Source organism: Cheilinus undulatus, linkage group 8 (genome assembly GCF_018320785.1).
Source record: "Cheilinus undulatus linkage group 8, ASM1832078v1, whole genome shotgun sequence".
NCBI classification, from domain to species: Eukaryota; Metazoa; Chordata; class Actinopteri; order Labriformes; family Labridae; genus Cheilinus; species Cheilinus undulatus.
Genome location: NC_054872.1, coordinates 23,616,690 through 23,760,868, shown reverse-complemented (window position 1 = coordinate 23,760,868; position 144,179 = coordinate 23,616,690). Strand labels below are relative to the sequence as shown.

The 144,179-nt window shown below is 39.7% G+C and overlaps 4 protein-coding genes across 8 annotated transcripts; 2 read left to right on the top strand and 2 right to left on the bottom strand.

The window, feature by feature from the left end:
• Positions 1-17,240: 17,240 nt before the first annotated feature.
• On the bottom strand, positions 17,241-31,757 carry paqr7b (progestin and adipoQ receptor family member VII, b). The gene is made up of 2 exons (XM_041792409.1): positions 31,634-31,757; positions 17,241-22,089 (listed from the first exon to the last, which is right to left on the bottom strand). Exon 2 carries the CDS (start codon positions 22,081-22,083, stop codon positions 21,025-21,027), a length of 1,059 nt encoding a protein of 352 aa, XP_041648343.1. The 5' UTR covers positions 22,084-22,089; positions 31,634-31,757; the 3' UTR covers positions 17,241-21,024.
• A 1,920-nt stretch (positions 31,758-33,677) lies between these two features.
• On the bottom strand, positions 33,678-37,014 carry LOC121513794 (stathmin-like). Its single transcript, XM_041793763.1, has 5 exons — positions 36,920-37,014; positions 35,471-35,515; positions 34,561-34,730; positions 34,266-34,457; positions 33,678-34,172 (listed from the first exon to the last, which is right to left on the bottom strand). Exons 2-5 carry the CDS (start codon positions 35,484-35,486, stop codon positions 34,113-34,115), a joined length of 438 nt encoding a protein of 145 aa, XP_041649697.1. The 5' UTR covers positions 35,487-35,515; positions 36,920-37,014; the 3' UTR covers positions 33,678-34,112.
• A 5,765-nt stretch (positions 37,015-42,779) lies between these two features.
• serinc2l (serine incorporator 2, like) lies at positions 42,780-53,261 on the top strand. The gene is made up of 10 exons (XM_041794074.1): positions 42,780-42,917; positions 43,656-43,817; positions 44,659-44,846; positions 44,943-45,022; positions 45,125-45,262; positions 45,438-45,607; positions 47,383-47,473; positions 48,788-48,941; positions 49,031-49,240; positions 51,564-53,261. Exons 1-10 carry the CDS (start codon positions 42,879-42,881, stop codon positions 51,700-51,702), a joined length of 1,371 nt encoding a protein of 456 aa, XP_041650008.1. The 5' UTR covers positions 42,780-42,878; the 3' UTR covers positions 51,703-53,261.
• Positions 53,262-62,185: 8,924 nt separating this feature from the next.
• Positions 62,186-138,616, top strand: LOC121512990 (transcription factor HIVEP3). 5 transcript variants are annotated; one of them, XM_041792435.1, is made up of 10 exons: positions 62,186-62,469; positions 103,128-103,239; positions 115,947-118,300; positions 118,581-118,864; positions 119,013-121,043; positions 121,280-121,422; positions 130,162-130,337; positions 130,454-130,555; positions 134,942-135,570; positions 135,669-138,616. In XM_041792435.1, exons 3-10 carry the CDS (start codon positions 116,293-116,295, stop codon positions 136,314-136,316), a joined length of 6,021 nt encoding a protein of 2,006 aa, XP_041648369.1. In that variant the 5' UTR covers positions 62,186-62,469; positions 103,128-103,239; positions 115,947-116,292; the 3' UTR covers positions 136,317-138,616. The 5 variants fall into 5 exon arrangements, with proteins under 5 accessions (XP_041648369.1, XP_041648372.1, XP_041648368.1 ...); XM_041792436.1 differs by lacking the exon at positions 62,186-62,469 and adding an exon at positions 92,690-92,779; XM_041792438.1 differs by lacking the exon at positions 103,128-103,239 and having other exon boundaries at positions 134,945-135,570.
• The last annotated feature ends 5,563 nt before the right edge of the window (positions 138,617-144,179 follow it).

Here is a 144,179-nt window from a genome sequence, read left to right as displayed (position 1 = left end):
ATTGGCCAAAAAAAAAAAACGGAATCTACAATTTAACACGGATTTGATTGAAATGCTGTGTTTTATAGTAAGAGGAACGTATATCGGGGAAAATGTTCCGGGGAATCATTAAAGTGTGGCACAACTTGTGCCTCACTTCACAAATACTCACCCCACCCCCTCCTAAACAACACAAAGCATGTCAAAGCAGGTGCACGAAACACCGGCAAACAGGTAGCTCAACACAGGGCAGTACAGTGCGACATACTGTTGCACCTTCAACAAAACTCATCCGTGCTTCAAGTTATTTTACCTCGCCACACCCGAGAGCCACGGAGAAAGAGAGAGAGGTGTGTCTGTGCGTGAGGCACACAGCTGAAGTCACAACTTGAGGACCTGCTCACCCCTCGGATGTTTCAAACTCAAGTCGGACGGACTCAAAGACCTGTAGTCTAAATGATGTTACATTTGAGAATCAACTAGCTTAATAATTCCTCCTGTAGATACTGTAGTTCCCTTTGGTTGCTTAAGGAGCCAATATGTGCCTGCATTAACATAGCGGTCTCATATGAGGCAGCGAGGATGGAGGGGGATGAGGAGAGAACCGTTACAGTCAGGTGTAGAACACAATTTAACTTTAATGTGACCTTCTTATTAAGTCACTATCACTCTGTGTTTGAGAGAACAGAAGGATTTCTTCATTTACATTACAAAGACCAGTAGGGATCTGACTATTCACGTGGATGTGTCTTAAAATGTTGAAAATATCTGTTACATTGATTATAGTTATTTTATATCAGGGTTATCCAAACTGTGGCTGCTGGGCCAACTGTGGCCCTTTTTCAATAAATGTAAGGTTATTTCCATTTAATTAGTGAACATTTTATTCATTTACATAAACAGGACACTCTTTTTTATGGTAAAATTAGTGAAAAGGTTAAAAATGGAATTCCAAAATATTAACACGGAATTTGGGAATAGGGCAGAATAGGGCCCTAAAGGAGAGATTCACAGACGGAGAAACGGGTGACCTGGAGACAAAGAAAATTTTCATATTTTATCAGCGAAACAAGTCCCTGAAATCGCAACAAGATCCACATTGACTCAAGTTAGACATTATGATGTTCTGGACCTTTGGTTTAATACATTTTCTCTCACTGGACCTCTTTGAATTTTAGTTGATTACCCCTGCACTATAATTTGAAAATAAAGGTGAAATTATGAGGAAAAAAAGCTGTGATTTTGAGAATAAATTCAAACCTTACTAGGCTATAACAAACAACAGGTCTTGACTGTGTCTATAAAATGCCTTGTATTGATGAACTTGTGAAACTTCACTTCTGAATTGGGTTTAACAACAAAAAGATTCTTTCTCTTTTAGCCCATAAACACAGTTTGAGCAGACTTTACTCTTGACCTTTCGACATAAACCTACAAACTACGCTGGATCACTGATGATCCCATGCAGCAGCACATTTGTTGTATTCAGTATCTCTCTGTACCACAAAAGGGATCTCTATTGAGTAAATTGAGATAGGAAGCTTACCTTCTTGCCAATCTGTGGACAGCTCCTCGCATTTTAATCCTTTCCAGAACATTTCGAATTCAGGTGTGAGGCACATGGATATTAGACTACAAATCTACATCGCTAAATCCATGATGATATGACTATTGTATGTTTTTTAAGATAAAAAACTTCACAGCGTTGCTATAAGTCCCCCATTTTGACACAGAATGTAAAAGACAACAACTTGTTGTTAGTATGTTAGCCAATCACAATGCTCCAATATCTTCTTCAGTTGTTTTCTTTGCAGTATTGACCAATCAGGGCAAGCCAAAGGTCAACAAAAGTAAAAACTAATAATCTGCCAGATTGGAAAGGTAAGCAAAAAGAGTCCACTATTGCCCAAATAATGAATAAAGGACATTTGCATTCTAACATGGGATTAATGTGCATTTTACCATAATTGCACAAAATCTGAATTGGTTTTATGGAGATAAATGATAGTTTCTGTTCTGTGTTTCTTAGCAGGTTGTTATTTTTTGAAGGAAAGGCTTATTCACTGTTGATCTGGGTGTGATTTGTATTGAGTTCTTTTGAAATAAAATTTTCTTTTCTTTTACTAGGTGGTTTATATAACTTTTGATACATTCGCCTGAAAAACATCCTCTGAAGTATAGACACTAGTGGTGGTGTTGATGAGGGATGCAGGATCAGATGAGGAGTAAGCTTCTGAGAAGCTGGACCAGATGCTGATAAATTGAATGGAGGCGGCTGGGGAGGAGGAGGGTTGCAGCACCCACAATTAAACAACAGGCTGACTGTGAAAGACAGGATGTCAGATTTATAATATGGCATGTGCATGATGATTCTTCCTGCTTGCGCTTCCACTGAGCTCCTTAACTAAAACTAAAATGGAACAAAATTTTAGTTAACTGAAACTAAAATAGAACAGAGACTTTACACAAAAATAAAAGAAAAACATAAACAAACTCTTACTTTATAACGTGAAGTTGATGTACAACACATATGGTCATTCCCCTCAACAATCATTTTAAACATAGCAGAGGGCCCTATTTGACCAAAACCCCCCAAAATAGCCACAAACTGAGTATAGCCTCTGTCATGTTGTCTGCGTATCTCTCCATTGTGCTGACTGTGACCCCACACATCTTACAAACTGTATTTGTCATATGGTGCTGGAGCAGTAGGGGTACAGGCATGCTTCAGCACAGTACAGGGCAGCTTGCCCTTGTGTGAGTGCGCTCTTAAATTGTTTTTGGGATCCTGTCAATTTTATCAGTCTATTTGTCACTAAGTTCTTATGAAAGTGTAGGTCCAAGAATTAAGTTTCAGACCTATTTTTCCATTGCTGTTTGAATATTGTCTACGAGAGCACATATTCTCACCCAAAAAATCTGTCTCCCACTGGATGTTCAACTGTTGCTGAGTAAGCTGGTTTAGAGTGTGGAAAAGGGGATCAGAGAGGGTTGCCAGTTTCAAGCAGCTCCTCAGCCTCCTGCCCTTTGAAGAGGAAAAAGTCTATTCAGCAACACTGAGCCAATACACCACAAACAGCCATTTTTCTTTATCATCTGTGTACCTCCCTCAAATTCAATTTAACAACTCCTCTACTAATCCTCAGTGTGGGTGTAATCCCTGAAAAAAATCACAACAATAATTGAACCTATGCTATTGGCTAATCCAAGAATTACATTAAAGGTTACAGGTGAAGGTAGATAACTCAGAGTACAGTAGCAGCACTATTCTGTCCTCCTTAAGATATCTTCACTTTTCTTTAAACAGCTCCTTCATGAATTTATCTTGAATATCAGCTTCTAATGTTGTAAAGATATTAAAGTGCTAGGAAACTTTACACTGCTTCTGGGTTTTTAAGCTTATGAAAACACTGCAGAAATCTAAAACTAGCACTGCAGGTGCATGCAGTAATTGAATAGTGTGCATAATGGGACAGAGATAAGCAGAGGAAGTGTATAGAAAGATCTCAACAAAAGGATCCTGAGCCATCTGGAGTCTTTGGAGAAAACTCACACAGTGCTGGAGGAGGGGGCGGGACTCTGCACCAGGTGATGAATTTTCATTTTTTGAACATAAAGACTCTTCTGTACGGCTCAATGTGAATAGAGGAAATGTATATAAAGCATAAGAGGATAAGGGGTTTGGCTTTTTGAAAAGCAGCCACCATCAATGCGATAATACATATTTAAATCAGCCATATGATGTTAATCTTATGCCCCATTTCCATATCACCACTGTATATACCATGTAATCTTTATGATATGCTGTCGGCAGGGATCTCATTTACATTTAGCTTGGTTTAGCACAAAGACTGTAAACAAAGGCAGACAGTTGGACACAGTCTCTACAAGGAAAGTCATCTGCTATCAACATTTCTGTCTGCCTAGAGTTCACATGATACCAGCTTTAAAACTTGATTAGATACAACTCTTATACAGATCCCAAAACATTGTATTAATACCATAAGACTTAAACTAAGTCCTGTTCACTCAATGTTTTTTTGTTTGTTTTGTGAATAACCAAAAATGCAGGTGAACTCCTGAACAATAAAATAAAAGCATAAGAATCTTTCTGCTCTGGGAGCATACATTACATTAACTGAAACTCTTTACTATCCAGTTTTTGCACCAGAGGACTGACTATGAAGACGGACTGAGTTTCAGCTCTATTGCATGTCATTTGCCATGCAGTGTACAGTGACCTAGTTCAATGACCTTGTCCTGTTTGTTTTTGGGAGTGTGACCTCATACTCTTAAACAGTAAAGATAGGACCATAAACTGATTTTCCAACTTCAGGGATTTTTTTTCTGACTGGACTGCAGGACGTAGCAGACATCATCTGAAATCACCAAGGCAACAAACCTGCACGTCCTCCTTTTCAAAGGTGTCAGCCTTTTCTCCCTTAAGTCGAACATACACTGTTCAACTTCAAGCCAACCACAGGTAAAGAGCACAGGTCGAGATAAATACAGTCACAGGTCAGTCACGTTGTAAAAGCCCAGCTAGGGACGGGCATTGCAAATTAGCTCTGGCTATAAATGCTGTAGTGTGTGGCAATGGTATACTTGCTTCTCCCTATACAAATCAACATTAAATAAATAAATGAAATCAACCAGAGCACAATTATAGAGAGGTGATATGAACTTGGACAGCTGTAGCCTATTATTATTGCATTTGATAAAGCTCACAAAGCTTGCATCAAGGCAGTAGTCTATGTATAACATCTCATAACATGATAGGATTTCATGTAAACGATAGTGATGAATTAAGAGTTGTAAAGTAAATGCTCAATATATATATATATATATATAAAGTAACTGTTGCTGTTAAAGGGATTATGGTTGAAGTGACAGAATGAATGAACTGCTAGCCTTCTTGCTTTCTTGTGTTATTTTCTTTGATGTTGTTGAATTATTTTGCTGAAGTTGCAGAGAATATCTTTGCTTTTGAGCGTTGACTGGTTTTAAGACTTAATTCATTGTCTCTTGGTATATTTCCATAGAAGTAATGTATGCAGCTTCATGTGTTGAAATTGTTCCAGTATCATGTTTTGTAATGCTGACTGAAATAAAATAAACCAAAACTCAAGTTCTGCTGTCTACATTTATTTCCCCCACTGGTGTTGAGATTAGCAGGAGCTGTGCAGATGATGTACCATTGAGTTCATCAGTAACACTGACTGGCGGTTGAGAGGCCCACAGACAAACTTGGCTTCAGGTCTCATGTAGGCTTGCGATGGCCCTAGGTCAGACCGTCTTCACTGTGCGACTGAAGTCAGGACTGACTGTAGCAAATGACTAATCAAACACAGAAGCTGAAGTATTTAAGTATCACCAGCAAACCCATCTAGTGGCTAAAAAATAGATATCAGCTGGAGGTCTGTAGGTGAGCCTATTTCCTCCTTATTCCCTATATAACAAGGAAGACATATCAAATAGGCGTTCAAGCTGTTTTCAGGGAGGTTTAAGGTGCTGTTCAACATTACAAATAAAAAAAAATACTTAAAAGTTGGAAAATCGGTTTGACGCTTTGTACTCACTGTGTGAGTGTGGGCAGTTGTATGACCGAAATATTAAACATGTTAGAAATCCTTCCAACTAGTCAGGAGCAGCTGGTCAGCTGTCGTATCCCCCTGTACACTGCAGCACAAACAATGCACGATCAGACTGAAAGTCGCCTTGACCTCTGGGTAAGTCATGGAACTTAAAATCTGTGTCTGAATCTGCTGATAATCCTCATATATCCAAGAAATCTTAAGCCCATCAGGACCCCAGAGAAAAAATCTATCCTCTCAAAACGCCTTATTCATGAAGACTTGACAGTTTCTCTGCATTTCATTCACTGTACTCCTTTTTCGTTAAGTTTAACACCATGCCACCTAACCTTGCAAAGCAGATGGCTGCTTTAGCTGAATTAGCTGTGCAGCATTTAGCCAGCATTGTTGTTAGACTGTGAGCTTATCAAAAAGCTGTAAAGGTTTTTACGTTGGTTAAGGCCTTTGCACGCTGAGTCCATCCAACAGGTTTGCTTTTCTGTGAATTATAGCATCAGTCAAAGTCATGTAGATGCTTGATTGATAATTCAGATCAGTGCCTGCTGCTTCATCCTATCTTGCTCACTCACCCCCGCCCGACTCCTCTCTCTCTCTCTCTCTCGCACCAAAACCTCACTTAAAATACCATAGTTTGTCTGTGGGTTATGTGGATATCAACCATGGAAATATAACAGATAGAGACGCTGTCTCAACCAAACTTAGGATCAACCTAACAGCCCGCCCACTAAGCGGGAATTCCTGTCAGCTGGCTGGCTAGCATTCTGGTTGACAGAAACATAGCTTCTGCCTGTCAAGCTATCTGTCAATCAAAGGAAATAAACAATCAGTGAGGTTTATCCTAAATATAATCTAGACCATTATGGTACAAAAAAAATGCACCCCCTCTACATTGAGAGCACATAAAGGCATTAGCTAATGAGACATGTTTGGTTTTTTTGAACCAGGCTGTAAACCAGTTTGTTTTTAGCTTTTTAACAGGTGTCCAGACTTCTGGTGTTCCTGCAGCCAGCCTCAAGTGGACACTCATTGTATTGCAATTTTTTGCACTTCTGCATTGGTTTCACTTTTCAGGACCAGAGGTTCCTGCTTGGCTATGGCGCATGAGTTGGTGCTGTCTGATGGATCCAGTGGGATTTTAAAGGATTGACAGAGCCACAAACTCGCAATTCTATGAATTCTATGAATTTTTGTAGAGAAGGCAAAAAAAAAAAAAAAAAAAAAAGCCACAGACTCAGTGTGCAAGGTTTGGATAGGTAAGGTTTTTTTTTTTTTTTTCCTTTGGATTACTGATCCAGAAAACAACGCATCCAAAAAGTGGATGGTACTAAGACCTTTAGTGGTAATATTGGGCTGCAGGCTGCAGAGTTACAGATTGCATCACAGTCTAAACATTCAAACAAAGGCGAATGCGTGGTCGATATGTTGTTTTACAACCTATGAGGGGGGAACGAGAGGTGAAAGGGTTTTCATATGTGTTAACATAAAAGTACTCCTAGCATTAATTTTACCAGTAGGTAATACAGTAATTATGTAATGCAGAAATCCTACAAGTTAAAGTAGTTTCAAAAGTAACGCTAACACTGCTGACAAGTGGTTAGAGATTTGTCCGAGAGTTTGTTTCTGCACCCCAGGAGCTTCTATCTCTTGGATTGGAGTGGAATTAAATTACATGTGCATCTTACAACAGCGAATGGATTGATTTTTTTTTTTTCTTTTAATTGCAAACAAATGTTTTTGAATTTTATTGTGAACAGCTTACAGTGAACTCAAGATCTGTCTTTCTTAAGATAGTTCTCCCACTATTGACCAGCAGCCACTGAATTATAATCATTTTAAAGCAAAATTTAAAATGATCACAATAAAACCACATTTTTTACTAACAAAAAGATGTGTTTTTAGTCCAAGTGCCTGACTACTCTTTGGCTCCAGCAGAGACAGCAGAAGGTTACACATGGTTATTGAGAAAAAGCCAATAATGCCGACCTCCCAGTTAAAAAGTGTTGGTTTGATCTTGCTCTATATTTATTGTGCATATTTTACAAACAATATAAGTAGGATAAATGAATTGGTGAGATTTAAGGTAAGATTTTTTTCAAAATCTAGACTGGCTGTCTTCCTATATCCCAACATTGTGCCTAGCATCTCACACAGACATATTTCCAAGTATCTCCGTCAGGTCATTATTTCCGTTGTGATCAGATATGGATCTGTTTTGCATATCATACTGCAGGAGAGCAGTAACACTGGCAGAGTCAGGGATGACAGTTACTTTTCTGTCTGAAAATACTCTCATAAAATGCTGGAAAGAATGTGGTTAAAATGTAGAATAAAGAAATCCAGATGTTTCTGATGGAGAAAGGAAAAGTTGTGCTACAGAGTCTCTGCATTTTTGCTGTCATGTCTCAACTTGGAGCGAGCAAAAGGTTATTCAAACAAAACACCCACAAAACAAGTCTATCTGCCCCCCTGAGCTACACTGGCGCAGGCCTGCTGTGAGAAAAACACAATGTCCAGGCTTCTTAAAGTTTTCTACTTGCTGTTTATGGGAGTGTGCAGTGTTTGGAGTGTGTAACCCTGCTATATGCAGAGAGGTGAAGGGGCAGGAGGAGGGAATTCATTATCCTTGAGCTTCTACTCTCTTTGGCAGAAGAGAGACCTTCAGATAGGGCGTGCATGCTTCCTCCTCACCTAGCAGCCTCCAGTATCTCCTCAAACAGCCCATGATGAATAGGCCCTATCAGGGGGCGAGCTGATTGGTGAAACAGGGAGCATCGTGGTAACAGGAAAGATGAAGAGGGTGTAGGAAATGTCTCTCTTAAAACATCCTGAATGTATAAGGTATGGAGTAAACTCTGACAGCTCTGCATAACAAGCTCTACAGTTCAGAGAAACACCAGAGAAGGGGATGCAAAGTTTGAGATGACATAAAAACAAGAAATGATTCTCTTATGCTATTTTATAAGCAGCATTATTCTGGTTTACGATCTAGGTTGTCAATATTTTATTTATAGTCCTCTCAGATTCTAAATACCTTTATATACCTGTAGGAAATGTTGTGTTGGACCCTGATGTTACACCCATAAACACACATAACAAGTCTAAATACAACAGCAGCAAGTGCATGTTTCCATATTTACACAACACGCACGAGATGAGGAACAGGGTTGGCAGTACAGGATGTGACTTTTTTTTTTTTTTTTTTAAGAAAGTCTCTTCAAAACAAACAGTGTGTCTAACAAAATGTAGGCTGATCTTCAAAGGCATGCTGTGGATTCTTAGTAATACACCTGCTTCACCAGCATGCCACTGATTTAAAAACTGTCTGATTTCATGACTCCTCTTTATTATTTTTGTTTTAAATAATGGTATGATTTAATCTCACGTACAAGTAAACTCTGCTAACATTTACATGGAAACAATCCACCGACAACAAAACACATTTTTCAGCTTCAGAAAAGTCCAGCATTCAGATGACAACATTTTGATAACAGCCAGTTCTTCAGTGTGAAGATTTTCTTGAAACTCTGTTCACAGTGTTTCTGTGTAGAAAAGGTTTTGGTAATACTAATAAATTCACATAATTAGGGAGAAAAGCTGTAAAAAGTGCCTTTCCAGGTGTGCACTGCAAGCTACTCATAAAGGATTCTGGGATTGCTTTTAGTGCAAACCAGGAAGGACACTTTTAACTGCTTTTCTCCCTCATTATGCGAAATTCATCAATGAAACAAAAACAAAATATATGTTTATAGTTTAATAAATATATTTTATTGAACAGAGTCATCAACAAAAAACTAAGTCACAATAGACACATTGAGCGATAGGCATGACTGACCAGGAAATGCTCAGTGGGGCCATGAAGTTGGGTCATACATAGGAGGGAGCATTGAAGTTATAGGCAAGGGCTTGGGAGATTGAATTTGCAGTCAGAGGATAATCATGGTCTTTCACAGGAAAGCAGCACAAAACACGGAGGGGATGCAGCAAATGAAGGGCAGCTTCCATTTGCAGTTCCTACTGCATTTTGCAGCATAACACCATGGTCTTGGTGAATACTTAGTTCTGATTGGCTGGAGGATGTCTGTTAAATGTGATATTTGAACACCTATGAAACTTCTCAGCCAGTACCAGTCAAAATATATTTACACTGTTTCAAATTAATATGCCACAATGAGGGATTTTATAATTTCATTTAGTTTGTTTGGTGAATTTGAGCTAGTGGAATAGTTTATTTTAGTATGCTATGTTGTATCTATGGCCTGTCCTAGTTACTGGAGTACTGTTTACATTCTCTAAGTTATATTCCAGTTATAAGTCAAGCCCTCAGGCATTGCAAGGGAAATGGAGTTGTTGCTTTCTGAATCTCACAGGTTTTGAAACAACAGTTGGAAATATTTGAGGTAGGGCTCATCAGTGTGATTCCATAAGTAAAAATCCCAGTCATTTTCTCTATAGCAGATTAGATTATGAGCCATATAATTTGAGAACCACCTGAATAAGACTGAAACAATGGCACATGCTTCAGTAGAAGATAGGAGTTTGCAAGATATCAACCTTGTTTTAAGGTTAAGGTTAAGATCGTACAATACCCACAATCCTCGAGTGTCACTGTGACATCTCTGATTGATGGAGTCTCCAGGTACCATAGAAATGTCTTCTGAGGGAGCAATGAAAGCTGTCGACTAAAAAAAAGTGAGAAGTACTCAAAGGACGACATACAACATAATTATTTCAAATAAAGTCACTACAATAAAGATGAGTGCAGAAAAAAGGTACATACATATATGGTTTGAAAGTTTGAAAAGTTAACTTTAACAATGAATAAATCACAATGAACTGTGGGGTATGTAGTTCTTTTCTTCTTGTAAAGAAATATGTATACAGTCTTGTACCTTTGCCTTTTTCTCCATTTTCGTACACTGTTTTTTGCGCCAAATTAATTATGTTTGTAGTCATGAGTACTCAGGTAGCTTTAGCTGTAACCTGAGTTACAGAAAATATCATTCATAACTTTCAGCTTGTAATAACTTAAGCAAGATGCTGATTTAACAAAAATGAAGCAGTATTTTCTACAGTGAATATTTCTTTCTTTCAAATAAAAAAAAAACAAAAACTCTTGACGCTAAATCCCTTTAGTAATCCCTTGGAAGAATCTCAATTTTTTTATAATTATTTATTACTGTACCGGAAGTCCCACCCACATTGATAACTGCAGTAGACCCCAGGAATAAGGTGGATATGAGACCTCAACTAAAATATAACAAAGGAGAAGTTATATTTTTATTGTTGGTAGACATTTCAGTACAAAACAAAAACAGACTGTGCCTTGAAAATCTTTTTTTTTTTTGTATCTGCATGTTTTTCAGCCTTGATGTGTGAAGCATGTTTAACAACAGAACCCATAAAGTAGATTCGTGATTAATAGAGTTCAGGGGTGGAAAGTAATTAATTACATCTACTCAGATGACTGTAATTGAGTTGCTTTTTTGCATACTTGTACTTATCGAAGTATATTCTGAAATCAGTTCTTTTAATGTAATGAAGCTGGTGAGTTAGTTCAGGTCAGTTATCTAGAGGAGCCCATTGGTTCACACCTGACATGTATCTTATTCTAATTCAGTGGTCTATTTAAGCTGCAAGATTTCCAATCTCTTCCTCTGCTCTGCAATTGCATGCTCTGCCCTGGATCAGCACTGCGCTCGCCTCAACCCACCTCCACCCCAGCATCCACCTGTTGGCTCCCACTAGAGGGTTTAAGATGTTATCTCATCACTCCTCAATTCTGCATGTAAGAAATCTGCGAGGAGTGATGAAGTCGAAGCCTGAGGCCAAACTATGCAATGCTGCCATAATAAATGCTTGAGCAAACTACAAACGTGAGAAGACTGACTGAACATAAGTATGTTTTAACCAGAATAACTGTGCTTTAACTTTAGTGCTATTGTACTTTTCCACCTCTGTTGACCACTCTGTAGTACATGGCCAGGGGATGATTCCACATCACATCCCACAACCGCTAAAAACTGGAGTGTTTAAATCTCAGGATTAAACATTTAGAGTTGATTTAACTCCTTAAGTGTCATTTTAACTCCATACTGAGTGAATTGATCTTCAGTGTTGGGAGTTATTTGACTGTTTTCATCTACCAGTGTTAGTTCTTTTAGTCATGTTTGTAAAGGACTGTTGTCGTTTATATTGTGAGACAAATGTGCACCATGAGTGAAGTTATCCACTGGGTTAGAATTACAGCCTGTGACTCTAGGTGGTTCTAAAGGAAACTTTAATGTTACATTCAACTTCCATTTAGTTAAATTAACTATATTAACTCATTTGTAGCTACTCAGCAATTTATAGTAAACTTAATTATTTTCTGCTTTTATTTGAGTTGATTTATAGACCAGTACTTTTCCTTCTACTCAAGTAAATTTTTAACTAAAGTAACTGTACTTTTACTTGAGTGCAATAGTAGTTTTAGTAGTTTTTCCCACCTCTGATAGAGTTCTTCTTCTTGTCTCAGCCATAAAAAAAAAAAAAAACCTTTCTTGGTTTTAGCTTCATTTAAAGTTGACTGATATGAGTGGTTTCAGTCTTTTCAAATAAACTCTTTAAAAAAGCGTATTAAGCAAATCTAACTTTTAAAACCTGTATTAACTTCAATGATTTTTCAAAATGCATAAAAACTTAAAGGTCAAAAGAGTTAAAGAAAAATAGGGATGGAAGTAAAGTAAGTTTTTGCTTTTGTTCAGCGTATGAACAGAGTATTTTGAGCAGGCTATCATTTTAAAGTCTTTCAGTACACTTTGTACTTGAAACAGACCATGGTTTTGTTATTATGAGACTTAAATCTATTGTATGGAGTAGAAAATAAGGCTGAAGTGAGAGGAATGTGACAGTCCTTCTACTCTAATATGCTCTGGCGCTACCATTATTGCTTGTGAGCACATTACAGGGACTGGAGGACAGGTATTAGCCTACATTTTCCATTTTGATACATTTGTAATTTGCAGTCAGATAATACTTTGTTCAGTTCCTCGTGTTATTACATCGCTCATAAAACTGAGATTTTCCCAAAGCTTTTCTCCACATAATAACAGAAAGAGGGACCATATGAAAATGTCACAATAACAAAGGATGTGGGAACAAAATACCTGGCAGCATAGAAGAGGTTCATCAAAAAAAACGAAAGAAAAACACAGAGATGGAGAAAGAAGTTGGCTGTCTGTCACCTGGCAGAACGAGAAGGCGATTTAATAACTCTGAACAAAGCTGTTCCCTCTGGCAAGTCAAACCTCTAATTACAAAACAGGATAGGAGACCAAGGCCACCCAATATTTCCTCGCCAGCCTTGATACAAATCATACAAAGCAAATGAAGCGTTTAAAAAAGGGAATGGAGAGGAGCAGGAGCATTTGTAGCACGGCTCACAGAGAGAGGAAAACCACAACAGTCGAGGAGAGGAGGCGAGTGAAGCCGGGCAGAGACAGAGAGAGGGACGCGGAGCCGCTCCAGGAACAGGCAGGAGTAAAATTGATGGAGCCTGGGGAGACGATTGATAGTTAGAGGACAGGAAGCAGGCTGTAAGGCAATTATCACTATCTCAGCCATGTGATTTAAGAGTGTCTGAGTGTGTAATACTGTGAATTAATCACATCCAAGGTAGATACATCAGGAGCCCATTTCTGTCTTAAATTTCAATTATTCTTCCCCATCTCTGGGAATGTACTTTAGAGATGATCTAATTAGGCAGCATATGAAATTCCACTCAGTCAGGATATAAATGTTGTGTGTGTGTTTGTGTGTGAAGAGAGACAGCTTGATGAGACAGCTACATTAAATGAAAGCACGGAGTAAAAGCCAGCTTCATCATCATAAGCAACGCTCCTGACAAAATCAACAAAAGGCAACATGCTAGATAAACCCACACAAACTTACACATATTTATACTAAAATAGCAAAAAACAAGTGGAAAATATAGAAATTGACATATGTACAAAAACAGGAAGATTATACCTGCAGCCAAACATGTTCACATACAGAATATGCGCATTGCTAAACCACATGTGCCACCCACAAGCTAAATGTCTCCAACTCTGACTCCCAGAGGAGCATGTTCATGAATAAGACAAGATTTAATCATGTTGTATTATTCTTACTCTGTTGAGCTAATGTTTACATCAATAATTAACTTTTGTTTATTTACACTGAAGGTTTAATTCAACAGAGAAAGGCATACAGTGTATTGTTTAGTATTCAAGGCTGCATATGGTGCATAATGAACTGTGTTATATGTTACAACAGGGGGGCTTTGCTATCAAATGTGTCTTGATTGACCTGAGAGTTCATCATTTAAGTGCCATAACGGATCGGTGGTAATTTAAGAGAAAAAAATGCAGATCGTTTGTGCCCCCTAATGGAAAGATTAATTCTTGTAAACATCGGTGCCATGGGATGAAATAAATCTTTCCATTTATTGAGCTCCAGAAGAACTCTGAATGATTCAGCTTTTATTTTCCGGGTAAGACGCCATTAAGAGCTCTGTGCTTAAGAGGGAAAATAATTTTGCGCTTATCAATATTTGACTCATGTTTACTGTCTGGGGTAGAGAAAAGTCATCTGTCATCCTTTGTAACCCAGACAGAAGGGCCTACTTATGCTGCACTCATCATCCTACAGAAGTAAACAAACAGAGCCATAACGACTTTTCTTTATTAGATTCAGATCAACTTCAGGCACATACATTCCTCCTGATTTAAATATTTTGATTTGTTATCATCTGATTCAGTTACTCTTTAGTGATCATAACTGTAAGGTTGCTCCTGCATGGGCTTGTTCGACATTAAAACCTATTCACTTCAATTGTGCATGTGTCTTTAGTCAAGAATCAGCATTAGAAGATCCTGATTTCATCAGAGATGCCTCTGTTATATCTTTATCTCATGAACTGTTTCTTCATTTTTTGCATTGTTGTGATAAAAAGCTCTTTTATGACTAATATTTCCTTCAAAAAACATTCCACAATAACTATATAAACCTCAAATATTTTATAGAAAGTCCCCAAACCTCAAAAAACCTCTGCAAAATACCAAAAGTGAGTAATCCATCTCAACCTGCTGAAGCGTTCACGTTGCTGTCTTACTACACGACACTGCTGCCCTCTGGTGGTGATTGACTAACACTGTAAATAAGTAGGAGACCTGAGAATCTGAGAATTTGAAGCAAACCTATCCAAAGCAGTTCGGAACTTGTCAGTGATCCTCACATCATGACTGATAAATTATTTGGTACATGTAAATGAAGAACACTTATATTGTCTGCAAAATGGAAAGACTTCAGGCTGTGGTGCTTATAAAAGTGCGTATTCTCTTGATTTGACCCCCACTCCTTTTTGCGGTTCACCCAGCAGAGAAAAACCACCATGTGTTATGAAAAAGGCATGTTGTTATTTTTCACATATTGTCACTGAACTTCTGCTGCTCCGTGAAGCAAATATCAATAGAAATTGACAGACAAAGGAGAGCAAAATTTACCTTAACCACCGGCCCATCTACAATGCGATGCAGCGATAATGCATGAGTGCATGACTGAGTGAGCTCCCCCAGATTCCTCATGTGAAGGCCTCATACCTATAGGATCTGCTGTTGTGTTGTGTGTTGCCTCTGTACTGGTGTCTGTCGTATCTTTTCCTGCAGGTTGGTGGGTGGTATTTTCCACACTTGGGTGGTCTGGGCCAGGTCCTCAGGTGTATAAGGCCTGGCAGTTAATCTTCACACTCTCTTTGCTGACATCTGCTCTGATCCCCATTGCAGCGATTCCTCATCACACCATGTATTCATTTGGTAATGCTTCATGTTAGTTCAATTTCTACTTCATTTAGTTGTTAATCATTTCATTCATATTTTGTAATTAAACCTTTTTCACTTTTTAGCTTAAACTACGTCTCCCTTGTTTTTGCCATCTCTTTTGAGCTAAGCCATGACAAACGGGGGGTTTGTCCAGGATCATTGTGTTGTTCAGATAGCATATTAAAAAGCAATGCTCTATTGGCACTCAGAGTATACATCATGTGAAATACCACGACAAAGACAATAATAAAAGCATTGGTATGTCACTGTTTAACTCAAAACCACAAGCAATTTTACTGAAAGAGAAACAGTTTGATAGATTGTACCAGTTCAGTTAAACCACAAATGTTCAAGTTTTTAATCTGAATTTCTGTTTCCCCAATCCATTTAGAGAAAACTAATTTTTTGTACTACCGTGTCTAGATGCTGAAATATCAGGGGGGTTTAAAGTGTGGACTTAGACTGTCTTGAATCCTTACTTAGATTCAACCAAACAAAATCTACAGATAAGAGAAATAAAAAAGCACTGACATTCATTTGAGATAAAGGTTGAAATGTAGCGATAATGCCATCTACTTCAGACTGTGAATGCAATAAAGTTCCTCTACATCTGCTCACTGGAGTTCTTTTCTTTATAAGCACACTGTAAAAACTAACAACAATTTTACACAGAAATGGAGTTTTCAGTTTTTTATAACCCATTATATAACACTTATTATAAACAAGTTACATGTACTCCTTGGCCATAAAAGCTAAATAACTCAATTTACTTAATTTATCTTGTTTTACACAAATTAAATATTTAGAACGTGTAACCCTTTTCACTGCACTGTAAGACCGTGTTACAGTGTTAAAAGTGTTAAAGAAAAGGAGTTGTGTTCACTAAAAAGTCCAAAACAGCTACTTCAACTCTATTTTTCTGAGTTGGAGAATTTATTTTTAGTTTTAAGTTAACCGCATTCAAGCAATATAAGTATTTTTTGTCATTATGCTCAAATTATTTGACTTTCATCCCTTAATCTGCATCGTTTTCACACAGTGCATTTGGGCAATAAACCCTTTTGTACTATGAGGGAAGTTACCAAACCCCTATGGAGAGCAACATAATTGAGTGGACGGCATGCTGAACTCAACAAGACATCAGTAATTTTCTCTTTGATGCCGTTTGATTGAATTAAATGTGCAATATGTCAATTTTTCACTCTGATATAAGTTGAAACATGACTAATCTAAATCCATATTTTAGTAGAATACTTGCATTAATTTAGATAATTTCAAAAAATTTAAAGGCCAGGGAAATCCTTAATTTTATAGTTGTAATGGTCTGTGTCTTGTCATGGTGGCTGCTTTGAGTTATGACGTGTATTTTGTGGCAGTGGAACCACTACAGGAAGCTGCTGACTGGTGATGGACCGTTGCATTTCAGCTATTTTTGTTTTATTTGGGATTTTTGTACTTTCTGAAACTTTCTGAAAGGCCACCTTTAACAGCTTTTCTCCCTCATCATGGGAAATTCATCCAAGAAACAAAAACAGTAGTTTACTGTTTAGTAAATGCACCTTTCTTGAGTGTAGTTGTTGAATAATAAGCAGCAGAGGTGGCCGGACGTGGACAGTACTTCTCTACTTGTCATCATTTGTTGTTTTGATAGAAAGTCCCCAGTAGTAGAATATACATACTGTGCATTGAACACACTCAAGTTTCATGTTGACTTATAGTGTAGATTATTATGGTCTTTCTTTGTCTAAATGTCATCACCATCTGTTGAAATAAATAGACAACTTTAAAGTTACTGTAACACTTTATTTTCTTAAATACCACAGAATATTAGTAAAGTCAGTCACACATATTTTTCAGGAGGCAGAAAACATTCTGGTCCCTCTCACCCTGCTTTCGCTGAAGGGGGTAAAGGGAAGCATTGGGTGGCATCAGAGGCTACGTTTACACACTATTTCACTTTTACAGTACACAGTGCAAACCACAGTCCAGTTAGGCTGAAGCTGCAACCTAGGTGGCTCTTGACAGAGTATCCATGTTGCAACAAACAATCAATAAAACAATAAATAAATACTGGTCACCTGCCAGCTGAACAAAGGTAGATTATCTCTTATAAGGGAAAAACATTATAATCCCGGCATTTTAGTTTGGTCCGTTAATGGTGGAAAATGTACTTGTCATGGAAGGTTTTAGGCTTCATTTACCATTTGGATATCATTAGCCTATTATACGGCCTTCCTGTGAAACAATAGAGTATATTTATAAGTCATTCTTGCCTCAGTCTTGTCACTAAACAATAACTAATTGTGCACAACTAGAGGCTTCTTTTGCACATTTTCCCCTGTTATTCAGAACTTTTCAACACAAACCAGGATAACCACAAACAGCAGATCCCTCCATGCATGTAAACATAGGCAGCTACAGTATGTACAGTGTTGATTCAGGCAGTGCATGATGAGACCAGGTCAGTAGTGTCAATGTTTACAGTTAGAAGGTTCATATATCAGGGGCATCATGGTAAAATCTCACATTTCAGGTCATATAAAGACAATATTTAAATCTCTTCCTTCTCTGGATTCACCTCTCAAAAGTACCATCACTGAAGCAACAACAGATTCATTGGCACATTTTACAACATCATGAACACAGTGCTGTCATGAACACAGATTTTGTGAGATAAAAACTAAAGCAACATTATCAATAGAGTATTTTAAAGCAAAAGTCATCAAAGAAAGAGAACAAAACCCAAAGGGGCTCTTTTTAGTGTAACAGTGCAGCGGTGTGAAATGATGAATTTATAGCCATTAAAGTCTGAAAGGCGGAGGGGCACTGAACACAACACACGCTCTGAAAGGATGCAGCCAGAGTAGGAATGTGCTGAATTCCACCAGAAAAACGATGCATTCAGAGTCAGAGTGCTGTTTGGTGGAGAGAAAATAGGATGCAAATGACTTTTAAGGGGAATAAAGCTTATTTACAAGGTAAGAAAGGAGTGCAAGGCTAAGCTTTCATAAACATTCACACACTGAAATTCCACAGTATATACCAAAAGACATGCGTAGAGGCACATACATATTCATTGTACAAAAACAAAACATACCAAAAGCAGAACAAACAGTCAGACACAGCTCCTGTGACTTAAATCTGATCGGGCTACAATGAAAAAAACGACTCGCGCAAAAGCACTGACATCATGGGAGACGTGAGAAAGGCAAAAGCTGAAGTCCCAGCCCTTTGAATAAAAAAAGATTAACATCAAGAGACATCAGTAATCTTTGCTCCATCTCTGAACCAATACTGAGTGCCAGCCTCATTTTCAGATGCATTCAACAGAATTAGAAATCTGTTTTTTGTAGAAAAGATTCAATATTTGGTTTTCAAATTGGGTACTCAACTTGCCATGAATATTTTTAAATCTTTGTGTGTCACAGGGTTCATATAAATCACAATCAAATCCCTGCTTTGATTCCTAAAGAAAGGGAGAGGAATCAAAAAGCAAGAGATGTCTTAGAAATGTCTGTTAAGACCAAAAAGAGTAGATTTGATTAGAATCTGCATTCAAGCCAAGGGACTGAAAATACTTAAGTTAACTGCTTGCATGGTTCAAGACTAGGGACGTAATGATACACTGTGCTCAGGACATGATCTGAATCACCATACTGGATTCATTATACAATTTTTATCACTACTTTTTAAGGTTTGCAAATTTTTACAAAGCCACAGCATGGAAGAAAATTTATGGATAAATATGATTATTTTCATTCTAATTTTTAACAATAAAAATGAAAAATTACCTTTGTCTTATCTTTCCTTATAAATATAAATGTAATACTTTACAAAATATTTTGTTGTTTTACAATTACAACTAGGGCTGCCAAACTATTTGGTTTTCTGACTTTGATTTATCTGAGAATTTCTATAATGAATCATGATCAATATTTTTGCCACATTTTGAAATTCTGATAGTGGGTGCATAACACATTTTTATCACTGCTTTTTAAGGTTTTCCAAATTTTAACAAAGACACGGCATTCACAACAATTTGTGATGAATAGGATTACTTTAATTCAAAATGTCATTAATTAATAGTGATCTGCCTTTTTCGTCACATTTTGAAATATGTCAATGGTTTGCATTCAATACATTTTTTTCCATTAGGATTTTTGTACTGTCTTATGGGGCATTCCAGTTGAATTTGGAATTCCAACTCAAAACTCCTGGCAACATCACTTTCTTGAGTTAAAAACTCAAAGTAACTGGAATGTGGTCAACTTGGATGTGATGTCACTCCCAGATCTGACATCTGACTTTCATGGTAAATATTACACAGCATTAAACTGACCCTCAAATTCCACATACTCCGCCTGCACCCTCTCCTGGGTGGGCAGTGGTTTGGGTGGGGTTCAGGGAGACAATGCTGTGGTTTAAGCAATATGTGCTAAAAGGAATAGTTAAGCATGCAATTAATGAGAATTAAGAAAAATTAATGCACTGTTTATGGCCCTTACTCACCTGCCAATTAATGAATGAATGCTCACAGTCTTAGTTACAGTAAAACAGTGCTTATTTGGAGCACCTTGATGACTGAGTTGCTTAAGCCGGCAATGAACAAGAGAATTGTAAAGCAAAAAGAAATCTGTGTGCAATTTGTCAAATTTTCCATATTTGTCTTAGTTAGGGCTGCAAATGATTAAAAATTTTCATTGCAATTAATGAAAGATTTTCTTTAGTTAATTTCTGTGTAATTAATTGCAACCTTGGTATCACATTTTAAAATTCCACTGTTTTGCATTCAGAACTGTTTTTGTGTTGCTTTTGATTTTCCTACTGTCTTAAAATAAGAGTGATCAACTTCCTGTCTGGATACAGACCTGCTTTTATAGGTAAATCGAAGATCTTAACATGAACTTTACCATGGAAAAAGTAACTTGTTATCGAAGGGAAATAAATGAGCAATAAAAAAGCTAAATATTTGACTGTATAAGGTTCAGATGACTTCTGACCTGTCCACTGAGCTGTGACTGCAGGGAGACACTGACATGGCTAAACCATAGTGTGTAGCAAAAAGGACAATAAAGTATGAGATTGATCATGATTTTAAAAAATGAATGTACTAATTGTCAACCTTGCTTAATCTTGACAGCCATAGTAATAATATTTAATGTTACTGTGAGGTATTGTTACATCCCTATTCAAGAAGTTTTACAGATTCATTCACAGAGTTAAATTACTCAGAATAAATTTGGTAAAAGGATTTTTTTGGAAACAAGCCCCTTAATTTGTCTGTTTCCTTTGACAGGAGGTATTTTTCTATGCAGAGGTAAAGAGACTGTTCTTTAGGTACAGCCTTAAAACAACCTTGCAGACTAATTAAGGAGCAGAACAAAGATATACAAACTTGATTCAGTGTTTAAGACCAACCTCGGTGCTACAGACAAAATATAACACTCTGTTTCCCTCATTGTAAGTCACAAAATTAGCTCACTGGTAGTTTGGCAGATCAAATGGAGGAGAAATGATCATAAGTCACTGTCACAAACTGATAACTGACATGAAAATAAATAATGGTCACTACAGAGTAAAATAACGTTAATTTTTTTCCCTTATTTTTCTTCTCACTGCTCCTTCTCATGGAGAGAGGCACGGACACGCTGGCGGACGTAGAAAGCGGTCAGAGCGCTGCAGCAGGCAGTGAAGATGAAGAGTGCAACCGCGTCGTGTGCAAGGTCACCGTGCAGACGCTCGTACAATGGCCGGCGCTCTGTGAAGTCTGTTCGCAGCGCCTCAATCTGCGTCAGGGTGCACACAACAACAAACACGTGAAAGAGCTGGTGGCCCTGCCCGATAAAGTCACACTTTCCGGGGAACAAGCTCTCCGGATGTGGGAAGCAGAAGAAGTAGGCGCTGATGAGGAAAAAGAGCACGTGGTAGAAATGGTACACCACCACCGGGTCAGAGCAGCCCTCCTGGTAGCAGCTGTAGATGCGGTGAACCACTGGGCTTATGTCTAAGCAGTAAGCCAGGGCAGAGGGCACCACCTGGAACAGCTTGTTGGCAAACTTGGGCATCTCAGGACTGGCGTATTTTCCGTAGCAGCAGCCAAAGCAGGTGAGCCATGCCAAGAACGCTGCAGCAGGTAAGAAGAGCCCCTGCACCTTAGTATGCCACCCCCTCTCGATGGCGTAGTAGTAATGAGCCAGAGCACTGCCGTACTGGTAGACAGACACACCCACGTAGTCAAGGAAGTAGAAGGTGTAGTAGGAGAGCTCAGACTTTGCAGAAAGGAGGTGAGCGAGAGCACTGAAGGAGAGGTAGGTGAAGGCTGCCAGGAGCACGATGAAGAGCGGCTGAGAATGAGGGTCTCGCAGGAAATCCACCGTCTCTGAGATCTCTTGCCACTTGACCAGGATGATGAGGGCAGCCAGGAGGTGGGTCCACACGTTGAGGGTCTCGTTGTGCCTTTGGAAGAGGGTGAGGAAGTAGTAGCGCCAGCTCTGGTCGGTCTGCCTGTAGCCGGTGAGGATGTGACGCTCACGGAACACCCAGGGAACATCGACCTTCTTCACAGTGCAAGGGAGCGTGGGAAAGGCCGACTCCAGCAGCTGAGGGATCTGGCGCAGCTGCTGGGCGTTGATGAACAGGCGACCGATCTGCTCCATCACCACCGTCGCCATGGCAATCTGGAGGCCAGAGAATAGGCCGGAAAGAGTGGAAGCAACAGTTAGTCAATATCGATTTGCTTTTAGCTGCTGTCGTCAACAGGTCTGTTTGTGTGCATCCATGTGTGATATAACCTATGGATGGATTAGAGTAATGAGTGAGCGTGCTTCTACAACACGACCAGCACAGAGCTATGAGGTGGTGTACAAATCATCTGAACAGAATAATGTGGATTATTTATCCTTATGATAACACAAAACATCAAAGCTTCATGTGAGGAGATTTTATAGTTTATTAAGACTTTATATTGCAGCATCTACACAACCTCAAAAAGGGAGCAAATCATATTTATTGCCTCTTTAACCACAGCACATATCAGTAAAGGCAGGGGTTCTCCAACTTTTGGGGGCTAGGGTCCCCTTACAAGGCAGAAAATTTTCCAGGACCCCCACATAACCCTCACGCTGATTAAACATATGTTAACTGCCATTTGTACTCCTAGATGCTGTATTTTCAACTCAACATAATAAAAGCTCTTGTCCAACTGAGTGTGGCTTCTTACTTTTTTTTTTTATCCTTTGAGAAGCCAAATGTGAAGCCCTCCGTGCTTTTTCTGAGGTTGGTCAGGTTCACCATTCATGTTTTCAGGCGGATGTATACCTCACTCCTTTGTCAGAAAAAAAATCTTTTATTTTGTCCTTAAACTCTGCATGCTTTGTCATCAGAAGATGCTCTAGCTTGGTGGGCTTCATGGCTTTATTCGACACATTTGAGTCTTCCGTCGCTGTTCTCAATAAAACCAAACTCCAGATAGCTTTATCTTATTTTCTCAGTTTAGCTGGTTTGGGCCTAGGATCACTTGATGAAGTGTACACTAGGGGTGGGACAAAAAATCGATACATTGAAATATCGCGATACTTCCTGGCGTGATACTTTTATCGATATTTAAAACGCAGTATCGATATTTAATTAATTAATTAATCATTTTGTTGGTGCGGTAGTTTGTGGGGTAATTTCACCCCCTGACCGCTAGTTGGCGGCAGACATCGCCAGCTGGCAGTTGACTCTTGCCTCTTCTTTCTTGAGACAACGAAATCATGCGAGACTTCTGGTCTGCGTGAGCCGGTTGCTTGTAGCTGAGCGACTTCTGCTGCATTCATAGTGGATGTGTGGGATTGTTTTGGCTTCCAAAAGATTAAAAACAGCACAAACTTAGACAGGAGTTAGACGGTCGTTTGCAAGATATGCCACGCCAGAGTAAAATACTCAGACAGCACGACGAATCCACAAGTTAGGCATCATCGTGTTAGCGCTACAGCTAACGCCAATGTCAACAAACAAGCCTGTTGAAGCTACCGCTGGTCTCTACTTGTGCAACCATAATTACAGTCATTTTATTTCTAAGAACCTATCCTGTGTAGTATCATTAAGAATGACAGTTTCAGTAATACAGTAAAGAAACACTGGCCTGTCACATATGCCCCCCGTAAAATAGTCCATCAGTCCTTAAAGCTGGACGTGACGATCAGCCCGTCTCCCATAATCTCCCTCCACAAACACTTGGTTGTTATGTGATGATATAAAAAAAACTGATATAACACGATATATATAGGATTGGAGTACATTCACTCATATTAATTTATTCCCCTATTCTTTAAAAAAAATCATGGCAGCATTTTAATTTAGTGCAACAAATGGGGAAAATCCTCATCTTCAGATTGAACAAAGATAGTTAAAATGCGAGATGATGCAGGACTACATATTTTTTAAATAGCTTAATTCTACATTGTTAAATTCCACATTAACTTAAAATTATGTAACTAGTTATATATATATATATACTAAATATATCTATAGACTTTATGCACTTCATATTCAGTATTTAGCTCAGTCTGTGTCCAATTCTGTGAAATTGACACTAAATTGTTGTGAATAAACTGAGAAATCCTGCACTTAACCATTTTACAACTATTTTGTATTCTCTAGTTAGACATAGTTTGTGATGTATTGTTATACAATTTTCTTGCAATATATCGATTATCGCAGTATCGCTGTATCGTGGACCATGTATCGCGTATTGTACCATATTGTGAGGTACCCTGTGATTCCCACCCCTAGAGTACACACTTAACTATTCATCTTTTGTTGCTAGCTGTACCTGCACACCAAATGCGTCTTGAGCATAGTGACTGATGAGTGACTAATGTCACAATCATATCTGAGATTTTATTGGCCCAAAGCTGACCTATGTGGGAGTCATTGGTCTAGTATGGTTGTTTTATTGCGCTGTGGTCCCTACATTTATTTATTTGATTTTCAATGACATGGCATTACTTAATAATTTATTTTGAATTATTTCGTGGACCCCCAAGCTGTGGCTTGCAGACCCCCAGGAGTCCCCAGACCTTAGTCTGACAACCACTGAGATAAGGTTATAGACAGCACACTTCTATTCCACAGAAAAACTGTTACAGCAGTGAGCAGTGTTTAAATTATAGTCTACCATAACGTATCCCAGATACTTTCATGTTAAAAGAAGATATGATCAGTGATGCCAGTAAGGGTAAATAAATGATGATCCTTATCTGTGTGCACACAAATTTCATGCCACCCCTGCATAAAGAGATAAACTTGCTGATTTGGACTTGTGACACTGCATACATGTGAGGTACAGTAAGAGTGGAGGCTGAGGAGGTGTGAAAATCAACACAGCAGTAGAAACAACTGCCGAAAGTTTTAAATACAAATTGATGAACCAAATCCACATCTTTGTTTTTGTCAAAGCTGCTGGGACAAATTGTCTGTTTTAGAAGTCGATGTTTAAACCTGTAAAAATAATGAAAACAAGATCACTGTTGCATTCCAAACACTAACTGTGTTGAATGGTAACTTTTAGTCGAGTGCATCAGTGGCTGTTTGTAGGCCTATTAGTTAATTTTTTCATTAAAGTTACATCAGATGAGGATTAGAACCCAACCAATATTGGATATTTGGGGCCGATGCTGATACCAATATTGGGGGCTAAAAAAGCTGATATCCAATATATCGGCTGATAACAGATATATTGGCCAATATATGAAATAACATTGATATACACAGGATATATACTGTAAATAAACATAAATTCTTATATTTATATTATCTTTGTTTATTTTACAAATATGCAACTTATATGACATTAAAACACTGTATAATTGTCTTAGATAATGGTGGACATGTGAATTAACAGTGCTGTTTATTCTCTACTCCTGCGTCTCTACTCCTCTAAGCAGTAGAGATGCAACTGGTCAACTACAACTCCCACAATGCTCTGCATGTCAACAAATATTGCTGCCCACTGAAGAAAGTCAAAGTACATGATCGAAAATGGATTAAAAATGGATGAAATATGCTTATTATCGGATGTAACGCTGTGGATTTAATCTTCAAAGACCCCGAAAAGTCACCAAAGTTCCGGGCTTGCTACAACGGCGTCCTTTAAAACTACAGAGAAAACGATGGAAGCAAACAAACTCAACTTTCAGAGGAAAAAAAGATTACATTTCTATGACGTATGGTTCAAAAGTTATCAACGTTTTTATAAACTGTGTCACATGTTGTTGTATAGGACAACACTGTCCTCAGAGACTCCGGAAAGTCAGTCAAGTTCCGGCCTCACTAGAAAATGTTCTGTAAGAGCTACAAATGCTTGGAAGATATGATTAGAAAGGCAAAGCTTTTATAGGAAAAAAAAAAAAAGTTAGTCCCCACGACTTAAGGTTCAAATGTCACCAAGGGATTTATAAAGGGAAGTGCCTGCGGCACGGATCAGGCCGCGTGAGCTCTAAGGGTTAATATATCGGCTACATATTGGCCGATGTTAATTAACCTGTGATACGCTACAATTGGCCCAATTAATTGGCCACAGATCAATTGGTCGGGCTCTGATGAGGATATTTTAATATAATAACTGAGAATAATAATAAGAATAAAGAGACATTCACAAGGATCCCTTCTTGTTTCATAAGCTGCTACAACGAGGAAACCCACAACAAAGTCAGATGACGGTAACCAATTAAATGTAGTTTTATAAAGTAATTTTAGGAACAAAGATCAAGGCTCTACCTAATCCCATTTCCGCTACCCAACTTATATGAGCATGCCTCACTCATTCATATGCCTCTGACTCTGCTTTCACATCCCTCCCACCCAAAACCCCTTTATTACCTCCACCAATGAGGTTATGTGATCGGGTGGGTTTGTTCATTTGTTTGTTAGTTTGTTAGCAACATAACTCAAAAAGTTGTGGAGGGATTTTGATGAAATTTTCATGAAATGTCAGAAATGGCATATGGAAGAACTGCTGGTGATATGGATCACCATCTGAATCCAGGAATTTTTTAAAGGATTCTGTACTATTGGGAGATAGGACTAATGGCGGAGGTCTGCACTCTCTGAGTGCTTTTCTAGTTTCTAACTTCTCTATTTCTTAGTACAGGAACCACTGGGGGCTCCTTACTGAGAGTTACAAGGAGATGTCCCCCCACCCAGAGTCTCTACCAGTATGGTTTCCAGACTTTGTACCAACAGCAGCCAACACCAGTAAGTCACCGTCCCCTCTGTCCAGGTCTCAAGTTCTCAAACTCCCTTTGGCTACGCCATCACCAGCTCAAGCCAGTCAATCATCGGTCTTAGATCAACCTTCACCAACGCAAGTCCCAAACCTCCAGCTTTCCTTGGATCGGACCGGCTCAAACAGCTCACATTATCTCTGCATCCATCTGCTCGGTTCCTCATAAATTCATCCTTTCATCTCCTCATCCCTCAACCCTTAAGCTCATCCCTTCATCCTCCATTTCTCTACAATTTCATCATTTCAACATTAAATTATTCAAACTAATATCTGACTAGTGTGGTCTTTGTTCATGAATGCTAATTAAATGGATACACCAAGATGATCAAGTTTCTGCAAGGAGGAAACAATTGGAGAACCGAGTGCTGATCTGACCACCAGTCATCACCCTGTGCTGATCTGGTGTTAGTATTGATTATTGATGGGGCTTTTTAATAAGTTTTGAGCTCAGAATTATCCCCATTTCACTGCCTGTGTCTGTAACCACTCACTCATTCTCTACTACCTATGCACTATATTGTGAGCTGCACATAGTGGGCAATATAGCAGACTCAACTGCACAAAACAAAAACAATTTCAGACATTTTCACAGTGCAGGGGCTTTACTTGTTTGTGTCAATTTAAATGTTTAATCTAAAATTGGCGGGTGAATAAAATCTGTCTAAATATTGTTAATGTTTGAGAGAAATATTAAAGAAACCAATAGGATAGAGTAGAAGAAAAACAACTAAAGCAATAACTGCACATCAGAGCACAGAACTGCTCTCAAAATATCTGTTGTCCCAAATTTTTTTCCCCTTTTTTGTAAATAAAAGTGCCTCTTAAAACTTCAATAGTGGCACTCTTGTAAACTTAAAGACCTTTCTGCAGACACTTTTTTTTTTTTTTACTTTTCAATACTAGTTAATACAAATATAAATGTGGCCTTTTATCCGATTATGTAATTGCACAGCCTGACATTGCAATCGAGATTAGATTAATTGTACAGCACTAATGTTGAGGCAGACAGGTAATGGGCACTGATGCTGAAGTGGATGTCTGCTGTGGCCTGAATCGAGGTTAATGAGAATGGAGTTACAGGCCATAAAACTGAAACAATAAGCCGCAGACTAAAAGGTTCTGCAGAGATGATTCCCAGCACTGAGTGATAATCCTGATTGTTGGAAACTGATGGCAACCTCATTCCCATTGCAGATTGGTCATATGATGCATTGCTGGTAACAACTTTATTGATCCCGGCAATTTTAAAATCATACATGGATTTTATTCACATGAATGGATATGCCTGTAAGTGTTTGTGGCAGTGGCTGTGTTCCTTTGTTGTTGTTTGCTCGTCTGACCATCTGACTGGTGTCCCAAAGCTTCTAATCTGCTGCAACATGATGAATCATCTTGAAGGACAGTTTTACACCACATGGGCTCAAGGGCCGTAAAAATATGACCTCAGCTGTCTCTTTACAGTCATAAATCCTGACAATGAGGCTTTCTTTCTTAGTCCTCAGTAACGGTGATTGCAAACAAGAAACTGCTCCCAGAACGTGTCATAGGATCGATATTATACTGCATTCTTAGAGGCGTATGTAGGATTTGAAAGTTTTAAAACAAAAGACATAAAATGATAGAAAATGTTTTTACACCGTGGTTATGCTATTAAATATTTAAAAAAAAGAATAGAAATTCTGGAAGATATGGGGTCTATTCTTGGCTAATCCCACACAATGAACGAAGATTTTAAAAAAGATAAATGATGAAAATATGGTGAATTATATCTTATTAAAAGCTCATGTGAGGACTTTTTATTAGTTTATAAAAATAGGCAGAAATTAATACAGGTAACTTAAAATGGAAATGCCATTGTGAGAGAAACAAACTTGTGTGTTGGTGTGTCCACGTCACACTGCAAAACTCCACTCAACACTGCTTGACAGTGCAGTTTTTATTCCAGTTCCTTTAATTTCCTGCTTGTTTGTGAACAGAAAACCATGGCATTAAAACCAAGTACGCTGGTATATTCGGATGCTGGAGAATACATTTTACTAGTCGTATTGCCGTCTGCAGCCATTTATCTCACACTGTGCACAATATGCCTGTGGACATTACTCAGACTGGCAGTCACACTATGCTCACCAGTGGGTCAATCACAAGGACTTGAGGTCTGCGTCATTTTCCCACGTAATTACATTTTTGATGATGTGCACATACGTGTTACGCCCCTCTGTTGGGTTCAGGGCTGTATGAACACTGGGGTGGCTATGGCATAGCTTTGACATAAACCAGGCGTTAGTAAGAACTATCAATCAAACAACTATCAACTATCAAACAACTATGTTCAGGAAAAGGATGTTTATCTTGCTCTGCATTCCTTTTTCCTTGAAGAGTTTATTGTATTTCAAGGTTTATGTGTTAAATGTCAACGTGTAAATTGTTAACAAATTTTAATACAACTGAAGCGAAAAAAAGGACTTGTCCATACAACACTTCATAGCAGATCATCACTGAGCTGATTGCTGCATAGAGTTTCTATGAGTTAAAAAGAAGATAATACTTTGAATGTTGCATTAATTTCTCTCAGTTCCATATGCACTACTTAAGTGGTTCTTTATTGGTCAAGCATTGGGACCCACTACTTTCTTTAATAACAAATCTCTACCCCAAATTTAAAAAAATGGACATTTATGTAATGAATAATCTCAGATGGAGCAAAATATATAACTGAAAAAGCAGAAATTATATATTTTACACCCCATTTCCCCATGATTATATACATTTCCATCTCCAGAGATCTTGAGAAATTGCCTCGTTATTAAAGAAGATGAGTTAAATTAGAGCTCTGAAAAAATATTGATGCGGCAATATATCGCGATACTTTGACATCTGATACAATATCGATACTTCAACTCTTAATATCAATTTTTGGTAAAAAATAAAAATTAATATTTTAGCTGAGTTGTTAGTAAAATATGACTTGCTCACTCGTTTGTGTGAGCACAAACAGCCAGTTAAAGAAAGGAAATGCCGTTTACAAGCTCTGTCTTGCTGCCGTGAAATAAAGCGGGAACATCACCAACGTATTGTGTTATTTACATATACATCATCTCTATATTTTTCTTAGTGAACTGTGTAGAATATCGCAATATCGTGATATCCTGATATATCGTGATACTATCGTATCGTGACCCAAGTATTGTGATGCGTATCGTATCGTGCGGTTCTTGCCAATACTCACTTCTAAGTAAAATATTGAGAAAACATTTAAACAGACAAAAAAAAAAGTATGCATGATCACTAAGGACTGTAATACTTCATTGACCTTCTGCCACCATTTTTTCCACAACCCACTAAAAAAGCTCCATGACTACTTTTGGGTCCAGACCAACCAGGTGAGAACCACTAAACTAGTAAGACTTGTCCTTTCATGAAAAAACAGGGAACAAAAATAGGAAAAATGAGAATGTTAGTCTAAATAACACCTAACAACAAATACAGATTATGACTTGTATTTGTGACAGACCTTTGCACAAAGGTCTTAAAACATACAGTATGTAAAATTTGGCCACCAGGGGGTTCTCAACCAAAACAACAATAATACAATATGCCAAGTGGAGGCCAGTGCTGCTCAGCTCTGCCCATCTCCGCTGATTATCTTTAGTTTTAAATTGAGGGCACTGTTCACTAAAAACAGCACCCCATAAAGTGTATTTACTAAAAGAAAACCATTGTTTTTTCATTCATAGGCATCTCACAATGAGGGAGAAATGCATTTTAAAGTGCACTTCCACATTCGCGCTAGAAGAGATCCCAGAATGCATGTGTTTTGGGAGTCAACAATCTGCTCTGACATTGCCTCCAGCATGAATATGGAAGTGCACTTTTAAGTGCATTTCTCCCTAATTATGATAAATGTATGAATGAAAACAAGCCATTCTTAAACCCCCCTTATGAGGTGCCTTTTTTATTGAACAGAGTCCTCAATTTAGAACAAGAAGTACTGAGGAGGAGACCTCAGAAGTGGACTGCACTGAGTAGTGTTGGTCTCAACTTGCTTGAAATGCCTTTTTTTTGGGGGGGGGGGTCCATGTTACATAGGTAAGTTTGCTATAACAAGACCGGTATCATTATCAGACATTTCTCTGTCTTTGAGGAATTTAGGAAAATTTGTAAATGTCTGAGTTAAATTAAAACACATATAGCCCAGCAGTGCAAAAATTCAGCTAATTGTATCTTAAAATGAGGGCTGTTCAAGTAAACCAATGCTTTACTCTACTGAATTCGTCTTGAAGGCTAGCATGAGCACCCTCTAAGAACAGGGTTAATTTCAGTTAGCCTATTATCCTGCTTCTTGGTTGTTGTTTTTTTTGCCTTTAATACACAGTGAGAAGATATGGATACAGCAGCTCCACGGAGAGCAGGCTGTGTCTGTGTGGGATGAACACAGGCCGAGGTTCAGGAGGAAAAGGCGTGGAGTGATGAATGGGAAGGGATTACGTAACATAACCCCATCCGCCGTCCACACCCTCAGTTTCCAGCAAAGGGTAGCAATCCTTTAAAATATTTATAGGTGAAGAAAAACGCTCGGCTAAGACAAAGGAAGCATCTTTCACTGTGAAGTCTATGTATTAAACATTGGCCTTTCTGGGCCTGGTGCAGTAATTTCCCAGCAGCAAATCGTGCACCTGATCGACATGTCTGTGGAAATATGAGATATAGGGGTCGGAAATCAATTTGCATCCCTTCTTCCTCTGAGCCCTGGGGCTTGTCTCAAATCCATGAGCATCACGAGCCTCCTTTGTGCGCTGTGTGATATGTTACATTAAAATACCGCTGCACGTTTAGGAGGCTTCCCTTCAAGCAGCATCTGAACGTATTTCACGCTATGTCACTGTGAAATTTCATCGAATAAACTAGCATTATTTTCCTTGACTAAATGACAAACACAAATACAACTGACATACCTGCAACAAGAGGAATCACCAGAGTCTTTATGTAGCCTTCAAAGGTTGATTTAGAGCAGTACAGAATATAGATAACATTGTTTGAAGGGTGAGCAGATAGAAGGCGGCCGTAACGGGAGAAGCGCCTAGCAGCTCTCAGTGCAGCTGCCGGGAGGATACAGGAGCTCTGACGGGCGGCTGTTTCAACCAATCAGAAAGCGCGATCTTGATAATCGCCTCGGACGTAAACAAGGATTTAACCAATGACAGCAGACGCTTGGCCAATCAGCCCACCCTTTCTTAACGGAAATTCTTCTACTGCTGAATGAATGTATGGCGCTTCACTGAGGTATTTCTGTCATACTCAGACGTTATTTTGTCGTCTTTAAGCTAAATATTATGTTACAAATTTGTGCTTACACTATTAAAATGTTTAAAGTCATGGAATTTTATTACACATTCCAAGTAATAAAATCAATAACCTTGTTTTATCACTCATAGGTTATGCGGTATCATAGATGCTGTGCTAACAGCCATAGATCATTGTCCTAGAAGTTTTTAATATCTTTGCAAATACAATGTGGTCAAAATGTTGATATTTCTCAAATATTTTATAATATGCCCACAAGACAATGCCTTCTATTCATTTCAATGCTTTGTTGGCATGTAAAACATCATCAGTTTCATTTCCAAAGCAATGTACACATTTACAATAATAATAATTATAGAAAAAAGTATTAGAACTGTTTTTGAGGTTCTTTTTTGTCACAACAGCTCACATTTCTTTCACTTCTATATTGCTTATCTATTGATTATTTAGATTTGAATGCCATTGCTCTTTTTTCAGTTGTAGGCTATAGATTACCTCTGAGATAAAAAATAAAATAAATTACCACTTGTGCATGATGAATTCGGTGTAACAGGTTCCTACACTTGCATGTGACTGTGCCACACTCTGGTTAACATGACAAAGTTGGAATATAAATTGTTTACACATGCAGTGATTTGGCTTCCAAATTCCATGGATTATCTCACTGAATCTCATTTGGTTCTCAAAGCAAGTATTTCCCTGTTCGACTGGTGCTTTCACATTACTTTTAAAGTCTGTGCCTTTCTCTTGTTCAGCATCCAGTTACAAAGACCCCTTTGTCTGACTGAAAGATCTTTATTGTCCCACCATCTCAGAGTGAATATACCCAAGAGAGATGGATATAGGATGTGTCCATAATAAACGTGGAATATGTTCTCGAGTTATATTACGCAAACAAGAATGGTAACTGGCAGTTCTTTGCAAAACAAGAAATCATCAAGAGTTAGATTTAAAAATTCAAGAACACAATGAATGGAAAGTTCAAGTCTAGCAAAAAACTTGTGTTTAATTTTACTTTTGGTGTGTTGGGTATTAATATGATTGTATATTTGCATGAAAAACTAACAGAAACAACAGAACAAAAAGCACTGGCATAGAATGGTTCTCAGAGTAAAGGCAACCTTTGTCTCCTGTGTTGTCTATAGAGAAATACTTCATGGCTGGACAAGAATCCAGCAGTTTCCTTCCAACACGTGACAAAGATGGGATTGTGAAGCAGCATCTGTGTGTATGACAATGTAGTCACTCCAAACACAACCAGCTGTGTACATTTCTGTGCTACACTGTCATTGCTGTGGATACAAGAGCATTAAATTGCCTGCAAAACGTTAGTGAAAGGGATTATGACCCATGCCATGTTTTATTATTATACGTGAAAAGCAATACTTCAGTTTGTTTTTATCCAAAAATGATTTTTTTTTAAAAGTGAGACAGTTACAATGGTTATTGAAACGATGGTTATGTATTTGTATTGCCTCCAACCCTTGACCCCTAAATTGACCACAAGCTTGGCACGGGTCCTCCTTAAACTTATGTTACTAAGTTTTCATAGGGCTGATGAAGTGACCTAGACATCTCAACCACCACCAGTTTTTTTTATTTTTTTTATTACAAAGCTTCATCCTTACTTCCACCAGGTGTAAGCAGTGCATAGGTACCAAATTATTATTTTTTCCATCACGAAGTAAAAAAATATTCACACCTTTAATGTGAAAAAATATATTCAATTCTCCACACAAAAACATTATTTTCATTTTAGATACAGACTTTAATGTCAGAACCTTGGTATTGTACAGTATATTCAAACTTACAGTAAAACAACAGAACATTATTGAACAAAGCACTGTAACAGCATGAAGCACAAGGACCAATTAATATCAATGAAATACATCCTCATGGAAAATGTAGATTAGACCTCAGAAAATACAGTGTATCTAGCTGCCAATAAGAAACCTACAAGTGAAGAAAAGTCAGACAAATTCAGGACCAAGTCTAACACTGAATAACAAACTTTCATTCTACTGCATAATAGAAAACTACCAGAACATACAAAACCTAGTTATGTCAGGTAAAAAATACAAAGCTTATCTTTGGAGATGTAACTGCTGTTTTTGTCAGATTATAAACATATTAGTTCTCCCTTTCTTGTATCGCCTTCTTGTTCTTCTTCACCTCTTCAAGCTTCTTGTCCTGTTATTGTTTCAAACAGAAGAATGTCATCATTTTAGTGTTTTTATTTCAAAAAAAGAATTAAGATGGCTTGAAACACCATTATAGACTTACTTTCTCTTTGAATTTCTCATTGAGTGCTGCCATCCATGCAGTGCGGTTCTCTTCATATGTCTCCATCTTATGATTGAGTTTCTCTTGCGCCATCTTTTTAAAGTTGCAGCTCTCCTCTAAGGCCTTCTGCAGGACGTCCTTCACATGCTCCTGTTTCTCAGCCAACTGTTTCAGCACCTCAGCACCTTGACTCTGAATAAGTGAGAGAAGAAAGCTTTGTAATACCAATAATTCAAAAAACCTTGAGTTGTAGACCTCATTTAGTTGTTTACACAATACTTTTCTTTGCATTTACCTTCCGTCTCTCTGCTGCAGCGTCCAGTTTCTTCTTGATCTCATCCAGCGAAGTTTCCTTTTTCTTCATAGGAGACAATGGAAACTCCTTTGTGTCCATGTTACAGGGGCTCAAGATCACCTCAAATGCATGGCCTGAGGCGCGCTTGTTTAGCTCTTTCACTTGGATGTCTGTAAAACAGAACACTTACTAGTTTGGCTGACAGAATAGCAATGGCAGAACATGCAAAACTACAAAAACACTCAAATGCATACTCAGAAATACAATCAAATCAAATCCATACACAACCTCACAAAAGACAAGGCAAGGTAAAGTGTATGAGTACAAGTATAAGAAATATGGAATAAAAAACAAGCACTGCTTAAAGCAACTGCAGATGTGTTATGTGTTAAGGTCAGGACAATCAGAAGACAATAATTTAAATCAATAACAATATCAGATTTTTTAATGAATAATTATCTAAAACTTTTGCTAATTAACTTATTGATCAACCTCCTTAGCAAATATATCAGTGTTTTACAGACATCCTCAGGTAATGCGTCCAGTGACTGACTATGGATAATTGAATGATCTCAAGCCAGCCTCTTTCTATCTTTTCGGGGGTCAACGATTTATTGGGGCACAAAACACAACAATGGTTTCAGTTGAATGGCAGCATTTTTTGTGTTTCCAATGAAGAGTAACTGAAAGAAGATGTAAGAGGCATTGCATAATGTAGTGGAGCAGTGTCATTTTATGTACAAGTTTTTAACTTACTGCACAAACCACATCAAAAAGAGTTAACTTCTTGGTGTTGGCCTATTGGCTTCCATTTAAATCGAGACATTTATTGGCTGAGAGTTTTACTTTTTAATACACTATTTTACATTAAGACTTATCCCATTTAACTCTTTACATAAAGAACACTTACCCCCACAGCTGTCCATTTCAGCAGAAATTACGTCCTTTGAAACCACTAGAACAAAATGAAAATCAGAAAAAATCATTGCAATGTAAAACATTACCAATTGTGGTGAGTAGGGTATGCTTTAATTTTATTTTATTCAATTGTAAATAACTCAAAATAATGCAGCAATGCAGTTGCATGTTCATGTCCAATCATTGAGCTATGGTTGACAGTCACAGCCCATGTTTTCATAGATCATCGCTTAAGCATGCGAACATGGCTTTTAGAACAACAATTTTCTTGTTTTTGCTCCTTGGCTTTAAGAATCAAACCCCACATTAAGACAATATGCATATAAAACCATATACAGTATCTCGATCACATGTAACATGTGGATACAGACCATTTTTAAGGGTTACATATGTAGGGTTGTATGTTCTGTACAGCTGCAAAATGATCAGTTACATAATCAGGTAGACCTGTCCTAACATGTCTGGCATGGCAGGCAAAACTAGACCTAAACCTCATTGATGGTAAGAAGTCATGGTGCACTACGATAGCACTGGGGACATTTCCCATTTTGTATTATTGATATGAGTGGGGTGCTGTATGAACTACAGATGAGCCCTGAATATACATACACCCACACACACCCACACATATATATATATATATATATATGTGTGTGGGTGTGTGTGTGTTTTGATGCAACAAACTTTGAAACAGCTGCTAAATAGGAAATAGAAATATGTTTGAATAGCATGCATAATGTAAAATTTTGTAAAGTTCATTGTAAGATTTAGTAAATTACATTGCATAAGGACATTTACACAAATATGAATCAATAAATTTGCCTGGATTATAATATTCTGAAGGGGCAAAAGCTGTTCCATACAGAACTGGTCTTTGTTGTTGAGTAGAGTCAATACCTGCTTTCAACAACAGGATGTTTTAGGCGGGGGTGGGAGGGTAAAAATCGAGTCTTGAAAACAAGCACTGTTAAAATAGGAATTAATCAATATTTAAGGAAATATTAAAAAGTCTAAAAATAATTTCGCTTAAGAGCATGAGCAACAGACCCTCTGAGTCGACCTTGATAACTACCTGTCTGTATTTTCTATTGTGTTTTTCCATACTTAGGCTTACATAACGTCGGCTGAAGTCAAAACATGCTAGAGAAATTGAACTTTTGACTCAGGTATAAGGCACAGTGTTGACAAAATCAATGCATTTCACATTGCTTTTGAAAGACCAATTATCAACTCTTTCACAGTCGCTCTAATGGTGCTACAAACAATATTCGCAGGACAGCGGCCATAACAATAAAGTCCGTTAACTCTTTGACTTTTAGTGAAACTGAACGGACCTTATAACGCCTCAATGATTTTCTTAATAGACCTTTAGCTCTTGCAAGACTTTGTTTGCATAGTCTGAAAGCATAATGACACATTAGCATAAGTCTATTGTTCTCACCGTCAAGTGCTTCGGCGTGAAGTGCAGACACACGAGCTGAATCCTTCTCTTTCTTCTGCCCTCTGTCAGACCAACAACATCTGCACCTTCGCGCGAAAATGCACTGACTCTAAACGTCACCAAAGATCTTTGTAGTCATTGGTCCGAATCCACCAATCACAGCGTGTGTTCACTGTAAGCGCCAGGAGCCCCCCACAGGAAACTACAGTCAGAAACAAAGGTGGCACAACCTCATGGATGTGAGAAGGGATGGAGGCTGTACGGGTAAAGTTAGCGTTATGTAACACATTCATATACATCAACTAAGCATATATTTATAAATGTGCAACCCAGGGAAACTTCCATGGGGAAAATATAAGAGAGAAAGTAAGTTTTAATATAACAAAGTATTGACAGACCTACATGAATCATTCAGTTTTCGACGACCAGTAAAAAATAGATGCAACCAATTGTCAGAACTTAAAGTCTTCACAACTGTAGCTGGCTGAATGGCCAAATATTTTGTAATAATTTCACTTAGACAAGACCATATTCACTTTTTTAACATCAATTTAAACACAAAGTGGAGGCTATTATTCATGTTAAGCTGTTGTGTGTTGTTGTGATGTGTTGAGCACAAGTGACTGTATGTGTATGAGTGAAAAAGGTTCAACATTGACCCCCTTATGTGCTTGTTAGCTTGGCTGCCCATAAGAGAGATAAAGAGGAGAGCTTTCTTGGGTCCAGCCAAATATGGGGCCCATGAAGGTGAAAATCAATTATAAATTTAAACTGTGATAACCATGTTATTTTTTATCTGAATAATAACCGCTCTTATAAGAGCATCAAATATATATTTATTCATTAATGCTGAAATATACATCATTTTCAAAATATAAACACATTTACTTAACAGAGTTAAAATGGGAAAAAAGTGAAAAAAATGTGTTGAAAAGGGTAAATAATGGGTTAAAAGATGAAAAATAGGTGAAAAGTGGGAAATATGGTTTAAAAGAGGCAAAATGTTTTAAAGATGCAAAAAAGTGGTGAAATAGGAACCCATAATGGCTAAAATGAGTAAACAGTGCCAAAAGTGTATTCAAAGTGGCAAAGATAGGTAAAAAGTGGGAAATGGATCAACAGAGGGAAAGTGGTGTGGTTTAAATGGGTCCAAAGTAGCATAAAGAGGCAGAAAAAAGCAGTTGAAAATGCTTGGAAAGTGTTTCAAAGGGCTTAAATTGGCAGAACAGTTGGTGAAATTGGATGAAAAGTGGCAAAAAGGATTAAAATAGGCCAAAAAAGGATTTAAAGTTGCAATAATGGGTGAAATAGAATTTACAAGTTGGTTAAAACAGGTAAAGAGTGCCAAAATAAGTGTTCAAATGTTTTTTAATCTCTCTTGATGACATCAGTGATATCCTTTACAATACAATGTTTTACATGTTCCTATGACTTATTTCTTCGTGAGTGTGCATTTTTCCTTTTACTGCCCCACAGAAGCAGAGTGCTTATGTTAAGATACAGCAAAACTTTTGAACCTTTTCATACATTTTGCTGTAGTTGCTGCACTTGCTGAATCACGAATACTGCAAGAATGTCCTTGGAGAGAGTGATGACAGAAAAGTGATGGATGAGAGTGAAGTTTTAATCCAAGCAGCTGCATCCCACAAACAATAAAGTAAAAATGCAGACATCAGCTGCCAGAACCTGCCAGCCAAGTGAGCTCACCAGTGCCAGAACAGAGAGGTGAGCATAAAGAAAGGATCAACAAGGCTGTTTTATAGGGTCTTACTGTCAGTTTGTAAATTACTTCAGCAAGTATACCTTACAGTCCACAGAAAGTAAACAAGAAGTACATTTTCAGGGGGAAGTATGATAACCTTTGGTTTTGTTCAGCTGTGGCAATATTACTGTTAATGCAAAGCAGGTCTGAGGAACTGGTGTAGATATGTGGCAAACAAAAGGTCTTTTCTCCTGTTTTTACTAAAAGTTATGTCCTTTCTGCAGTTCTAGTGCAATTATACTGATCATGAGGTTATTTTTTTAAAGGTAAGGAAGGGTATTTTAAACATAATATCAGTCGAGCCTGATAGGGACTATATTAGGATTCTTAACTCATGAGGATGAGTTACCATTATTTTGTAATCCAGCATTCTAAATGTTGAAAGCCATTTTTGTTATTTCTTGATATCTTTCAGTACTCTCCCTCTGACTGTTATCAGGACTTCAACAGCACTTAGCCTTTCCTCATCATGACAAGGTCCCCATCCAAGGTGAGGTGACTACAGATACTCTTAATTATTGATCTACTGGCGAATATTCTTGCCTTTTCACACCATGTGCTCCTGTGACCATGCGTAAAAAAGGGAGGTCCTGCCTTAAATGTTACTTGATAGTGACTCCCAGATTTATTGTACTAAAATTTGATGGTTTTTAAAACACTGTTTTATTGACATTTAAGTCCACATGTACTGGGCATGTGGTTTAAAACAATTTTTTGTTGCCCAAGGGCAAGGGCAGATTTTGTATTATTAATTTCCAAAAGCTTAAACACACTGAAGAAGAAATAAAAACCTTAATATAAATATTTCTGAATTTTCATAGATATGCATCTCTTTTCACACATTTTGCTTTTTTATTTCATTAAATTATTTTTTTAAATATTTGTTCTCATGGCAAGGTTTTACAGAAAATTCTTGCCTATGTTATATAGCTATAGAGAGAAACAGAGATTTCTGACTGCTTTAGGAGGCATAAACAAAATGTTTTAATCTTCAAATTGTTATAAAGGGGAATAAATATCTTGACCCATTTTTCCCCAAATTTTCTTTAAAACAGTGTATATAAGAGCTGGTTATTCAAAATGATGAATTAAATGATATAACACCCAGTGCATGCATGCTTTACATGGATAGTCAGTGGGACCCTGAACCATCCTACGTCCTACGTCTGTGTTAAACCCAGTATGTTTGACAAATCTGTCTCTGCCCCTGCTACAGGTGTTGTTCAGTGTGAATCCTGTATGACAGAGGATCTAAAAGTGTAGATTTCATCCTTTTATGTCATCTTGTGGTCCGTGTAAATGCTCTATAAGTTTCAGGTGTATCCAACAAATACCAGCCTAATACTCAAAACCTGACTGCATGGGTGTTTACAGTGGCGGAGGTGGTTGGGGGTTTCGGGGGGCCTCCAAGATATTGTGCCCGGGGGCCTCATGCATTCTTAATCTGGGCCAAGTTTACATCCCATCACATGTTGTAAATGCAAAATTGGAATTACCAAAACTTTGTTATGGTAGTTTTTTAGTGTAAATGTATATTAGTTCCAAACATTGGTTATTAGTCTTATTATCTTATAACTGGTGTATTGGCCCTGAAAAAGCAAACTGGTCAACCCCTACCTCCAAATATCTGATCTTGTTCACAGTAAAAACTTTCTTTCCTCCTGGTATGGTTATTGTGCTGGCTGTAGAGGTAAATACTAAAAACTTCTCAGTAAGGCTAGTATATGAGGCCCATTAAAATCATAAATGACTATGAATTAAATGTATAACTATATCTTAGATGGAATAGTACATGATGGAAAATGGTGAAATGCTGCAACCTAGTGTTGAAATAGAGGTATCAACATGCAAACAATGAATGCACATAAAAAAAGCAATCCACACAAATGATGTGACAATTCAAACATATTCTCTGGCTAATTTTATCAGTTTGTTGGTTCCTTGATATACTATGTTGGTATTTTCTAAATACATTGATTTATCTTTAATGTAAGTATTTAATACCAGTTGTGACTGAAGAGGATCGCAAAGCCTTCTAGTATTCTTGAAAAGTCTTTAAAGGTCTTACATTGTACTTTTTAAATTCAAGACCATAAAATGTCTAATTTTTACCTGTAAAAGGTCTTAAATTTTAGAAGGCACTTCCACTAAGATGTATATTTAACCAGTCTTTGTTTGTAGCTACATTTATGCAGTTCCTTTTTTTGCATATTTACTTTTAGCGTCTGTTGTGATTAATACCACTGTACATTATATTGATAAAAGAGAGGTATTGTATGTGCCTGAAATAATCAAATCATATCAATTGACATTTCATTAACAGTGCATTAAATTAAAGAATTCATCTCTGTCCAGTGTACTGTGAAATCTCTCGCAAGCCTCTCATTTTTGACTATTTGCTTCACAAAAAGTGGTATTAGTTTTTCTCAGCTCGGGTCTTAGAAAGTCTTAAGCTTGATATTTAAAAATGTAGGAAACTTGGTTTTAAGACCCACTTATCTCAGGATTAAACAAAAATTTAATTTGATTGTTTTTTTGGTTTATCAAGAAATGTGCATACACATTTTTATACCTTGTCCATATTATTTCTCATTACTCCTGTTTGTGTTTTTACCGGTGCCATAACACCAGAGACTGTGCAGAGGTTGTCCATACCCGACAGGTTCTCTCATGTAATTTCCCTGCTTTTACACAACAGAAGCTCAGCTTTGAAAATGCTGAGTGGGAGGACAGTTGGTAGGTTTCTGAATCTCGATATTCACTGCCTCATTATCTAGAGTTGTTACGATACTGGATTGTAAACTTTGATATGGTTCTGGCAGTAACTATGGCCAAACCTGTTCAATACCAAGTCCTGGGCACCAATTAGATTCTTGTTTTCTAATCGCAGTCCAAGTCACATTGGTCACACTGGTACATTGGTATTTTTGGAAAATGGAATTTCACTTTGAAGCTTAGAAATACTGAAAATCTGTTATCTGGTATTTTTGTAAAGCCTGGGTAATTTTTAAATTATTGTCTATTAACATTTAGGAGATTATATTGAAGTTTTGAAGCATCTAAAAAATGACAGCCTTCTTTTCAACACGATTCTCTACAAAACGTTAGCAGGCAGCAGAAGTAGCTCAGTGTGTAAGGACTTTCCATGAAAACTTGAGAAGGGTCACTGGTTCAAGTCCCTGTGTGGACTTGCATGGAAGTTAGAGTGGTTGCTGGAAAGTGCCTGTTTACTTCCTGAACACAGCTGAGGTGCCTTCGAGGCCAGCACTGAACCCCCAACTACTTTGGCTCTCTTTCGAGTGTAGTCTCTCACTCTGTCATCTCTCCATTAGTGCATGCCTAGAGGATTCTGTACATTTGTATTCCTGGCCTATGCATGTTTGATAATAGAGTATTGGCCTTTTGGGATTAATAAAGCATGTCTTCAACTTCCTTTTTCTGCATGCCCTTAAGCATAGTTGACTAAAACTAAATAGCTAAGACTAAAATGTAAGAATAGTTTAGTTAACTGGAGGAAAATACAAAATTAAGCTTTACAGAAAATGAAAACTTACTAAAACTTAATTTCTTGCTTACAAAACTGACTAAAAAGAAGTCTTTGACACAAGCATGCTCTTCATGCCTGAAGAGGATGAAATGGCCTGATTTGAAAGAAGACTACAATGGCTATGTTTAGGTCTTGAGTTTTATTTATTTATTTATTTATTTATTTATTTATTTATTTTATCAAATTTCATTAAACAAATTAAAAGTGAAGACTAGCCTGTTTGAACGTATTTTATTGCATGATGTTAACTTTGTCTGATTATTGTGTTACCCCCCTGACAAGTAGGCTATCACAAACTATTGCTTACACTAATAGAAACTAAACTAAAACGAAGCATTCTTGCAAAATATAAAGTAATATAACAAAGCAGCAGTACAAATGAATTTAAACTTAACCGAAATTTTTAACAAAACGTAAAACCTCGATCAAAAATAATGAACATTGAAAGTTCAAAACTATTAACATCTCAAGACGGTAGCGCAATATTAGATCTTTTATTTTGAAGAGCTCAACCTTACACTTTTTCTGACGACTTTTATTTTGAGCAGCGTCTTCCGGTTGTCAGCAGTGCTAGTAGGACAGTGTTGGTAGTGTTTGGGAAGAGATAGACGACGATATTTTTTCCGTGATTTTAACATTTTAATGCCAAAATGGGGGCTTGTCTGGCATTGTGCTCTCTAGCCAGCTGCGTAAGTATCTACTTTACTCACCAATGCTGTTTAAGATGCTAACTGTTGGCTTTTCTCACGGTCATCGACCTAACGTTTCTTGTTAACATTTAACCAGTTAGCTAAGGAATTCAGTCTGTTCAAAATGTGACGCTATTAAAAACCTATTTATCCGTACGGAATACACTGGAAGCATTACCACATAAGTTAAATATATCTCCCTGTAGCGAGCTGGTGAATCATCATGCAAATAAGTACAGAGGGAGTGGTAGGACAGTTAGCTTGACAGGCTAACTGTAGTTAACTATTAATTACTCAATTATAACAATATCAAATTTATATGCTATGGTTGGTTCTCAAGAGACAAGCCACAGGCCTTGTTGATACAACGTCGCGTCGACCGTTTAAACAGGTTTAATTAGTAATGCCAGTGTCCATAACATGTTGTAATATAGATAAGGTGTAGTCGCTTTGCCTTTCATTATGAGGGCTGACCGTACATGATAAGAGCTAGGAAGCTGCATGCCCTAGTTTCTGTTGACATACTGGTTCAAGTACCTGTGCTATTTACTTTTCATTTCAGATATGACGTAGATTATGAGAGATGCAAGTTGATCCAGGAAATGTTATAATAAACATCTTTTCAGCTCAGTGTTGCTCAATTATGACAGGCAGTCTGAAATGCCTACATTAATTTCCCTGTTAGTTCTGCCTAATGCTTAAACTGTATTCTTTGCCACCTGTCCCCATCACTCATAGGCCTCCTGTCTGTGTGGCTCAGCACCATGTCTGCTGTGTGGCTGCTGTCCCTCATCCAACAACTCCACCATCACACGGCTGGTTTTCTCCTTCTTCCTGCTGTTGGGGACAATGGTGTCTGTTATCATGATACTTCCTGGAATGGAGGCAGAACTCCGTAAAGTAAGATTTGCTTTAAATGCTATCACATTGTAATGTCCACATGCATCTTGATGATTGCTTTAGATGTCTTGAACTGCTGCAGGTGTTAAGTGCGCATAAGATATTTCTCAAGTAGCTTGAAGGAAGTAGTTGTTATGATGAGCTATCTAGAACAGAAAAGTAGGTCTCTGAGATAAGGTAGTCACATATTAAAAGTGACATAGAGGCTAAATGTCATTTATAGCTTTTATTGTTTATAGCTTTTATGATTGTAGGTCAATTTTTAAGAAACATTGATTCATATTTTGTAGTATGCTATTATGTCGGTATGTATAACTGGCTATTTTTCTGTGTGTAAATTTGTAATATGTGCTGCTGCCTGTGTTGGCCAGGACACGTGGGCAAAAGAGATTTTTAATCTCAACAAGGTTTTCCTGGTTGAATTAAGCTTAGATTAAAAGAAATAAAAGCATTGTGTTGATAACCGAAATGTTCTGTTCTGTCCTATACTGAACAAAGGCAAGTATTACATTAAAGTAGCATATTAAAACAACTTCAGCTAACCAAAATGTGTTACAGAGAAAAAAGACAGATTTAAATGATTAAGCTTACAGACAAACAGCATTTAACGTAGTGATCATTTTATTTTAAATCATGTATCAAAATGTTTTTTAAACTCATTTTAAAGATAAGGGAAAAGGATCTGTTGAATGAATGCAGTGACCTTGAGGTGTGCATGTGAAGAGCCAGTTGATTTCACTAATCTGAGCCTTCAACTGAAAATCCCCTGAGGAACCCCACAGGTGAGTAACCCAAAATCTTAATTATAAACAGGTTTCCTCTGATCTGTTCTCTTTTGTAGATTCCAGGATTTTGCCAGGGAGGAACGTCTTTTATTGGTATTGAAAACCAAGTTAAATGTGATGTCATTGTGGGTTACAAATCTGTGTACCGGATGTGCTTCGCCATGACCTGCTTCTTCTTTCTGTTCGCTGCCATGATGATTGGTGTCCGATCTAGCAAAGATCCACGTGCAAGTATTCAAAATGGGTAAGCACTCATTTGGTCTTATTTGAGGTAACTGTGCTCAGGCATTGGGTTAGACTTGATGCACTGATGGTGGGTGTTCAATTCTTTATGCTACAGATTCTGGTTTTTCAAGTTCCTGATCCTGGTTGGCATTACAGTGGGGGCTTTTTTCATCCCTAATGGAACCTTTCACTCTGGTACCAAGTTATTCTGATAAATTGATATATTCTAAAGTAAACTGAGCAGACATTAACCCAGGAATATTACTTTTATCTGTATGTTTCTTTTCCACTTAACAGTATGGTTTTACTTTGGAGTGGTGGGCTCCTTCATCTTCATTATAATCCAACTTATTCTCCTCATCGATTTTGCTCACTCCTGGAACAAGATTTGGGTAGAAAATGCTGAAAATAGTGACAACAAATGCTGGTTTGCAGGTAAACTTGTCCTTTGAATTTAGTTTTTTTCTTGCCTTATTAACAGCATACTTGACCAAAGATAGGTATGAAATTAACTTAATGTTTTGGTTCAGTTAAGCAGATGTGTTCAGCTATTCACATTAGTATCAGATCAGTAAATTTCCATATTTATGGTTGTTTATGTTATTTCCAGGCCTTCTGTCTTTCACCATTCTCCACTACGCTCTGGCCTTCACTGCTGTGGTGCTTTTCTATGTTTACTACACAAAGCCTGATGACTGCACAGAGCATAAAGTCTTCATCAGCCTCAATCTGATCTTCTGCATCATAATCTCCATTGTCTCTATTCTACCCAAGATTCAGGTATGAACCACAGATGCACCAGTACATCAGTTTAACACCAATATAGGCCGATATTGGTCAAGTTGACAAACATCAGCCAATCTGCTAATGATATGACATGCACCAATCTCAGCAGCTTATACGCATCTGTTTTGTCACCAGCCTAATGCTGGATAGCTAGTATACAGAACTACCCATTCAGTAAAGCTAGTAAACAGAACTGCTGATTCAGAGAAGAGCATTTTTTATTGAGAAGAAGTAATATGTTTGACAAAATGGTTTGTTTTCATGATCCAGCGTGAAAGAACATGTCTGCAGTGTGTGGTCTTAAGCTTGGCGCACACTTAGGGCGCTTTCACATTAGGCTCAGTTGTTTCAAACCGCGCCGCAGCGCGATTCCTCCCCCTCCCCGTTCCCCCCCCGGCTTGCTTTCACACTGGCAACATTGAACCGTGCCTGGGCGCACTTGCGTATTTACTCGGTCTGAAACAGCAGGTGGCGGTATGCACGTAGCTGGTTTACAACCCTGCAAAGGAGGAGAAAGAAGAAGAAGCTACCATGGCAACCACTGGGGTCATGACCTGAAGAAGATTATTTTTGTTTTGACCCAGCAAAAAGTCCATCCTGCAGCCTTGGATGATTAAAAAAATCACTTTATAAGATGCCAGGAACTTCGCTCTTTGTATCTGCACATCTACTACAGCTCAGAGAATTAAACGGGCTAGCGCTGTGCAGATACAGCGGTTTTTGAGGTGTCAGGAGACTTTTATTGCCTTTGCACCCCCTCTCACTGACTCCAACTTGTGTTCATCTGTAAGATGAGTCACAACAGACCGTTTATTGGCTGGATTCTGATGGTTTCTGCCCTTTATTGAGGAAAAATGTGAACAAACTGCCACACTGTGGAAAGAAGCTTAGTTTTTAAGATGTCTTAAAGCTGATATGACACTCTGTCCCGTATCTGAGCGCGGTTGCATTCACATCTCATCTGAACCATGCCAGAGTCCACTTGAATCACGCCCGAGACCACCCCCCAAGTGGGCCCGCTGCCCGGGTGTGGGTCGTTTGCATTCACACTACCAAAACGAACTGGACTTTGAGCTCAAGTGCACTCAGATCCAGGACCGGGCCCCTAGTGTGAAAGCCACCTGACACATAAAATCTTAACTGATTTTGAAAATGTAAGATCTCACACATGATGACAAATAATTACAGATGTAACAGATCTTTTCTGATAGTATTTGATGATGACCAACAATACACTACGCACTAGCAGAGTCATTTAACAGTAACTACAATCTCCACTCTCAAATCTCAAAATCCTGTGCAGTTAAACATGACTTTGGAGTTAACTAGTTAAATTTGGCCAGCTGATAGCTTCCTGCTACATCCATTATGGTCACAATTTTAAATGAGATCACTGGCATTTTGTTTTTATATTTTGCTGAATCAAAATTTGGTTATATATTCCAACAAATATCAACATCCGTTCAAGAGAGTTTGGAATATAAAATCCAAGGATATAAAAGATAAATAATGTGAATGGAGCTTTGACATGAATAGAGTGAACTTCCCTTACTAATGTAAGTTAGTAGTCTTCTTTCTGTACTGTAAAGTTAGGAGTTGAAATGTTAATACCCTAGTCAGTATTTCCCTCCTTTTGAATGACTCAAGTCATTTTTTGTAGAAGTCATTTCCAGATTCAACAGATTGATTTCGAGGTAGCTCAACATAAGGTACTTTGCTTAGAAATACATTAAAATTCAATTGATTGTATATTTTTTTACTCCTTACAGGAAAAACAGCCACACTCAGGTTTGCTCCAGGCTTCTCTCATCTCCCTATACACCATGTACGTCACCTGGTCTGCTATGACGAACAATCCAAGTGAGTCCCCTCTGGTCTTTCAGCCAAGTCTCGGCCCTCTATTAGAGCTTCCTCAGCTGTGATTGCACTTACATTTTTTTAAATATATTTACTGATTTTCTACTGCAACACACTAATTATACTGGTTACGTTTTGAGTGACATACTGTAACAACAAAGAGCTGTATTTTCCAATAGGTAGCTCATCTTTCTTGTTTCATCTTATGTCATTGTGTGAAATGTAACAATAGAATAGCTTGTAGTGGCTGCACTCTTAGACATTTTCTGTATGTAGACCCTTGAGATCAATTTATACTCAGCAGTAGAGTAAAAGTGCATTTCCACAGCTTACATAGTGTAAGTTTTCATCTTTCACTGAAAATGAGAAAGGTGTAAATAATACATGACATTAGAGGGAACTATAATGTTATACTGCTTTCCCACTAAAATTAGCGTGTAAAAGCGGGTTTTTTAAATGCGGGTAAACCCGTAACAATTGGCAAGTGACTCCTTTTCCATTGCCAGCAGACGAGCTGCGTGGCTGTTTTTTTTTTGTTTTGTTTTTTGTTTTTTTGTTTTTTTTTCTCCTCTGGTGCGTCAAGCTGATGCCATCACGTTGATTACATCATCATCAGCGCCCCAAATCACAGCTAACACTCAGTCAACATTTTAGTTATGTTGTTGTGTATAGGTGTGTCTCGCACAGTCCCTGTGACCTGGAGCCAAATCCCCTCTTCTCCACGGATCAATAGAAGCTCTCTGATCTCGCTGTCATGCCAGTGCTGTGCCATCTTGCAAATATAAATCTCAGACGCTGAGTCCAAAAATCAACAATGCTTGTCCCTCAGCTGCCGGCGTCCTTTTGTTGCCCCAAGTTACAGGTGCGATATTATGACGTAGGCACATTACGCCAAAGTCATCCCGCTTTCACCTGGGTGTGACGCTCCCACTGGAGCAGATCGGAGGCAAGCGGATAAAAACCCGTGTCCATTGCGGGGTCAGTCCATGTGGGTCTGAATGCCGATTAGAGCCTTTCCCACTGCTGACAGGAGCAGATTGTTAGGGTGTTTAAACGGGTTCTTCGGCTTGTGGGAAAGGGGTATTACACTAATGTTGCAGTGCTGCAAAACATGTTGTCATGTTTCAAAGAAAAAGAAACAATTTCATGTTTTTTCTTCCCTTTTTAGTGAAAAAGCAATCACAGCTATTACAGCAAAGATGGAAATCTGATACCCAGAAAAAAATCTATGATATGCCAAGTATATACAGTATTTTTTATAATCTCTAAAAGTGCTTTATTTTCTAATATTGCATCTCTCTGTGTGTGATGTGTTAGATCGAGAATGTAACCCCAGCCTGTTGAGTCTGGTATCAAACGTCAGCACCGCCGTTCAGCCTCCCAGTGACGGCAGCAAAGGTGAGGTGCAGCTGTGGGACGCTCAGAGCATTGTTGGTTTGGTCATCTTCCTCTTCTGCACCCTCTATGCCAGGTAGGCTTTAAACATGAGCAAAACCATATTTTATCTCTGTTTTGAAATTATTTAAGTCTCATACAAAGTCTTCTCTGTCTCTTTTCTAGTATCCGCTCATCCAGTAACACCCAGGTTAACAAGCTGATGCAGACAGAGGAGGGCGGAGGCTTGGGTGGGGAGGGCGTGGTGGGAGAAGATGGTATACGCAGAGCTGTGGACAACGAGGAGGAGGGAGTCACTTACAGCTACTCCTTCTTCCACTTCCACCTCTGTCTGGCTTCTCTGTACATCATGATGACTCTCACCAACTGGTACCCGTAAGTACTTCTATTGATCAGTGCTGGTTTGCCCCAGCTATGCTTTAATTAAAATTTACCTGTCTTGAATGTAACTTCTTAGTCAGAGGAGAGTTTACACACTCTTTTGGTCTTTTTAAGGGTCTTTAACAGTTTAGATGGTTTCTACGGAGGCATGAATTGTAAATAAGATTTTATGCTGAGCTTCTGGGTGGTGCAAAGTCCTAGTAAAAATACAGTTGTCATGGTGTAATGTTTAATGGGTGGGTTGACTCTCTAGGGGATAAGGGGAACAGAGGGTTTGACTGTTGTTGTTAGCAGTGCTTTCCCTACAGTAGATAACACCTCTCAAAAATTTGTGATGACTTTGTTTCTTATCCCTGCTTTTATTTTCCATAAGTAGAGATCATTTTAACTCTTCAAAATCGAGATCTATTTCCAAAGAGCAGGAGATCAATAAGTAGAATTGTAGATACAAATACCGAAATTAACTTGTCATCATAGGAAGACTTAAAGATATGTTTGAGTTTACTTAATGCCTACTTAGGGCTTCTGTTTTTAGACTTCCTAGCACACTCCTGTAACCTGCTGAAAAGAGCACCACAGCCCCCTTTTGGGTCCCAACCTACCAGTTGAGAACCACTGTTTTAGATGCAACAATACTAGGAAAGAAGTTCCTTGCATTCTCATGATGTAATCCAGGTGTCGAGAACCCGCGGCTCTGGAGCCACATGCAGCTCTTTTGCCCCTCCAAAGTGGCTCTCTCTCTGCCAGAAATTTGAAATAAAGGTGGTGAAAGTGTTTACAGATGCATACAAACAAACCCCCACTAAAATTGTACCTAAACTATATAATGGCCTACAAAACCACATGGGAAATGACATATTCTATGTTAAATCAAATGGGAAAAAGAAATGAATGTTGTTCTATCAAAGGATGACTGGCAAACAATTTCGATAACCCAGCAGACCACTACTAGTTTAAAGGGATGGAGACAATTTGGCTGAAAAAATTTAAATCCGATTTTTTTATCACACCACACGTTAAATCTAAACACAGGGACATACAACAACATTACTGGAGGAAATGTGGCTATATGTTTGCCAGTCGTTCTCATATATTCTGGTCATGTATTAAAATTCAAACATTTTGGGAAGGAGTTATCCAGATCCTGAAAAAGATTTTTGCGATGGGGATACCCAGGGACACCCGGGTGCTATACCTGGGCTTACCCCCAGGAAACTGCATCCCTTAAAAGGACATGTATCTCTCCAAAATAATGATTCTCGCATGCAAAAAGGCCATCACGAGAAGCTGGCTGAAAAGTGACCCCCAGGAATAGCCCAGTGGCTCACAATTTTAGAGGAAATCTCTATGGAAAAAACTGACTCACCCTCTGAAATTTAAAACAAAAACCCTCAACCATTGCTGGGACAGATGGTTTCAATACAAGAGAAAGGTGGAACCATTGCAGCTGGACTGAAACCTTGAACAATGGGCGGGATGACTTTAAAGCCCCCCCCCCTTTTTTTTTTGGAATGTCCTCTTAATTTTATTTGATGTTATTGGCTGTTTTTGTAAAAATGAAAAATAATAAGTAAAAACATTTTGAAATAAAGGAAACTTTTTTAGCAATAAACAAATATTTTTTGCAATGCTAAATTGAAATAATTTTGTCTATTTTATCCATAAAACGTGCCAATTAAGAATAAAATAATGACTAAGTGGAGAGTTATCAGTGTGATCAAACATATCAACGGACATACCTTCGCTCAATCAGTTAGACAAAGACTTAGGCTAATTGACCACCTTCATTGGAAGGTTCAAATGTGTTTTTCAGCTCTTCAAAGATTTTCTGGAAGGAGGTACAGGCAAAAAAGGCTCTTTCAACCAAAAAGGTCCCCAACCCCTGCTGTAACCTAACTATGACCTAACTGTAGTGATATGCTACATGGTGTCAGCATCTGGTTTAGTGTGGACCCTATACCATAACTTCAAACAGAACTTAAACCCAGAGGATGTAGCCTACCATAGGAAGGTTTTAGTATGAGACAAAAAGAAAAATCACTTTTCACATCATAACTGACAGCATATCAGACCAAAATGGATATTTCTCTGGCAAAAACATGAAGCAGTTGTCTCACAGGCAGTGTAAGCCTGCAGTATTACCACAAGGGGGGGCAATGCGTCATCTGAAAGTCAACCATGCTTTAAACACAGTCAATATGGTTTTCAGAAAATGGCTCAATTTAATGATTCGCATGAAATCTGTCTACATCAGTTTAATTACAAATGTTAAGTTGAATGTTCTAAAAATTTCCTTTTCCTCTGTGCTCTCTCACAGACCTGATACCCTAACCCAGGACATGGACAGCAACATGCCTGCCGTGTGGGTGAAGATGAGCTCTAGCTGGCTGGGTCTCGGCCTCTACCTCTGGACCCTCATTGCCCCTCTTCTCTTCCCTGACAGAGATTTCAGCTGAGCATAAGATGCTTTTAACTTTGTTTGTTTGTTTGTCTGTTTTCTTGCACGGGGTTAAATGAAGTTTGAAGGATGCTATTGTGGAAATGTTAAGGATACGAAACAATTTTTCACTTATTTTTTACTTATTTGCCTCTGCTGTTAGTGCGTTGTATTACCTCTTTCTGTATGATAATGTAGTGTGTAAAATCACTTTATATTCAGTTAATAGTTTTTAGCTTGATTGATTGGTAAAGAAAACTTCTCTTAACCAAACTCCTCATCAAACGCTCCTTGTTAAGGAACTCTCTTCCTTTTCCCTGATGAGTTTATATATGTATGAGCTGTATTATCTTACTGCTGCATTCTAGTTACTGGACTATCAGCAACAAGGAACTCTGTTTATACCTCAGACTTTTCATAACTGGTTCCCCTTTAATGAGCTTTGACTTCAGATTTTTCTGATTGGCAAGGTTAGGCCTCCCTATGACTACAGTAGCTGGAGTGTTTTGGTGCTGGGGATGTCAGGGGGAACCCTGCAGAAGAGCCCCCGACAGAGGTGAGTGTAAGAGTCAGATAACACTAATATGACACGCCCTGCAGATAAGACCCGGGCTTCCCCTTTTTGCTGCTAGACTTGGATGTAAATCCACATCATCACACTTTGAGTCCTTGCAGACTGTCAGTCTAATCTCAGCTCTTCCTTGCCACGACATCCTATGGTCATTTATCTGCGGTGCTAAGCCTTTCTCTGTCTGTTGGGTATTGGCTTTGTGCAGCCACGGGCAACCATCTGTACCTGTAAAACAAGTCTGTTTGCAGCACAGAGACATGTATTGATTCCAAGCAGTCAGCATCACGTGATGTGCACTGGTACAATTCAAGTGGTGACCACTGGAGCTCTCAAAAAGTGTCATTATGTTCAGAACGTGGCGGAGAGTGCTATTGAGTTTTTAAGGAAAAGGGACTTTTAATCGTTGCAGCTTAGAAGTGACAATGATGCATTGCAGTGCTGATAAATTGCTGTTAAGTGGTATTGAATTTCATAGTTTGTTGGTGGTTGTAGTACTGGTACAGTGATTTATGCATTACATAGAAGTTACCTCGATTTCAATATGAATGCAATGAGTCAGAATATATTTTGAACCTGTAAAAAATGTTTTGGTACAATCATGAAAATGTAAATTTTTGTGTAATGTTCTTTTATAACATTTCAATGGCCACATATGAATCAAGTATTGTGAATGAGTTACGTGTTGTGAGAAGTCTTTTTCATTTCTTTAACCTTAAAATATTTATAACAAATCAGTCATATAGCCCTAATGATAAAATTGTTTATGCAGAATAGCTAAAGTAGATCAAGATGTGTAACATTTCCAAACACTATTAAGTGCCTTTTTGTAGTCCTGGTTTCAAAATGAAGTTATCACTTAAGCTGATGTGTGCTTACTATGCCTTGCCTTACATTGTGGTGAATGAATCATTGCATGCCATAAAACACGGCACAGACATGTGACTGGAATTAACATTGTAATTAATGTATAAACACTGTTTTTAATAAAGATGGAAATCTGTCAATCACTACTTTTCTCCTCATGGAGTCTTAATAAAAGTTTTAGGTGTGAAGGGTTTCTGAAAGCCTGACAGGAGCCAGTTCCTAAACATACTGGTTTAACTTCTTTACTATGTAACACTTCTACCGGTGTAGCTAATTATGATGAAACTTACTAAATGTAACGTCTCCCTGTCTTTGCTGGGTAAACTGAAAGTAGCATGAGAGCATTTCATGTCTGTACTTCACCCCATAGATTAGGTCATGAGGTAACAGAGTTGGGGGCTTTGGTGGAGATAAGAGTCAGCATATTCCTCTGTGTATATATAGACCTACAGTAATGTTTGACTCAGTAATAGTGATTACTAAATCATCAGTATGGTTTTGGTTTTAGTTTAAATATGGTGTTTAAAATGAAAATAATGGTCAAGTTGTTTTCTAAGACATCACACCTTTGAACACAGTCCTGTGGTCTAACTAAATAGTCTTGAGCTGGTCTAGTGACAGGATCCACCAGCATCTTCTTAGCATCATCTCACAACCCAACTTAAATTGTTCAATCATAACCAAATATTTATAATGACAAATGGAGAAGTTTTGACTTGAAATGGAACAAAAGATGTGATGGAACTATAAAGGAGACTAATTCTTCAAAAGGCCCATTTTAGACTTTTAACAACATTTTTCCCCAAATACACATTCATGAATTACTGAATATGGCTTTGTGACTTTGTTTTGGTCCCAACCAACCAGTTGAGAACAGAGGGTCTAAATGAAAGGCCTGTGTTTTGCTTTGCTCTAAATGTACTACAAATAAAGCACCAGTAGGACCCTGTATAAACCAGCTCTAAACAGCCTTTATCAGAACGCTGTCTCTTTGAGTAAAAAGGAGCTCCTTCTCACTCTTGCCTTTCTTTGCTTCTGGCTTGTACACAAGCTTCCATGGCCAAGAGAGGAGATCCCAGCTGGTGTATCTCATCTTCCTCTTGACCCCGGAGATTCTCAGTGGGGTAAAGATCAGGCCAGTTGGTCAGTAAACCAGTTTATGGTACTTCTGGCTTCGTTGTGGGCAGGTGCCAAGTCGTGCTATAAAAGGAAATCAGTATTTCCATGAAGCTTCTCAGCAGATGGAAGCATGAAGAGCTTTAAAATCTCCTGGTAGATGTCTGTGTTGACTCCAGACTTGATAAAGCGCAGCGGGCCAACAGCAGCAGATGACATGGCACCCCAAATCCTCACTGACTGTGGAAACTTCCCACTGGACTTAAAGCTCCTTTTCAGTGCCTCTCCGATCCTCCTACAGACTCTGGGACCAAATGAAATGTGAAATTTACTTTTTTTTTGAAAACAGAACTTTGAACCACTAAGCTGCAGTCCACTTCTTTTTCCCCTAAGATTCTTCTGGCTTTAACTGTACGAGTGGCTTGACAAACTTGTAGCCCATCTCCTTCACACACCTGTGTAGTAGCTTTTGATCCACTGACTCCAGCCTCAGTCCTCTTTGTGAAGCTCCTGTAAGTTCTTGAATCTGCTTTGTTTGACAATCCTCTGAAGGCCAAGCTCATCCATGTTGCTTGTGCACCTTTTCTTACCACACTTTTCTCTTCTTGTCAACTTTTCTTGACTATGCTTCGATATAGCCTCTAAGAAAAGTCTGTCCTTTCAGCAGTGACTTTCTATGGCTTACCCTCCTTGTGGAGAGTGTCAGTGATTGTCTTCTGGAAAAATGCCAAGTCAGTAGTCTTTTTCATGATTGTGGTAGTGTGAACTGAACCATAATGAGAGAATGAAGGCTCAGGAAACTTTTGCAGGCGTTTGATTTAATTAGCTGATCAGGGCTCTTTTCAGGACAGAAATACATTATATTGCCAAAATTCCACAGTCAACTGTCAGTGGTATTATAACAAAGTCGAAGCGACTGGGAGCAACAGCAACTCAGCCACCAAGTGGTAGGCCACGTACAATGACAGAGAGGGGTCAGCTGATGCTGAGGCGCATAGTGCGCAGAGGTTGCCAACTTTCTGCAGTCAATTGCCACAGACCTCCAAACTTCATGTGGCCTTCAGATTAGCTCAAGAACAGTGCATAGAGAGCTTCATGGAATGGGTTTCCATGGCCAAGCAGCTGCATCCAAGCCATACATCACCAAGTGCAATGCAAAGTGTTGGATGCAGTGGTGTAAAGCACGCCGCCATTGGACTCTGGAGCATTGGAGACAAGTTCTCTGGAGTGACGAATCGCACTTCTCCATCTGGCAATCTGATGGACTAGTCTGGGTCTGGTGGTTGCCAGGAGAATGGTACTTGTCTGACTGTATTGTGTGAAGTGTAAAGTTTAGTGGAGGGAGGATTATGGTGTGGGGTTGTTTTTCAGGAGCTGGGCTTGGCCCCTTAGTTCCAGTGAAAGGAACTCTGAATGCTTCAGCATACCAAGAGATTCTGGACAATTCCATTCTCCCAACTTTGTGGGAACAGTTTGGTGATGGCCCCTTTGTAGATGAGGGGGTTTGGTGTGGATGAACTTGACTGGCCTGCACAGAGTCCTGACCTCAACCCAATAGAACACCTTTGGGATGGATTAGAACGGAGACTGAGAGCCAGGCCTTCTCGTCCAACATCAGTGTGTGACCTCACAAATGCGCTTCTTGAAGAATGGTCAAAAATTCCCATAAACACACTCCTAAACCTTGTGGAAAGCCTTCCCAGTAGAGTTGAAGCTGTTATAGCTGCAAAGGGTGGACTGACTTCATAATAAACCGTATGGATTAAGAATGGGATGTCACTTAAGTTCATATGTGAGTCAAGGCAGGTGAGTGAATACTTTTGGCAATATAGTGTAACTGTAAAGAAATTGGACTAAAATAATCTATAAAAATTATATTATTTGAGTTTTTTTTAAATTTGCATTTGACTAATAAAATAAATCTTTGAAAAATTTCACTTTGTGTGTCATCATTTGATAATATATGTAATCTTAACTTTTTGAGTGAAATAACAGGAAAAAAAAAATTTATATAGAACTTTTCCAAACAGAGTTACAAGGTGATTCACAAGAAAAAGAAATTACAATGCAAATAAAATATCAGTAATCAGGCAGCAAAGTGGATACAGGTGAAAAGATCAAGACATGTCAAACTCAAATAAAATCAGGTAAATAAGAGGAGTTAAAATTCAAGAAAAATCAGGAAAGGCTCTTTAATAAAAATATGTCTTAAGAAGAAATTTCACTGAAACATACTGGGAGCCAGTATAGAGAAGATAAAATTGGAGTGATGGGTTCTTCTAGTTTTAGTTTAGTTAGTTAGTTTAGTTCTGAACCAACTGCAGACGGTGAATATCTTTCTGGCGCAGGTAAGTAAAAAGGCTGTTACAGTAATCTAGGTGTGAGGATATTGTTTCTGTGTTTTTAGAATTTAAAACTGGTCTTATTTTTGAGATATTTCTCAGATGATTAAAACAGGATTGCACAGGTTTAGTAACATGCTTTTTTAATGTTAAATTACTGTCAAACCACACACCTAGATTCTTTGCAACAGGCTGTATGTTATTAAAAAGAGACCCAGGAGATGGCAGCACTTTCTCCATAATGAGCTGGGACCCAACGACAAGTATGTCCGTTTTTTCTTCATTCAATTGTAAAAAGTTAGATGACATCCAGCTCTTCGCATCATCCAAACAAGTTTTAAATATGCTCAGCTGGCCCAGGTCTAATGGATTTACTGGCATGTATAGCTGAGTGTCATCTGCATAGAAATGAAATGAAATACCATGTTTTTTGATAATGTGACCCAGGGGCAGCATGTACAAATAAAATAAAATGGGTCCCAACACTGACCCCTGGGGCACACCGTACTTAATGGTAGAAAATGACCAAGTATGGTTGTTTGCAGAGATACAGAAACTCCTGATTGATAAATAAGAATAAAACCACTTTAAACCCGTGCCAGACAACCTCACCCAGTACCTCAGTCTATCTAAAAGGATGCTATGATCTATGGTGTCAAATGCTGCACTTAAGTCAAGGAACAAGAGGACTGAGCACATGCCCTAATCTGCATTCATCAGTAGATCATTAGTGACCTTCAGAAGAGAAGACTCAGTGCTGTGATGTTTTTGGAAGCCAGATTGAAATTTTTTAAATATGTGATTGCTGACCAGAGCAGCAAGAAGTTGTTTGGACATATTTTTTTCTAAAATTTTTAAAATAAAGGGCAGTTTAAAAATTGGTCTATAATTCTGTGGGAAGACTGGGTCTAAGCCATGTCTTTTTAATAGAGGGTTGACACACATAGTTTTAAAATAATCGGGAACACAGCCATTGGATAGAGAGCTGTTAAAAACTGAAAGCAGACATGGCCCTATGAAATTCATTACTTTCAATAAAAAACTTAGTGGGTATTAATGTCAAGGGGGCTGGAGGAAACTCTCATGGATACTACTGATTCTAAAAGCTCTGACAGAGTAACCGGATAAAACTGATTAAAACTGTGTGGATGTGTTTGTGGTGTGGCAAAGTGAGTAGAATTAGGCAAAATAGAGGCTCTGATAGATTCCACTTCATCAGTAAAATATAATAAAAACATTTCACAATCTGCTTCACTTTCGACTGGGACACTGGGAGGGGTTGGGTTTACCAGCAGGTCAATAGTGTTAAATAAAACTGTAGGATTATGATGGTGGGAAGCAATTAATTCTGAGAAATAGCAAGCCCTGGCATTTTTTACAGTTCTGTTATAAAGTAATAAAAGCTCCTTCATGGAGTTAAGGTGTACCAAGATGCCAAATTTTTTTCAATCTACCTTCGGCTTTTTTGCAGTCCGTTTTAATTTGGCGAAGATTGTTGTTCATCCAAGGCTGATTTTTCACAGAAGATTTATGTCTGATCTTAGAGGACGCAATAGTATCAAGAGAAGCGCAACAGATTGAATTAAAGTTCTTAGCCAGGTCATTGGTATTTGGAATTTCACACAATTGCGAGCTCATACTGTCAAACAAAAAAAAAAAAGCAGATAAAACACAGTTAAAATGTACACACTTATGGTCAGATCTGGCCATTTCATGTAAAGCCAAAGAAAAAATTGTGACACCCAGGATAAAAAAAGCTCTAGTATATGGCCACGGTTGTGTGTTTTTCCAGACACGTACTGTATAAAGTTAAAAGAGGTGGTAATGTTTAAGAAATCGGTAGCATAAGCGTTAGTTGTCTCGTCAACATGGATGTTAAAATCCATGAATAAGTATAAAAATAACTTAGTATTCTCATTTTTTTAATACTTTAGCATAAACAAACAAATACACTGTGTTTTCTGTACTATACTGAGTTTGTTTATTCAGTAGTTATGAGGAATGTAACATTAGCTTAATGCTAATGCTAACAGCAGTTTCTCACAGAAGGGATGTTTTTGCCAAAACTCAAACATTTTGCATAGTTCAAACTCACAGAACCAACTTCCAACATGATGGGGAAGGAGGGCAAAATGAATAATCAACAGGCTTTCTGTCGCAAGGCTTCTTAGCTGTGGGCTTAATGTTGGTCACTATGGCACAGGACGCTTGAAAAACCACCGATCATAGGTGTCAACGGTTCTTGAAACCTTATGACTGTTGGATTAGGTTATAATTGTGCTTAAAAACGTGCAGTTTGACTTCAGCATTGCTCTGCCATGTTTCCTTCTTTGTTGCCACTTAAAGCTTCTGTGAAGAACTTGCACTCTGTGTTGTTTTTGGCACCCCCTGTGGCCATGGTGGTACTTGACCTCGACATGCTCAGGTTTGAAGGTTTTTGTTTTTGGTTGATTAAAAAATCTCATCCTGCTTTCCTTTCAAACAAATCACTCGCCATAACATTTGCTCTGAAAAAATGTCAAAAGGCCTGTTTTGATGTTGCTGTTAATCTCCTTGTCTGACACCTACCACTGCTAAAGTTGACAGAGATTAAAAATACCCATATGGACATAATTAATCCTCACGCTGATGGTTTTGTTTGCCTTTGTAGACCATGAAAAGGGCATCAGTATTCATTACAGTCTGTTTCATAACTACACTATATACCAGAGCTCTAAACTCCAGTAAACTCTACTGCGTCTCTCTTGTAGTTGTGACTTTAAATGCTTTCACATAAGCTTCTCATGTCTTGATCCTTTGATAAGTGTTTGCTCCTCCACTTAGCATCCTTTGACCAAAGTCCAAAGCTAAACTGAAAGCACATGCACGTGCATGTCCTGTAAATAACAATAATACCTCTGAGCAGATTCTGACTTCTTTGCCTGACTGTAAATTGAAGCAGTAATGTTCTTGACCTGTCCCCAGTGTAGCTTGTGCCAGCGCTCGCTGCCTCTGCTGTGTTATTTCCTCCTCTCCTGGCTGGCAGACAGGGCCCTGTTGGTTTTGGCAGCCACAGTCACTCAATCCAGTTGGCAGCGTCTAGCGAAGCTCAGGACGCACCAACTCGTGTCGGCTTCCACCCTCCCACAAACCCACCCCTCGCTCAGCCTATCCCCAACCATCCTAAGCTGATGGATTGTTGCATGGTTTAGCTGCAAAAAGAATTTGTCACTTCCTCTAGATGTAAGTGGAGGAAACAAAAGAGTTCTTTTGCGCTGTTTGGAGGGAAACAACACACAACTATGGGCATAAATCTCAACTATGACATGGGAAAAGAACAACATAATCAAACAACTTTAATGTCTGTGTTAGACACCAAATGCGCTGGCATTGTAACTCATCTAATCTTGTTTCACTTTCACTCACATTTTCCAGCCAATCTTAAAAAAATCTCACTCCTTTCTATTATCTTATCTTCTCACTCTGGAACAAACAGGCCTGACTCCTGTAAATATAAATTATAGATTTTATTTTAATTATTTACTCAATAGAGAAAACCAGACAGAGGTCAGACAACTGTATACAAGGTCTCCAACATAAGTCCCTCAGCACAGTCTCATCTCAGAGCACATCAGCAAAGAGTCATAGATTTACACTTTTATTCCTCATTATCTCCAGGTGTATAAATAGAACCTAACTTTTTTTTTTCCTCCCAAGATGGATTTAAGGCAGTCTTTGGCCATTGGCTCCAATGTCATAAATCCCACCTTCATTTCCTCTATTACTATCAGATGCAATTTGTCGCTGTAATGAGAGATCAGAGGCTGTAATGTGCTGATTATGAACCACTTAGTGCAGCTCTGCAGCCACGCTTGGTTAGGCACCCTGGGATTTTTTTAATTGCAGATTGACTCAAACAGTGGTTATCAGTTGCCGTTTTATCCCTGACCTTAATCTTCACTTCCACTTTTCCCACATTAGTCTGAAAATGTCAGCGTTAAGCATTTGCTTTTCAGGAAAAAGGTCATTCTGCAGAGTGGATCATCTCTCTAGTTCGGCTCTGCTTTAGTGTTTATTAACTGGTCCTGACTTGGATTAGTGACTTTTTTGTGGCTCCCTTTTTGAGGGAATGACTGGACATGCCTGTCCAAGGTGTAATTGGGTTTTAAGAGTGGGATCCAGGCCCATTAAATTATGTGCTGCATGCAGGGGAGTTAATTGAGTTGAAGCCCTGCTGGCACACTGCATGTGCACTGGAAACATTTACCCAACATTAAGCTCCAATTAGGCTTTAAGGATGGGAAACTTGTTGCTGGATGATGGGAAGTGAAGGCACTGATTCCTGTCAGACTCACAGTGAGGAGTTTCTCTAATGAGGAAAATCTTTGCCCAATAATATCACATCCTCTCCATAAATTGTTGGACTTCAATGGTGTTTTATTGCTTTTATTCTCTCACTTTGGCTGCAGTACAGTGCAGTCAAACTGAGTCAAAAACTCTGAAAGTTATAGTGGGTTTTTTTGTGTGTGTTGTGTGTGCAGGGATCTCCTCTGCGCATGCTCCCCCTCAGCTCAGAGGAGCGGCTAATGCAGTTATATAACAGTGAGTGCAGCCGGCGTCTGCTGTGAGCCAAATGCCAGGCCAGTCTGGTTACATAAGCCTGTCAGAGTCATATTGTAGCAGCAAGGAGCGCTCACACCACAGTGTGTCCCTGCACTCCGTCCATCGTCTCCTGCTCTGTCTATCACCTTCTCCCACGGTCTTCCTCCCCTCTCCTCTCAAGCAACCCCCCCTCTTTTCCTTCCTTCCCAGTTTCTCTCTCCTTTCCTTTCCTCTCTTCTTTGTTGTGGAGCTGGAACAAAGAGGTAGCCTGCCTTGAAAGCTCTTAAACAGCACAAAATGCAGAAGAGTGAAATATCTCTCATTCTCGATCAGTTTATCTTCCAGTTGCTTTGAAAACAGCTTTGCTCCTGCAGGTGAAAAGATGAGACATGCAGCAGGTCACCCCTACCTGTGTTCCCTGCAGCACTCTGGCCTTTTGGAGCTCCGTTTGATCTCCAAGCATGCAGCACTCACAGCTTCCTTTCAGTGACCTTTACTGTATCTGACCCCATCACCCTCCACTGTCTCTGATCCTCAGATATGACGAGGACAGGCAGACTTGGTCACCAGACCAGTAAGAAGTCCACTCAGAGCTCTGATATGTGTGCAAAGGATTGCAAAATGCAGCCTGTGACCCTTCAGCAGTTCACACAGTCATACAGAGGAAGTTAATTGATTTATGGCCTCAGATCCTGACCTCCATTATATCCCTCCTGTGCAGGATGCAGTGTCAGCATCACTTCAGGTGGGCTATTCATTCTTGTGGTATAGCAGAAAAGTGTGAGATGGTGTCAGGGTGTGGAGGTGAAATCAGAGAGTAAAAGTAAGCCGATCAATTCAGATCAGTGCGTATAACATGATTACCTCAATCAGTCTGCTCTAATAGCGAATACATGAGGCTGCCTGGCTAATTAGAATTAATAGCACTAACAAGGAACTGCTTCTTTAAGCCAATATATGCCTCTGCCTCCTTATGTTTATTCATGAGGCGGGACCGACGCGCGAGCGCACTGGTAGAGGCAGAGAGAGGGGGGCGGCGCCCACCGGACCTGCCGTGCGGGGTGGTGCGGCGCCGCTGAGTGTGTTTGGCGTAGGGCGAGATGTTGTTTTGTTGTTGCGATCAGCTGAATGTGGCATCGCTGTCCGGTTTGACACAACAGTGGGAAGCACCCAGAGCCCCTCCGGCTCTCCCTGCGCACAAACGCGGGCAGCGACACCAGCTCTATCCGGCACAGCGCAATCCAGGAAATGCGGACTTCTGGCCCTTTTGCTTCGGGATAAATGGCTGCAGCGCATGCACTGAAGCAAGCTGGTAAATACAAACTGTCATAATATGCCTGCTTGTTTATTAGCGAGTTTCGGTTTTGTCAGGATGGGTGTCACAATGACAACAGGGGATGTGATGTAAAGTTGCGCGCAGGAACCCACCCGTGCTCTCACTGAGAGTGTGACATGAAGTTGGGCTGCGTCGTTTCGTGTTAAAATCAAACGTGATGAAAAAGTCGATGTGTTGCATGAAGCGGTCAGATCAGAGGGATATCTGGCTTTGATATGATACACCGCGCGTGCAGGAGAGTCATCGTGGGCGCTGCACGCGCCCAGCTGACAACATATGCTTCATCATGTTCCTCCATTCACCCCGTTTGTCCTTTACAGTAAAGCGGGTAAGGAGAGCAACAATGCGCGAGACCGCACGCAGGTTACGTTCAACTTTAACATTCACGGTAACTACTTTGTGACGCGCTACACCTACACGCGGGAGATTTTTAATGGATGACATCATGCTTTAGTGCATAGTTGATCGATTGTTGTGTGATAAAGATGGCCAGACAGGTTTATTTTGGCGGCCGTTCAGGTTGAAGAAAACCTGCTCTGTTTATATTGTTATCCACAGGGTTTAACTTTACACTGACGAGGACAGTAGTATTGTAAAGGAGAGATTTGCATACAAACACAATAATGACTGGTTGGCTGTCATCTGACACACTGTTATGTTAAAGTTTTCTTAAAACTCCTGTAAGGAACTGTTGGTTTGTGGTTCATTTGGCACTTCCTGTTGACAAAAACATTCGAATCTAATAACTGATCTTGACTTTTACATGAGCAGGTAGTGGTTTATGGTGAAAAATTACATTATGCTTTCTGTTTATTTCATCGTAATATTGGCCATTGACTATTTAAAGCGCCTTTATATTTTTAAGTAGTTTTACTATTTTTTAAAGTAAATCATAAAGAATCCTTGCTGTAGGAAATGATGCAATGCTGTTATTAATTTCATGTGAAACTTACCCCACTGCAGCAGTTTAAAGTCTATCACATTTATCACTGTTGGTCTTTTTTGCTTTTGTAGCTCATATAAAGTTATCATTACTCATTTTAGTCTGTTTCATAACTAGCTACAAACTCCTCACAGTAGCTGTAAAAAATCTGTTTCAACATTGTGCTAGCTCACCTGATGCCCACGACAGTGATTTCAGTCATTGAAAAAAAAAATCACCATATAAAAAATGTTATCTTCTCACAAATGGTTTTGTTTGTTTTTTTTTTGAGGTCATGTAGAAGCATCAGTGTTAATTTCACTGTGTTCCATAACCAACTAAAAACTCCTCACAGGAGCTTTAAAACAGTTTATTTCTATTGTATCTGCTAACTGGCAACAGCAAGTCACATTGTTGATGTCTAAATCTATCTATCTATCTATCTATCTATCTATCTATCTATCTATCTATCTATCTATCTATGCCAGAGTCATTGCTTTCTGTGTATCCACCGCCAGTTATGCAGAAAGTGAAGTAAGGACAGCACATAAAGCGTCTCTCTCTGCAGATGAAGACCTCAGTGGCAGCTGTCTGCCCTGAAGCGAGGTGCTGCAGAAAAACATTTTTTTCAATATTATTGGAGGTCAAGTGTGTCAGTACTCAATTCAACCACCCATCCAATCCATCCATGCTGCAGTGTCCTTCCCCTCACTCTGGGTCTGAACAGAAACTTCCATCTCAGGAATAGAGTAAAGTGTCAGAGCATGGTGGTGGTGGTGGTGGTGAAAAAGGGGGGGGGGGGGGTGAGTGGAGAGTGGCCAATATGCAATTATTTCTTATTGAATCAGCACAAAGTGGCAGCCTTACAGCGCTTTGCTTTGCTCGGGATCAAGACCACTTGTGGTGCTGGCTGGAGAAAGGCGCTAGCTCAGCAGGCACCCAAGGAGAGCCCTGCTCTGATTTCCTTACAAATTTCCAAGATTGTTGACTCCATGAAGCATTTGATGATTGAAAAAAAAATCTGGGCTTTGGGGATTACTGCCATTTATGGTTTTAACATGGACGGGGATAAAACTGCAAGTCAGACACACTTTGATGTTTTTATACTATTGTAACTTGGCTGAAATGTTAGAAGGTGGCTTGTTAAGAGTAATTACCATGTTTTAAAGCTGGAAGTGAATTAGCTGTAGGACCTGTTTTTATTTCAGTGAACAGTTCAGGAGTGCCAATCTATTACAGAGCGCTTTGGTATTCGCTGTCATAGCTGCAGACTTGTGCAATGAGTTTATTCAGGTTCAATAAAATCAAAATGTAACTGTTTATCAGTGCTAACACTGAACATTTATATACATCATTCTAAAGTAAGCTCAGCTAGACCAACACATTGGACTACTGTCAAGTGTACAAGTGTTGAGGAAGTATCTTTTTTTTATTGGGTTCTTTTGTGTCTGGGCTTTTACACTTAATTCATATGCATGCTTCTGTTTACCATTTGTAAAGCCCTGCTTTTAAAAGTGCTAGAACTGGTGATGTCCCTAGGCAAGTAATTAAAATTCATTATTGCGTTTAGTCAACTGGTCTAAAGATAAGAGAACACTCGGAAAACAGTCAAAATTGAGCAGTATTCATCTAAGTCGGGATCACTGAAGTGCTGATGCAAAGCTAGTTAGCAGAATGTAGCTAACATTAGCAGTGCTAGCACTGCAGTCCTCATTCATCTTTGCATATTAACATCCACATCCGCATTCTCTGCTGTTGCTACTACCTGCTATCAGTACCATCAGTGCTCTGTTGTTCACCTTTAAGTAAAAGAGCATTATGATAGCATTGAAGTAGCCATTTACTAGAACTACAGTGGTTACTACAATTTCGAGAGCCTTTGACTGGGACTGTAGGCCTGAAATTACTTTAAAAAACAATTTAGTTTTAAATCCTGATTGATCTGATTGAGTTTCTGTGGTTATTTGTGATTTATCTCCCTTTTGTTGGTTGCATTTTAAAATTGTACCAGTTTGCATCTGAAGCTTTTTTCCATTTCAGATTTTTTGATTGTTCAAAATTAAGCATAATCGACCACCAGTTCTGATAAAGACCTGCTTTTATTTTGAAATAAAATTAGGAACTTTTGATTGGAGATAGATGGAAGATAGTGACATAAACTTAACCTCAAAAAAGGAACATGTTATGGATTGAAAAGGAAATAATGTAACAGTAAAAAGGTAAAGTCTGACAACAAAAAGTGCAGATGACTTCTGACTTTTCCACTGAACTCTGTGAGTTTTTGCACTTAAATGAGACATAAAGGAGCAGTAGTGGCCTTATCTGAATGTCACTGTGCGATTATAAAGAAATCAGTGCATTAAATATGTATGTTAATTGCATACCAATAAATGCATTCATGTTGTAAGCCCTATTGAAAATATTAAAAATGAGGTTAACCAACTAATAATTCAGTCAAGACCACTTGGAGAAACATGTATTTATTGGCACTAGATGCTGTTATTCATATTTGGGGGTGTGGCTGTTCTGGGATCTCCCTGCCCTTCCACATGCCTACTTGGAAAGCATTTAGTTTGAAAAGTACGTGTTCCTGCCTTTCCTGCTTACAAGGAAAGCCTGAGGAAGGAAGAAAAATAGTAAAAACAAAACCCCAGAGCAGAGCCAGCATCAATGATAACAGAATGACATTTATTAAGTCAGAAGAAGAATAAAGGAGGAGCTGAGGTGGAGGAATGTTGTAAAAGTGGCCCAATGTGTTTGTCCAACTTTGAAAAATTTGTCTCAGTATGATTTCAGTTGACCCTATAAGCCTTTCATGTTGGTAAAGATGTTTTCACTCCTCTACTGATGTGCTTTAGCTCTGAATTAATCACAGCAGCACTTTGTCAAAACTGGGCATTTCTTTAATTAAAACAAGCATAGATGGCAACACTAAAAGCTTTCTGTAACAGAAAGGGTGCCTTTGCTCTTCTGTCAAACCGCTTCAGCGTGAGTGTGTGATAGTTGTAGGGGGAAAGGGTTATATGTTGTGTGAATGCTTGTATTTACGGCCTGCTTGCCAATGTTGGCTCAGCCTTAGCCAGACCAGCACGTTTATTCATCACAGTTAGCGCTGACAGCAACACAGAAAGCTTTCTGAAAGAAAACAATGTTGTTGCTCTTCCGCCGCCTCGCTTTGGCATGACTATGTGATAGTTACGGGGAAAGGGTTAGTTGTTGTATACAGCTAATGAGTTGTTGTGTCTCAGCTAATGATTCTAGCAGACCTGTCATAAGCTAGGACTAAATTGCAGCGGCGCTTTTGTCTGAACCAGGCAATGTGTCTAAATCAAAACAAGCGCAGAGAACAACACTGAAAGCTTTCCATCGCAGAAAAATGTTCTTGCTCTACTCCTGGTCCTTTTCAGCATGGCTTTCCGATCATGGCAGTGGGCTTGTCCCGTTTAGTCCACCATTAGCTGTTAGCTTGGATGTCGCAGTAGGACCACTGCAGTTTATTCCGACCTGGACCGCTGCTCTTGTTAAAACCAGAGCAGAGAACCACACCGACAGCTTGTCTTGTGCAGAGGAGAGGTTTTTGCCCTTTTTCTTGTAGTGTTGTCTTTCATTCGCGCAGTAATAGCAAAGAATACAGAGAGCATCAGCTGAGTGGTTGTGTGTCTGTGTTTAACCAGTCAGATGTGGTAGAAGAAAGCGGGGGGGGGGGACTGCTCAGGGCTAATCTCCACATACACAGAAAGAGACGGACAGAGAAAGAGGGCAACATGTAGCCTTTCACATTTCAGTAACCACTTACTATAACTTTGGCTAAAAATAATAAACTACTAACAATCATGACAAAATCACTCTGCCAGAACACACATTTAAGGCATTTAAACAGACATCCCAGATAGTTGCGGTCAGCCATATACTAGGTTTTAATGTAGTCTTGTTTAACATCATGTAAACATACTGACTGGCTACTGAAGATCCGAGAGAATTACTGACACAGGTTGGTGCATGTGTGAGTTTGAGTATTCCTCCGACCAACAAAAGCAACACTCCACACAGAGAAGGCCAGAGCTCTGCCAGCTAACACAGAGTTGTTCAAGGCCTTATTTAGTGTTTTTTAACACACAAACTCACCTGATGTACCTTCCTCATTACTCCATTTGAGTCAGCCTTGCAGGTGTTGACGTGTTGATTAAATGCATAGAATTCACTTTCATGGCATGGTCAGGATCATGTGGAGTCCCTGCTCAGACTCTTAGACATACCTTCCCCTAAGATAACAAGGTTTGATAACACCGGCCACAACGGGGCAGAGGATCATGGGATGATGGGCAGAGTCAGAGTGACAGTTAAGCCTGAGCCCTTGATGCGAAAACTCGTAGGCGTTAGACGGATGCTGTGCTGCCTGTAGAGCTGCTGAAGAAGTGAACAAGCAGACTGTGCTGCTTCACACATGACTGCACACTCGACAGATTACACACGGTGTAAAAGAATTGGCATGTACGAGCATGTTTTGGTGTGAATACATGTATGAAGGATACCATTGTTAGCAGTCTTCTACAAGGAAATACACACACCCAGGCTGTAAAATCCTGGTGACTGGTGGACACAACCTTTTCATGTCCCTGCTCTGCTCATTAATCCTGCTTTCTGAAGCACCAAGAAGAATAGAGCCACTGTAGTGCTGGAGACCACAGCTAACCAGGAACAAGACCTTGGAAACACACACACATATACTCCCACACATAAAATTTAAAATGGAGGCCAGGAGTGCCAGTCTGGCTGCTTAGCAAATGCCCCACTAGCCTAATAACTGTACAGCGTGCATTCAGCTGTGATGAAGCAATCATTTATTTTCTGTTTTTTTGTCTGTGGTCTGGTCTGCAGCCAGGAGCTTTGATTCTATTGTATTTCCATCAGTTTGTGTTTGTGTCTATGAGAGTCTGGCCTTGACTCAGCCTTTCACCCAGGCTAGTGGGTTGGCCATCCCTTTAAATGCAGATAGAATTTCCTTTTTGTGCCAGTGTGTAGTCATCTTATGTATGTGTGTTAGTAGGTCTGTAGTGTGAGTGCATTGAGTCTGCAGTCTGTCTGTGTAGGTGGATTTTGGTTTGGTGTGTTAATTAGTAGTGGTGTAAAGATGATCTGATATGGACCACAGAGCCCTGGACCAGTAAAAATACGGCACGAACCGGTCTTTGGACCGGTTTTAATGTTAACGGTCGGTTCATTGATTGCTGCTTGTTTTCATAACCCGTTCCGCCATGCTCTGGCTCAACGTCTGTAATCTCCCACGACCCACGGTGACCTTTACCTTTAAACGAGAGTTCCATTTGCCATAGGTGCTGGCTAGGTAGCTGGATGTGTTTCACCGGTCATCGTCTAAACGTCTTTCAGTTACAGTTTTGCACCTCAGGAAGAAGTCATGTGGACTTTAAGTTAAGGAAGGATAACTTTCGAAATGTCAGCCCGTCTGTACACTTTGGAGAAAAACGATTAAGAACTACGGCAGCTCATCAATCTTACCTGTTGAGACGGCAGAGCAAAAGTTTAGCTAAGATGCTAACATTAAACACAGCATAAACAGACCCAAAACTAAAGACTTTTCTGAGTTGAAACTCAGAGAAGTCTTCAGTTATCACCGTAACAACAGCCCCTTTATTCACGGGGTTTACAACCATAATGTGTTGTTAGGAGGGATTGATTTGGTGACATAATCAATACATAAGAGCCTACTGATATGATATTAAACAGAGAGGACTTCACTGAGCTGGAGACCTGCTGTTCTCCGTGTATTAATTACAAGAATGAAAACAATCAAGAACGGTCAGATACACAGAGAAAGGAAATAACGATGTTTTTGCAACATGTAGACCAGGGTTCCTCAGTTAGTTTTTTCCTGGGGGCCACCATTTTTCAAGGTCAGAAAGCCGAGGGCCAGACATGATTTCTTGGATGTTCTCGTATGTACTGTGCTTAACAAATTTATTAGACCACCACCCAAAGTAAGGTTTATGCCACAGCTGCCCTAAATTAACAGCATTGGTAATTACCAAAATAATTTTTTTATGTTTCTGCAATGGTTAATACACCAATATGTAGAAGCTCTTTAACCCAAATGATCTTTTAATGCTAAATATAATCATTGTTCTTATCCATGAATTTTCAAATTTACTGATTTACAAAAAAACTGAAAAAATAGTAAAGCACATTATTATTCCTTGATGAATATGTCAAATTATAGTTGTTTACTTGCATTCCTGAACAGAAAAATCAGTTTAAGTGGTTGAATGTTATGCTTGATTAATTTCTGACTTCTCAGCCAGTGAGCCGGCTCAAATTTGGGTATAAAAAGGTGAATTCAGTTTGAAATTCCTTACCCCTGTTCAAAATGGTAAAACGTGGAGAGCTCACTGAAAATGAAAGAGTCCGCATTAAAGCACTTCATGATTCTGGATGGTCTCTGAGACAAATATGACAGGTGGTCTAATAAATTTGTTAAGCACTGTACAAGCTACATGCATTATTCAACTTGTTGATGTCAGACACCAGCTGGCCAACTAAGCAGTCAATGTAAACTACAGAGACACATAATCCACATAGTTGATAATATCACTTAGGTTTGTCAGTTAAAGTCTGTTAGTCTATTTTCAATAATTACAGTGTGAAACCAAAACCAACCAAATGTGACTAAAATACAAGCTTTGGTACAAACTTTCAGAGTGCGTTGATCCAATACAGCATGCAGCCATGTGTTAAAGCTCCAGACAGGCCCAGAGATGCTCTGCAACGTTAGCAGACTTGTGATGTTGCTGTTAATACAGACATCAAACTTGTAGAGATGAAAACTGACGTTTTACCGGTTCAATGTGCTGCACATTGATTACAACGGCATGAATGGGTGACATTTGGTTATTTACCTGGCTGCTCATACTGCTAAGAGCAAAACATGCTGATGACAAGACTAAGCTGTTGTTTCCATATAAAAACACTCATATTGGAGCCACAAATCATAAAGCTGGGCCATCTGACATTCTTCTGACTTTATGCTTTCTTTTTACTATTGTCATGGCTGTGCTTGTTGTGCTTCCTTATTCAGTCAGCTTACTTCCTGGTTGGTTATTGTTACATCCCACCTGACAATCCACAAACTGGAACCTTGGCTGCTCCTGTTCCATTTTATGTTTCTGATTTCAAATTGGAGGGGCTCTGATTTTCGTCCAAGCAGGTCAGAGATAGTAAAATCAATCATAACACAGCACTGGAAAATCAGTCAAGATGATATTAAGAACCATCAGATAATCAGGCTTAATGAGACAATCACCATTATTCAAAACAGCAAAGCTCTGAAACAATACCATATATTAATAAGTTTGCAGTTCATGTGTTGGTCTGTAGTCTATTTTTGTAGGTCTTGGCTTTATTTGTGTCACTGTTGCTCTGTGTTAGTCTGGTTATGTAATCATATATGGTGATGTAAAGCGGGGCAGGTGTTACAGTCAGACTGGTGACTTTTTCAGACGCTCCCTTCATATGAGTTAATCATTAGCTTCTTCTGCTCTGTTAGCTTCCATGTGGTATGTACAGGTGGGGTTTTCTCTCCAAGATGGCATTACAATTCCTCAAACACACAGCAGCTTATCTGGCCATGTTGTTCCATGTTGGTTAAATGTGTTTTTTTTTTTTAAACTCCTGTGCTCTGTTACTATTATGATCTCTCTTTTATCAACAGTAGGGACATTTTTGTCCAGGTGTTCACCCTCCACAGTGGCCACTGTTGTGTAATAGTGATTGTAACAGTGTGACTGTAAGCTCACCACAGGTATGTCTGGAGGTATGTGTGCCAGTATCTCTTTGTTGAGGATTGTGTAATGCTGGGAGAGGCTGATGAGGCTGCGTGAAAACACTGATAACACACGTAGTAGCTTATCAGTCATTCCGGTTTGCAGATTTGTATACAGGAGGACGACTCTCATGAAGCTTTCTATGAAGGCTTCTGTTGTTTTCAAAGATTATAGTAGCGCCCCTAGAGTGCGTATTGATCGATGACACAGGCGAGGTATTGAGTTACATGGCTGGATATCTCTACCTCTTCAAAATCTCTCTCTTTCTCTCTCTCGGGACGCCCTCTGACCACACCCCTGAGCTCACACTGCATCTACACTGATCACAGTAATATCCAGCTGTTTGTTCTTCACTAATCTGAGCTGATTAACTTAAGACTTCCAAAAAACAACTTGCTCCCTGCTTAATCTCTCTCTATGCTGTTTGTAGTCCCAGAAATATTGACCAATCATGTACCAGCAGTGTGGGAAAACAGTTTGTTGGGAGCAAAAGCAGACCACAACTGACATCCTGACTCTTTTAAGGGTGTTCTGACAGTGATTTATTTGCCTGTACTTTCTTACTTATACTGAAAATTATGCCACACTGAGCATATATTAGGTTTCCAAGCCCTGAGCTAAGGGGATCAGATGGTCCAAAAGGCCGCCCCTCCTCATTTAAAGTTACTTTTCAATATGTAAATGTGCCTCGCTTTTAAATAATGGCGAACAATAATTAGTCCTACTGTTATACTATGATCTTAACCAAGCAAATTTCCTTCTCTTGTTAAAAGCAACACTTTTGTGACTCTCCCTCTATTTATGATTGTGTTCTCAACTTGTGACACAATTTCATAAAACACAAAATTAATTTTTAAAGTAAAGTGAAAAATTTCAAAAAGGTCCAGTCCTTGGAAAAATAACTCCCCTTCCACTTGGCTGGCTATGGGCATACTTTCAAAACTATAGTCTGCCATTTTTGAGCGCAAATAATCCTTGGATATATGACATAGGAGCACACTGTTTGTACGAATAAATCCTAAATTGTTTTGTGGCTCTCAGCCTATCCAGTGTTAAAGTCAGCCAACAAGTGGCATACAGTAGAAATGTGCCACTGTAACATGCTTTTATATGCTATAAAAAAATCAAATAACTACATAGGTGTGTTAGAAATCAATTAATTTTGTTCTTGAATCCTATTTTTGAACTGATTGCTTCGTGCTAGTTTATCCAGTATAGCTCGATCAGGAAATGTAAGTGTGATGATCTCACATGACCCAATAATTTGGTTTATTGCTGTCATAAGGCTGGGCAGTATACATTGTCTATAAAAAATATCCACTCCCTTGGAAATTTTACCCTTGTATTGATTTTATAAGGAAATCATGGTTGATGTAATTTTTTTTGACAAAAAAATACAAAAACCCTCTTTAATGTTAAAGTGAAAACAGATTTCTACAAAATAATGTCAGTTCAATAAAAATATGTAAAGTAAAATAGGTTACTGCATAAATATTCACCCCCTTCAAGTCAGTATTTTGATGCACTTTTGGCTTCAATCACAGCACTGAGTCTGTCTGGATAGGTCTCAATCAGGCTTGCACATCTGGAAACTGCAATTTTACTCCATTCTTCTTTGCAAAACTGCTCAAGCTCTGTCACGTTGCACGTGGATTGGACGTGAACGGCCCTTTCCAAGTCCAGCCACAAATTCTCTATTGAACTTTCACCTTGTTGTCTTTAAAGCATTTCTGTGTAACTTTCGCTGTATGCTTCAGGTCACTGTCTTACTAAAATCTTCTCCCAAGCAGTAGTTCTCTTGCAGACTGAACTAGAAAAGCACTCGGAGAGCGCAGACCTCCGCCATTAGCCCTATCTCCCAATAGTAAAGAATCCTTTAAAAAATTCCTGGATCCAGACGGTGATGTAATCAGTTCTTCCTTATGCCATTTCTGACATTTCCTGAAAATTTAATCAAAATCCATCTGTAACTTTTTGGTTATGTTGCTAACAAACGAACAAACTAACTAACTAACTAACAAACCCTGGCGATCACATAACCTCCTTAACAGAGGTAATAAGAATGTACTCCAGCATTTTCCTGCATTTATTTTACCCTCTACCTTCACAAGCTTTCCAGGACCGGCTGCTGAGAAGCATCCCTACTATTTGGTTGTCTTTAACTAACAGTGACTTTTTCTTTACCACACTCCCATAAAGCTTTGACTGGTGAAGAACCCGGGAACAGTTATTGTATGTAGAGTCTCTCATCTCAAATGCTGAAGCTTGTAACTCATTCAGAGTAGTCATAGGTGTCTTAGTGGCCTCTCTCAGTTATTTCTTCCTGCACAGTCTTATCAGTTCGTGAGGGCTCGAATTTCCACACTTTCTGGAATTAATATGAAATGGTGGATGTAGATTTCACTCAACAAATCAGCTTTTTAAATCTCTTTCTCCTTGCATGTTTGATTTATCACAACGCTGTATCATGTTGTTTTATCAGCAAACCAGAGACCTGTTAATTGCATGAGCATAGTTATAGGTTTGAATTATTTATCCTTAAATTCCCAAAAATAAAATCCACATCATTTTTGCAACCCCCCCCCACCCCCCCCCCACACACACACACACACACACACTGTTGTTGCTGCAATCCAGTATTACTCAAAATATTACACATATCTTACTTAGGTTGGAAGAAAGAGAAAGAGTATTCTTTTCTTGAGATTTCAAACTTATTTTCATGTGTTTCTACTTATTTGCCCTCCCTTCTCTTTCATTTGTTCCCTCTCCATTCCTCTCTTCTCCTCCCTCCTTTTTTTCTTCTCCTCCCCTCTTATTTTTCCCTCTTTCATCTCTCGTCTTCTCCTGCTCCTTTATTTAGTCGCCCCCCCTCCCCGTTTCCCTCTCCTCCTGTTTGTCCTTTCCCATCCTTGTGCCCTTCTTCTGTCTTCCCCCACTTCTTTACCTCCTTCTCTCCTTTCATTATGCTTCCTCGCTTTTGTGGACCTCCTCTTTTCTTTTTCCATCTTATCTCTTGGTTTCCTCCTCTCCCCCTTTGTTTCAGAGTGTAAGTCCCTGCAGTAGCAGTGAGTAAGGATTGGATGGATTTGTGCTCTGCAGGAGGGTAAGAGCCTTTTGGAAAATCCTTCCAACCCCAACGCAGATCTGCCGGGTAAATCGGGGCAGCAGGCGATTCTCCAACTCCTACCTGATGTGAAATGAGTTGTGCTGGCTTATGGGTGACTGGGAGGCATGCTGCTTTTATCTTGTGTTCATCCGCTTAGGGTGATCTATAACCAGATAAAAATATCAGATACCAGATATTTTAAAAAGTAGTTGGTCAGTGATTGTGCTGTATTTGTTATTTCCCACTCAGTCCCTGAAGGTGTGCTGTGCCCTGGCATTGTCAGGTAAGGTCATATAAAGAAGAACACCTCATTTTAGATGCTGTTAATTATGCAGGAGTGTGGTCGTCTGCCGTCACTGAGGAAGGTCATTTGTCCTCACCTCTCTAAAGGGCACAAAATCCCACAGATTTTGCTCTCTTAACATGTTGTAGAAGTAGAAGTGGTAGTTTTTGGTGTGGTTTTGCAAAGCCTATGACTTTATTTGTTCTTTGCATTAGGACAGATTAACACCCAAATTGGGCGCTTTAGATAACAAGTGGTTATCCTTAATGCTAGATGTAGATACACATCAATCTACTGACGTCAGTTTGATATCAAGTGGCATTCAGAGGTGGTTTTGTGAAAACATATTTGAGTACTGACATGCATTAAAGACGACAATGTCAGCAGACATAATCTGCAGGAGACTGCCAGTAAGAAAAAGAACGGCATTATTTTCGTCTGTCTAGACTCATCTATGTTGTTGGGAATTCAAGTTTGTCATTGAGATCCAGATCATTTGCCTTAACTAAGAAATAAAAACCAGTCTTTTGGCTCCAAAACTGATTGACTCATTTGCATCACTGGCCTTCTATCTTGTCTGTTATACAACACAAAAACAGCAATAATGAGAAGCTCTGAAATTGGAGCTAGCCCCCTGCATTCACATACAGCGGGGCACACACTACAAGAAAATCATGACAATTATGGACTTGAGTCAATGAGTAATTCTCATTGACTGCGGGTTATCATCCAAAATAAGTCTAAGAGCCATAAAAATTAGGTGGGTAAATAAGCTCTTGTATTTTTATTGTTATGCATAGTGGGGGGCCGTGCGGTGTAAGTGCAGTCAACTTAGTATCTGAATGCCCAAATGAATGTTGAGCTTAGACTGTAGAAAGAATTGGACAAACCCTGTGTGACATCAGCCATCTGCTTACAATAAGTGGACTCAAACAGCTCTTGAAGCCAATCTGTAGCGGCTTCCATATTGAAATTGCAGTCTCAACTGAACTTTGGATCAACCTAATGGCTGGCCCACTAAGCTCGACTTCCTGTCAGCTAGCTAGCTAGCATTCTGGTTGACAGAAAGGTAGCTTTTGCCTGTCAAGCTATCCGTCAATCAAATGAGACGCGCCAATCAGTCCGCAGTGAGGTTTCTCCTAAATATAATCTAAACCATTGTGGTACCAAAAAAATTCACCCCTCTTCAGCACATGAAGACATTAGCTAATGAGACATGTTTGGTTTTTTTTGAACCAGGCTGTAAACCAGTTTATTTCTAGCTTTTGCAACCATTTTGTTGCAAAGTAAGTATTTTACTCGGTGGAGAGGGCTCTGCTCAAAAGATGATCCCTGGGTTAATCAAGCAGCATGCTTTAACTTTCCAGGGAGTACATGGCTAGAAACCCCCGTATGGATAGATACATTTATGACAATGTGTATAAAATATGAAAAAAATTTGTTCCAAAGCAGTTAATCCATATATAGAAGTATACGCAAAAGTTTTTTGTCGTATCAGCGTTTCATCCACACGGAAACGGTGTTTTGGGAGGCTGTAAACGCTACTTTTTGAAACCCAGTTCCAGAGTGAACAAATCTGTAAATGCTTATTGGGCTAAATGCTCATTTAAATTTCGTTTAACTGACTAGTCTAAAGAGGAGAAAATCCTTAGAAAACAGACAAATTCCTCACTAGGTCATTGTGTCAGCAGGTGTGACGTTAGCCTGATACACTCTCTACAGCAAGGCTAACATTGCAAGCTAGCACCACCAGCCTTTGTTTCTCTTTGCAGATTAATATCGTGCTTGAGGAGTGGCCTCTTTTCACTTTGGGTGTAAGTTATACTTGAGTTCAACCCCTGAGAGCCTGCTTACCACTTTATTTCCATTTACTACTTAAAAAACTTTCATACCTCGCTGTTCCTTCTACACGCTAACTGCTAAGCCTCCGCTGAGCTTCTCATGTTTACATCTGTGAAGTGTCAGACAGGAGAGCAGCGGCCCTTAACTGAAGCTACAGTGGCAGGAGGTTCATTACTGTTTAAAGGAGCATTATAGACTGGGATTTCAAGCCTATGTTTATAGAGATGATGGGTAATTCATTTAACCGACTCATAAATCCTGCGCCGGCTAATTTGATAAACGAATTTAACCGTTTTAGAAATTAACAGCGTGCATCCCTAATTTAAATACACCGAGAAAAAGCTGTGATTGGCTGTGGGAGCTGGGAGATGATCATTAGGATCAGCTGGCTGTTAGCTGTTAATGGGTGGACATATGTCTACCGTGTCCTGCATGAACTAACTCTTGCCTTCATTTCAATGAAAGGTATGAACGACCCCTCTGATGCTGTGCTGTCATCAGGTTTGAGGTCAAAAGTCCCCTGTATTTGAAATCAGTTCAGCCTGCAAACTAAAGTGTATTTACTCAACATGTTTCCATACACTATGTAGGTATATTTCTACATGTTTATATGTGTTTGCTGAATGTTTATGTCAACACCTTTTTTGCTGATGCCTCCATATTGCAGCCGCTCAGCGAGGGCGTCTGCTTCACCTAATTGAAGGTCAATATTTATGTGAGTGCTCCTATAAACAATTTTTTAAGCTCGGTCTAGACAGAACACACGATTCCACTGTGCTCCAATAAAATCAGAGAGCCTGTCATGTTTTGATCCAGCATTTCCAGGCCTACGTATATCCCCTCAGTATACGTATATTTGGCTGTACTAAAGCAGTGGAAAGTTCCTGCATACATTTTTTTTCTTCTACTTTGTCAAAATTACACCATACAAGTGAAATTAAACTTTAAAATGAAAAATAATGTTCAATTGTGTCTGGGTCCAAAAACAAACATGCTTAAAGTGTCTCCCTAATGGTAATTCATGATAATCCGGATGGCATGTACTTAGCTTATTTTTTTAACAACCTTGTACTCAAAGAGAGGGCCTGACATTGAATGAATCATCTTAGGCTGAATGTGGTGCTACAATGCTTAGCAATTTAGTGAAGAAATGTGTCAGATTTGTCACACTGTCATGGTGGACTAAGAGTGGCAGATGAATTTATAAGGTGGTGGTGCTTAGTCTGAATCAGTCTGCTTGAGATTTTTTTCTTTTAACAGGAAAATTCCCTGCAATACTAAATCTCTTTTTATAGGGAATCCTGCAGCATAAAAACTTAGCATAAATAAACAAACTTCAGACTGTTGTATGCTGAAATTACATTAAATTAGTCTGTTTTTATGAACCTCCTTCCTTTTAAAATATGATTGTACAGCTAGGGTAAAGATTTGGGAAGAATCTATAGCTCATACCATAGACTTTAAAGTACACACATGTAAGTAAGAAGGGGATTTATTATCTCCAAGGAAGTACCAGTGTTTTGTTCTACATCTGAATGAAGACAGTCTAACTTTTACATAAAGATGAAATGATTAGCAGAAACCCAAGCTACAGACAATCACAGGAGAGGTCTGATTAAAAAGAAGAGAAAACAGTTTGTTTTAGTTTTTAGTCAATCAGAGCTGCTGACACATGCCTAAGCCAGTGTAACTGTGCAAATAAACATGTGATGTAAACACTGTCTTTGGTCCAGGGACCACATGTTTACACTCAGCTGCTCGAGGGGTCAACCTGTGGTTTTCAACACCTTTCAAAGTTTGGAAGGGATTGATGAGATGAGACGGGTTGTTGGTGAAGCTGAGGAGAGAGGCAGTAGTACATTCAGTGTAGTGCAGCTTGAAGTGTTATGTGCTTAAAGTATGCACATATCAGCAATCATTTTTTTCTATTAGTAATGTATTTATTCTGTTGGGTTTTTTTTGTTTTAGTCAAAACTTATGACTTTAGGTGCCAGAATTGTTATCATGACGGCAAGAATGGTACTTCAACTTCAGCTTTGTAGTCCCCTGAAGGAAATTTACTTTCCAGTTGGGTAAAAACATTTCAATCAGGAGAGACTTAATACAAGTGAATATCAATTTATTTTATAAGTTTGGAAATGCTTGAAAATGGGATTTGTCTTAGGGGGACATTAGGATAGGATACCCCCCTAGACACTGATGGTGATGATGGAAGGATGTAGGATGAGATGAGGAGTGACTTTTGAGGACCTCATCTCATCTCATGGTCTTTTTTTCTCATATGAGCTTTGACAGCGTGAGGCCCAAGTTGAGCCACGCTTTAGTGATCCCTTGGAACATATTCCCCAGATATATTTTCCTCTTTCTAAAAAACACAGCACTTTCAGTCAAATTCATGCAAATTCCGCGATTTCCAGGTTAAATTGGAAATTCGGCTTTTATCGGCCAATTTCGCGATTCCATCCGCAATTGCGGTATTGCAGAAATCATAGGGCCCTACCTATGTGTGTGTCATGCTGACTAGCATAAAGGAAAAACAGAATTTTCCCTTTGGGGATTAGTAAAGAACATCTTATTTATCAGGATTTTATCAGGGTTTTGAAGATGTGGATGCATATGTGTAGAGGAAAATGTATAGTACAGCTGTAGAAGGCACTTCCTCTGTTTGGGAGTTAACAATGATTCCTGTTATGTAATCCTGCTGTCCTCAACAACCTCAAACAGTCAGCAGTCCCTGTGTTTACACCCAGGTAGTCCCCCACCTCCTCCTCTTCTCTCCCGCTCTGCACCGTCAGCACAGTGCGAGGAAGCAACCCCAGCTTAGTCACCACGGGCCGGGACTTTTCATCAACACTCCACAGCTCTAATATGCCTAAATGTGCTGCGTGCATCCCTCCAGTAAGCCCCTCTTTGTTCTGATGTCAGCTGACAGGTCTCCAAGCTGGTGGTGGTGGGACGCTGCTTCTGGTGCACCTCCAGCTCCAGGGTGGAGGTTGTATTTCACTTTGACACCATAGGAAGACCGGGAGCTGCACAGCTGAAAGCATGAGACCGGCTACGGAGACACAAGGACCATCTTTAAGGCTATCTTTGTCACTAAAACAGGCTGGAAATGTGTGTGTAGACATCTGAGGAAATGACTAGGATTCTTGAGAGTACAGTAGGGATCCCACTCACTGCTCCTGAGTGAGCGTCCATTACAGTGGGAGTGCACACAAAAGAGGAAGATGAGAAGAAACCATAGAGAGAGCTGTGGAGCAAGACAAGGCGAGTGGATATTAAAGAGAGGAGAAATCAATCACTCCTGAAGGAAAAACATTCACTATTTGTGATGAATTGTCTTTACACGGTTTTAAGTCCAGAGTTAACTCCTTGAGATAAATTCCAAGGCAGATTTTTGTACGAGTGGAAGTGTAGTGTTTCTTTGTCAGACTATCTTGTGAGCGTGAGCCATCCCTACAGCAGCCTTTCTCTCACAGGTCATAGTTGTCTGTTTTGGCTGGCGTGCTTGCTGGTGTTGTCATAGCATTACAGACGCACGAGTCATACATGAGGTCGCCAATCGATGGCTTGTTCATAGCAGCGGGACTGCATGAGAGGGCATGCTTTTCTCGACTTTTCCTAGAGTGTTTCCTTCTTTTGTTGCTTGAAGCGCTGCTCAAACTCTCAGAAGCTACAGTTTTCTCTGCAGAGAGTATCACTGTTTCATCCCATCAATCTATGTAATCCACTGTTTATTGCTTCTCGGTGTAACTATGGTGTTATCAGATAATCCCTTGGTGCAGTTTGTCATGGTGAACATTGTGTTTCATTGTGCTCTTCCTCTCATTGGCCAAGTCTCTGCCCCGTTTGTCAGCAAGCAGGCCAGTGTGAAGACCGTGAAAAACATTTTTCTTGTGAAGCTGGTGTTGGCCTTTAATCTGAAGCTGACATTTATTGTTTTTACTTTTATCCTTTATCAAAGGTCAGTCACTTAAGCCATGTTAACAGCCTGACTCTTGGATTGGCAGAGTGGTTCTTTAAGTCATCAAAGCTATAAGTTAAACATCTTTTTATTACAAATTTTAGGTGTGAAAAATGAAAAAATCAAAGATATTTGATAAAATGTTAACTAAAACATTGACAGCAAGACTTGCAAAAAAAAAGAGATGAGCATGGATTCACTGTTTAATAGGGACGCATCAATGCATTGGTTCAACATCAGCATCAGCCATATTGGCACTGAGAGACAGGTACAGCGTCCTGTACGACGTCTGTTACTGAGTACACCAGTGATTTCTTTCTTCTTCAGAAAGAAAGGCCACAACAGAGAGTATGGTCTAGACCTGCCCTCTGTGTAAAGCGTTTCGAGATAACTTTGCTTATGAACTGGGGCTATACAGACAAAAATTGATTGATTGATTAAGGATGTGGCAGTAGGTCCTTAGACAGAGAACCACTGCTCTAGAGGTTTACTCCAGCAACACAAGTAGTGTATACCAATAACAGGTACACTAATAATACAGCCAAAGTGTCCGCAAATATGAAGTTTTAAACCTTACATTTATCTCTGACCTTAGTTTATTGCTGTGATAAACATTTGTTTCTGCCAAATCAAATATCTTACTCTGCTTGGTGATCCCTTAGCTCACCTCCAACGTGTTTTTCCTTGGATCCTCTAAGAAAAAAGTTCTCCAAGAATATCCCAACCTTCAACATTCATAAGTGTTTTTTTGTTTAAATAGTATAATTATTAGGGGTGAGTATTGGTAAGAACCTCACGATACGATACGCATCACGACACTTGGGTCACGATAGTATCACGATATATCAGGATATCACGATGTTGTGATATATAGCGATATATTGCTATATTCTACACAGTTAATTAGAAAAATATAGAGATGATGTATATGTAAATCACACAATACGTTGGTGATGTTCCCGCTTTATTTCACGGCAGCAAGACAGAGCTTGCAAACGGCATTTCCTTTCTTTAACTTTCTGTTTGTGCTCACACAAACGTGTGAGCAAGTCGTATTTTACTAACAACTCAGCTAAAATATAAATTTTTATTTTTTACCAAAAAATCAATATTAAGAGTTGAAGTATCGATATTGTATCAGATGTCAAAGTATCGCGATATATTGCCGTATCGATATTTTTTCACAGCTCTAATAATTATATTAGTTGCATTTCTTTTAACTCTTAAACTGTAGAAATTTTATTACATTTTCTTACTGGATCGTTGTTAAAGGGACCATTGAATTTCTACAGCCCAACCTGACAGATGTATCCTGCTTTTCTCCACTACTTTAAATCTAAAGAAGGTTTAAGTTCATGTCTGTTAGAAGGCAGGACCTGTCAGTTATCCTCAGCGCAGTTTACGTGCAATGACGTAGTTTCCAACCGAAAACCTGTCGAGTCTTGCCAGACCACAGTGAGGGGAGTGAAAACTGTGGCTGACAGGATGTGCTCTGCCAAGACCTGACTGATGTGATTTTTCTTTGTTTGTGACACTTTGGTGGGTGCCAGTGTGTGTGTGATGCATATGTGTGTGTGTGAGATTCTTAAAACCAGGGAGTGTTTTTTTACAGAGACCAGATCTCTCAACTCACAAATCTTTACTGTCCAACTTTTACTTTCTTTTTTCAGATGTTGTGAATCCAATGGTATCAACTGTTTTCTTCAGTTTATAGTCAGACTCCTTTGCCAGTGAAAGTCATATTCACCCAGGTCCCAGATTAAATTTTCGTCTTTCGATTAGATTTTCTCCCTCACTGCAGGGCACATCTTATCATTTGTTTATATTTGTTGGTTCAGCCTTATGACTTCCTCATCTGCTGTGTAAATGGACTATAAACACATTTCTACTCATGAAGAAGATGGAGTCTGAATGTTCTTGGTTTTGCTAAGATATGTGGCCACACAAATCATTTTGAAAAATTAGGAATTTGCATGATATGGTTGCAGATTTTAACATTTGGTAGGTAATTATTATTATTATTATTATTATTATTATTATTTAGAATATTTTATTTTCAGTTTTCCAACTTAACAAGACATATGTGAAAATACAAACGCAAACCCCTTCCCTTTCCCAGCCATCTACAAACTAAAAAGATAACAAAACAGAAAGAAAAAACAGAGGCAAGACAAACAGTACTTAGTACTGATGACCAAAGGCTTGTTGATTCTAATTATCTTTCTCCATGCTGTCCACTATAGAAGTTGGCAAGGAGTCTATATAGGCCAAATAAGGCTGCCAAATCTCTATAAAAGTATTGTAGTCGTTTCTGAGTATGTGATACTTTCAAGTGGAATACAACTGTTCATTTCCGAAATCCATCTTGCTATAGAGAGTTGGGAGTCAGACTTCCATGTAATGGCTATGCACTTCCTGGTAATGCACAAGGCCAATGCAAGAAATTTCGTTCGGGTATTTCTCAGTTGTGCATCAATTTTGGTAAAGTCTCCTAGCAAACAGATTTGAGGACATGATGGGAGATGCAGTCCTAGAAGTTTTGTCATGATGTCCGAGAAATCATGCCAGAATGTATTAAGTTTTGTGCACGACAAAGTACCGTGCAGGAATGAGTCCTCTTCTACACCACATCTAAAGCACAAGCTGGATATCTCAGGTTTATATTTATGCAATTTCTGCAGCGATATACAAGTTTGATGGAGGAAGTTATAATGGGTCAGTCTGTATAGAGTTAATAGTGGCAGTTAAACTTTTTTGACATAGTTCAGACCAGAGCTCTATACCAATTGTCACACCCAAGTCGGACTCCCATTTCTCCCTTGATTTATGTAACCCTGGTTTTGGAGCATCATCCATCAAAAGAGAATACACTTTTGAAATGAGACGAGGTGTGTTAGCCTCATGAAGCAGTCTCTCCAGATCACTGAGCACAGGTAAAGTCATATTAGATCCCAGAGTAGCTTTAAGAAAGGATCTCAACTGTAAATAACAAAAAAAGTTTTTACTGGACAGATCATACTTCCTCCTCAGGTCCTCAAAAGACATCAGCGATCCGTTCTCATAACAGTCCTCCAGATAATGAACTCCTTTCTGGTGCCACATTTCCAGAGTCTTATTATTATTTAGTGACATAGGTATGAGTTCATTCAGTTTCAAAGGTGTTTTGGGGGAAAAATTATTTTCCAGTCCAATACTTTTACAGACTTCATACATGTCTTGATGATATGTATCAAGACGCGGTTGTCAGTTCTATAGGAGATGGTTGTAGGCGTCCATTTGTAGACAAAGTCTGCAGGAACATTTTCTTTAAGTGCATACATTCCAATTAAAACCCACGGTGTGGTATTTTCCCTTTCAAAAAGAAAAGAAACAAGTCACATTTGGGCAGCCAAGTAATGCTTTTTAAGATTAAGTAATCGAAGACCCCCCAGTTTATGATCCCACGTAAGTTTTTCTGTTAAGACCCTTGGAGTCTTACCATTCCAAATGAATTGTCTAATATGTTTATTAAGGTTTTTTTTAAAAACTGAGTGGTATTGGAATCAGTAGGGACTGAAAGAAGTACTGCAGCCTTGGTAATATGTTCATTTTAACACAATTTATTCGGCCAATTAAAGTAATAGGTAAATTTATCCATTTCTGTAAATCCTCTATTATTTGACTAACTAGTGTCAAGTAATTAAGTTTGTATAGGTTTTTAAGATTTTTTATCCACCATAATTCCAAGGTATCTTATCCCATTTGGGGACCACTTAAATGGGCTCCTTTGCTGATTTTCCACATAATCAAAGTTTGAGAGTGGAAGAATTTCACTTTTTTCGTAATTTACTTTGTATCTTGAGACAGACCCAAAAGTACGTAAAACTGTTTGTAATTTAGCGAGGGAATCAAATGGACTTGTTAAGTACAGAATTATATCATCTGCCAGAAGATTGATTTTATGTCGTCTGACTCACTTTTACCCCCTTTATCTCTGAATCTTGTCTAATTATCCTGGCCAAAGGCTCGATGGCTATAACAAAGAGCCAAGGGGATAAAGGACAACCTTGTCTGCTAGATCTGCTCAGGGGGAAGGCAGTGGACATTTGTCCGTTGGTAATAATTTTAGCTTGTGGTTTCTTATAAAGTGCTCTGACCCAGTTTGTGAAATAAGAACCAAATCCGAATTTAGATAAGACCTTGAATAAATACGGCCACTCAAGCCTATCAAAGGCCTTTTCGGCGTCTAAAGTAACAGCTATACTAGGTTCGGCACTGGAGGTTGCCTTAGGAATAATATTAAGTAACCTACACAAATAATTGGCAGAGGATCTCTTCTGGATAAAACCGAACTGGTTTAAGTTTGTCAATTTTGGTAAGTATTTACTTAGCCTATTTGCTAAAGCTTTAGAAATCAATTTGTAATCTGTATTCAAAAGTGAGAACCCATCTTCCCGTGGTGATTTATTAGATTGTAGCGAAGACAAAGCCTTTTTGATTTCTTTTGAAGTAAATGGGAGATCTAGATCCCTCTGGTCCTCCTGATTCAGTTTATGTAACTCAATATCAGATAAAAATGTATCTATTGTGGATAGATCTTCTGGTGATTCCGACTTATATAGAATAACATAAAAGTTTTTAAATGAACGACGGGGTAGTTGAGGCTGACTTAGTTTTAGAAATTGAAGTTGCAGATTTATCTAAAATTGGATCTAAACAGAAATTAAAATCTCCTCCCATGAGAATATGTTTGTGGCCTCCTGATACTTTAAGAAAAATGTCCTGAATAAAGGAAATGTCATCATAACTGGGGGCATAAAGGTTTAACAAAGTCCAGTATTCCGAATAAATTTGACAATATATCAAAACATAGCAGCCTAATGGATCACTAATTGTATCCTGAATAGTGATGGGAATGTTTTTATTTATTAAAATAGTGACTCCTCTTGCCTTAGAGCTGAAAGATGAAGAGAAAACTTGGCCTATCCACGTTCTCTTTGATTTTTTGTGCTCTTGCGTAGTAAGATGAGTTTCCTGGATAAAGGCTATATCCGTTTTAATGTTTTTAAAGTATGTTAGCACCCTTTTCCTTTTAAAGGGCCCATTTAAACTATTAACATTAAAACTGACAAATTCCACCACCTTCTTCATTATTCTTCAAAATTAAGAAGTTTGACAGTAACTGTCCTTATAGTCTCTCAGCAGTAAGCTTAAAGAAAATGCCTCTCTTTTGATAGAACCAAACAGAAAAATATAGATGAAACCAAACCCTCCCCGTTCCCTTAAGCGCCGACCCCCTGAACACTCGGCACCATCCAAAAACACCGGCCGGGACCTCTGTTGCACGCTCTCTAGAAGTATCATACCTAACTAACACCTTACTGGGCCCGGAGCTCTTTGTATAGGAACTTGTAATCACTCGGTATATTATAACATGAAATGTAAACATTGTCACACCCGCTTTAACTATAAATATGGTAGTTGAAATTATCTTTTAAGTACTGCCTCAAAACGATAAATACCCTTTGTTGTGGATGACGTCCAAAAATAGAATAATAAAGATGAAATAATAATAAAAACAACATTGATAACCATAACAAGGAAATTATGACAGGGATGGTGTCACTCTTTCATAAAAGTTCTTATATAGTTCGTGGAAAGCATATGCATGAATGTCGCTCTCCTCTTGCTGTTAGAGGAGCTGCAGTGCTGCACCTGTAAGCACCAAAGGGGATCAGGACCCATCACCTCCCTCGGGTGTTTTAAAAAACCTCTTCTCTCCGTTGGGTAGGGTAACTCTCAAAATCACTGGGTGGAGAAGGCTAAATTGGAGTTTCTTTGCATGCAGCTCCTTCTTAACATGATTGTATTCCTTTCTGTGCCTCACCAGACTTGTGCTCAGATCTGGGAACAACATCACCGCGTTTCCTTTGTAAGTCATTTGTCCACCTTTATCTCTGGAAATCTTAGCAGCTTTTCTCCTGGTCTTGGTACTTGAACAGTCGGATGAGGATGGGTCTGGGCCGTTTTTCTGTTGGAGAGCGAAGTGTCGGGTACCGATGTGCTCGTTCAATAATCAGTGGCTCGGGAAAGTGCTCTCGTCCTAGCAAGAGCCACACCGATCTGTCCTTCTCCGCCCTCCTGTAGGTTATCAATGTAGAGATTATTGTGTCGGCTTTGATTCTCCAGTTGATCCACTTTATCCATGAGAAAGTCCTTCTCCTTAACCAGGCGGAGGATACTGGAGTCCAAATCAGTTAGCTTGTCTTCGGCTGTGCTAATCTGCTCCTCCGCCTCCGTAATGTGTGAGCACATCCCATCTCTCACCATTTTCAGCCCAGAAATAGACTGGTTAATTTCGGCAGTTTTGGTGTCGAGTTTCTGCTTCATTGCCCCGTTTTATCTCTTGTAATATAGCGTACCTTCCTTACACTTCACGTTGGTCCTTGGCCGCCATGTTGCACTTGGTGCTCGCTCCGCGTGTTACAGCTTCCCGAGAAGAAAAGTGGTCAACAATCGAGCTTTGAGTCTTGTTTCGAGATCTCAAGTCCATATTTCACCTGTTAGGTGAAGTTAGAGGTAGGGTGGGTGTTATTTATAAGTTAAGCCTGATGTCTTCTTAGCACAGCTAAGACTCCTGGTAATTTTTTTTCTTATTTTATTTTTTTTTTCTATGTTAATGGTTTTTGTGCTTGGTAACATGATTTCTGTCTTCAGCCCACAAGTATCAATATTGTCTTAACTCTCTACCAAAAAGTAAGCGCATTTTCATTCAGACTATTCACTTCAATGTTTCCTCTTCTTTTGTGGTGCCTAAAATCACATTTGGATTTAGTTGATCTCAGTAAAGTGAGGAGACACTGGGTGTGGTTGAACAGAGGAGAGAGTGTTGATTGAAGGCACCTATGAGGTGTGAGAGTGAGAGATACTAAAATTTTTGTTGCTCAGGCTTTCTCACATTTACTTTCCCATAAACATTTGAATATTTTTGTTGGGGCTTAAGAAGCCTTAAACTGACTGAACCCAAGGGGGGTTAAGTTTTGATTGACTCTTAGGGACGTTTGATTTGACGACTCATTTAGGTTTGTGGGGCCTTTTGATTTGTGAACAACTGAACTCTGGGGATGCTTGATTTGTTGACTCACTGAACTTTGGGGACTTGTAATTTATAACCCAATTGAACTCTGGGGTTGTTGGATTTATGGACTCGTCAAACTTTGGGGACGTTTGAGTCAGATTCAGATGTTGGATTTGAGGATGTTTGATTTGTGGACTCATTGAGCTTTGGGAACCACTGATTTATGGAATCATTGGGGACGTTTGATTTGTAACAACAAATTGATTAAACTGATAACAATCGACAATCAAGTGTTGGCAAAGAATTTATGCATCAGTTTGTTGTATTGCGCTATTATGGCATGACTTGGTGTGGCATGGGGCAGTTAAAGTCATACTTGGACAGCTGATGAACTTTACTAACACCTAGCTGAATTCGTCTCTGATGATTAATGCAAATAATGAGGAGAGACATCGAAAACTTTTTCCCAAGATGGGGTAAAATGGCATCTGAAGGCATCAGTGCTGCAGCCCTTTTCGAGGTATTGCCAGGACCCCGACATCCCCAGTGTGCAAAGGTGCGAGGGGCCTGTTCAGTGATGTCAGTGCCCAAGCACTGCATACTGCACATGTTGTTATCACCCAATGGTTCCCACACTCCTGGGCCAACATGCATCAGGGTATGAGGGCCCTTCAGTGCTGCATGTTAGTTATTTTTTATTTTTATGCCCCTGCTTTGGGCCCCTTAACATGCTCGTTTTTATTTTTAATTTTATTTATTCAACCTTTATTTAACCAGATAAAGACCCATTAAGATCGAGATCTCTTTCATAAGGGTGAGCGAGAGGTCAGCAGCACACGTCATAATAAAAATTAAAGAGAAAGATTAAAAACAATATGTTAAAACAGACAATAATTAAGAATTAGACCTAGATCATATTTTAAAGTGCAGGAATAGGAGTCACAATAACAACTTAAAAACACAGGTGCTGTTCTATGGTCTCATGTTGTCCATAAGATTGAACGAAAGTTTTCCAGCGAATGAGTTCTGGCAGTTTCTCATAAACAAATTGGCACACATATGTGTAGTCTGAAAAAGCTAGATTTGTGTAGGTTTTACAAATGACCCTCAGGAATTGCCTTAATAGCACCAACTTTCATGCTTCTTATAAAGCGACTTTCACCTAGAAATGTGAAATTTAACGTGCAGATTTGGCTTAGGGAGATCTACAAACAAGTTTCTTGGAGCAAAACCCAAACCCCATCAGGAAATCCACCATTTTGAATAAATTAGCAAAAATGTAGGTGTTTTGGGCCTGTTCCAGGGGTCTTATTTGATTGCACTAGTTTAAATTTGACTTGAATCATGCTTAAAAGTGCTTCTTTTCAAAAACTGGGGAGTTTTTCTACTTTCAAGTGGCTTATTGAGCTAAAAACTGCTATAAATTATGAAAAGTTGAACAGAAACTCCCATATCAGTCAGTTAAATTGAGTTTACATTGATTAAATGTTGACCCTTGTTGATTAGCAGCAAATCAGTGCCTCCATGAGTGAGTAATGGCAGATAACAGGCATGTTGTGCTTTTAGCTTTTATTTTACAGCAGCTCCAAATAGGCACTATGCAATAAGAACTAAAAATCAGTCTTCTATTGTGGCAATCTTAGGGTTAAACTCAGTTAATGCAAGCTATCACTGAGATTGTAGCTACATCTGAGTCCTGTCATGACATAAGGCTTGAGCAGTAAACTCCAAGTAGAGAAACATTCTTGTTTATATGCATATAGATTGGGATTCTGTCGAAGTGCATGTTCAAAGACAGACCTCAACCTCTATTGGATGACAAATCAGCTGTACGTAACCAGGCAAGAACTAACAGGAAATCAATACATCCAGCCACCTTTCCCACATCAATACAGCGTCTCACTTTCCTGCTCATCTCGCCGTCTTTCTCTCTCTCTTTTGTTCCATTTTCCGATTGTAGTGTTCTTCTTTGAAAGCCACAGCATCTCTATTTTAAGGACTTTGTTTCTCTGTTTTGTGTTGAAATGATCGGACTCTCAGGCAGGGGGATGCAGCTCTGAGGATGAGCGGGTGGCGAGTTGATGTTTGGGGTCCTGTTTCTCCTAACCAGATCTATATGAGGTGGTGACAGCTGGAGGAATGCAGCGCTAATTCCCTTAACACGAGTCATGTAACCTGCAGTGCTCGCTCACCCTTCAGAGCAATAGATCCGTCTGGGTGGTCAGGCAGAGAGAGAAATCACCATCTATAGTGAGAGTGTGATATACTGCACAACTATTTAGTCTCTGTCTGAAACAGTGTGTGTTTGCAGGAATATGTTACTGTACCATGCAAGCAGAAGGTGCGGCTGTGTGTGGCCTTCCCTAATGGCCAGACCAGACTGCACCTTCAACAATGAGTTCAGCAAGTGACACATTTCTGTCTGTCTACTCACACAAAGTGGGACAGTACATGAGCAGGAGAGAGGGCTTGCAGTTTAACTTGCAGAAACATGAAGATTTACGTAATTTCATTCTTGTGACAATTTTTTTTCCTCATATAAAATGACTTCCTCTTAATTAATTTGTACGAAGCAAGTGGTAGGTAGCCCTTAATGCAGTTTTGTGGGTGTCCACTTGAGGCCTGAAGCAAAAAAGCAAAGGAACCATTGGGTCCCTTATTAAAATGTTGAATTTTACAGCAAAAATAAACATGTTTTAAACTGTAAAGATAAGAGCAGTGAAAGAACAGTGACCAGACCTTCAGATCCATCTCTGTAAACACATATCCTCCTTCAATAAAACGGTAAAATGATAACGAAAAGATGTAGTCCTTTTAAGATTAAATGATTACTGTGATTAGTATTACGAAGGCACTCTTTAGCAAAGACACCACAAATGAGCATAAAACAGAAATGCTGAAATGCTGTTTTAAAGCTCCTGTGTAGAACTTTCTTACAAAGTTAATTCACTTTTGCCACCACCTGTGGACAAAGACACCTACACATTGGGACATTGGACAAGGACATTGGATAAAAACACATGGGTTTTGTCAGTGGAAGTGGCTAAATGGCTCAGTGGCGCCCCCTACAAAATTTTTAAATGTAAGCCCCAGCAACATGTATAATACAGCTGCAACAACCCATCAATTAAATCTATAACAACAAACAATCAAAAATGTTGGAATATCATTTTTGCATTATTTTGTTGTGTTGTGCAAATATGGCATCACACAGCTGATAACTTTACCAACACTGAGCTGAGTTCTTCTCTGCTCATAATCTGACGATTGACAGAAATAATGAGGAGAACAGTTGATCAACAACTGTTTTCCATGATGGAGACGAGATGCTGGTGATGTGAAAATAATTCCTTATCCTAACAATTCCAATGGAACCTCACTTTTGATTTTTGTTTCGAGGCGTGACAGGATACAGAAAGGACCGCAGTGGACTATCAGTCATTCATGATATTTCCCCAACTCTCTTCATGTTTTGTGTAAAAGACATCAGCTGGTAAACCTTTTTTTGTGTCCAATGGGCATCAGTGCTGCAGCTCTTTCTGCAGCACTGCCCGGACCTTGACATGCACCAAACCTTGGCATCCACCAAGGTGCATGCAAGGGCCCATTCAGTGCAGCTTGCAGCCTAAGTTTATTACCATTTTTCTACTTTCCTTGAAACCTGGGGTATAGGTAACACCTTTAATACCTATTTTTCTTCTAGAAAGGTGACTGCATTTCCACTCAGAGGATCAATGAGTAATCTTTTATCTTTAATGTTGAGTTTTATTCATTATTGTTATCAGCACTCTCAAAGCATTTTACTGCCTCATGATGTTTTTGGCTTTGAGGCAAAAATCTCAGTTGACCAAAACTGTCAGCAGGACCAGAAACCAGCAGAGATGAGTGAGAAAATAGATTTTTTTGCTCTTGAATCGACTCTTTAATGGTGTATGCAGAGGAGATGTTGAGGACATTAGGATTGAGAGAATTAGAAGATTAGGCTCGGATATAGAAGTACACAATCACATCGCTCTTATACTGTTATTTCAAGAAACACACAAACCTACAGTGAATGCATGCAGCAAAACATCTTTGACATGTATTCATGTATTATGTCAGTATTACACAATCCCATGCATGCAAACAAACACACTGATTTACTAAGGGAGTGTTTTTTTTGCCTCTCTTGATTGTCATGTGTGATTGATGAGCTGTCTCACCCCGCCTGGAGCCGCAGTCTCGAGATAGTGAGGCAGTACACTGTGTACACATCAGATAGCTTTTTATAAGATTGTCTCAGTTGGCAGATGGAGTCCCTAGTGTAGGCAGGAGAAGACGAAATGACCGTACACAAGAACTTCATCTCCCTCTGTGTCTCCGTCTCTCTCCTACGCATTTGCACATGCTGTTTGTCCTCCACTGTCTTGTTATTCCGTCTCACACTCTTTCCCTCTCTCCCTCCCTTAACTTTAAGACACACAAACACATAAACAGAAGGGTAACGGCACATGGCGTTTGTGGATTAGGTTTGAAGTGCAGCTGACGAGGCGTTGATGCGTCAGGAGAGTCTCTGTTGACAGGCTTCTAATGCAGCGTGGCACTGGGCAGAATGGGCACACACAGAGGAGGAGGGAGGGAGAGTAAACTGTAAACCGACACTTAGGCTGAATGGAGCTGTTTGTCACTGTGGGTAGCAATTACTCAAACCGGCTCGGCTTTGAGTAAACTCCCCATGTAAGGGTGCCCCCTTCTTGCCAGGGCTGGGAGAGGCGAGGAGGGTGTGTTGACAAATCTTGTGGCCTGGTCCTCTCATGTTTGAACGCACTCAGGCTGAGCGTCCACCTGTTGACAGCGCCCACCTGTTGACTCTTCCCTCTGCATCTGTGTTTGTTCACGCAGAGCTAAGTCTCCAGCCATAGCAGCTTGAATTAAAACAGTCAGGTTACTGAGATATGCAGATAAAGCATGGCCCTAGGTCACGCTTAGTGCTGCAGCAGGGCTTGGTTTAGCAGCTGCAGAAAGAGGAACTAGATTGGGCTTTCCCAGCATTGGGAGGGGTCAATGTGGGTGACTTTTCTCATTAAAAGAAATTTATATAGGGCATATGCAGAAAATCTGACTTTAATTGTAATAATTTTAATACTTTTTCCAGGACCCTCTTTGTAAACCTGATGGGACAACACACACGAATGTTGGCTACTACAATAAGAGTGTGGATACAGTGGGGCGTTTTAGTCGGACATCCCATAGCAGAGTCAGATTCAGAGAAAACACATGGGAGAGTCACAAAAGGTAATACTACACGACAGAAATAAATTAACTTACTGAAATAATTAGAGAAAGACATCAACAGATACAGTAGCCTGATGTCACCCCTTCACCTCATTTTTTTTTTATCAGAGTCACACTGACCTTAATTATAACACCAATTAAACTAATGAAAATCACGCATGTGCTGATGAGCTTGAACATAACCTGCAAATTACACAGAGTCAGAAAGCCTAAGTCATCAGGAGAGGCAGAGGTAGCACATACCTTGGAAGTTTGCTGCTCCATGTGGACAAATCCAAGTCCTCTTGGCTTGAAAATGGTCACTGAAGGAAATTTCTGTTTACTAAAATTGCTCTCAGACTTGGTCAGCTTTTGCCATAACACAAATGCTAACAGTGCTAACATTAAAACAGTCTTTGCAAACTGCTTTAATTTTCTAAATATGTCCAGGTACAGTTGCTATGATTCTAACATATTTTCCTCAAACCACTTCACAAAAACTTGCCTGTACCGGTCATTTACACGCACACATCTTTTGCTATAGATGCAGCAGAGTTTTGAGCATGCACTGACATCTCACAAACCATAACATTAGCGTTTGCATTAGCAACGTTAAACCTGGCATGGTTCCAAAAGAATTACACGTTATTGAAATACAAAGAACAAACACAGAAATATAAGCACATTTTTTCAGTCAATCAGTTTTTGCCTAATTGATCAATCAACTTTTAATACTTTTTAATGCCGCATGGACACCCAGTTATAAAACTCAAAGTCCCTATAAAGTGAAATCTAAACCTTGTGTCTTAACAAACTAGATGTGTTTGAATAAGGTTGCTGTAAACATGTGGAAATAGAGATTTACTGCCTCATCTTTCATGATTTTCAAGCTTAATTTAAAAAAACTCAAAGACGTTTTTCCTGACTGAAACTTGGTCTGGTGATTTACAACACAGTGACCTGTCATACAACAAACCTGAAACAGATTTTTTTTAAATCACTTCACAGGGACTTTATCATAATAAAAAAAGTCACCAAAACAAATAGTGTATTTTAGGGCAAAAATTACTATCGGGATTATACTGATTAACAGAAATAATTAGTTTTATAGACAAATATAACAATAAACGCTGAAACATTTACCAAATGACAAAACTTATGGACAAAACAAATGCTTAACTTTTAATCTCTATTACAGTTATCTTTTTTCATTCTCATCATTAATGGATGTACTGTAAATCTAGATGAGGTTTCACTCCTTTGTTGCTCAGAAATTCTTCCAGATTAGCATGAAAAGGAAAGTTTGAACCCTTTTGCACCAGTGATTTCTGTGTTTCTTTCACCTTTTAAATAAGACTGGAAATGTTGGCCAAAGCATGCAGTTTTTGAATGAAACCTACCAGATGAATATTTTTCTCCTAAGCTGATCGTGCGTAAATTTAGTCTCCAATGAGCTTTGAAATTTGCTCCCCCTTGGTGCAGACGTTCATGTTATTGCAGGTTTTCCGCATTCTGATGACTGAGAGCGCAAACACAAAGCAGTCGACTGTGAACGACACCAACAGTAAGCTGCATGGGAGAATCTGCACTGTGATCTCGACATCCACGCATCAGTGAAATTTGTGGGTGCAGGGAGGACAGCTTTTGAAAATGTCAGTTCCTCATTCTATATTTATCCACTCTTGCTCCCCCCTCTTTGCCTTGTCACTCTTTTTATTTCATTTGCACATCACTTGTGCGCCGTTTTGATGTTTTGCGTCGAGCTGTCAGGAACCAGATGAAGTTTCTTTGACAGACACCTTGGTATCTCGTTTCTGTTACAGGAACTCTGTAAGAGTGTGGCTGTCACCTGTGTTGCTGTTTGTTTCATGTTAGTGGACTTTTTTTGTCTTTGAAGTAGTGAATCAAAACCGACAAAAATTATATATATTGCATAATAGCTGGGCTTTTACGACCAACGTAAATTGCTAATGATATACCAGCTCTATGCATGGTATAACTTACAATCAGCAGCTTAAGTCAAGGCCATGCTTCTTTCTATAATCACTACCCACAGCTTCTCTGGAGACATGGTTTCCTGGTAGCTTTCCTCATAATACACATGAAGTTTTCTATGCTTTCTAATGCTCCACCACTATGTAAGATGATGAGTGTGTTGCAAGACCTAAGTAAAGAAGTAAACAGTGAGTAAGTGGCTGCAAAGACAGATCTATGTGTTTCTTTGGACTCTGTGTTTTTCAGGCTCAGACATCACATCTGCTTAGGATACTTATTGATTGGGATTAACAACAGACTGGCATGCTGAACTCCATTAGCAGGCTGATTGACAGAAACAGCTCTCTACTTGCTGTTTTATCTTTATATTTTTGGGATAAATAAAGGGATATTTCAGTATTTTTGAAATTGAGTCGTACACTCTAAACCCGAATTAGTTGACATTACTAATAAGCACAAGTACACGGATTGCCTATACCAGTTTAGTTTTTACACAAGCTAAAACTAAAGAAGTTAAGTTGTATTAACACAGAACCTTAGTTTTATGCAGTAGGCATATTAAGTGTATATTAGTAGTCTTTACTGATCATTAGTTCGCATAAATGAAGTCTAAGTTGTATGAAATAACAATGCTAAGTTTAACTTACATAAAAATATATTGTGGCGATCCAAGAAGCAGTCACCTGGAGCAGGGACTTCTGGGAGTGCTTTGTGTGTAAGAATTTGTTCTTCTACCTTTTTTATAATGTTCATGTTCATTGCATTTAGTTTATTAGTTCGTGTTTGTAGTGAGAAGTGTTTTTTGAAGTGTGACACCATGAGTGAGGGGGTCAATGTTGCAGACCACACTGTCTGTATGTGACTGTATCTGTGGTTCTGAATAAATGATAGCTGCTCATGCTTCCTGTGTGAGAGCTTGGCAAACTCATTCAACCTGTCTGGGAGCCATTCCTCCTCACTGCTTGCCACAATATGAAAGTAGAATAGCACTCAGAAAACGCAGACTTCCGCCATTAGCCCTATCTCCCAACAGTGAAGAGTCCTTTAAAAACATTCCTGGATCCAGACAGTGCTCCAGATCAGCTGATTACTCCCTCCCTGGTGGGGTGGAGACACAGTGAGGTGAAGCATTGGCTTTACTACATGTGGAAGTCATGACGGAAGCATTGCCTGCCGGTGCCAACAGATGCACTGACAGTCTCACCCATGTTTTTTTTTAAATTTTGAAATAACCCCTCCTCTTAAGGAACTAAACATGTTAGGTTTTCACAGCTTAACATGATTATTGCATTGCATCTCTTAGCTGAATAGTACAAACGACTAATCTGTTTTAATAATGTCAATGTTTTTTGACAAAACACGGAAGAATAAGTAATGATTACTAAAAAGTTTAGGTAGAAACAAAATCCAGGTTTACAGTATATGAGGTACTGAGCAGTAGTAGTGGTATTAGCCTCCAGTGGAGCATTGCTCCTTAGAGAAAGACTCACTGGTTGTACTGGCCAGGAAGCTAGGCTACACAGATGGGTACAGTTTCTCAGTGGAATTTAGTGAGTTTTTGGTAAAAATGGGCCACAAAACTATGTCAGCTCAAACATATGCACTATAAAAAAATTTTGAAGCATTTTTTTTTTTTTTTTTTTTTTAACCCAGGATGGTGTGGGCGTGTCTGTTGAATGAGCTGAAGCCACGCCCACTCAGGAGAAATTCAATCCTCTCAATTAAAAAAAAGCTACAATCTGAGTTGGGGAAAGCAGTCCCGCCTCTTGACCTTTGGTTGACCTTAGAAGAAAAGACAAAGTCCGTTTTCTGGCTCAAATCTCCATTATGATACTTTAAATGATCCATAGACCACTGTTGCTGATAAATTTGGCATATTTACCACAAATGAACAGAAAAAACAGCATTGAATGATTGTTTACTTTCAACAAAGGCAGTGACATCAGCTAACAACAGACTGCACTGAGATTAACTGCTCTGTGATTTTATATTGTAGTGTTAGAGGGGCGGAGTCATTCCCTATGTGGGTTTGTGACATCATGAGCCCACATATTGGCCCCGCCCAAATTTAACCAAGCCAGGAAAGAGGTGAAAAACTTTAATGGTCTAAATCCAAAATCCAGTCACATATAGATCTCAGTGTTTTCACATGTTTACAGCAACCATATTCCAACATATCAAGAGTGTTGAGACAAAACCTTGGATTTCACTTTACAGGGTCTTTAAAGGTATTTAAACTTTTTGGTTTTACATTGAAAGTGGCTGTTTGGGTGTTGTGATGATGTAGCCACCTTTACCGAGTCATGTCAATGATGTAGTCATTTTTCCCAAATAAACACAAACAAGTAGAGCAATATTGAGCCACAGTGGCTTTTATACACTAGGTGGGCTCCCTCTTTCAATGGATTTTGTTTCTATCATAACACCACAGTCATAAGGACAGAGGAGGGTCAGTTTACTGGAAGACCACACGTCTGAAATAATCCACCCTTAGAACAGAGAGAACCCTCTCTGAATGCTCCCAATTCTGTCCGTTTTACTGCCTGTGTCTGCACTTTATGGGGTGAAAGTCCAAAAATATGCCATCTGTATGGCTGTCTGTAAATGTGCAAACCACTCATTTGGCCTAAATTATAGTCTTTGACTTTTCCAAAACAACATGAAATTTCTTATGAAGTATGATGTTTGCATTTTAGGTGTTGGTTGCCTTTGCATATTACTGTATAGATGTGTGTGTGTTATACATGGAACAGCCTCATGTGACCATACCACAGGGGAGCATTTGTTTCCATTACAGTAAATGAGAGCAGCTTTGCATATTGTGAGCCTGTCATGGTTGGGGCCAGTGGTTAGCATATGGTTATCTTTTATTACAGCATTATGAAAGCTTACTTTTACACCTTCATGATGGTTGCACTTACTGTTTGAATGCCAGTCTTCAAAATATTTTCCTATGTGTTGTCACTTGTAGGGCAGTTGAACCTCCTCTGAGCACTCTAACCAGACTGTGTGTCTACAGCGCAGTCCCCAGCCTTGCTAATCGTTATGTCTGTGCAGAGCAACTTTCCTGTCAATCATCGCCACAGTGGCACTTTTGTTCCCAGGCCTCTGCCCCCCCTCCACCTTCCCGTCAGAAGCCCTCAGTCTGAGGAACAGAAGACAAAGGGATGACGGATGGGTGAAGGTCCCTCGCAGGGAAGTACAGTATAGAAGGTGTGTGCTGTAAAGGGCCACAATGAGCACATTCAGGCAGACACAATACAGAGCCAGGGACAGTGAAGGCAGCAGGCTGTGAGAGGAGCCCAGCATCGGGCCAGCACGGTCCCCTACAGCAGTCAGCCAGCAGCCGCACAGAGCCAGAGGTAATCACCAAGTGCTGAACAACACTGCTGTTGACTGGGAGAAAATAAACCCAGAGAAATCACAGAGGAAAGAAAGCGCAGGGGGGACAGCACAGGGAGAAAATAAGAGATCAGAGAAAGAGTAAATAAGGAGGCATTTATTGAATGATGTTGAGAAAATAAACAAAAAAATAAATTGGACTGGCCCCTCAGAATTGGATGCTCTGATTCATTAGAGGTGAAAACCTCAAGTCAGGCTCGGTTTTTGGCCAGATATCTGCGTTTGTTTTTATAGCTGCCTCATTTAGACATGAAACAGCGCTGCAGAAACACCATGGTCAGGGTTAGAGTTTAGTCCGCTAAACTCTTATCCCTGTTTCAAATTATTTATTTATTTATTATAGGGGACAGTGCAAATTAATTAACATGGACTTGTAAATGTGCAAGATAAAAGCCGTAGGCTAATATCCATCTGTAGTCCCTCACAGGATGTACAAGGGTGTGAAAAAGTATTTCCCCCCTTTCTGATTCCTGAGGTTTTTGCATATTTATCACACTTAAATGTTTCGGATCATCAAACCAATTTTTATATTTCACAAAGACAACCCAAATAAATAGAAAATGCAGTGTTTGAATTATTAGCTATTTTTTTAAGGGGGGAAAAACATCCAAACCTATCTAGCCCTGTGTGAAAAAGTAATTGCCCCCTGAACCTAATAACTTGTTGTGCCATCCTTGGCAGCAATAACTGAAATCAAGCGTTTGCGATAACGATTGATGAGTGTTTCTCATCACTGTGGAGGAATTTTGACCCACTCTTTTTCATAGAATTGCTTTAACTCAGCCATATTGGAGGGTTTTCCAGCATGAACTGCCATTTAAGGTCACACCACAGCATATCAGTTGGATTTAAGTCCGGACCCTGACTGGGCCACTCCAAAACCTTAATTTAGTTTTTCTTGAGCCATTAAGAGGTGGACTTGCAGGTGTATTTCGGGTCGTTGTCCTGCTGCATAACCCAAGAGCACTTGAGCTTCACATACTGATGCACATACTGATGGCCGGACGTTCGCCTTCAGGATTTTCTGGTAGAAAGCAGAATTCATTGTTCCATCAATCACAGCAAGTGGTCCAGGTCCTGGAGCAGTAAAGCAGCCCCAGACCATCACACTGCCTCCACCATGTTTGACTGTTGGCATGATGTTCTTTTTATCCAATGCTGTGTTATTTTTACGCCAGATGTAACGGGACTCAAACCTTCCAAAAAGTTCAACTTTTGTCTCGTCAGTCCACAGAATATTTCTCCAAAGGTCTTGGGGATCATCAAGATGTTTCCTGGAAAATGTGAGACGAGCCTTTGTGCTCTTTTTGGTCAGCCGTGGTTTTGGCCTTAAAACTCTCCCATGGGTGCCATTTTTGCCCAGTGTCTTTCTTATGGTTGAGTCATGAACGCTGACCTTAACTGAGGCCAGTGAGGCCTACAGGTCTACAGATGTTGTTCTAGGTTCTTTTGTGACCTACTGGATGAGTCGTGGTTGCACTCTCAGGGTGATTTTGGTTGGCAAACCACTCCTGGGAAGGTTCATCACTGTTTCTTGTTTTCTCCAGTTGTGGATAACGGCTCTGACTGTGGTTTGCTGGAGTCCCGAAGCCTTGGAAATGGCTTGTAACCTTTTCCAGACTGATAGATTCCGATCACTCTGTTTTTTCATTTGTTCTTGAATTTCTTTGGCTCGTGGCATTATGTGTTTCTTTTTGAGATCTTGTAGCCTACTTCACTTTGTCTGACAGTTTCTATTTAAGTGATTTTTTGATTCAACAAATCTGGCGGTAATTAGGCCTGGGTGTGGCCAGTGAAACTGAACTCAGCTTTCCAAAAACTGTGGTTAATCACAGTTAACTCATGATTTAACATGGGGGGAAATTACTTTTTCACACAGGGCCAGATAGGTTTGGGTTTTTTTCTCACCTTAAGAAGTTTGATAATCATTCAAACACTGCATTTTCTATTTACTTGGGTTGTCTTTGTGAAATATAATAATTGGTTTGATGATCTGAAACATTAAAGTGTGATAAATAGGCAAAAACCTCAGGAATCAGAAAGGGGGCAAATACTTTTCACACCACTGTACATAGGCATGTACATAGTGAAAAATTAAAAATGTACATAAATTCAGAACACGTGTGGAGACCAAACAATATAAACAGTACAGTATTACACAAAGACCTACATAGCTATATGCAGAAGGTGGCTGTATGGCTATGCTTAAGACTGGAAGGAAAAAAATGACCAAGAATAAAGAATAAACTCTTTTCACTGTCGTCCTCTATAGAGAAAGGCATAAAATGCCCAGAAATATATATTTGAAAAGTAGCATTTCTCTGATGCTATTACTGCCAACTACAGTACATCAGGAGGGTCTGGGAGCATAGCTGCTGCTACACTGTTTAACAGCTTGTTGTAGGTACCAACTTTTTCAGTGTTTGTAATTTACAAATTTTCTTTTTAGGTCACTTTTCCTTCTGAAAACAGATATTTAAAATTCACTTGAATTTAGCATTTTCAAGCAAATAATCATTATTCTCCATTTTTCTTTTGAAACAGGAGACACAAGGAGAGTCCACTAGCATAGCTAAGTTTATGCAACCCTTTACCAAACACATTTTTTCACTCAAAACAATTTAAGGTGTGTTTTTCATCCAGCAAACAGAGTTGAACATTTTCTGGCTGATTACCAGCCATCAGAACATTTGTGGACATCATGAGGGTCTGCTAGCATAGCTGCTGCTACATTACTGGACACTGTCTAGCTTGTTTTAGGTAAGTGCTCATGAAGTTTTCACCATTCATGAGTTCCTAAAGTTTAAACCAACTATCGGTATTTTTCCACTATTCTTTGTCAAACCAAAGACACAAGTAGCGTCTGCTGCTCACTTTGTAGACAGTGCTTAGTTTGCTTTCAGGTAAACATTTAACAACAAAAAAATCTGTATGACCATTTAAAGGTGCAGTGTGTAATACATAAAGACAAAATACGTTTATTTTCTCAAAGCAAACAATATTAAAATAAAACATAAGTTCAGCGAATTTAATATTGAGTGACAATAGCCGTCAAATTTTTATTATATGCATCTAACATCTATTTATAACTTGCTGTTAAAAAGTGTTAAAAGACAGAGGCGGTTAGCCCATTGTCACTACCTGTTGGGAGATGGACTCCTTTGCTAATCACCACTCACTAATATTTTTTTATTTTTATAAGGGGCATAGGCTATTTTCCCTTAACAAATAAAATGAAATGCTTTTAATGCAATTTAAACAAGTAAATAACATAAAACAGCCCATTTCCACGCTATTAAACAGCATTTCTCTGACACTATCTAATGCAAGACAGGAGTGTTTGCTAGCTTAACTGTTTGACCATGATTTTGATGTTTAGAGCAGTGGTTCTCAAATTGCAGGACCAACTATCAACTCAACAAATTTCAGATATTTTTTTGGCCGATTGGATTAATTTGATGAAAAATGTACTGTTTGGTTCTCATACAGTACAAGATGAGACAAATCAAAGGGATAGGTAATAACAAGCCTATTTTAAATGTGTTTCATGGCCTTTTTGGGGCAACTTTTGCTTCCAGGAACATATGTAATCCACTGCAAAGGGCTCTGTGACCCACTTTTTGGTCCTGACTCACCAGTTGAGAACCACTGATTTAAAGACCCCTTATTGTCATTTACTTTTTTTTACAGTAAACTCATTTCCCTTCTAAAAACAAGAATAAAGCTATTAAAAAGCTAAAAGCCACTGAATGGAGTTAAACACCAGTGTCTCTATCGATGGCTTCTAGCAAAGCTAACTATAACCTAGCTCAATCGCAGAAAATTCTTTATTATTGTTAAAAATAGAGTCATATAATTGGACACTCAGGCTGAAATATATAAATGCACATTAATGTACAGTCAACAGGGTAAAACATTAGACTTGTGTGGTCAGATTTTAGGCTTTTCTGCTTAAAATAATCTGAAAAAAGTGGAAGCTTCATCTGACTTGACAATTCTCAAGACATTGCTAAGTCAGGCAAAGCACAAAAAGAGAAATAACAGAGCAATGAGAGTGTGGATAAACATCTCTTGATGGCCTTGCGTCATCTGTTTATGAATCCCACTCTGCCTCCACGTGTTGCCGGCCTGTGACGACTTCTGCATGTTCACTTCGTCTGCTGTCCTCTGATCAGACGCCCAGCTATCTGCTCACTCTGTGTGCTGGCTGCTTGTTGTGTGAGTGTGTTTATTTTAGTGTGTGACTCACACTTCCTGTGCTCTGTCAATGAGGCAAAGCTGTATGGAACAGCAGGGCCCGCGCTCATTCTCAATTCTCTCTTTCTCTTTCTGTTTCCCTGCATTTCTCTGTCTCTCGATGTGTGTTGCACCGCTGATAGGACCAGCCAGAGTTCTGCGTAATGCGGGGTTTGCTTGAATGGATGCTACTCTGGAGCTCATTATACAGATGCAGCACAGTGACACTCACTTCATGCTGGAAGTGGGGAGTTTACATAAATGAGACATTTTCATTCTGCCACTTAGGAAAAATGCATTATCAACCGCCGCATTAAGACAGCTTTGCTGATTATGAATTTTTTGGAAATGTCTCCAAGTCTCCAAGTTCTGTGTTGCAGGGGAAAACCCCCACCATACCTGTTTGTCATCCCTCTACCTGCAATTACACTGAATGCAAATGACTCTGTTTCAAATCATAGGTGCACATTTGTGTCACCTATCCTGCTCTGGTTGCATTAGAAGTCAACAACATTTCAATTGATACTTTTATAGTGCATCCAAAGAGGGTGTTGGGATTCTTTATGAGATGTTCCCAATGTTACAGGAATATGAGTCGTGTTTAGTTTATTTTTTGCTGTTGCATCTCACTCCACCCTATATACAGTAGAAACATTCATTTAGTATCTTTTTCCTCTCGCCATCCTCTCTTTTTTGCCTCACTCCCATCCCCTCTCTCTCTTTCTCCCTCTCTCAGCAACACACCCACTCAAACAGTCATATCCGCTCTCACTCTATCTGACTATTCCTGCTCGTCTCGCAGTGCCTGTGAAGCGTCTCTGAGGGGGAAGACCAGACTGCTCTGTCAGGTAATCCAAACTCAGCCTGTTTGTCTCTCTCTCCCTCCCTCCCTCTTCTCACTCTCTGTTTTCTACGTCTCCTTATCCATCTCTGTCTCTCCTTCGCTTCGCCTCCTTTTTGCTATATTCACTTGTTCCCTGTTTTAATGACTTGCTGCTTCTGTAATTTCCTTTCATACTTTTAGCACATTTTGGGATCTGATACTTGGATGAAATCAGGCACCCTTCACCCTGGGGAGTATTTTGGAAGTTCCTGAACTTTTGACATGTGTTTTACATAAATGTAAAAACTTTTCTAGCACATCAAATGTTGTCACTTTATTAAATGGGCATTATGATACATGGATTCACATCCACATCATTTTTTTTAAGTTGGATTCCCATCAGAGGTAGATGTTCTAGATGAAGGATCTCTTTCTCCTTTCATGCCTGAGCAAGAAAATTTCTCCTGAATTTATTGAATTTTTGTGGATATTTTTCTTCTCTGAGCAAACGTCCTTTCCAATCATAGCGAAAGCCATCTGGCACACAGGAAGTTAGTGAGAGTAAAGAGGTGATTTTTCATCCGTGACTGTCCTGGCAGCAGATAAAGTGATGTAAAACAATCCCACACTTCAGTCTAAGGTGCAGTCAGTTTGATTCTGTCACCAAAGGAGTTGATTTTTCCATCCAGGGGCATCATTAAAACTTTCAGTCCAAACTTCTCCATAGGTGTGCATTCCCAGGCTCCTCCATGCCGCTTGTGTTTGATTTAACGGCATTATTGACCCGCAGTTCACTGGCTTGTGTTTAATCAAAGTGAACACGGCTACGGTTGTGATCCGCCAGTCTTATCAAAGCCCTGTGAAATCCTTCTCAACACCCCTCTCTCGCCTCAGAGGAGCAGCAGCTCCCGACGATGCATCCCTCACAGAGCTGAGAGGGCGAGTGAGTGAGAGAGTGAGTGAGCGCTTTGGTATGTGCTGGTGTTTTCTCAGACGGCTACCTCTGACAGTAGTGACACCCCTGAGTGAGTGTGAGTGTTGGCCTCACAGGTTTTATACTCCATTGGGTATCAGGTTCTGTTTCGGCCCCGTCTTTTCAAAACTCTTTCTCCTGCAGTTCTGTGATTGGTAACTCTCCAGGACTGACTTCAGGAATGCTGCAGAGCGTCTTTAGCTGTATCGAATTTTGTGTTGCTTCATTGAGATTATGGAGCTTGGTTTCAGCTTTTAAGAAAGAATTGTGCATGTGTTCATGCACTGTGATATCAGCCAGTCATCAGTCAAAGGAGGGTTTCATGTCAAAAGTCCCACCAGCTTGTCAATACATGCTGAAGCCAAACATTTTCCCTCCTTACTTCCTGCTGTCAGTGTGCGTATGTAGTCAGAAAGGATGCTGGGAGATAAATTTAGACCTCCAGCTCCCTCTCCATCTGCCGTTACTCAGAGTAGGCTGGTTTCCATGGGAACCAGCACCGGGCTACTGCCAGAAACAGAGAACGGGGGGAGAGAAAGGGATGTGTGTGTTTTGAGGAGGGGTATGACAACAGATTTTTTAAAAAGCACTTTAGAGGGTTTATGTGTTCCCAGGGTACAAGGTAATTTAATGTTTAGTTCATATTTTCATCCGTCATTACTGGCTGCATGAACACGTAGGGGTTTTGATGAGAAAATGCAAACTCTCCCCATGGATGATGATGAACTTTTACAGTAAATCTGCAGCAAAGCTCTTGTGCTGCTTATTGAGCAGGAAGTGAGCTAAATATCTGCTTTATTAGATTTCAGAAGTTAAACTCCTGGAGAGATGACAGAGGGATGTAAAGTTTGAGATGCCCTGTGTGTCACTGCTCCCTCAGGATCCTGCATCACGGCCTATTTTTGCTGACGATGCAACATTGCATGGTCACACACATACATCTATGCAGCATAAAATTGTCAAAATTTCCAATACTTTTTTATATCTAGTTTTAAAACAGTACAGTCAGTATTTGAATATCTGATAGTCAAAGTAGATAAAATTTAAAAGCTTTATCTTCAGTCACATTTTAACCCAAGCAGCCATATGTGAAAGAGAAAGACCAGCAGTGGTCTGCTTAGTTCACAGGTTGGCATACAGAAAAAACTGGACGTCTCAGTGTTAAACATTTCAGAATTGTTTTTACCTCCATTCTGGGTGAAATTGATTTATTTCAGTGTTGATTCACCAGTTCAACTATGTAGAGCAGCGATCCCCAAATGTTGGCCCGCGGGCCACTTCCGGCCCGCCAGCAGGTGTCATCTGGCCCACGAGACATTTGGGAAAAAAGATGGAAATTTTTAAAAATATATTAATTTTTTATTTTTATCCTCTTAGGTGTTTAAAATACAAATTTGCACTCATTTATCACGATCTTTCCACAATTATAGCAAGGAAAGGTTGTACTACTATGCAATAAATGAGTTAGATATGGTACGTTGAACTCTCTTTAGAGCAGGGAGGAACATCGTAAAAAGACGCACGGCAGACTGCTTCATCCTCTCAGCTCTGCAAACATGCTGCCCAAAATGAGGCTGATACAGACTGCATGATTTTTAAGACTGAGGGAGAAGTATTTATTGTCTAATTTAATATTGATTGCTTTGTTGAAGATGAAGAATTTAACCACCGTGCACAGCTGCATGGACTTTTATTGAGTCCAGTCCTGGCCGCACCTCTGACTAGTTTTCTTCATCTCAGGCCTTAATGAATGTCAGAGGTTTTTGCCTTGTAAACCAAACTTTTATCCCTGGGGGGATTAAAACAGCTGCTCTCAGGATAGCAAACACTTTCCCTGCGTAACTGTCTATCAGCCCCAAATGCAGACATCGTGTCTTGCTTTGGTGATTCAGTTCAATGTCAGCCTGATTTAGCCCCTCATTATAAAGAATCTGTAATGCCAAACTAATATCAACTACAATTCAATTTTATTTTAGGGGGACTCAGAGACAACGGACGTGCATAAGAACGACTGTTGTGGCTTAGACATGTACTTATAAGTCAAGTTTTCACCCAGTAGGTGAGGATTTATAGCTCTTTGAGCAGTAATAGCGCAGCAGTCAGGGGAACATTTCAGCAGGATCCTTCTCTCACTCTCTTTCTGGACTCTGCACTGATCCTAGGTCGGATGAAATAATCTCAGGGTCTGATCAGAGTGTGTGGACAACAGGTTGCCATTTTAAAGCCATAAACAGTCATGCTGAATGATTGTTTATAATGAATATTACAGTCTTGTAAATTTAGCATCAGTGGGGCTTAAAAATGTTAAAAATGTGTAAAAATTGCCACCTGATACAAGGACAGCATGTTTATGACTGACCTGTTTAGATAACTTGCAAATAAATCCTCTGTCTAAAGTTTAGCTAATTAAGCCATATTCTGTGTGTGTTTGTATATATACACACACACACACACACATGTGAACATCCAAGAAATCATGTCTGGCCCTCGGCTTTCTGTCCTTGAAAAATTTTGGCCTCCTGGAAAAACTAATTGGGGACCCCTAATGTAGAGTATGATCCTGGGTGTTTATGCATGTCTACATTTGTGTGTGTGTTGCCTGTTGTACAGTGTTCTTTTGCTCATATTTCAGCTGGATTATTGTTGTTGTTTTTGTTTGATACTTTTGCACCATGAGTGAAGTTATACACTTTGTTAGTGAGTTCCTGCCAATGGAAATGGGTTAAGCAGAAGTATAATGACGGACTCTCTTTCATCAAGGTCCATCTCTCTCTCTTTGCCATGGGTATTTAATATGAGATGGCAAACCCATCAAAGTATGAAAATTGTACTGTGAAGAATTTATGATGTAGACATTTTAAATGAACACCCAAAAAGAAAGGAAAAAACTCATTTTTGTGTGATTCATTTATTTTTTATTTTACAAAAACAGTAATCAACATTTCTGCAACTATGCTGAATTTAGTCAAGCAGCTAGTTTCTATCTGCTGTCCCTGGCCAAATGTTAAATTCGGCTCCCTAAAAATATATAATAAAATAACATTGTAAGTGTTAAAAAAAAATGAATACTATTGAGAGTTAAACTATTGACACTTTCCAAAGTGTTATTTTGACTCAGAACCTATGAGAATTATATTGTTTTATTGGGAAATGTATTAAATTAATACTATAGGAGTTGAATGATCACTGATGATTTTCCTGTGAATTGTAACTTTAGTTAGTGATAAGAAGATTCAATTCTTAACTCCCCAAAGGGTCAACAATGACACTTAAAAAGTGTTAAGGCGCTAACTCTCCAAAAAGATTCAAATCAGCACTCATTTGTGGGCCTAGACACCATAAAAGTGTCAGTATAAACTCTAATGGTGCTAATTTGACTACACAGAATTTGCTGTGTGCACTGATGTTCTGTCTTTGTGTCTCACAAAGATGCAATAGTTTAGGTCTCTTACAGACTTACCTTACAAACATACCAGGCTGAAGCAAAGGAGTGAAATGCCATCCAAATGCATAGGTAACATTTAAGTGCTGAAATATGGTCAATGTGTTTGTGCAGTCTTGGTCATTTAAACAAGATGTTAAACTTTGCTTTGGCGCCTAGGACTTCTGCTTCTGTTGTTGTGGTATACTATATTGCCAAAAGTATTCACTCACCTCTCCAAGCTAGAAAAGCACTCAGAGAGCGCAGACCTAGCCTTATCTCCCAATTGTGAAGAATCCTTTAAAAAATTCCTGATCCGTCCCCATGTGCCCCCACCACGGCATTCGCAGATTACTCCCTGTCCCAAGAGGGTCTGGCTGCAGCCCTCGAGCAAACCTCTACGCTGGAGCGTTCAGCTGGAGACCTCTACACTGGGGCGTGACGTCATTGCTCAAGCCTACGCTGGGGCGTGCAGCGTGTTAGCTGTTGTTAGCATGATTACACCGCTGTACTTATGAGACCTTAGCATAGCCCCGTGGGCTATGGTGGGGCATGCAGCAGCACACCCCGACCCCTACTGGTCTACGCTGGGCCATGCAAACGCCGACCCATATGCTGGGGCTTTGCTGAAATTTTGTCACGGGTAATATACGCTATCACCCCAGCGTTGAGGTCCGCGGGCTCGGGCAATATACGTCACGCCCCAGCACAGAGGTTCGGCCCCACCGTAGAGGTCTCCAGCTGAGCGCCCCAGCGTAGAGGTTTGCTCGAGGGCTGCAGCCAGATGCCTCTCCCCTGCCCGGTGGGGTGGACATGCGGTGAAGCAAAGCATTGGCTTTGCTATGGGTGGACTGTCATGGTGGAAGCATTGCCTGCCGGTGCCAACAGATGCACTGACAGTAACACCCATGATCTCACTGGACGAGTGGAAGTCATGGCAGAGGGTGAATATTACCCTATTCCTCCTAGCATTTCGAGCATTCTTGTTACAATTCGCTGTCTTTCTCTCTGTTAAGCTTGGACTTGCTCCTCGACCAGGCATGCGTGTTTCAAACTCTATAAACTCCAAAACTTTGAATGGAAACACACCCAAAAATGCTGCTGGGATTGAAGTTAGTAATGTCCGCCATCTCCTGGTGTAAAGTGATAACAGCACAGACCTCCGCCATTAGCCCTATCTCCCAATAGTATAGGATCCTTTTAAAAATCCCTGGATCCAGACGATGATCTGGATCACTCCCAAAATCTAATCAATTCTTCCTTATGCCATTTCTGACTTTTCCTGAAAATTTCATCAAATCTGTCCACAACTTTTTGAGTTATGTTGCTAACAAATGAACAAACGAACAAACCCACCTGATCACATAACCTCCTTGGCAGAGGTAATAATTGAAATCATGTGTTCCAATCACTTCCATGGCCACAGGTGTATAAAATCAAGCACCTAGACATGCAGACTGTTTCTACAAACATTTGTGAAAGAATGGGTCACTCTCAGGAGCTCAGTGAATTCCAGCGTGGTATTGTGATAGGATGCCACCTGTGCAACAAGTCCAGTCGTGAAATTTCCTTGCTCCTAAATATTCCACAGTCAACTGTCAGTGGTATCATAGTGGTAGCGATTGGGAATGACAAGCCACGTAAAATGACGGAGCGGGGTCAGCAGATGCTGAGGCGCGTAGTGGGCAGAGGTCGCCAACTTTCTGCAGAGTCAATTGCTACAGACCTCCAAACTTCATGTGGCCTTCAGATTAGCTCAAGAACAGTGCGTAGAGAGCTTCATGGAATGGGTTTCCATGGCTGAGCAGCTGCATCCAAGCCATACATCACCAAGAGCAATGCAAAGCGTCAGATGCAGTTCTGTAAAGTCGGCTGCCACTGGACTCTGAGGATTGGAGACTCATTCTCTGAGTCTGAGATTTTGGACAATTCCATGCTCCCAACCTTGTGGGAACAGTTTGGAGATGGCCCCTTCCTGTTCCAACATGACCGTGCACCAGTGCAAAAAGCAAGGTCCATAAAGACGTGGATGAGAGAGTTTGGTGTGGATGAACTTGACTGGCCTGCACAGAGTCCTGACCTCAACCTGATAGAACACCTTTGGGATGAATTAGAGCGGAAACCAGCCAGGCCTTCTCATCCAACATCAGTGTGTGCCCTCACAAATGCGCTTCTGGAAAAATGGCCAAAAATTCCCATAAACACACTCCTAAACCTTGTGGAAAGCCTTCCCAGAGGAGTTGAAGCTGTTATAGCTGCAAAAGGTGGACCAATGTCATATTAAACCCTATAGATTAAGAATGAGATGTTACTTAAATTCATATGCGAGTCAAGGCAGCTGAGTGAATACTTATGGCAATATAATATATCAGAACAGGTATCAATATAGTTTGATTTTTTTTCTAGTGTCATATTAGAGCTTACAATTCTGATGGCATGACTGTGTTCATTCACTCATGGACCCTTGATAAGTCATATCAGGCACTCAACCCTCAGATAAGATCACAATACAAATACAGTCAAGTTCAGTTGGTATAAATAATAATTATTTTTTATATTATCATGTGTGGTCAAGAAGAAAAGGGAATTGTTAGAATACTGGGTGGCCAAATGCTGCTTAGTTCAAAGGCTGTTTTGGCAAAACTTTAAGATTTAGATGTGAAACCTCGCATCAAAAGGAAGTAAAACCACTACACCAGCGGCTTCCTGCTTGTGCCTCAGCTTAAAAATAGAGAACACTAAAAGATGCCCTTACCCCGACCTCAGCAAAGTGTAGACAAATTCAGGTGAGTCATTCTTCAGAAACAATACAAGTAGATTTGTCATAATAGGTTCTTTGGGGGGGTTGGTTTACAACGATGCCCAGCGTTCAAAGTGCAAAAATATAAGGATTCTTAATTCTTAAGCTACTTTTGCATTCTGAATGCAGTGAAATATTCAGACAAAAAGATTTAAAAGTAAAAAAAAAAAAAAACACACGGAAAAGGCTGCAGGCAGGAAAATATGGTCTGTTTCCACAAAGCGGTCCGGTTTTGGTTCAGTCCAGTTTGCCATAATTAAGCACATTAAACTCTGATCTTACCCGTGTTTCTTCAGCTGATGTCCATCCAGCCTCACTCGTGCCGGGAGTTCTTTTAAGAGATCCAGGTCATTTTGGCTAGAACTGGTTGTTTGGCACCCAAACCGCTGTTCATTTAATACCAGTTTGTTTCTTTAAATGTAGTTTAAATAACGACAGATGATAATGGAAAGGAAACTGGCACTGAAACAGGAGCTAGCTACAGTGGCTCACGTTAAAGAGCTGTCGGCTTAACCAGTGTTATCATTAAACCATCTTTGTCTGTATAGTGTATGAGCCAGTGTGAAAGTGGTGAATGGTGCCGAAGTCATGCCAGTGGAATGAGGATGATGAGAGAGGAAAACCCCTTGTCACACAGCAGGAGGACCGGCTGACTGGAATCAGAGAGCGAGGGTCACCTCAGGGCGCTGCGGCTGATTTGCTGGTCAGATGTGTCAGAGCAGATTTAGAGCTGGTGTTTGTCAGTGGGTTTTTACTCCGGGGACTGTAGTACTGTACACTGTATGTTTACTGTAGGGTGTGTATGTGTGCTTTTGTAGGCTTACATTCCTCTCCCTCATCTTCCTGGCAGAGACCTGACTTTGTGTTTCCCTGCTCAGAGCTGGCAGTCTAGACAGCCATGAATAATGTAAGCAATGCTCTCCGCAACCTTAAAACCGTCTAATCGCTCTGTTTAAGGGCTGCATCAACTGCTCTGCCAGAGATCATTAAACTTACACTCTGATAACCAATACAGGACAAAAGGCATTTATTTCAGCGGGGTTAGGAGAGATGATTGGTCTTTCCTCTTTGTAATCTCCCACCTGTCTTCTCTTATGTTCTATGCACATTATTATTGGTCGTTTTTTGCACATTTCATATGTTTCCACTGCTAAGCAGGTTTTCCTTCCATAGCTTAAGTGTCTAAAGATAATTCTGCATTAAGGATGGGATGTATAGATTGTTTACAAGCTTCATTACCTTTTGATCTTACTCGTCTACATGTTTTCCTAGAGAGCCGTAAATTTCTGGAGATAGATAAAGCTATAGTTGGTGCCACATAAAAGTCTTCCAGAGAAGTGGATTTTAATGGTGTTGATTTGCTCTGTTACACTTCCTAATTGCTTGGTGTTGATGGTAAAAGTCTGCTGTAATCAAAGCGTTGGTCTGCTCGGAGAAACACACTGAACAGATGATGGGCTCTCAGCAGATGTGGGGGAACGCCGAGATTGGAGAATCTGTCAAGTTGTTTCCAAGAGGAAGACTGATTCCCTTTTTTTCCTCCTCTGTTAACCGGCTGTAATGAAGGCTGACTGTGCAGAGTGTTTTTTTAGACACATGGTGGGTGCAAAAATGTGGCTCATTAAAAAAAAACCTGTCAGTGCTGCCTTGCTTCCACTGACACCTAAAGCTGCAGTCTCCTGTTGGGCCAGTTTATTCAGCCACTGGATCACTGATTCACTCTTTTCTCTCCTCCCTACTGTTTTTTTTTTTTTACTTTATTCTGCTATATTTTCTATGACTACTACTTCATTTGAATATCTTTAATATTAGGGAATATAATCCATTAAGACTCTTTCAACTGGAGATGTTCCAAAGCCATCTTGCCTGCTAACCGATGCTTGGGCTTCTTTTACACATGCATCCCTGAAAATTAGCATTCCAGTTCCTTTTACATATGTTCCTTAAATTTCCCGCTGTGAGATGCCCTACCTCCTTGAATACAGCTGAGAGGGCATCTCAGGAGGTAGGACAAGGATGATGCCTAAGTTACAGTATAATCTTAACACCATCTATGATGAAGCAACAGAGTCTTACACTTTCATGACAGTTTTTTCTTTATATCAGTGCTGCATGTAATCAGATATATTTGCAGTGCAAACAGAATAATGGAAAGGAAGTCTGCACACTGGTTTCATGATATGAACATCATCCCTGTCCAAGCACTTGCAGTGAGTTTCCAGAATATACTGTAACTGCTGTATTCATTCACCAGCTTAACCTTTCTTATTGAAATTTAACCAGGGTTTTAAAAGAGTAAGATTCTCCACCCCCAGCCCATGACCAACCTGACATGGACTGTAGGCCAGAGCCAACCCTCCCTTTTGGCCTAGGCCAGGTTAGGCTTGAGGCAGAGTCAAAAACATTCTCTTAGAATAGAAACATAACTATACTTTAGCCTGGATTTTTGAGTTTTTGTTTATTTTTTTATACCACAATTGCACCACAGCACGTATTACCAGGCATGCTACCCAGCACTGCTGGTCATATTTCTTGTATCAAGAAGTCTTTAGGAAAGAAAAGAACTACACTCAAAGTGCTTTATTTACTAAACATTACATCAATGTTTTCTTTAAATGTATTGGGGGTTTTTTGGACATAATGAGGGTAAAAAGCTGTTAAAAATGTCGCTGCCAGCCTGCTACACTCCATAAGCACACAGTGAAATAGTGAGGGGGAAAAGAAGGCACAGTGCATTATTCAGCAAAGGTGGAGGAAAAAGAAGCAAGTAGTTCATATGATCTTCTGTTTCAAGCAACTCAGTTTACTAATGGAGTAAGTGACAGACTGTAACCATTTGTTAGACTGGTGCTCTCCAAAAATCTCCAAACATTCAGGGCTTAATGACCTCTTCATGTCATCCTCACAGCTATTTTTATCATTAACAATAAAAAGGCCACATCTGAAATACAAGCTGCTCAGTAAAGTCTCATTTGAACAGGTTTCTGTTACTATTACTCTTCCGAATTGTAGCTTAAAACTTTATTTATTTAAGCCAACCTAAAAAAATGTCAGGTTTAAATTGCACTCTGAAGCATAAATACAGTCAACAGGGCGTGGCGGGTAAGGCTTGAAGAGAAAATATGTGGGCCTGGGTAGGGTCAGACTGGAATTTTTAACAAGGACTTTAAATATTGGCAAATACCATGTTCCTGCATGTTGCTAGCTTTGTCTAAAATCACACTATGTGTGAGCACATATACTGTAGTACACCTCTAACCTGTAACCCATTATTCCTCTTTTCATGGCGTGTATGTTTAGGGGCAGGTTGATTATAGTATCAGATATTGGTGTATAAATAATACATTTGCTTCACCTCCTTTAAGTAGTGTCAAAGGATGACACAGATCAGTATTGTAACTGAATGTGCTAAAACATTTGCGAAGAGATCAAGCGTTAGTTCATGTAGGCCAGAGAGTTGAGCATCATCATAAATGAGATCAAGTGATCTCACACGAGACTTTATCAGTTGATGGCCAGCTGATTCGCTCTAAGCACGCTATTGGCTAATTGCACTCTTGCTGCCATATTTTAACTGCTCTAGCCTGGCTATGCTTTGCTGCTTCCTCTGCAAGCTACTTTTTGCAACCCTCCTCCACCCCAGCTCCTCTTCCTTTATGCTTTTTCTGACTAAATCAATGTCATTCTGTTGTCTGCTATGGGTTTATTGCTGCTTCTCTCCCTGACTTAGGCTTTCCTTGTAGGCACATGAAGAGCAGGAAGCATGTGCTGTTTTTGGTTGATGCTTTTCACACAGGGCAGGGGGATCCGGGAACAGCCACACCACCAAAAATAAATAATATTAAAGACAGCAAATTAATAACTAATAAAGAGAAGTGATCAACCGCAAATGATGTGTTATGTGACAAAGTCGTCCTGACTGAACAGTGTTATGGTAGGTGATCAGAAACACACCACCTAATATGCATACTTCCTGAGCAGAATCAAGCCTATAATATAATAAAATCAAAACATTTTTAACAAATACATATCTATCATTGATTTTGATAAAACTTGTGAGTAAATGATAATCCCAAGAAATTATGGGAAGATGGCTCTTCTAAAAAAAAAAAATTGCTGAGTGCAGCTAAAAGCAACAACCCACAAGCCCTAATAGCTCATTTATAGTGTGAACTGAACTTTGAGCTTTCTCTTTATAAGCATGATCTTGCACAACACTGCCATTGATGCAGGTATTGGTTTGCTCTCACCTCTACAGCTTCTACATGTACTCAGTGTGTGAGAGGCATTAGCAGCTCTGTTTTTCTTGTCTCTGCGATGTTCTTGGCTGTCCGAAGTGGTGCACTCTGTTTACATCATCATTGCGATCTATAGCTGTAAGGGTAACACATTCCCTTAGAGATCTCCAGAGTCTCATCTGGAGGGGGCTGGAGTTCTCTTCGTATCTTTAACCATGATTAATACTCTGGATAAGCCTGCGTGGGGACTGTCAGCGGTTGGGCATGGCTGCTCAGTGAGAATGTTGTGATTGGCTCATCCATTCTTAGAATGTGTTTTGATTGGCTGTGGTACAAGAACCCCCTTTCTACAGATGAGATGGAGTGCAGGCTTTGTAGTAAGTTGGAAATATTACACAGCATACATATTGATTAAAGAGGAGATTTCATGGTGTCCTGGTTGTCTATACTTGGCTTCTCATGAACACAGCTCTCTAGAAATGTGTGTATGTTGGAAATATTACAGTAGATTTATTTTGATAAAGCCTTTCCCAACAGGCTTTATAAAAAGCCCAAGTCTTGGCCCTTCATAAAAACTGCACCCTGGTGGCAGTAAAGCCCCAGTTAGGGTGAGGAACTTGGCCAAAACCCAGTCAAGTTCCTTTATCTTCCTGAAAATCAAACCCCTCCATTTACCCTTTTTAGTGCCAGATCATATAAATAAAGGCTGTTATTTTTTCAGCGTTTGCTTTGACTCTGTGCCCTGTGGTTGCCTCTTTTGTTACTGGTGCTGTGGATGTTGAATTATTAGCTTGGAGTTGCTCTGATCAGATAGTAATCAAGTCATTTTTGGCTAAAGGTCAAGTGTCTGTCTTCTGTATCAATGCACATTGCACATCATCAGCTTCTCAAGAGCTGAAGCCAGAACTGAGAAGACCATGTTACTGAAGTAATTACCATGTCAGTTATCTTATTACTGCATTGACCCTACTCAAGGGGGGGGTTATTGATAAGATGTCTTATTTGGCTATCTTCTCTTCAGTCATTAGTCTTTGTCAGAATACATGGCAGACTTTTCAGAGACCTTTGGGACATTAAAAAAGTAGGAGATCTTTACAAGGCAGAACAGGATCTTTCTGTATTGCCCATGTATTTGTGAGTTTAATGATTAAAAAAAACCTGTTGTATTCCTGTTTTGTATTCTACAAAGTAAAGAAGAGAATCTTTGCAATTATTGAAGCCCTTTTTAATGATTCCAATAAAGCATCAGTATGTTTACATTTTTGTAACTCAGATTTTTCCTGTCTTTTCTGTTTTTCAGACCCATTCAGGCACTGAACAGCTAATAGACAGCGAACACAGGAGATGCAAGGAATATCTTGGGAGGGGTTTTAGAATGGCTGAAGCTGGAATGAAGCGAGGCTGCTTTGTAAAGAGAGGTGACCCATGTTTACCTGCATCCATGCAGCTCCAAGGCACCTTTTAACGATGCCTCATTTGGTCCTCTGGAATAACTTAAGGCCCACACTGAAAAAGGCCTTCAATTGTGATTTACTCTTCAGTGTGCTGATGTACCCCTGCCTCTGACCTCTCTGCTGCCATGCGGTTAGCCCCATGAGGCTCAGAGAGCCCTTCCCTGTGTTTCTTTGAGGCCTCCTCCCCACTCTATGGAGGCTGAGCCTAGCCGTCCGGCTGATGGGGAGCGCTCTGGAAGACAAGAGCAGCAGCATGCCACAGCTGAATCCTCACTAGGATCTTGTCCACCACTGCAGCCCCAGCAGCCTCCCAATCCTCGCCCTGTACACAGAGCCTTGGGCCGCCTGCAAAATCGGCAACCAAAACGCACTGACCTTCTGCTTAGGTTACAGCAGCAGCAAGCAGTAGCATGGCAGCATTCAGACACCCCAGGTACCTCAGGAGGCAGCTTCTGCTTTCCATCTTCCTCATCAACCACGTCCCTCCCCTCAACTTCCAGCTGGGGTGAGCATGGTCATGGGGTCCCATCCCAGCCCAGCCAAGAGAGTTCAGAAGTGGTTAGCTCAAGAAAAGGAGAGAAGAAACCCCAAAAACCAGGGAAATATGTGTGCACTTATTGTGGCCGTCCATGTGCCAAGCCAAGCGTACTTCAGAAACACATCCGCTCTCACACAGGAGAAAGACCCTACCCTTGTGGCCCTTGTGGATTTTCCTTTAAGACCAAGAGCAACTTATATAAGCACCGCAAGTCCCATGCCCATCGCATTAAAGCGGGCCTGGCATCCAGTCGCGATGAGCCCAGTCTTAGTGGACCAGAAGGCAGTGGTGTTGGAGAGGACCCAGAGGAACACACAGAGGGAGAAAGCACTGAGTCAGAAGAGGAGACAGGTCAACACAAGAAATCCTCTTCAAAGGAAATGGGCCACCAGAGAAAAGGTAGTAAGGAGTTGCTGGGTGGGTTGGAGGAGAGCCAGAGACCTGAAGATTCCCAGGCTGTCAAGCAGAGGCTGGCACTGAGGCTTAGTGAAAGGAAACGAGTCCCTATGGCATCTCCAGATGACCCTCCTTCCTCCCTCTCCACCTCGTCCTCTTCTCTTGGCCCCGGAAGTAAGGGCAGCACAGAGTCTGGCTACTTTTCTGGATCAGGTAGTACTGACCTATGCCAAGTTAGCTCTCCCAGTGCTAGTGCCAAAACCTACGCAGAAATTATACTTGGGAAATATGGAAGGCTGGGAGGGCAGCAGCGTGGTGCCCATCAACAGCATCCTCATTCTTCACTTTCATCATCCTCAGGGACAGAGGACAAGAGCATCCCCTTCGCTGTACCCAAAACTCAAGTCATTGAACATATTACCAAGCTTATCACTATCAATGAAGCAGTAGTAGACACAAGTGAGATTGATAGTGTAAAGCCCAGGCGCTCCTCACTGTCCAGGAAAAGCAGCATTGAGTCACCCAAGTTTACTTCCCCTAAAGACCCCTACATATTTGATCCTAAAGGAGACGCCCCTGGTCCCAGTGGTTTGGGACAACTCCATAAACCTGAGATAGATCCACTGGGTACACAGGAACTGGCCGCAGTTCCCCTGCTAAGAAGCCACTCAATGCCATCACCTACCAGCCAAGGAGATCCCTCCACCTCTGGCACCATGTCCCCCAGAAGTTACCGTCTCTGCCAATCATTTGATGAGCAGCAAGCGGTGGTAGCAGAGATGAGGGTGGGCCATGCCCAGCGTATGCTGCGGCGCCAGCCTGCCATAGAAGTTCCATTAGGAGCTGAGGTAATGCTTGAAGAAGCCGGTCCCACTCCCTCCTCCTCCTCCTCCTCCTCAGTCAGAGGCTCTGAACTGTCCAGACAGTCACAGCAGCAACAACAAAGAAGTCCTAGCCTGTTTGTATGTGAGGCCTGTGGAGCCACCTTCCAACACAGTGAAGGCTATGAGGCACACAGAGGCCAATGCCCTGGGCAGAAAAAAACAGACACCAAAAGCAGGGATGGGAGTAAAACTTCCAGGGAGGATCGCCCCCCAATGATGATGCACTATAAGTTCAGAGCACTGGCCATGGCTGTGAGGAAGAGAAGGAAAGAGGAAAGTCTGGAGGAAGATCCCCCCAGCCCTGGATCCATAGCCATGTCAAGCAGCTCTGCAGGCCTTGTTCCTGTGCCAAGCAGACCAGAGCAAAGCCAGGCCCTCTCAGGTTTGTTTATGTATCCCTGCAGTCCTATTATAACAACAATATTCAGTGAGTGACAAGTTTGTTTTTAATCGTTTAATTTTATCCACTTTAACATCTGAGACAGCTGGTAGATAAAGCAAAGATTTTTTCATTTAATATCAGTATGTACATCAGGGCAGATTAAAAAGGGTTAATATTGCACCACAGATATGGCAAAATGCAAAAAGTAGAGTGGCTTTATTTACATACAGTAAGCCAAGATAATGGTGAAATTTTATATGTTTACTTTGTTTATTTCTAGGTGTTTCTTTACAGACTGATCCAAAACAGCAACAGGAAAGGAAGGGTGTTTCTGTGATCCAACACACGAGCTCATTTGAGAAGCAGGAGAGCATATCTTATGAAAGTCAGGAACCAGATCTCAAAGAGAATCAGCAAAGGCAACAACCCGAGCCAAAACCATCACCCTCTACATCTCGCCTCATACGCCAGCCAAACATCCAAGTGCCAGAGATCCTTGTTACTGTGGAGCCTGATGCCGACATGCCATCTGTGTCACCGCCAGCCACAGCATCCTCATCCAAGGTACGCAATCATGGAGCACATGTTTTTATACAAAACACTTTATATCAGTACATTCTCTTGTTTTGTTTACTTTGTTTTATCTAGTGGATGTTTCTGTGATATTTCACATCATCATCTCAAGAAAGAGTGAAATTTCTCTCTCCTCTAGGAGGCAGAGAGGGTGGAGGAGTTCCAGTGGCCTCAGCGTAGCGAGACTCTGGCCAAGCTCCCTGCAGAGAAGCTGCCACCAAAGAAGAAGAGACTCCGGCTGGCAGAAGCAGCCCAGTCCTCTGGGGAGTCTAGCTTTGAGTCTGCATCTCTGCCTCGCAGCCCCAGTCAAGAGAGCAACATCTCACACACACCAAGCCTTTCTGCTTCTTTTGAGGGCACAGTGAGATCAGACTCTGGTATCTGGGCCTCCAGTAGCCAAAGCTCCCAGATGTTGATGGTGCCATCAGCTTCCCACCAACACCACCAAAGCCAAAAGGAGATGAGGCGCTCTGCCTCAGAGCAGACCCCAGCCAGCCCCCAACAATCAGAACAGATCTCAGAGACTAGAAGTAAGTCCTTTGACTATGGTTCCCTGTCTCCTCAGCAGTCTTCATCCTCCTGGAAAGAAAGGAGAAAATGTCTCCTTGTGAAACATGCCACCTTAGGGAAACCTGAGCAGGAGGAAGGGACCAGTTTGAGAGCAGAGAGTCCAAAGCCTGGGCCTTCCCACTCAATCCGTCCTCCTCTTTATTCAACCGAGGAAGGCGCCTGCTTCAGCCCTGAAGCTGCAGGGAAAGCATTGCAGCTGTTATCCCCACAAATCTTCCTGCCTTCTCAGGATGTTCTCTTTTATCAGCCCAGAGGTCAACAAGGGTTTTCACAAGGACCGATTTCCCAGCTACTTCCTGTCACTACAGCTATCTCTGATGTACTGTCCACCCAAATAATCCATAGAGCATTTTTACATACACAGACAGGACCCCCACCTATACAAACGTACCCATCGCAGATCCATATGACAGAGCAGTTGGGAATACCGTTCCATCAGCTTCCTGCTCTGGTTCCTCTTCAGTTCTCTTCCAGGACGAGAGCTAGTCAGGCGTTGTACCTGCCTTTGCCTTCAAGACTTAACACACATGTTCCTTCTATTGTAACTACGGAGAACAGACCCTCCATGTCTTCTGCCCTTACACATCAAGCCCTTGTAAGGATCTCCTACCATGACCCAAGGCCGGTCATCGCAACATGCCTTTCACAGCTCACACCATTAGTGTCACTTGTGGTGCCAGTGCGTCTCCAGACCCACATACCTACCTATGCTAGTGCCATGTATACAACATTGTCCCAGATTTTGGCCTCCACCTGCTCACAGGGACCCATTTCTTGCACAGCAATGGTCATCATGGGACAGGTAGAGCGAAGCAAGCTCCAAAGGTCCTACTTGAAAGTCCCCTCCCCTGACATGAAAAGCCTTGTTCCCCTCTCCTTGCCAACAGAGCTGGCCTCAGGATCTGGAGAGGGTCATGGTCCTCTCGGGGCTGGAGGAAGTAAGCGCATGCTTTCTCCTGCAGCCAGTCTGGAGCTCAGCACAGAGGCCCAACGGCACCAGAAAAGGGTGAAAGAGGAAGGGGAAAAGGAGCAACATAAGGCAGAGGAGGTGGGGGATGAAGAAGAGGAGGAAAGTGTGGAACACAAGGTAAGACATGAAGAAAAAGCCACCAGGGGAGATTCAGACAAAGATGATAAGAAACAGGCACAGAATGTGGAGTGTACAGCTGTGAAAGTAGAGAGTCAACAGGGCCAAGTTCCAGTGAAACATTATCAGGAGACAAAGGAGGAGGAGGATGGGAAAGAGTCAACGGAGAAGACTAGTCAAAAAAAGGAGTTACCAGTTGTGAGAGCAGGTGTGGAAAAACCAAGCACCAGTTCGCACCCAAGCCTTGACACCTCCACCTCAGTCAACTGGTGTTACCTGAACTACGTTAAACCTAACCCAGCTGTCCTGACAGACCTTTGCACCTCAGTCTACTCCACCTGGAGTGTCAGCGCTCATAACCCGAATCTGCCAGGCCTCAACACTAAGTTGGTATTGTCGCTACTGTGCTCCAAACAGAAGCACAGCTCAGAGACGTACACTATGGCAATGGCCCCAGCCCAAACCAACAGTCAAGTTGCCCCTGCCAGTAGCAGCACCCCACGTGTTTCAGAGGTAACCATAACCACTCTATTCACCCACTGGACAGAAAACAACCATAATTATTTTAAAGTAATGCTCAGATTTATGAGGTGACTACATGACTGTTGACTTTGTTTAGACTTACCAAACTTTTCATCATTATGGTTTTATGTATGATGACTGAATTTTTAGAAATATTATACCATAAAAATAGCACATTTTACATTTTAATTTAAGTTCTTTGATTTTTTTCTCTGTCTTGAGTGTAGGTACATGCCACCCCACCCAGCACCCTCACCAGAGTAAAAGATGAACAACAGCATGAAAAGGAAGAGAATAAAGAGATGACAGAAGAAGTACCGTCCACCTCAAAACAAAGTGAGGCTCCTCGTGTGCGCATCTTCGAGGGCGGGTAAGAACTAAAAGGTTGTTTAAGCTCAGAACTTTGAGGTTGAAATTATTTGTGAAAAAAGGCAATGCATCTTTAGCTGAGGTATGTGCACAAACCAGCGACTGACGACAGCAGAACAACCACCATGAAGAGCTGACAACAGTACACAGAGAATTACAGTAACAGATGGGAGGCAGTGAAGCCCGCTGGGACTTCATTTGTACCTGCAGCCAGGCTTTTTTTCTCTCTTTTACTGCTGGCATGATTGCTGTGTTTAAGAAGTGTTAATTTAGAGATGTAGCAGCATGTGTTTGTGTGTGTGTGAAGGGGAAAGGTGGTCTCTAACTTCACTTTGTGAAACTCTCGTAAGTGGCTGTTTTTAGGGTTATGTAAGCATCAGGGGAACAGTATGAGGCAATCTGCCACAAATCAGTAAGCATCATAGTTTGGATTGTCATGTTTGTTTGCACTGTGTGCACATGTTTGTATCTTAATTTAAACATGTGCGATGTGCACACTTTACTGCATTGGAATATTTACATAAATATGTGTTTCCACAAATGTCTGAGGGATTTTTTTCCAGTGCATACTTCTTTTTTGAATTTGTTAAGGTAAGAGCTTAATCTTGCCTGAGGGGCCAATTCTGTTTATTTCTATGACATTGAAGTGGTGATAAAACCATTGAATAAAGTGGAGAGTAGGGAGAATTGGAAGAGGTTAACCGTTATTGACAATTTTAGAGATCACTGTTTTGAGAGAAAGACAACTGCAAGGAACACATTTTCCTTGCAACTTTAATCCCAGTGTCAATTCCTCATGGGGGTGTGTGTGTAATGACTCAGGCTAAAGTGAACAGAAGTTAACTGGCCAAATACCAAAAAAAATACACCAATGGGTTAATGCCAGACACAGTGAAAAGAAGTTAAAGGAAGAAGCATGGGAAGAGGTGAAACTGCCACTAAATTGTATTGAATAGATACAGTAATGCTGTACTGTACTTGGTATTTAATATTGTTTAGTTATTTAGACACAGTGCTTGTCATCTAATGACTGAGTTGCAATCTACTGATTATTGAAGAATCACTGTTAAATTACGTTATCATTGTTGTCAACCATGTCACATTGTTTATTGTGCTGAATCTACATGGGCTGCACAGTGCAGGGGTTAGCGCTGTTGCCTCACAGCAAGAAGGTCCCTGGTTCACTTCCCGGTCAGGGCCTTTACTCTCCTTGTGCATGCGTGGGTTCTCTCCGGGTACTCCAGCTTCCTCCTAATGTTTGCAATGCAGCTATTTTATGAATGTTACTGCCAGACTTTGTTTATGAATCAAGTTCAATTTCAAATCGAAGCTAACACTGGAAGTACATTGTACAGGCAAATACCAGCACTCCATTCTGACAGATATGGGGTCTCACAGTAATGCTTTGCAAGAGAGCATTACTTTCTGCTGCCAGACTGTCTTGGATCCCAGAGGCAATGACTTCTGACTGTAATCTCATTATTAACATTACGACCCAACCAGTGGCACAAGCCGCTAGTTATCAGTTGGTGAGAGCATCTCAGAGGTAACAAGGTCCCGTTGATGAGAGAAGTTAATCAAAATGGTGCAAACATTAAGTACATGGAGTTTGCAGCTTAGAGGGCATCATCTGGCCAAATCAACCCATGAAGTCTGTAAAGTTGCAGTCATGTTCTTTGTGTTGTTCTACATTATGCTGACTCTGAGACTGCGCTTCTTGCAAATGAAACCTGGTGTGTGTCATATTACCAAATCATGACACATGTACAAGAGCTAGGTTACAATGCTCAGGCCCAGGCTGGGGCTAGAACAATGCTTCAGTTCAGTACTGGGCTTCATGTATGTGTTCCCTTAGAGTGGAAGCCACTTAAACAAGCAGCAGGTGGATTAACTCAGGTGTACACAGTTTACGATATCATTCCTGACTCTGCTTGTTGGCTATTCAACCAGGAAACTAAACCAACCAAACCCATGCAGGCAGGGAGGAAAGGAAGTCACAGTACTGTATCTTATTGTATCACGAGTAACCCTTTGAGTCCCAACCCTATTAGTAAAACATTTTGCTTATGGGAGTTTCACTGTGTATGTCAGCACTTGCACATTAAGGCTTTTGTTTTGAATCATTGTGCACACAGATTGAGCGTGGATGAGCTGTCTGGTTAACAGTAGATAAGGCATTAATTACTAATCTGTATCACTCTGCAGCCACACATTACACACGCACAGGAACTGTATTTTCATCCATGAACAGCTTTCAGCCCTCTGCTTATTTCCGTCTCCATTGCACCACCCTTCTGTTCACTCTGCCTGTGCCTCTCTGGCAGCTCTTCCCGTTTTACTTAACATATGTATTATTCTCTTTTGAGTCCCTTCCATCCTCCGCTGTGTGCCATCTCTCTCCTCTGCTCTCTCTTTCCTGCGTGTACCTACACCCTTGATGTCCTGTTGTATTTCCTCCATGCATGCAAATAAGCACTACAGTTCTCTTGCAGAGTGTTTGTACCCTGACTCTGTTGATGTTCATTATACCTGTCTGCCTTCTGTTTGCCACTCATTTTATCCTTGATAACAAACATTTTATATATGAATGCGCCATGCAGCTTTGAGCATGCTCATCCATTCCAGAGGTCCTAGAGGCCAGCAGGGGTCTCAGGGAACATCGCACAGTTGAAGAAACAGATAATGAATCAAAGCAGCTATTTTTCAAAAACAGCCATTAGAAATTAGGCAAACATTGCTGTTTCTTCTAAGTGGCAATCAAAGTCAGTTGAATATCAGTGCTAATATTGAGCAGTGACTCAACAGTTTATGTTAGAAAATGCAGATATTTTTCATTGTGAAACTAGATAACATTTTAGACTTAAAACATATAAACTTCACAGGTGAAATGGACATTGACATAACTGTATGAAGAGATTTGAGTAGGGGCAGGAATCTTGGGGCAAATCATGAAATTATGTGATACATTATAATACATTTGCATTTTTACATGTTTTATGATGAAGTTTAATCCTTCTTATTCTTGTTTGTTACCAGTTGTTTGCACCTTGGTGTAGAGCCTTTGGATTTACATTCATGAAGGCATCTCTTGATTGTAGACTTTAACAATGGTACAAAGACTGCCTTTAGAGTATTCTTGACTTGTCATGATGTTGCGATAGGGTTTTTGTTCACCAAAGAAAGGATTCTGTAATCATCCAATGGAGTTCTCTGTGGTAGTTTTTTAAGCCTAATTATCGCCTCCTTTCCCTGCATTGATACCTCTTTGGACTTCATATTGATGGCTCTTGTCAAACAGCTACTTCTATACATTATAATATGATTCATGGTCCAACAAAGGGATTTTATGGCTATAATGATATTTTCAAGACAATAATACAGTGATAAATAATGATTTTCTAGTTAACTGAAGGGCATAAAATACTCATAGAAAGGTAAAGTGTAAGATTTTTGTATTTTTTCCTGCTATTTTTCAGATTCTAAATGTTTTCTCTGCTTTCCAATATAATAATAATAATAATAATAATAATGATAATAATAATAATAATAATAATATCTTGAATTTATATAGCGCCTTTCAAGAAACCCAAGGACACTTTACAGGAACACATATACATGGACAAACTATGTGAGGGGTAGGATGAGTGTAAGGGGTGGTTTAGTGAAGACTGTAGGCTGTGGTGAACAGGTGGTGCCACATTGTTCCTCTGATTTATTTTACTCTCTTTTAAGTCATTAGCACCTCCATGTGTAGTCATGAAGCAGAAACACAGTAAGTCAAATATGGTGGATTAATTACCATATCACCTTGAGTTAGAATGATGATATACTGCTGCCTTATTGATATTTTGTTCTGTTCTACTTTACAACACGTTAACATGATCATTAAGTTTACGTCTTTTTGATGAAATATGTAAATTTGTTTGAAGTGAGTTTCAGTTTTAGTAAAGTTTTACCTTCCACTGTGAAGCTTTGTCTGTCTGGCTGCAGAGGTCTTCTTTCCTGTAATCTGCCACGGTGGTCTTGAATCTCTGTAACAAACCAGGGTAGATTGTTGGTTGGGGAAACATCGACACAGACAGCTGATTTAATGTTCAGTGCGTGAAGTGAAACTTCTGCCTTGTTTATCCTGAGGATGAATATTTTTAGCAGCACCAAGAAAAACATGCCAGTAAACAGTAGCCAGCCTGTGAATAAATACAACATAAAGCCACTGTTGAGACTATTTTAGACTTGTGCAACAATTTGTTATGTTTTCTGTTGCGGGTTGTGTTGAAAAACAGGGAACATCCACAGGCTGGATTCTGGGAGCTAGGGTACACCTCCTGTCATTTGACACTCTAAGCACATATTAGATATTTTACAATTCTGACTTTATGATCCTGCTCTTTGTTAGAGCAGAGAACAGAGCGGGGTTTCAATAGAGGACAATTCATTCAAATATAAAACGTCTGCGGTCCACTCAGTCCACAAGTAGCCTTTTGGTAAACATTCAGACTGTGTATAAACAGAGTTTTTATAGACATGATCTAAATGTGTGACTTGATTTTTATATATAGTGTCTTTTTTTAGGTTGTGGGCCATAGCCAGGCTTCCCTGCCCTCTCTTCAGCTGCTGCTGTTGTTGGCGGGATGGAGCAGTCGCAGTAGAATAGTCTGTATTCTCTACGCTCACGGTGCAGTGGAGGAAACAGCCAAGGAGCTCAGAGCTGCTCTGGTTTTGGTTTGGTGGGGCTTCCCTTGCCCGCCTCTATAAAGACAGCCTTGTTTCCAGTTTCCCTTGTGTATCAGTGTGCCAGTGTGTATGGGAGTGTTTTGGGTGCAGATGTATGAATGTTTTTGTGCTGAACACAAACCTGCATCACATGATGAAGTTTCCATAAAGAGTTTTTATTTGGTTATGAAACAAACTGAAATTAATATTAGTGCCTCTGATTTACTTATATCAAACCAAATTAACTTTATATATAATGCTCTTTACACCCACAGTTGCTCCAGAGTGTCATTGGTGACTTCAGTTGTCTAACATGGTATGGGGACAGGAGTTGTGTGATGTAGTTGCAGTGTGATTAGTGCAGTCCGGTAGCCAGTGTAGGGAGGAAAGAACTCACCCAGCTGCGTTTTGCACAAGTTGAAGCCAGGATAAACAAGAGTGCGTGATACTGAAATATAGTAAATTGCAGTTATCCAGATGGGATGAAATGAATGCATGGATGAGTTTTCAAAGTCAGAGATACAGAGAATCGGTCTGAGTCTGGAGATGATACAGAACTGCATAAGACTAACTTTTACTTCCTGATTGATTTGTTTTTCCTGCTTAAAACCTGAATAGATTATGACGCCAAGATTGTTTTGTATGTGGTGTTATGGAATTAGATAGTGGACTAAGATGAGATGAGATACGGTCAGAGAGATGCTGTTGACCAATAATGATTTCCTCAGTTTTTCTCGATTAGCTGAACGAAATTTGTGGCCATTCAGGATAGTTTTTTATACACCAATTTTGGCATTGACCAAGAGGTCCAGAGACCCTGGATCAATGTAAAAGAATTGTTATGTAAAATTTTGAAAGAAAATTTCACATTGTCTCAAGAGTGGTTCTACTAGGAAATAAGATTGATGGAGTAACTTCTAAAGAATTAAAACACCTGATTTGATTAGTTTTTCTATCTGTGAAATGAACAATACTTGTGAATTGGAAGGTGAGGAAAACCAAATTGTTTTCATATAGACAATTGGCTTAAAGATGATTTGGAAGTGGTATCTATGAGCAAGCAGTATCAGTTCTTGAAGATTTGGGAAGGATTTAATTTGAGCATTATTCTGCCAGCTGTGAAAAAAAGGCCTTGATGGCGAGTACATAGATATTAGGTGTTGGGAATCACTAGTGACCCCATGATACAATATTATCACAATACTTGGGTCACGATTCGATATTATTGCAATTTTAAACATTTTGCAACACAGTGAGTATTGCAATACCAGATATTACGATATATTGCAATCCATACCATTTTTTCAACTGTTTAGCATTAGCCTTGCCCTCACGTTTTTGTTGTATTTCCACAGTATTTTATTTTCATGTGGCAATTCTTGCAAACCTCATGTGTCATGTCAGTCTCATTTGTGCCCTGCTTGCATTCCTAATGTTCTTTCCCTGGTGCTGCCATGTTTGTTCTAACTTTGTTATGTGTTCTGTATGACCTGTATGTAAGTATTTATTGATTTTGTAACTGTGTGACAGAGTCCAGGATAAATTTCCCTATGGGGACACTAAAGCCTATCATCTCTTATCTTAACTTTCTCCTGGTCTATGACCGTCACCTCTGCCAACCACACTGGACCAACAATTGTCCAAACAATTGATTTTGTTTTTCCATTATCATAGAGTTCAGTTCATATTAGCAATTCATTTGAAAAAATATATAGTTGGTGGACAAGACGATACGATTTATCACCAGACAAAATATCACAATACTGTGCTGTATCGATTTTTTTGTCCCACCCCCAATACATTTCTGACTCAGGTATGACATATGAATATGAATTTCTTTTTTGTTTAGCTAGATCCATTCCATATTCATATTTTCAATCCAATGTTTATAAGTATGCGTACACTGTATGTTTATATCGACCCCGATAATCCTTGTGGGGATTTGCTGGGTATCTGACTTTAAGTGGCCCACAGGCCCTAAGCAGCTTCCTCAAAGAGCTAGGGTTATTATTTGTTTTTATTGTATTGTCTGAGGTATGCATATGTTTGCTGTGTTTTGTTTGTTCTGTATGTGACTGTTTTTTAAAGCAAAATAAGATATATTTTTAAAAAAAGGATAGTTTGTTTTCGTTGCTGGGTTTAAGGTGTAGGTAAATTTGTGTATCATCTGCATAAAAGCAAAATGAGATGTTGTGTTTTTAATAATTTGACCTAATGGAAGCAAATAGATGGAGAGGAGAACTGGGCCAAGTATGAAACCTTTGGGGACAACACAGGACAAGGGGACAGAGGAGGAAGAGGAGTTATTGATAGACACTGAAGGATCTGTTTGAGAAAAATAAAATCATGTTTAACCACTGCTGAAGGGTGGGCGTCAGATGAACTGAGTTACGGCATGCTACTTAAACTGGTTTACTGGTTAACAGCAAAAATCATCATTTGACTGTTGAATAAGGCAGGATGAGATTTATCATCTGGAAACGCTACTTACCCACGCACATGACGAGATCCGCAGAGATAAGCACAACCTGCCTCATCCATGGAGGGTGTCAAAGTGGAGGCCCAATACAAAAACAAAAAATCATCAAAAGGCTGCACAAATCAATATTTTTGAGCAATCAGACAAATAAATAAGTGGTATGTCAGTGAAAGGCCTGTAATAATGAAGGGACTTGATGTAGTTTATTTTTACGGAGCATATAATTTCTACCACAAATCAGTTTCATAAACTTTTTCTTTATCTGCTGTTGTCAGGAGAAACGTAACGGATGTGTTTCTGGCGAATGGCAATACTCATTTTGACACTGAAGTTTGTCCCATTAAATAGCCAGAAAACCTCCCTTTCACCCTGCTAACCTTCCAGTAATAATGCTCCTCCTCTCTGTCTCATTCATGTTGACAGATTTAACTCATCACAGCCAAGGATGCGCCATTTACACCGTCTTTTCTTTCTGTTCACATAGTTTGTGACTAGATGCTACTCAGTCTTTCCATGCTCAGTCTATTTTTAACATGTATGATAAAATATGTAATAGGCTCGATGGGTGGGGGGGTGAGGTGTGTCAGAAACGTACAGAGAGTTGTCCTAAACCTGTGCTTGTTGAAAATTAATAGTCAAATGTCGAGTTCTGATGACCTGACAATCCAGATGGAGCATATAATTTCTACCACAAATCAGTTTCATAAACTTTTTCTTTATCTGCTGTTGTCAGGAGAAACCTCACAAACCAGATCCATGTAGCTCTCCATGTAACAGAGGGTATGATTTTGTTTTCAATACTTGTTAGAAATCCAAGTTACTCAAAGCATGTCTGATGTTGGGTTTGAATTTGCCGCAGTTGCTTGGATATATTGTGACATAAAATTCTGCTAACTAATTGTAATAAAAATCTGTGTCTTTATAGGAGTTACATCGGGGTTAGCATTATCTGCAAGTGGCTAATAATGGGGATTGTCTGTTTTCAGCTGCAGGTTTTTGACATGGGCTTTTCTTGTCATTTTCTAGTGGTAAAAGTAATTATTGAAGGTTTTTTTAGTTTCACAAAACCTAGAATGTTATCTAACGTTGGATGTGTGTGCTTACTTTGACTTAAATATGGATAATAAAGAATGTTGTAATTTAACCTTCAGTGACCATTCAAAGGAATAATTCTCAGACATCAGGCTTCTGCTTCCTTCTCTGTCTCGGATGACTTAAACATGCTGTCGAGAGCAGCATGTACATACCATTGCTGGTGTAAGGAGGCAGGCAGCTGTCAATCAAACAGTGGCGTGCCCACGTAATCTTTGGTTTCAATGGCAAACTAAGTAACTTTTTCTGATGCTTACAAACTTTTATTGTCTCTTAGTTTTCTCTGAAGCTTAGAACAACCAGTGAGCATAGTAACATTGTAGGACCAAGATTTTTTTCTTTTATTTATTTTAATTCAAACATGTTTTCGTTTTGTTTAGGTATTTGTGCTATCCACAAAGTGAAATCCCCAGCCTTTGTAAGAAATCCTGTTTTTCTCTCTCTCGTCTCTCTTAGGTATAAGTCCAATGAGGAGTATGTTTATGTGAGAGGTCGAGGCAGGGGAAAGTACATATGTGGAGAATGTGGCATCCGCTGTAAGAAGCCCAGCATGCTAAAAAAGCACATCCGAACACACACAGATGTCCGCCCGTACATCTGCAAACACTGCAACTTTGCCTTCAAAACCAAAGGTAAGGGGACAGTTACATAAACACTGGAACAATCTCCTTTATTCGCTGTGATGTACCTGTGTTGTTGAAGTATCTTGTAGTGGCACTTTTAATGTGATTTTCTTGTTCTTACCTAGGGAACCTTACCAAACACATGAAGTCAAAGGCTCATGGGAAAAAGTGCCAAGCGATGGGAGTATCTGAGTCATCACTGGATGAGCCAGAGAGTGAGGAAACAGGTACTTTAGAAAGAATAGAGTGGCATTTTTCCCATTCACTATGGAGAAATGTTGGTACACAGCTGGATGATCTTGTGCCGGTGAAGAATAGTAGCTGTTCAACTCTGACAGCTTATGCAACACTATGTTCTATTCTTTTCCCTGTGGCCTTGCATAAGAAATATGAAAAAGTAGAAGATAAATGAATGAAGAATACAAAACAGTCTGGCCAGGACACCTTGTTGTCAAGGATGTGTTTCTGGCGAATGGCAATACTCATTTTGACACTGAAGTTTGTCCCATTAAATAGCCAGAAAACCTCCCTTTCACCCTGCTAACCTTCCAGTAATAATGCTCCTCCTCTCTGTCTCATTCATGTTGACAGATTTAACTCATCACAGCCAAGGATGCGCCATTTACACCGTCTTTTCTTTCTGTTCACATAGTTTGTGACTAGATGCTACTCAGTCTTTCCATGCTCAGTCTATTTTTAACATGTATGATAAAATATGTAATAGGCTCGATGGGTGGGGGGGCGAGGTGTGTCAGAAACATACAGAGAGTTGTCCTAAACCTGTGCTTGTTGAAAATTAATAGTCAAATGTCGAGTTCTGATGACCTGACAATCCAGATGGATTTGTTTCACACATCCATCGGGAAAACCTTTCATAGACGGTAACTGGGAAAGGGCAGAGCCTTTGAAAAAAGACTCAGAGGGTGATTGGATGAACGTTCTGTCTGTCACATCTTTACAGGCCAATCAGAGCAACAGAACACGTGACATCGTAGCCCCAAACCGAGGTGCGCCCCTACTGAGGAATAGGCTAAACTCAGTAGAGAGCTGCATAATGCGAACCATAGCAACTGTAGACATGTCAATACACGACTTTTGTTGTTTTTCAAAAAGAAAACAACTCAACGCTGTTGTCTGTTCTTCTTTTAACAAAGAAATGTCGTCAAGTTCTGATAAAACTGGCGCTTTAGCAGCATCCACATTGATGTCTTCCACCATAACTGCACTGGCTTCTTCTCGTTGTTTGCATACGTCACGACTCCACCACACCTGAAAGCACCGCCCCTTAACGCTGATTTGTCTTGTCATTTTTTAACCGAACCCAAAGACGGGTTCAGACAGAAGCTTTGCAAGATGAATTTGCCAGTGAGAAACAGGGAAATGGGCGAATCCATCTGCTTTGCAAGGTTAGAGTTCTCAAGCAAACAATATAAATGTAGAGGGAAATATTTAATGAGATGATTTTTGAGGCACTTATGAATACCATAAACTCCAGACTATAGACTGTTTTAGGAAGCCATGAGGGAAAAAATGGCTATTTCTATTGTGTCCAGTAAAAACATGCAGTTCCTGTGCAGCTCTGTAACTCTTTTTAGCGTTATCTGTTTTCACCATTGAGAGTTTGTACCTCTGCTAGCTAAAATAGGATAGTTGAGCTCTCATCCCCAATGATACAAGTTGATACACACTCTGTGAGTCACTTCACTGGTAACTTGTCTGTAATTGAGAAGTATTCAATCAAACAGGAGGAACAAAAAGATTATGGACTGCATGATTATTATTGGTATGGGAATGGTATCAGCAGATATTAGCTTATAATATAAATATGTCATTAGTGGTATTTGAAGGTATGGACATTTCTGCCAATAATTACAACCAATATATTGTCTGTAAAAGTTCGCCTACATACAGTGGCCAAAAATATCTGCCTATATTGGCTGTGAATAATAGCCTATATCTGCATTTTTGGCTGTAAATATTGGCCTATATCTAGTGTAAATATTAGCCTATATCTGCTGTAAATAATGGCCTTTATCTGTTGTAGATGCTAGCCTATATCAGCTATAAATAATGGCCTATATCTGCCTTTATTGGCTGTAAATAATAGCCTATATCTGCCTTTATTGGCTGTAAATAATGGCCTATATCTGCTGAAAATATTGGCCAATATCTGCTGCAAATATTGGCCTTTATCTGCCTATATCTGCTGTAAATATCCACCTATATAGGCTGTAACTATTGGCCTATATCAGCTTTAAATATTGGCTTATATAGGCTGTAAATATTGGCCTATTTCACCCTGTAAATATCTAACTATATTTTCTGTAAATATTGGCCTATGTAGGCTGATAAATATTGGCCTATATAGGCTGTAAATACTGGCCTATATTGACTGTTAATATTGGCCTGTGTAGGCTGTTAATAATTGCTTATGTAGGCTGTTAATATTGGTCTATATCTCCCTATATCTTCTGTAAATATTGGCCTAAATTAGCTGTTAATAATGGCCTGTGTAGGCTGTAAATATTGGCATATATATTTAGTAAATATTGGCCAATATAGGCAGTAAATGTTGGCCTGTATCTCCCTATATCTTCTGTAAATATGGTCCTATATTGGCTGTATGTAAGAATCTTTTTCTGGCGTTTTAAGCCAGATCAACAGACCAATGTCGGCCTCAGTAGTTTGTTTCTTTGTTCATCCCTTCACTTTTAAAATGTGTTTTAGAACAAAAATTTTAGATCTGAACTGCAATTTATTGGTATCAGTATTGGCTAAAATTAGTTTGGAAAGAGTGGCATATTGAATATTAGCAAAAATCCTGTATTGTGCATCCCTTGACAAGATGGCAAAAAGCAGCGTGCACCCCGTTGGTCTTTTTTTTTTGTCATCATTATGCACCTCAGCACCTCGGGAGCAGTATAGCTGCCACTTGCAATACACCATGAATTGAGGGAAATTTCAGTGTGTGATGATGACAACTGTATTTGCGGTCACAACAGCATACGTCTTAGCCTTTTATACACCCAATATATAAAGGTTAAAGCAAACCTATTAGATGTAGTAAAGGTATTATACTGCGTATTACACACTACTTAATCATAGTTAATATGTGTTTCAGCATTAGATGCCACTCAGGGTCCTGTTTGGAGCAGTGAGCTGGAGTTGCAACATAGAAGCTACTTAAAATTAGGGTATGCGTAACATTAAGTAGCTGAGCATCTACATCGTTGCCAAGCTGCAAAATCAGGGGTTGGAAATGAAGCCAGTGCAGAGGTGCAAAACACTGCAGTTCCTTAAATGTCCACTTGAGACTGACTGCAAAATCCAATTCTGTAGTTGCAGAATTAAAGATGCCAGTTTTTTCCAGAAGAAATTAACATGTTGTTGAGAGGTGTATCCTTAAATAGGGGGGAATCTGATTTACCTAACAGGTGGCAGCATTGTTGTGTTGTAGCTGTTTGCAGGAGGTTATGGCCAACTTCAGCTCCACAACTTTTTCTGGGGCTGCTGAAAAAGAAGGCTGAAGCTGGAGTAAGCATTTTCAATTGGCCCCCATCACTGGACTTCAAAACACTTCCAGATCAGGACTGAAAATAAGTAAAATGGTCCTTCTTTAATTAATGGTGCAGAACCATACATCAGTTCTTGCTCGGCCAGGGGCACATAACGTCTAAGTACATCTGCATTGTGCATCAAGTTGAATCAAAATGCTGTAGCTTAAACTCTCATTAGTTTAAAGGATTGATCAAATGTTAAACTCAGTGTAGAAACTGGTAGAAGTTGGCGAGCTGAAAGATGGTTATATCGAATGCTTTCCAGGTCAGGTCAGTAAAATGACTTTTAGACAAATGTAAATAAAATGTCATGATTTGTTCAAATGCTTGACTTGTTGAGAAACTAAATTTCAGTTGTGAAGATGAGGAATTTGTGATTTCATTGATATAGATTAGATGCAACAGATTGAATCATGACTTCTTTAACTTAAGTCAATATTTACTCAGCTTATACCACTTCTGTTAAAGATGTATTGTCATTTTGTCCTCAGTAAACAATGGATTGATCAAATGATCAAAAGTGGTACCTTAAAGGACTAAGATGGTAAGATTTATCAATAAGGGTATCATTATCAATAAAAATTAGTGGTCCCCATCCCTGGACAGAATGTAAGTAGCTAAAGGACGTTTTGCAGCAATATCTTAAATTGCACACGGTTTTGTTTCTTTATTTTTAAAGGCCTCCTTCTCTTTGTAGGGGCTGTTCTTACCCCATCTACTGCAGCTGATGCAGTGTCTTTTGAGTGTGGGTTTTAGCGTCTCTTTTCAGATTTTGTTCTGTGTGTCAAGTTGTTTTCTGACTAAAGAAATCTCATTCTGAATTAGCTGTGAAAGAAAAGGATGCTTCTTCAGCATACTGTAAAAGGTGACACCTATCCTGCATACTGCAGTTAAAAGAATTAAAATTCATGATATAGAATTGTAATGAAGAAATGGTCAATCTAGTTGGTTGTGGTCTGGCTGATTTTTGTATGTCGCTAAGAAGAATCACTTTGAATTTCAGTCTGTTTCATAACTAGTTTAACTTATCATGTTTGCTTTTTTGTGTCTGCACAGCAGGAAGTGAGGAGCGTGTGTGTGGCCTGGAGGAACAGGACGAACACCAGTTTTCTGACGTGGAGGAGTCTGAGAACGATGACGATGACGATGATGACGAAGAAGAGGAGTCTGCTTCCCATGACGACCCTCCGTCCTCCTGTTCATCCGACACCCACCCATCCACAGGAGGGCTTTCCTGGCACTCTCAACAGGGCACTCCTGAAGCTGAGCATCTGGGTGCCAGTCTCAGTCCCGGTCAGGACTCCTCTCCGAGGGGAGTGTGGCCTAGCAGACGAGCCGCCTCTCCAGGTAGCAGACGAGCTTTGTTTTCCCGGCGGGGCTGGAAGGCTTCACCTAGAGCCTTCTCCCCCAGTAGTGAGAGCTGCTCCCCCAGCCGAAGCCTCTCCCCTCGCTTGGAGCTGTCTTCCCCCAGGACAGAGTTATCTTCACCCACCCAGCATTTCTCTCCCTCTCCTGAGAGAGGACCATCTCCCATCAGACCTCTTTCTCCTCTGCGGCCTGTTTCACCCAGCTGCCACCGCTCATCACAAGCTCGAGCCCTCCCCTCTCCGCTTGGGTTACAGCACAGGACCCCTGGGTACCTGCCATGGGAGACCCCAGGGACAAAAAGTGGTTATCTCAAACAGGTAAGTCTATTTTTGTGGAGAAACAGGCATCATTGTTTCAGCGAAATCCTGTAGAAAGTCCTTGAAATGTAATCCTGAGGTTTTTACTCCCCCTACAGGACAAAAGTGGTACAGAGGGACCAACATTGCCAGAATCCAGCTTGTTTCCACCTGCTTTCCGTCTCTCCACATGTGAGGGTTATCCTGGCCTTCAAACAGCAGACACCACCTTCAGCCATCTTCCCATGCACTCCCAACAAGCCAGGGTCCCCTACCCAATGATCCCCATTGGAGGGATCCAAATGGTACAGGCAAGACCAAGGTCCCACCCCACCACACCCTCATCCCCCACTTCACCCCCCATGGAAGGGCCTTCATTTGCCAGGTTTGAATCTTACTGGGGCAGGACCCCCAGAACTCAAGGGCTTAGGACTCCTGGAGACCCCTGGTCAGAGCACCAGGCAGCAGGAACCAGCCAATCAGCACGATGCGTTTACAGCACAGCACTCACATGCTCCAAACAGGCGGGGGAGATCACAGACTCGAAGCAATATGGCAGCTCGCAAAGCTCCGCCCACACCCACAGCTCTGCTACTGAGACACCCGAACGCTGCGTCAGAGACAGTCGTTCAAGCGCACCCCCACATCTCCCAGCCACCGTAGCTTCTCGTGTCATTGGACAGCAGCAGGAGGGGGAGGAGTCACAGTCTGGCAATGGGTTAGAAAAGGGAGGAGTTAAAGGAGAGCGAACAGACCAGAGCACTTAAAAGTGTCACACCTTGATGCATCATGCATCCAACTTTGCTTTATTGGTTGCTACACTAGTCTTGTTTTTTATTGCTTTGTTTTTATACAGTTTTCAATACTATTGTTAACTTAAATGTTTGTTCTTCGGCAATATTCAGGTTTGTTATAAAAATGCACTTTTTCCTTTGTAAAAATAATGTCTATCTATACATATGAATTATATATACACAAATATATCCCTCCTGTATCTCTATTGATACTGGTAATCTTACTGTCTGTTTGAATATATGTAAATTGAATATGGAAACATTTGTAAATGACCAAAATCTTTAATCAAAATAATTCCAGTTTTTGTTTGTCCAAATTTTGTCCAGTATTACTCAAATTGTAGTTTATTGTGCCTTTTCTGTCCAGGTTTGTGTTTTGAGATGTACAGTACAGAGAGAAGGCTGTGAATTTTTCCATGTTTTATTTTCCATGGGGGTTAATATTTGGTGATATGATTGTTTCTGTTCCAAAGGTAGTGGCTTTATTGACAGGGTAACAGAGAGCGAGCTATCATGGAGACTTTTGAAGGCGCAGCAGAAACATGTCAGAGGAATTGCACTGAAGTTCTATTTTTTATTACAGAAGACTTTAGAGTAGAGTTTATCTCTGTACAGGGAAGAGCGCTCTTTATTTATTGTTGTTCGATGACAATGATCATTGTTTCATTTTTTTTACTTTTTTTTAAGGAAGAGGACATTTTTTCTGTGTCTTTTTCATGATGTTTCTGTGACTTGAAATATTCAAAAAATGAGGAATGGAGTTTAGCTGGTATTGGAGGACTAAGTGCCCTGCAGATTTCACACACAGCAAAATTTCTAGTCATTGAAAAAATAAAAAAAGCACCAGAATACCTTGAAGCTTCGCCTTTCTTCCATTTCAGTCATCAGAGTGTGATTTTGTTGTTTTTCTCATGAAGTTGTAAATTTTTCCTGCTCCTATCCTAAACCACATTTCAGAAGTTTAGAGCTCCTGTGAACAACATTAGTAATGTCACATTTGGACAAAGTATACATCTTATCTCTTTACTGATCTCTTCTTGTTCAGTTTTAATTTTGGTAGTTGTTTTTCATTTTAGTGTTTGTCCAAAGATTTAAATGTTCATAATCTTTAGTCACATTTTAGTCATTTCTAACCTATATAGTTTTAGTCAGCAAAAGCTCAAAAACATTTTAGTCCAGTTTTAATCCCTAGAAAGTGATTACATTTTAGTCTTTCCTTTTAGTCAAAACATTTCTTCCCTCTCAATCTGGTGCCAAATCATGCTAGTTTTATGTGCTGGGACTGGGAACAGACATGCATCAAATATGCACAGAGACCAGGAATCAATCCTGCAACTAGGAAGACAGCCTCAGCATATGGGTGCCTGCTCTACCAGCTGAGCTAAACTGGCTCCAAGAATGAAGAATTAACCATTTTTTGGTTATAGTTTTGCACCTGATTGTATGTGAAACTCAGCTAAGTGAAACTGTACACCCAGAGGGGATGAATGATGATAAGTAGCTTTAATCTTTTTCTATAGTTGCAGTCCCTTGAAAAGTTTACAGTGTTCTACAAATAATTCTGCCTAAACAATGAATCCAAACAAAATACAGTAATTCTGTAACACTATCTTTCTTTACATATTAAAACTGCTCAAAGGAACTTTTGGTTTGAGTTGACTTTAGAGCCCCCTTGTGGACAAAAGAGGAACCTTTTTAGTCTCCTCCTTTTTATGCTTAGGAAGTACATTCTATGAAACGTCTGATCTTACCTCCACTTAAATCTACAAACACAAGTCTTAATGAATCTTTGCAGTGGAAAATATAAACAACAAAAACTGTTTGGGCACTGTTAATCAGGCTTATAATTACTCCACAGAAATAATTACTGGTTCTTACAGATCATACAGAGACATGAGGCATAAAGTTCTGTTTCATAACCAGATATAAACTCCTCACATGAGCTTTAAAACTGCTGCTTACAAATCAAATCCATGGAAAGAGAAAAAGGAATGTGCAAAGTAGTAAAACAACTAATTATTTAGCTTTTGGTTCCTTTTTAAGCTCTTAGGAAGTTAAGCTTTTTAATGTATGGTATTGTTTGAGTTGATCTGATGATAATAGTTGCCCTGAGTGTAACACTAGTCTAAAATCTCATGAGTGTTGAGTTGTCATAGTCTAATGTAAAAACTCATTCTCCAAATAACATCTAAATACAGCAAGCATATTTTACTTGAGTGTGTTGAAATGTGAAGTCCTGGCTCAAATCTTATATCAAATTCCTGAGTTAAAAAGTTGGCTTTCCAAGAGGCAAATAAACTTGAAACAAAAAGTAAGGCAATTTGTGTTTGGTAGATTATTTCTTTGTTGTAACAATGCTTCCTGGTAATAAATCTTATACCATTGGAAAGCCTGTTTATTACCCTTTTAAATGATGCCACATTTGTGAGGATCATGCATTTGTGGGATGAGCAACAGAGCTGAGTATGTGGGTTGGGCCCATGAAAAATGTGCCAAATCTTCTCTGCCAATGCCAAACAGCTTATTTTGCTGTTGCTGTTGACTCTTGTTTTGAGCTTCTGGTACCCCCAGGTGCTGTCAGTCAGGTGCCTGACTGGCAACCCCTGTGAGCATGGGCCCTGCTACAGTGGTCAGTAGATGTCTGCCTCAAGAATCGGCATGCCACGTTTGACTGATCTGGATAGGGCCCCTCGGTTGGGCAACTTCAAGCTGGTGTTCCGCAAAACCAAGTTGCAGCATTGTTTGGAGTGAACCCTAGCACCATTTCCAAACTGAAGGCCAAGTTCCATATAACCAGGAATGTCAGAGACAGGCCGCCAAGTGGGTGTCCCAAGAAGATGACACCACAAGAATACTGTTTTCTCACCCTGTCAGCAAGAACTCTATCCTCCAAGATGACAACGCTCACCCCCACAGAGCGTGGTTTATCAGAGACTACCTCCAGAATTTGGGAGTGGAGAGGATGGGATGGCCTGCCAGCAGTCCTGACCTTAACCCCAGTGAACACTAGTGGGATCAGCTTGGGCGTGCTGTTCGTGCCAAAGTGACCAACCAAGCCACGTTGGCTGACTTGCCACAAATGTTGGTTGAAGAATGGGATGCCATCCCACAGCAGTGTGTGACCAGGCTGGTGACCAGCATGAGGAGGAGGAGCCAGGCTGTTGTGGCTGTGCATGGTTCTTCCACATGCTATTGAGGCTCCTGTTTGTTAAATTCATAAATTGTTAAATTGTCAACATGTCGTGATTCTTCAAACTTCAATCATCCAATCCACCAAACACCCAACAAGACTCAATGGCAGAATCAGCTGTTTTGCATTGGCAGAGAACCCACATACTCAGCTCTGCTGCTCATCCCACAAATGCATGATCCTTACAAATGTGTCCTCATCTAAAAGGGTAATAAACAGGCTTTCCAATGGTATAAGATTTATTACCAAGAAGCATTGTTACAACAAAGAAATAATCTACCAAACACAAATTGCCTTATTTTTTGTTTTACGTTTATTTTTACTTTTACAAGAATTTCAGCCCTTTCTTTTATGTTTTATACCTTGAAATTATAAAATTGTCCATTATTTTTAGGGAAATGTGAATTGAAAGACACTTGCTTAGATATGAGTTTTTTCAGCATATGATTAACATCATGATCAAATATTTTTCTCTGAATACCTGTACCCAGTACAAAGCTTTCAGTGTGCTTCTCATCCCTTTAAATTCACCTGTCACCATGTGGAAATAGCCACACGGGTCTCCTTTGAGACTACTTCTCTTTCTGAAACAGCCACTAAGTGTCCCTGCTACATAAGGCACAGTTTGAAAGCAAAACTGAAAGTATGTAACTCATCAGCATGACTTCTTTGTTTTCATTCAGTTTGCTGGTTTCCTTGGTGTTTTTGACTGGGATCAAAGGGGTTGCACACACCTTTTTAAAGAAATTCACCTTATCAAATGTGATTCATTTTAAATAACCTCCATAAATTGCTGACTGTTGTTTTTAAATTGGGTCAACCAGATCAATTTGTGTCCTGTACACACCCATTTTTATGACACAGTGCTGATTTTCATCCAACACATTTAATCCTCCATCTTTCTCATATCTTTATCGTTTCACATTTCATTGCTGTTTTTAATTTCATGTAGATAAAGTAGAATAAAACAATATTTACACATATGTATCACTCCCTACCCTGGAGTGTTTTCCGGTGCACTTTGCACACTATGTTTGACAACACAGCAGGACGGGGATTGCGTAAAGCTGACTCGAGAACATCCAGCGAGTGTGTTGATGAGGAGCCAAAAGATGCTTGCTGCTGTGACTTGACATTCCTCAGAAAAAGTTACAAAACAAGCAACAGGGTGGCGCTTTTATTTTTAGGCACCTGTATCAAAAATAGATTGAAGTGACTGATGATTCCTCCCCTTTAACATCCGGTACATCATGACAGCACAGAGGGAAAGAGCTGAGAGGGCAGGTGTTTATTCAAAGGAGTGAAAAGAGGAGGGGAGGCTGCAAATTAAAAACAAACACCTGCATCTAGGACAGAAACTGGCAACTGGGGTGTGGCTCAATTAAAAGAGACTCTTCCTCTTCGGGCTTTTCCTCTGACTTGGCTTTTACATGCTATCTATTTTTCAGAGATATGGGGGTAATGTGAGGTTGCCTGTGGAGAGGGGCACATCTGCGCTCCTGAGGGAGCTGAACTTCTAACCTCTGAAGCAAGAATGTGCTCAAAAAATCTGTGCTATCAAGGAGCTGTGTGGCAATCACATCTCTGCGTCACACATTCCTCAAGTCTCTATCAGAGGGCAAAATGTTGCTCCCTGACAGGTTATGTAGACCGACAGAATATGACAGACCTGTAGAAGAGCTGGATTTACTTAACATAAACTTCCTCTATTGTGTACATACACTTTTCAAAATTTAGCAGAGAACTCATTTTAATACCATCAGTGCACCAGTCATGTCCTGTCTGAGCTCTGCTCTGCCCTCTATCATGCTGCATTGTCAGGCTTTCTTGAGGATGCATACCTCATAAATACCCTCCATAGAACATTTGATCAAAATGATGTGACATAATATCATACCAATATCTGCTCTTCCAAACCTGTAAAAAAAGATTATGCCTAAGTGATTTTACATCAGAGAAAATGTTCTGTTCTTCATGAATGACTGAATGAGCTTTATTGTCATTTTACACACAGTACAATGAAATTCTGAACAGCTTTCTCGTGAGATAAAAAAGGTAAACAAGATTAAATAGAATGAAATAAAAAATTGCAAAAAATATACATCCCAAAGATAAATGAATTAAGAAAAAGCAAGCTAAACACAGCATCTGATTGTATGTATGTCTAAGAGCAGTATTGTAATGAACAGCTGTGATTCTGTCATGGTATATAATAACAATCAAGCTCATATTCAGTACATCAGTGCTCATTTCTGTGTGTTTGCTTTTATACCACAGTTCTGCTGCTGAGCATATGCTTGTTTGAAAGCACAGCGTGTAAAATTTTACCTGACATGCCAGATGAACTGTTTCATGAATATAATTGCATGAGATATAGTGCATCCAGAAAGTATTCAGACACCCATTAAATTTTTTTGTGTTTGTTATGTTGCAGGCTGATGCTACAGGCATTTTTACTCTCATTAGTCTACACTCAGTACCCCATCATGACAAAGAGAATTTTAAACGTGTGAAAAATTAAAAAATTGAATTATCACATTGATGTTAGTCACTGAAGCCCCCCACTGATCTGAGCTTTGTGGCAGTGGCTAGACAAAAGTGAACCTGATCTTAATTCAAAGTGTTTTTGCAAAGGGTTTGAATACACATGTCGATGTGATATTTCAGAGTTTCTTTTTTATAAACTTTCAAAACTTCTCTTCCAAGCTCACCACAAGCTAACACAAATGATGTTGATTGGTCTGTCCTTTCTCAGACTGGGCACAAATGTCTCAGACTGGAGCTTTGCAAGTTGGATCTGCCTGATGACAGATGTGGAATCTGGCTAATCCGTCAAATTTGCAAGGTTATGTAAAATTGAGAATATAAGCGACATCTAACATTTGGATTCTAGACTGCAACGCTCACTTCAGCTGGGAGCTGTTGTAACCAGTGGAAATTTAAAATGCATAACTGTTAAACAGTCTCTTTAATAGAACTATAGAAACATGGTGGTACAGGACGGTGGAGTCCATGGTGGGGGACTCTAAGGCTATTAAATATATATATATATATATATATATAGTGCTTAACAAATTTATTAGACCACCTTACATATTTGTCTCAGAGACCATCCAGCATCATGAAGTGCTTTAATGCAGACTCTTTCATTTTCAGTGAGCTCTTCACATTTTACCATTTTGAACAGGAATGAGGGATTTCAAACTGAATTCACCCAAATTTGAGCCGGTTCACTTGCCTTCTCTGAGAAGTCAGAAATTGATCAATTAAAACATTCAACCACTAAAACTACATTTTCTGATCAGGAATGCAAATAAATAACTATAATTTGACATATTAATCAAGAAATATTAATGTGCTTTACTATTTTTTCAGTTTTTTTATAAACCAGTAAAATTGAAAATTCATGGATAACAATAATAATCATATTTTAGCATTAAAAATATCATTTGGGTTAAAGAGCTTCTACATATTGGAGTATTAACCATTGCAGAAACATAAAAAATGATTTTGGTAATTACCAATGCTGTTAATTTAGGGCAGCTGTGGCATAAACCTTACTTTGGTTATGGTTAGGGTGGTCTAATAAATTTGTTAAGCACAAGGTTTTAGTTTTGTTTTGTTCTGCTAGTTTCAACCAAATATTACACACTGTACCTTTAAAGTAATAGTCACCAACATGTGTTTTTTCCTCATTTATTTGATCAGTCATTTGGCTTAACACAGCTGGTAAGGCAACTTGACTTGGAGCTGTAGTGTTGCCAAGATGCCAATAAACAATATGCTTCTTTTTATATTCAACTCTCCTCCCCTTAACTATAGCATCAGTAACACCAAAATCTTCATATAAACTGTTCCATTTCTCTAATTTAAGTGTGCAGCTTCTGCTCTGTTATGCTTTAGTGAGTCTGACCTTCCAGCAGGACTCTATTGCTGCTGAGCTGCACACTGGGAGCCATGTAGGAGGTACATGACTATATGAGCCATGGTTCAAGTGTGAGCCCCTACCTGCCATCATATAGGCATACATTTAGAATTTCTTCTCTTTTTCTTAAGAGAATGGAAGTTAAAAAGAAGCTGAAAAAATACAAACAGCTTCTCATATATACTACAATCAACTTCCAAGTAAATTCTTATCCTTTAGAGGTGTGTTAGTGTACACTTGACAAAGTCCAAAATTCACTTCCTTGTACTTTTGTTTTGTTTTCCCCTACCAGCTCCTAAAGGAAGTGTCTGCCCTCTCAGTGTCGATAATGTCTATTATGTTCAACAGTTTTTTTTTCAGTCTTCTTGTCTATGCTGGGATGAGCTGGGTGCACTGACTGTTTAGGGATCTCTTGCCAATTACAGCTGGCTGCTGGGGCCAAATGGGAGCTGTCAGAGTTAACTAAAGCGATGATGTGATGCCCTGTGCCCAAACTCACTAAACACTGAAGACCAGCGCAGGTACAGATATAGACAATGTTTCACTTTAGGTTCATAAGCAGCCCTTTACAGGAAAAAGTCATACATTTGAATTATAAATAAATGCATTGGACAAATATTTTATTACACAGAAAGACAACTTGTAATAACCTTTCTAGAAAACCCCTAATTTTAACATATTTCCATTTGTAGCATGTATTTTAAAACTGAACCTTTTCTCA

Excerpts from the sequence above, each read along its gene's own strand:
- LOC121513794 (XM_041793763.1), bottom strand. Across the intron at positions 34,458-34,560 it reads CTGCAGCAGAGAGACGGAAG|AGTCAAGGTGCTGAGGTGCT; the intron begins GTAAATGCAAAG and ends TCACTTATTCAG. Across the intron at positions 34,173-34,265 it reads ATGAGAAATTCAAAGAGAAA|GACAAGAAGCTTGAAGAGGT; the intron begins GTAAGTCTATAA and ends AAACAATAACAG.
- LOC121512990 (XM_041792434.1), top strand. The coding sequence starts at position 116,293 with ATGGAGGCTGAGCCTAGCCGTCCGGCTGATGGGGAGCGCTCTGGAAGA. Across the intron at positions 121,423-130,161 it reads GTGCGCATCTTCGAGGGCGG|GTATAAGTCCAATGAGGAGT; the intron begins GTAAGAACTAAA and ends CGTCTCTCTTAG. Across the intron at positions 130,338-130,453 it reads CTTTGCCTTCAAAACCAAAG|GGAACCTTACCAAACACATG; the intron begins GTAAGGGGACAG and ends GTTCTTACCTAG.
- serinc2l (XM_041794074.1), top strand. The coding sequence starts at position 42,879 with ATGGGGGCTTGTCTGGCATTGTGCTCTCTAGCCAGCTGC. Across the intron at positions 45,023-45,124 it reads TAATGGAACCTTTCACTCTG|TATGGTTTTACTTTGGAGTG; the intron begins GTACCAAGTTAT and ends TCCACTTAACAG. Across the intron at positions 48,942-49,030 it reads TTCTGCACCCTCTATGCCAG|TATCCGCTCATCCAGTAACA; the intron begins GTAGGCTTTAAA and ends TCTCTTTTCTAG.
- paqr7b (XM_041792409.1), bottom strand. The coding sequence starts at position 22,083 with ATGGCGACGGTGGTGATGGAGCAGATCGGTCGCCTGTTCATCAACGCC.